Source organism: Labrus bergylta, chromosome 17 (assembly GCF_963930695.1).
Source record: "Labrus bergylta chromosome 17, fLabBer1.1, whole genome shotgun sequence".
Lineage (NCBI taxonomy): Eukaryota > Metazoa > Chordata > Actinopteri > Labriformes > Labridae > Labrus > Labrus bergylta.
In genome coordinates, this window is record NC_089211.1 from 16062884 (window position 1) to 16202521 (window position 139638).

Below are 139638 nucleotides of genomic sequence, written 5' to 3' on the forward strand. Positions count from 1 at the left end.
AAAATATTAGATTTTGATTGGTTCTTCACCTAACTCTCTTGTTTGAAACCTACTTTAAAAAAAGAAAAGTATGCTGATGGAAACGTGCATGCACAGATAATATGGAAAATATTGATTCTTCAAAAATGCAGTTTAGATTTATTGCGAACAAAAAAAACTTGTGGGTTGGAAGAAGCCCTCTGCAGAGACTTCAGGGGCCTCTAGAAGATGGAAAAACATCTGCCTGCCAATACTTTCAAAAACTTCTCTATAGGGCTTGAAAATGTCAGCTCCAAGGACTTGGGACATTGCTGCTGGAAAGATACATTTTTTAAATACAATTCTGCAAATCTTTTTGAAATAGCTGTAAGACTGTGTTTTCAGAAAGTGAGTGTAGTTTGATGCACTGTCTCTTTAAATTTTGTAATAAGGAGCGAAAGGAAAGAAATGTTAAACTAAAACCCAGAAACAAACAATCAGAATGGTGAAATGTCGACAGCCCTGATGTTTCCTGTTGTTTCACTAAACAACAGGCCCACCCAGCCAGTGGGGTGTGTTGTGTGTGTGTGTGTCTGCTGTGACACACGTGTAGGTGTCAGGCCTCCTCTGGGGGTCTCTTTCCCCGATAGAGGCAGTTTACAGGGAACAGACCTACACCTGTCTGTAACCAATGGTCAGCCTCCATATCCTGGAGAGGAGACCCTGCTCGAGTTCTACACAGAGACAACTTCCTACCAGGAGGGCGGGCTCTGTGTCGTGATTTGGGATGACCTCCCAAGAGTGTTGGTATTCTTATGTATCAGCTAAGGGTCCCTCTGGAGAGACGGTGTAAATCAGAGGCAGAGAGTCGGACGCCTGGGGGAGAACCAGGGAGGGGTCAGAGGGGCCCAGCCTCACCAGAATATGGCTCCCTATGACTCAACTGCAAAGCATCTCCTTCCAGGCAGAACATCCACGTCAGCACTCTCCCACCAGCCCATTGGGTCTGCTAATTACAGCGGGCCTCTAAGATTACTAATCTGCAGTAAATCCAGTGCATATCTTCTAATTCTGTGTTGTTTCTTTGTATTTTCATGTATAGGTATTCAAAATTGGTGTACCTATATGCTCATGGTACTTTCCCTTGTCTCTAATAGTGTGTCAGAGCATAATTTGAGTTGGCATGAGGTTACTCATGACTGTTACTGGAAGTGTTGATGGCTAAGGGGAGAGGGTCCTGATGTCTTTAGCAGACCGTGAGTTTTGTAAACAGGGCCTTTCAGCCCCCTGACCCTGCTCAGGAACGCACCCATGACCGGCTTCCTGTCCTCCTGTGGGACTCTCTACAATAACGATCCCAATTTCTTATAATCATTAAGAAAAATGATGGCACATTGTGCTGACTATAGTGTGAGTTGTATACATGTCTGGATGCCTGTCTTGGCAGAGATATCTATTTGTGTTTGTGTCTCACACAAATACTTGTGAATCATAGGCAGAGCTATCTCAAAACAAAAAATCAACGTGTGTCAGGTACCTTAAGGTTGTGAAATGCAGTCCAGTTTGAGGAGCAGATTCTTGAGTTTGAAGGCTGCGAACTAAACAGCGGTTTCTAATAATCTTGTACATATTTTACTGGCCATGAATACGCATTGCAATCCAGCAAAAAATTGAACATGGTTCAACTTTGCTTCCAGATGTTTGCTGGAGTCCTCTTTGTTGGCATCCCATTAACATAGATAATCTCCCGCTCTGAGGTGCGTAAGTGAAAGACAAGTTCTCGGAAAAAGACCTGATTGTTCTGAAATTATGTAGAAAATGTCAAGAGTTCATGCAAACAGGGCTACATAGAGTTAAGAACTACCCTGCAGTGACCAGGCACAGTTTTCAACTATGTATCCCTAACCAGATGTTACCTCTTGGGGAGAATTTTGGAGAGGGTCAAACAGAGAGGTAGAGTAAGTATACATGCTACATTCCTCAGTTTTAGACAAAACTAATTTAAACCATCAGTGGGAGGAGAATCCCATTTGACAGGATCTCTGCGATGTATCCTCATTAAAACATCTTCAAACTTCCCCTTTCTGTAAATAGATTCCTAGCCCATGGATTTCATGAGAAAACGCTAATGGTGTTGTATTGTTCGGCTTTATGGCTCGCTGTAAAAGAGGCAGCTGAAGTTGAGGCTCATTAAGTGGTGCTAAAGACCATGTCCTGGAGCTTGGGAGAATTTCAGACTGAGTGCAAAACACGCCCGAAAGCAACAACACACAATACAAACGTGGAGGAAAGATGCCTATCACTTTACGTCAGAGGTGCCAAGTGGGGTAATTTAGGAGCAAAACTGCACTTCAGATTTTTTTCAATGTTCGCCAGGGTTCTAAATGATCTTACTGAAAACATTTGTGCTTTTGCCATGCACTGGTACAACCTCCAGTTTAGTCATGTATTTTATTGAAAAGTTGCATGTGACTTCAATCACTGGATTGTTAATGGAAGAGACCCAGATTGCTGAATCATGGAAGAAACTTTATTGCAGGGTAATCGTAACCCCTCAAGAGAGTTTCCCACTAAGTACAGGATGGTTTGCAGAGAAAACCTCAGTTTTCTAAAGCTTACAAACTTAAGGTGACATGCACTTCTGTCAGCAGTTTCTGAAAAGTAAGTAAAGTTTATCCAAAGAGGTCATTTTGATGGGAACCTGGCACTTCTTTGTGGGGGGGGGGGGGGGGGGGGGGGGTGCTGAACTGCATCATGAAAACGACACCATATTCTTCGGTTTAATGCATAAGGTTGGGTGCAGAGAGCAGAGAAAGGTGGAAACAGTGAGGCGAGGCTAAAAGGAAACCTGACCCTCAGAGACCTGCTGTGCTCCTTTTTGACCTGAGGCTTTATAGGGCAGGACGAGATGGAACAGGGATAGGCAAAGGAATCCAAACATCCACCTCAGCTCAGACAGAGTAAGAGAAAGGGAGAGTCCTTAGAATGAAGTATATTCCCACACGGCTGAAAAGTGAAGAGACTTTCACACAACTTTTTTTTTTAAAGCTGCGGTCAGACCCACCTAAAGAGAAATGTGCTTCGCAGGCCCCAGCATTTCCATAAGTCAACTTTAATTTGATATCACCTGACACCTAAATTGGCCGTCACCTACCAGAAGCTGTGGCTCAAAACAAAACAGGCAGCGTCCCGGCCGCATTCATCCACTCTGACCGCTGACTCAGAAAAAAGTGTTAGAGATGAGCATCCACCAGAGCATGATTTAGAGTCTTGTTTGACTCCAGGAGCTAAAAGCAATGAAGCCTCAACCTCACACAGCGGCGGTGCTCCCCTGTCATTTGCTATATATGAAAGACGTCCATAAAGAGATGGAGGGTGGTTGTTGTTGATGATCAGTCACAGAGAATACTTTCCAAATCTTACATATTCAAAATTAACAATGGCAGTAAATTGATTATCAGATGGCAACACAAACTGCTTCACAACAAGTAAACCCCCCAACACACACCCCCAAACATACACAAAAATTACCCAATGGCACTCAATGGTAGCATTGAACAAAAAAAAAAAGAAACCTTAAACACAACACTCCAGAGATGGCCTGGGTTTATATTTTACACTTCCTTTGTATAAACCTGCACACTTAGAAACAAAGCAGACTGGATACAGATATACTTCAGCAAAAAGATAATGAATCATGAACTATCTACGCCAAGTCTTTCAGAAAACATCCTTGCATTATTTATTTTTGATTTTAAACGTTCCAAAACCACGATCTGTATCCTTTGTGCGGCTCATTTTCTGCCAATGGCTTTCAAGAAACAGAGAAAGTGTGTTTACTTTTTCTACCCAAAGGAGCTCAGCCAGCCAGCTTCTGTCAAACAAACTCAGAAACAAAAACTGCAGCAGCTGAGAGAAAAGCAGTTTAACATTTAGCCCATTTCTTTGTCTTCTGATAATAAATACAAAAAAGTTGAATACATAATTCAGAAATTATTTTTGACTGAAAAAAAGGGGATGTTCTGAACCATAATCCCACTTCCTGAAAGCACTCAACGCTTCCCAGAGGTCATTCTGCAAAGTGTCTGCCGTTCATGTCATTTTTTAAAGCATCATTGATGTGGGAATTTCTCTTATTGCCACCACACTTCACTTGATTGAGAGGAAGTCTTGAGAAAATAATGACCTTCTCTCGTAAAAAAAAACGTTGCTGTTTACATTCCCCCATGGAACGAGCCGTGGGCCTGTCTGTTTCTCGTCCCCAGGACCGGAGTCATCCTCCTTTTTTTCTTTTTTTAGTAAACATCCACCCAAGAAAAGTATACACTCACTAGACAAAAATGAGCCACCATGAAGCTATGTCAGACACAGATGTGACAGGCACTACTGTCACTGATTGAATGTCTCTCTGTCTCCTTGTGTCTGTGCTAATTGTCCAGCCTGATTGTTCATACAGGTTTTCTCCCTGTTTTTTCTTGGAGTCACAGTCACAAAACACTTCATCCTGATTGGTTGAAACCATGCTGACAGTAGGATACTGGATCACGGTCACAGCAAATGACAATTCTGTCGTCCAAGACCAAAATGGAAGCATAAACAACCTCCAGGATGGGTTACAGAGTAACAAAAGGGAGGGAGAAAAAGAGGTGAGAGAAGTTGGGAGGAGGTATCTAGAAGGAAGGGGTTATAAAGTAGGGGAAAAGAAAGGAGGGGAGAGTTAAGAAGAGAAAAAAGAAAGGAGGGAGTGGAGGGAGGGAGGAGAAAAAGAGTGACGGAAAGAGAAAACGTGGGAGCTGTGAGAACGTGAGGCAGACGGAGCAGAGAGTGATGCAAAAGGGAGGGATGGAATTTGCACAAAAGTAAGAGCCAAGGCAAATGTGCAGCTGTCAAGGAGTTTTTGTTCCCTTTAAAAACATCTTTTCAGTCTTTGTGTGACTTCTTTCAATACACAAGGAAAAGGTCAAAAACCTGTGAAAAAGCTCAAAGAAAGAGTAAAAAAAAAGTTACAAAATAGGAAAAGACCCGGACAGATTTAGAGAGGCCAGAAGAAATGAGGAACAGAAAAGCAAATTGGAGACCAGAGAGTTTGGTTACATATGGAACATGCTCGAATCGTGGGAGGGAAAAGTGTGCACCAAGTCAAAAGTGAAAAGAAAAACAGCAGAGAACAAACCAAAGAAAAACAGGAAGAAAAAAGGAGAGGAGGAGAATTAATAGTATTTTTTCAGTGCACCATGAATCCCTCAGCCTCCCTGTGGACCCAGGGCCTGTGCACATGTCAGCACACTACTGCGCATATGTTTCTACTATTACATGATAGGCTGTGGAGAAAATATAGGAAAACCGTATCTGTGTGTGCATTGGGAGGGGGCAGATAGAAGAGAAGGGGGTGGAGAGAAGCTGACAATGAGCTCCACCTTCGCCTAGTGAATCTATTCGGCTGAAGTTTTCCAGGAGCGCCTCCTCTATCTCTCTCAGTATTGCCTTTGCTCTCTCTTACTGAACAATGACAGTTTAACCTCAGATTGAGAGAGACACATCAACAACATTATCTCTCTTTTCCTGTTTTAGATCATGACGGCTGTCTTCCACCTTCCCAGTCTTAAACATTCAGTCCAAGGAAAAATGTCTAATTTGAACATTTCAGGAAAATGTGGCTCTAGTTATCACTTCACATGTCACTGAGATGAAGTCACTCACACATCATTTCAGATAAACAGCATGATCCTGGAGTGAGGAAAGCATGGTGATGTCATTCCATTTAAGACTGTCTGGTATGTGGCTGCTGTGTCATCTGCATGGTGGTCACATGCTGCTGATGTTTGGCAGAGGGTTGCTACAGTTAGCCAGGTTTGGTAGAAGAAAGTAGAGGGGCTCACCAAGGTGCTGCTGTGATGTCATCCTATGAAGTCATTTATGACCTGATGGGAGACTTGTGTTATGAGTTTTCCTGGTGAACCAGTGGATGTAACACGTGCATAATATTCCCTTATTGCAAGCTCAGGGCTTTGATTCCAATGTCTTCCTGCAGCTGCGGTGAAGGAAAAAATTACACTGTTGCACCTTTGAATGTCTCATTTCATAAAAAAAACCAAAAAACTTTCAGGTAGCTCAGTTGACATACAATAGTAACCTTTTGACATTAAAGAATCATCAACCATTGTATTGTCCCTTAGGCTGTTTTTAATTACTTTTCCATCTGTATCAAGTTCATTTTCATGTGGTTAAGTTAAAGTTGAAACTTTCGATCTATCTGAAGTTCATAATTTTATTTCAAAATAAAAGCTGATTTTTAACCAAACAAAAAGTGAAGTACGTAACTTTGAAACAGTACAAAATACAAAATAAAAGCAAAAAAACCAGCTCTGAAATGCAAAATAACAGAATGTCAAACATATAATTAAAAATGTGATTAATCACAATGAACTATTACAATTCAGCAATGAATCATTATTAAAAAATCGTTTTACTCCCCTAATTAAATTTAAATCTTTGGAAATGTATAACTGTGATATTTTATTCATCTGTAGTACTGTCAGAAAAGAGTCAGTCGATAAGTCCATAGACTTTTCTTTTATGGTTAATGATCCTTTGCTAGAAGATAAATGTCTGCCCCCCTTAAATACTTTAGAGCAATGAATTATGTTCAATTCGTTAATTATGCTTTTTGTTTGCTTTTGGCAGCAGAAAAATGCTGTGATGTCAAAACAGAAATGTTTTATCTTTCCAAGTTAAATTGACAGTTTGTTTATATATGCAATAAATTACCAACACTTTGTCAGAAGCCTTTGTCACAAAAGCCTTTTACTTACTGCTTGGTGTTGCTGAAAGTAATACTACTAGAGCAGAAGTCTAAAAAAGTTAAGTTATGGGTAGAAAACCAAAAAATTAAAGGAAAGATACTTAACTACTACATAAAGCTAAGTCACACTTCCTAAACTAATGTCATGTTATTTTATAGTATCTCATCTAATCTCATTTTTATAATCTCAATTTGTCATACGGTTTATGTAGGTAACAGGTTTAAGTCCTTAGCAGCTGCTAATCTTCAAACTTGGAATGTAATCCTTTACATGCTTTAATGTTTGAAGACCCTAGAGGCATATGAGAGGAAATACTTTGTTACATCCCCTCGTAGCAGATGGGCTTGTCAAACAAACTGTGTGTGGCACTGAATGGGTTTGTAGAGAAACAAAAGGTCAAGAGAGAGAAAGAGAGAGAGAGAGAGAGAGAGAGAGAGAGAGAGAGAGAGAAAGAGAGAGAGAGAGAGAGAGAGAGAGAGAGAGATTCCACAAATAAAAAGATCAAATTGTTAACATTATATTGCAAATTACACATTTATGTGAATACATAAAAGCAGAAGTAGCAGTTGTCTTTTTGTCTGTGCAAGCTATAAACATACCAAGCATTTCTGAGTGTGTTTGTGAGTGTATATTTGGGGGTGGGCGGGTTAAGTGACTGACAGACAGTAAAAAGGGTGATGGGTTTTTGTGTGTTCCATGTCAACAGACTTTAAATTTAGCTAGTGCTTTGTATGTACAGTCAATCCATCCTAAAATAAATGCCAGCTAACCCCTATTTCTATTGGTATCTAATAGGTATGGTTGCAGGGCCTTTGTGTCGTGACCTGGTATCTCTTAGTGAGCTATTTATGGTCTCATAACGTGTTTTGCTGGAGGGTACAGAGGGTTTTGGGGGAGTTAGTTTATTATTAATACATACACAAGAAAGCTAAACATATACAGCAACACTAGCAACTCTCTGAGGCTGTACTTAGGCCCATTGGTGCATTGAGGAAATCGCTAACGTCAGCAAGCTAACATACCCAAGCAATGTTAACATGCTGATGATAAGCAGTTAAATTGTTTACCTTTTTTTATGCTCTTAGATTCTGATACTTGCTAATTTCCACAAAACAGTGCAAGGGAGCCTTTGGGATATCATTTTTTTCAAGCACATAATTGCTTCATTTGAAAAAAGTATTGGCCAGAGTTTTACCTGCAGGTGGACAAAAGGTCAATCAATTCATAAAAAAACAAGAAATTGTTGCCAGCAAAAGCTTTTGTCTGAATTAAAAATCAATGCAATTTGAGTCCCCTCCTTAAGACAAAGCTGTTAGCTGACCAGACCATTAAGCAATCCAAATCCTTAGCTTCCAAAAGTAGTCATCACAATCATGAGGTTGACTTAAGTGGTGGCGCAGCAGACAGTACCGACTGACCACAGAACAATGACTCAGCAGAAACTACAGCTGCACAGATAGCGAAAAGAGAAACACAGCTCAACCCACATGATTCTACCCAAATTTAAGATTATTTTCTCCACCTTTACTCATTTAAGGGCAAATTAATCCATTATACTCTTTTATCACATATGATTCAAATGAATTGATTCATATTTGAGTGCTTAGCGAGTTGAATACAGATGTGTCTTTAAAATAAAGCAAGTTAAAGAATAGCCCTTTCTTGCCTTGTCTTGTCTTTTTGCCTAGCTAACTAACAAGCAGCTAGTATAAGCTTGAGCCCACGCGGGAGTATCAATCTACTCGTCTCATTTCTGGGCAGGAGAGAACTTGCCATGTCAGGCTTCAAATAACACCTTACAAATAGAATAAAAACATTGAAAGGCATGGAATAAAATGTTTTTTCTGCTGTTAGTTTCTGATGATGTCTACAAGTTTAGAGGGCAAGTGACAAACCATTTGTGGATGTTCACTGGCACTCTTTAATGGGTTAAAATGAAGACTATGTTAAAAAAAATAAAACATCCAGCCCTTGTAGGAGCAAAAAAACCAGTATTTTCTTCCTGTGTTGATATATAGCTACAAGAAAGAGATTTATGCAAAAACACTGTTTCACTGTAAACCAGACTGGACCTAAAGGTGAGTGGCCAAAAGTAAGTATGCCTGGCATATGGCTTTCTTTATCAAAGAAATATTGAACCTGGAGAAAGTGAATACTGTAAGCCAGTTGGCTATCATGTTGTAATTTGATGCAGATCTAAATGACACTATTATGATGCCTTCATTGATTTGGACCAAGCTCTATCGCCTGCTGCTCCCATCTGCCTGAGCCAAACATTCTTTTCCGCATCATTGTGTTGTCAAAAGTTGAAACAACTCTGATTGCTATTTCAAGGCGTTTGTACACGTCTTCAAATCAGCATTATTGGAATGGCAATGGACCCAGCAGTTTGTGTTCCCGTCAAGAGGACACCAAATTGTACCATATCCTGTGGAAGAATTGGATTGCATTCTTTCACTAGACGTCCAGATGGTCGCACAACTAATGCCAGCATGTGCTGCAGGTTTCTGGCAGTCACCGTGGCACACAGTGTTATTTATTTTCTAGCTTTTCTTCTTCATGGCTACCTGCTTGTGTTTGGACAATATGGTGGAGAAACACAGGTCAGTGAGTACAAGCCTGGTTATTGCATCACCATTGCATGGTTTGGAATCCCATTGTCTGTCTTGAGGTCACTTTATCCATATGTGTCTTTGAAGCACATAAGATCGTAAAATGTTTTCGGGGTAATGGTCTTTGCAGCCCTATACTGAAGCTTTATAGTAAAACGCCTATCCAACAAGTATCATGGATTGTGATTGGAAGTATATCCAAGACTTGTTGGACAAGAACAAAGGGTAACCTGGATAGGAAAAAGGAAATATCCCTACAAGTATTGTTTGGTTATCATTCAGCACTACAGAACTGGGATCTCTATCTTTGCTAATGACTTTTGTAAAGAGATGGAAGGGTCTTTTACCAGCATCACAGGCTACATTCCCAACAACTTAAGTGGCAATCAAAAATTGTTTCCTTAATACTTTACGAGAACATTCAGCCCATAAACTGACGTATGCTCCAGGTGGATGTCTGCAAAGTTGTGAAGTGGGAAGCAAGCACCACAGGAATCCATTTCCCTGTTTACACTCTAGATTACACTTTGTTACTTGTTAATTACTTGCAAAAGTTATGACTCCAGGGGAGTTCAAGTGTAGTGCTTTGGCATATTGTGCAAGGGTGAGGCAAATTTATGGTTAACGTCTGATTAGACATGGTTATTATAACAAGTTTATAACCGCAAAGGCAGACATCTTGATGGACAAGTTTAAGGTTTAGACAACGGAAATCACAAAATGTCTTACTTACTACAAGTGATATCTTGAAAACATAGGCGTAACATGCTTGGTCAAACACAATGTCCCGTAACTCATGATAATTGACAGAACCTGCTGGACACTTTATACTTCCTCCTCTGTCTTTCAGAGAAATAGTACCTAGAAATAAACTTCATGCACCACCCCCTTCCCATTAGGTTTCCCTGAGATCATCTGCAGGATCTACATGTGTTTCCAGGCCAGATTAGCAGTATAATACTTGCAGCATGGTCTACCTCATGCTGCAAGTAAGGTGCCAAAGTAAGGTGCCAAGACATCCTAACCAGATTCCATTTATCGCAATGGGCTCCCTTTGATGTAAACACCAGTGTCCAAAATCTCATTCTTTCAGTCAGTACCCAAATCTCATGACAATAGGTTATGCCTGAAACATTGATTGACTAGTACATCAAAGAATTTGTCCTTGGAGACAGATGTTGTTTCAGGAAGCATTACCTAGAATCCTAAAAGTGTCAGCTTGGCACATAGAGGTATATGACAACTTTTACTTTTACTTCTTTTCATTAAAGAAGCAAACATTGATTGTGTGTTTTTCTGTTATTGGTGTGTCCATATTTTCTGTCTTTGCCCATGTTTTTCTTAATTCAAGCTTTTTGCGCAAGGCCACTTCAATATGTCAAACGTTGGGGACAGATCCAGGTAGCAGTTAGGAAAGTTTAACACTTCGTATTACTTAGTTAAGGTTACCACCAATGGTCTTTCTTACTGGGTGCCTCACCAGCGTCCCATTTTTCTCCCCACTTACGAGTTTTCCTCCTCTACTTTACGAAGAACAATACATCCAGTTTTGGATGTTTTGTACTTCAATTGGACGCAAGTCAAGGGTCACACTCTGTGATACAAATATTTATACACAAAATAACACAGACATTTCCTTCTTAAGAGAATAATTTAAAGGATTCAATTCTTGGAATCGATCTACTGCAAAGCCATGTTTTTATCCAGCTTTATTCTATGGATTCAACATGATGACAGTATTGATGAGAAAGGTTTTGCTTTGCTGAACCTGGGCCCTGAAGGTTATGGTGAGGAATAGGATGTCAGCAAAACGACATGCCCTAATAGACTCCATAACCTCCTGCCTACATGCCATGCTGTCAATGTAATGAAACTCATTCGGTTACCAACTAATTCCACTGAGGTGTGCCAGGGATCGCTTGAGGCACTGATTTGTTCCAGAAAAGAAGATTTATCTCTCTGTGTCTGTCAAAGTCTCTGTATACAAACATAAATCCGAATATTATTCCATTTTATTTCAGTTAAAGACATACTAGTCCCGTCTTATTAAATCACTGATTTAATTCTAAATATCTCAGACATAAAGCACAGTTTATACTTCTGATTAAATGGTTTTAATATTTCTTTATCTTTTCCTCCTACAACCCATCTCACCATTGTTTTCTGACATCATGTAAATTTCCCTCGGCCCAGACGCCAAACTACAACAAAATCGACCGCAGAAAACGTTAAGTCATCTTGTTTCAGTCAGTTAGCTCATTATTTCTTCCCGTCTTTATCCGAAAGTGCGGAAAGAAAGACCCAGCCATTGCTTTTTAACGAGTTTCTTGGTGTACATTTTGCTCAGTGGGTTGTATAGCTTAATAACTGCCAGCAGCTCCCAGTTGAGAAGACAAACCTACACAGTCCCTTCCCTTCCATTCCCCCCTCCTTCCCTTTGGCTTCCCTCCTTCCTTGTAATTTTCAGAAGATTCTGGAAAGTGCTACCTCACCCTTTCAATAACACCCCCCCCCTTTAAAGAGGGCAACACTTTATGTGTGACTTGTTGAAGTGTTTCCACCACCCCTGTCATAACCAGATTGGCAAAATCTTGTTCATTTGTTTAACTTCAGACCAACAGTCTGATTTCCTTTTTCTGTCCCTTTTCTGTCATTAGTACTGTCATGTTTTGTTGTGAGAGGAAGTAGCAGACTTTGGAGTTACAAGCCTCAAGGGAGATCAGACAGAAAATCAATTAGAGCATTCAGGTATGAGTTCCGTCTTTGCTTCTGATGAAAAATACAATCTGTGTTTCACACACACACATACTGTATATGCGCACACATTTAACATCTGCTTGGAATGTAGTGGGGGCCAGCGCTGAATAGAGGATGGAAAATTGCGTTAGAAGGGAAGGAGAAGAGAGGGGGGGACATGAAGGGGAAAGAGATCAGTGAAAGGAATATGAATGGAAAGGGGAAAAGAAGCGGGTCCAGTGCGATGGGCAATGAGACTATAAACCCAGAGATGATGGTCTAAAAACAGAAGATCTGGAGTAAGCCTCATCAGAGCCCTGCACACATGCCTCAGGAGTGCATCACGCATCACTAGCACACACATCAAAGAGCAGAGCACATGCAGGCCAAGAACAGTCTAGACACACTCTTCCTATCACACCATCCAGCCCCCCTCTGTTCATTTTGGACTCTCTCCACTTCTCTTGTGTTTATCTTTTCATCTTTACGTCTCCATTTGGACTGCGTCACTGCTGTATGGCAACAATGACAGATCTTAGTGATATCTATGACTTCTCTTTGAGCTCAAAGGCTTGAGCTGGAGAAGAAACTACAGCCTCAGTTGCAGCACTGTGTGGTTGTTCATGGGCACATACTTGCTTTCAGCTAAATGCTAACATTATGACCCCTTCCCGATGAGACCATGGATTACTGGCAGTTACTTAATTACTGCTAATTACTTTTTTATATTTTATATAAAACACACACAAATGTGACACTCATAGTTGCACCAGTGGAAATGAAAGAGGGTCAATATAGGTTTGTTTTCAGGCAAACATGAAGGCATGTTGAAAATGTTTTATTTATTCTTCTATTCCTTAGCGTTACAACCCCTAACCCCTTTCTAAAACCTTAAAGCATAATTTGAGATATGCTGGGGGCAATGACTATCTATTTAAGATAATACATATTTTATCCTTAATGTAAAGAAATGGGTAAAAACTCAAATACGGTGCCTTCAAAAATGTAATGAGTTACTGATAAATATGTTAGTATCACTATTTGTAGCTTTTCATTTTTTTAATTGAGGAAAATGATATATGCAAAACTTTTTAAAAAACTGGGTCTATTTTTTTTTTGTTTGCTTGAATCTAATGGGGACAACGAATGCCTGTTCAAAATTTCATGGCAATCTATCCGAAAGTTAAAACAAATTAATATGGTGACATTCTTGTCATCCTTAAAGAGCAGATACATAGATTAAAACCAAACTGTTACAAGCAACAACAACAAAAAACACAGAAACAAGACAGAATAAAGGGGGTAGAGAGAAAAGAGAGAGGAGGAAAATATACACAGAGCTGAGGAGTAGCTCCAAGTGAGTTTTGGGAAAGTCCCCCTCATCTCCCTCCCTCTCTTCATCTCCTCCTCCGCTCTCCCTTCCTCATCAGTAGATCATCATCCAATCCTCAGGGACAAGGTCTGAATGGGAGCGCTGGACTGAATCAAGGTTATACATGTAGCAGACAGTAATCAGAATCTTCCATGAAACTTCACAGACATGATTCAGGATGGTTTAGTCTCCAATATGTCCCTGTCAGTGTACGTCTTGTTTATGGAGTAAATTACATTTTGTGCAGGTCTGCTGTAGTCTGGAGTTGTACTAAAGGAAAATCCTCACAGACAGTTTTTGTTCATTCAGAGTTTTGTGGCGTGGGTGTGCAAGTGTGTCACCAGCCACATAAAAGACTCAACACACTGGGATTTCTGACGTACTGTGCCCCCTGCTTCCACTCTTTTTTTCAGACTGTCATGACCTGTGGCTGTCTGCGAATTTTCAACAGCACGTGCGACCATCTGTGTTAATACAAAGACAGCAAAACAGTTGTAAAACATTAGTTTTTTCCCACCTTACATCTTCCATCTGTACCAAATGTGGCCCCTTACAACCCCCCCGCCCCACAAACTCTGTAATTCTTTTTCTTTTCTTCATCATTTTCCAACAGGAGACATCTGGATTTCAACTGCAGACCATTACATGGTAACAGTCCCAGTTTTTATGGTGTTACAGAGAGAAGTGGCAAGTAGCAGCCATTAAATAACAGACCTCAATGAGTGGTGTTGCTGCAAGAAACGTTTGATGAATGGGTAAATTGTGCCCTCATGTTTCTTTCATCTGAGCTTTGATAAAAAAAGTTGATTTCCAAGTGCGCTACAGAAATAAATCTTCAACAATTACTCACCACTGTGCTTTGTGTCTCCAATCTAGACATTGTGTTTATCAAGACCTTTGGCATGGATTGCAGTGTTAAGTTTTTCCACAGGACTGCTGCCAAACCTCAATGAGATGTTTGTGATGAATGTCATTAGATGGAAAGAGTATAAAACAGGGCCAAGCAGGGAGATTACCAGTAAAATGATGAGCAATGGAACAGTCCGGTGCACGTATGCATTTTATATATGTGTGTGGTGTGTGTGCGTGTGGGTGCATGCTAAATCCATAAAGAAGCAAGGACGCTTATATAAACATGCAATATCCCCAGAAATCCACAATTGTGTATGTAAGGCATTGAAATAAGGCTGGGGAGGGGCAGCTTTAGGATTTGAATCAAGTTTGTGTAGTTCAGGTCCTCCTGACTGTGTTGGACTCCACCTGGGTGTTAATGCTTCTCTTCAATACTCAACAAGTTTTACATAAAATAAACATGGGATTCTCTTAGCCAGCAGAAACAAGGACCTAGGTGTGGATTCATCCCTTAGTCTTAAAACACCACAGGGAAATAGTTTGAATGTCTGAGACGGGTGCTCCTGGAATTCAGGAAGGCCCATTAACTACAGCAGTACAAAACTGTCTTTTTTAGTGTGTGAGAACATCTGCTGGGCAGATCTGGGACAGGTGTACGATGAGCAGGAGGCTATGGTCCACTAGTCCTTGCTCTCTGTGACCTTTTTCACTCTTGGGATGATTTTTCTCGAAAGTTGAACCCTATTAGGGCTTTAACACTTGCAGAAATCTCCTGAATGACTCAGGATACTTCCAGGAGGAGCTGTATATGTGAACGCAAACAGACAACATTTTTCGCTCGGACTTCACTCTGAGTTTCTCCTGTCAGACACCTAGTTTTTTTCTACAGAAAGTCCTATTTAACTGATATGAGAACACTGCAGGACTTTCTCCGATAGGAGGGGGAGTGACATTTCTATACTGTGACTGCTGCACGGCGAGTGTATACATGCGACCACTACGATCCCCGTGCACTTAACTAAAAAGCTGGATTACATTTTCTGTTTGCAAGTATGTTGTTCTCCTATCTTTTGTTGATGATATCGTTCTGTTTGACTACATGTAGCATTGATAAAAAAAGGCAAATATTCTCATTATAGCATTCTATAACGGACTCTGCTGCTTTGTCCGCTACTTCCATGTTTTTTTATGTCACGTCACGAATCTCCGGAGCAGTCCTCCTGAAATGATCTAGATATTTTCAGAAGTGCATATGTGAAACGGCTTATGGCATGATGGAATAAAATAGTATAATACTGTAGTAACTTTCAAAGATGACATTTCCTTTGTCCAAGAATTCAATAAAGAGTCAAATGTCTCTTAGAGGCTCTTTAAAGTGGGGATTGTTTAGTTGAGTGTGAGTTTCAATCCAAACCCTCAAACCGACCTTCTAATTTTGAGATGCAAGTGAGCCAAAAGCATCATGACTAGTTTAGGGGGGAAATGATGGCCACAGGCTGCTTGACTCAGCACATCTCACTGATTCCAGCATTTCCTGAAGGTCCAACAATGCGTCATACAAAAAAGATCTGAAAACAACTTGGGGTAAAAGATTGAACTTTAGTAGAAGTTTGGAAACACAACCAGGACTTAAACCCCACATGTGGCATTAAAATGCTATACTGTAGATTATCTGGATAAGGATAACACATGAAGGTGTAAATGCATGTAAATCGCACTTGGAAGGAACAGCAATCAGGTCAGCCAGACAACTTCTGTAGGTGGCCAGGATCCTATTGTGATGTGATCATATCCAGGTGTACAACAATCTAAGAGACTGCAGCCATAATAGTGGATCTGTGGGGCACATCAGTGATTGGAGCTACACGCCACAGTCACATGCCACTGTAAAAAGCTTGCTATGAAAATGCTAACTTGCTGAGGTAGCAGGAGCAAACTTGTCCATCCAAATGTATTGTGTTAGTATGCTTACATTTGCTAAGTTGCACAAAACACAAAGTATAGCTTCTTTTTTTTAAAAACCTTTTTATAATGAATCTTTAAAGAATGACCTTAACCATCCTGATATAGGCTGGAAATGTTTTTCAGGATTTTTCTGGTAATTCATTAACACTGAAAACCTCAAACACTCTAGACATCCTTATGTCTGTCTAACGGAACCATATATATCTTTGTAAAGTTTTGTGTCCATCCAGGCCACGTTTATGTATTTGACTGTATTATAGATGGTTTTAACTGGCTCGTGGCGCCGAAGGAAAAGTTTGGTTCACAAAACGTATTTACTATCTTTGTGGAACAATGATTGTCTGTACCAAATTTTACTACAATCCACACGTTGCTTGAAAAACATTTCATTAAAAAGCAAAAAAGTCCACTTGCTGGTAGTGCTATTCAAATATATTACAAAGCGATAGTGGTATGCTTACTTAAAAAAATCAAGTCGTTGAGAAATATTGTTATCATTTTAGCACATCTCCTATGAATGCAATGTATGTGGGAAATTGCTTGACTGGATGTTAAAACAGCTTGCCATGGTATGTAACCTTGACAAAACAATTTCCTAAATGACTACAAAATGACAAAACTAACTGTGAGAGTGGACTTTATTGGCAGAGAAAGAGGGTAACAAAGGACAGCATGAGGAAGAGTAGTGCATTGGTCCAGTCTGCTGGTAGATGAAATGCTCTCTGCTCCAAAGAAAAGTCAAGGGAGGTTAAACCACTTCCTACCAGACAGTGGTATCATTACAACAACATATTCTACTGAGGTAAACCAGTGATCAAGAACGACAACTACTGCAATGAACATGCATTGTCAAGCAGTCAAAGCTTTCCCTGATGGTCTCTCTTAGGAAGACATTGCAACAATGATCTCTGCTGTAATGAAACACTGATGGTAATACATTTGAAACCAATTGAACATCGCTACAAAAGTTCATAACTGCCATTTAATAGCTTTTGGGAAAGTTTAGTTTTTGGACCCAAGTGGAGTATTGACAATTAATATTGCCTTCCCTGGAGCCAAATCACTTGCAGAGGCCAAAGCTTGAACATTTTTTTCAACAAACTTCTTCCTTTAATTCCTCAATTTTTGCCTTTATGATAGATTCTTCCTGTGCTGCCTAATCTTCTGGCATGCAGGCCATTAGGGTAGAGATCATTCAGCCCATCCCAGAATCATCAAAGCATTGAAAAACCAACAGAAACTAAAAAAAGGGTTAAAATATCAGATCCATATTTTGGGACAACCCCTGCATTGCTCATGTTTCAATAACACCACTTCAGAAATGTAATGTGGGCATCTTTCTCTGAACTGAACAGAACCCATGGAGCCTCCATCTGGTCTGTCCCAACTTCTATCTTGGAGTCTGTGATTAGCATCTCCTGCTGGCTGTTAATTATTACAGCCTGTATGTGATGTTTAATTTATGACATCAACGTTCCAAAAAGTAACAACAAGAGTTTGGGACAGAGAAGAGCAGAACCACCGTGAGCCAAGAAATGGGGCTGCAGGCCACATGTAATACCACGGTGGTGTATTGGAGTTGTTGGTTGCCTGCGGAGTTGAGGGTACAGTCGACCCAGGCCAACAAGCAATCTAAGCCGTTTCTCAGCTGCTGACACTCAGTGGGGTTGTACCATTACATGCAAGAGATGAAAAACACTTACTGTACGTATAAGGTACAGATATTTTTAACAGCTGGCCACAATACAGAAACCATAACCTCTATTGGTTTTATATCATGACCTCAGATATATTACAGTGTTGAAACTAAAGAACAAAGTGGACATTACAACTATGGTGTCATCCATTGGTTTGGGAACTGGTGTTTTGAGTCTTCAAGTTAATCCTTTTTGCAGTTGCCATCATGATATTTTTAGCCATAAGATTCCATAATTGGATGACAGAGTTACGCCTTTATCTTAGATGAAAAGTCACAGTTAGATGGGCCCAAAATAATAAACTGATCAAACCTTGAATTTACCCTTTCAACAGAACCTTGAAGTGACATACTATGCAAAATACACTTTAACATGTTTTTCTAACACTAACATGTGTCTCTCGTCTGTCTACAAACCCCCAAATTATGAGAAAAGTCCATCCTCTCTGTCTTTTGCCTCTTCAGAATATCTGTGCTCAAACAGGCCGTTTGGAGATTTTCCCTTCGTGACATCACAAAGGGCAGTAACCCCTCCCCAAAGTGGTTACACTCTCACAGCTAGGTGTTTGTTCTGCCCTCTGAGTCTGCCTTCTCACCGTAAACAATAGGGCATGGTGCAAGACAACCAGAGCCACCGAAGCCATTCCAGAGAGAGAAGTGTTCATACACAGCTCATTTGCATTTAAAGCTATAGTCACAGAAACAGCATGTTCTGAGCAGGGCTGAAATAGAGGGCTATATAGACATGCTAAAATACAGGATCAGAGTGGATTTTTGGCAGAAAGGTCACAGACATGTTTTGGGGACCTTTAAATTACAAAATAATTGTTCTTTATTGGAGAAGATAGAAAACTAGTGATTGAGACCAGAATTTTAAAAGAAAAATGTCTACCAAGTTAACTGATAAGGATACTTTTTCATATGGTTACTCAGAATCTGACCTCAGTGGAGTCGCCCCCTGCTGGCAATTTAAAAGAAGGCAGTTTGTTGGTAAGTTGTTAGTTAAAACAATCTAATGTTTCACATTGGCTTCATATTTAAAATTAAGAGACCATGTCCACTTCCTATAGACATCTTACAGTATATGTGAAACCAGACTTATCAGACTGAAAATGACTAACATCACACTGCAACGAAAGTACATCATCAGTTCTACAAATATTCTTTACAGCCATTCTGCCACTCATCATTTAAACTGAGCTGACGTATCAGAATATAAAGTTTCTTTAACTGAAAGAAAGGTCAAAAGGGCTCATCCTTCTTTTACATCATCATCTTCTGTATGATCTTAACATATACATGATATCCTGATAGATATTTAACTTTATGCTGAATTCATAACATTACATTCACTAACATGACTGACCAACAATGGGTGTCCTCTACAGGTTGTCGTCCATGTTTGGGGAAAGATGCTGGTGTTTCTGTAAATTTAAAGGAGAAAACCTAGACTACAAAACCACATCTGTAAAGCAGATATTCTGCTGTTGTTTAAACAATCCTAATTGTTTCAACTAGTTCTTTGACACACAAAACCAGCAGCTGATTTTTGTTTGCTTTTTACAGGAGTAATTTTGTGGCCTGTTTTTAAGATAAACTGAGAATTTAAAACATTTTACAGTGCCTTGAAGTAGGAAAGGCAACATTTTATCAATATGTGTCAAATACTTGCAGAGTTGCAAAATTCCAATACAAACTAACAACAACATCTTAAAAATGAAATTCTAAAACTTAATTATTCCCAGTACAGATGGTAGAGGTGTTCAAGACAAAAAACTAACATGTTATGTTTAGATATGATATTGGGATTTCAGTTAGAAAAAGGCTAAATCAGGGAAACTATACGAGGGGGAAGTTAACTACGTATTGCAGTTTACATCATTAATACAAGTCAGCTTTGACAGTTAAGAGACTGCTTTTACTGATACCAGCATAAGATAAATAAGTAGTTTTATGAGCTGCACATCATTTAAAACTACTCCATAGGTTTCCAAGACTGACAACATGAAAGGTGAAAATGAGTATAATATGATCTTTAAGGAACATCTTGCTCCTAATGACACTGGCCATGTACTTTTCTGACAACAACTGAATTAGCTGGTTTAGTAATCCTCATAGTCATTCCAATCAAGCTTGTAACCACTTAAGGAAATGATGAGTTATTAAAGATAAAAGTTGAGTCTTTATATCAATTGTTATGGTGAGGTGAAATACATAGAACTTTATTTTTTTTTTCTCGGGTGGTAATTGCCACTATTGATTTCTATTTTTTCTGGAAAATGTTTGACATAAAAGAAGCATTTGTGGGCAAAAAAACCATGCATAACCACGATCACTATATCATGGCGTTTAATGACTTTAAGGTCAGTGTGTATTGAGCATATTGTAAAAAATAGGAAGATATACACTTAAACAATGGAGGAGCATGTAATCCAATTGATTTTATTCCACAGAGATTACACCCTGACTGACTCAAGGGAGAGTTATTCCTCAGTGCACAAACATGCCGGCCACAGTACTCTGCCAAAGTGGGATTTGCACTCTGTTGATAACTGGCAGCTGTTGAGTTCATGACAACGTGTCAAGTGTGTGTGTGTAGCGTGGAGATGTGTGTCTTTTAGAGTCTGACTGTGTTTGTAGTAACCTTTCTTTTATGGTCAGTCTAATGTACTACTCTCCTGTGAGCAGCTGTTGAACACTTTCACATGTGCACAAGTATTTTTCAGTCATGATAATATTTATATGAGCTCAGTTCCAACTAAAGGTCAACGGAAACTGTCTGCATCCTCAGCACTCATATCATCGTCAAAACAAACCCCAAGAGCAGGGGGTGCACTGTGTTGGTATATTTTGACTGCAAAGTCGCTTTTATTCTCATAAAATGTACGAGCAACCATCAAAACTGTCCGAAAAACAAACAAACAGTTTAAGCATAATTACCATTTCCGCTCTCTCTTTATTTGATAATAAAGCAAATATTTTGACGCAGAAGATGCCGTCTAAATATACAGCAACACAAAGAAAAGCTTTCAATTTCAAGGCAATAATCTATGAAATTGTCTTTAAAATTCAGCTAAAGCATCAAGGTTTGCTTTGTTCGCCATCTTATCTCGGTTGTAGTGGAAAGGAGGCAGGTCCAAAACAAAACCGCCACATCTAAAATGACAAGTGTCTGGAAACTTAATTACACAAACGGAGAAGAAAGCAGAGGGAGGATGCACACTTGTCGATTTCAGCTCATAAAAATAACATTCCAATGTAATGTTAAATCTTAGTAAACCAACTACAGTGTAAGGGTTGTTTTAATTCACAAGGTGGATCTAAAATATTAAGGCCTTCTAAAAGTAGGTAGGAGAAGGTAGTCCATCTCAATAAACACTATTTCAGATACTGTCACGGCTGCCATGGGGTCTGTGCCTCAGTGGTAGAGTCAGTCATCTCTCAACAAGAAAGTTGGAAGGTTTGTAGACCCAACCATGAAATGACCGTAGGGTGACAGTGCACTGTAAACTGTCCTAATTTTGGAGTTTTAAGGGATATGAAGTCAGCAAAACATGAATGTTTTAGTCATTAGGTCAGTTATTGTGGGTATTTCGTACTTTGTTTCCAAAAAGTACAAATCACTGTGGTGCTGTACTGCCACAGGGTGTAGTTCCAGAAACAGTGCGTTGCCCCAACTATGACTGGTGGCTTGTTCGGGAGGCAACAGGCCCCATAAAAGATGACCCTGACCTTGAGCTGTTTGGTTTGAATACAGGAACAATTGCTTCATCCTGCAAGAAGAGAATGTGGAGGCTTGTGAACTAATGATATATTGGGATGCCATGTTATGTAATGCCTCACAAGTTGAGAACTGTACTTTGTAATCAACACAGGCGGTTACAGGGAGCCACTGAAAAGAGGCCATGGCAGAGGTTATATGTTTTAATTTTTTATTTGATAAGCAGGGTTTCATGTGTTACAGCAAAAATATGTTGCCATCATTTTCGTGTGAAGACAGGTGTGAATTTATGTGTTTTGCTATTAAAATCATTCTAAGGGGAAGATGAATGTCTGCACAGAGGCATTTCCTTGTCTTGATTTTAAACAAATATGTTTTACTTATATGTTTACCATCATAGTTTGGGTTGTTACACTTCTAGTTTGCTGAAATACATAATAGCATGTCTTTGGATTTGGAGATATGTGGCCATAATCCAAGTAAATCCATATTCCCCATCCTAGGAGGACTATGAATTTGTGTAACTATTGTCAAGACAGTATGTTAAATTGTTGTTGACATATTCCCTATTTAATGGAGAAGTGTGTATCAGTGTGTTGCTGAATCATAGAAATAATCCAAAAGACGGATCTTCTCAGCACCCATGATGTATGTACTAAATTGAATGGAAATCCTTTTCAAAAGTTGCTGAGAGGTTTCAGTTTCAATCAAACTGGTGGATTCCCCAACGGACTAGTCCAGCCTTCCATAAAAGAGAACATGACTGGATAAAATAATCGAGCAGGAGGATGTCTAATGGAAAGTGAAGGAAAACTTCAGTGATATCAAACGCAAACACAGACATTCAATATAGGCCAGGTTCATCAGGCTGATAGCAGGTCAGCTGTAACTTTGATTTGAGGTATTTTAGTGTAGTTTTGAGCTCTGGGAGATAACAGGGGTGCAAAGATTATATAACCTACAGATACCTGTTTTTGTTATTACAGTGGAATAGAATGGAAAACTGTCTGTACAAATTAGAGTAATAAAATCTGATCAACATTTTTCAAATTCTCTTGGGTTGCATTTGGGTTTCCCTAGCAGAACTATGCATATTTCCACTTTTAAAAAGTAGGAGCAAGATTTCATACACAGTTTAAAGCCTGCTGGAGTTACAAAAACAATGACAATCCAATCATTTTCAATAGCTTTAAATATTTGGATCAAATTGAAGAAAACAGTATTGCAACTTTCAAATGATTTATTCATAAATCTCCACATTCATACCCTTGCACCTGTATTTGAATAAACTCCAGTTCAAACCTCAATGGACATGGACTTGTAACTTGTTTACACAGTGTCACTCCTCAGACCTTTGTAATTATGTGACCAGCCGCCTTCAGCAGTAGGAGAAGAACATTACGAATGGGTCTTGTTAAAACACAAGGGTATGAACTGCCTTCCATAATTACAGTCACCACTACAAACAGTCGACAGGGTGGAGCTGGACTCCCAGCGGTGGGGAAGGAGACATGGTTAGTTAATTCTTTAGATGGTAGGCGACAACTTTGGCACTTTTATTCTTGCTGCTATGGTCGACAGATTTCTTTTAATGGTTTTTCACCGTCTTCATTGGAGAGGGGGATGGGGTATAAATCAAAATCTCAACACAAAGTTTTTTGGATAGTTGGTACAGTTCTATTGCTTCTAATTAAGGGGAATCTTTGCAAGATTTATTAAATTTACATAGTTTTAATAAATGGTGTGTTCTATATCTGTATAAACAGTGCAAGATAACCCGCAACTAATTCACATCTACATCAAAGCTAGTGTAATGACTCAAAGAGTAATTTGTTGAAGTGTTCCCTTCACTCTTCCAAAGAAAACATGTGTGGACTTGTTAATTTCTTTCATTATCTTCTTGTGTTGGCAACAGTATAACTTTTCTTGTTCTTCAGAACTCCATGTCATGTGTCATTGTGTGATTAAACAGTGTTACATTTTTTTTTTCATCCTAAATGAACATTTAATAAAGTAAGAAGTCACCTGCCGTCTTGGTAACACTTATGAAATAATTTGAGCTTAATTATATTTTACATCAAAGTTTTCATGCCTGTATAAATAAGCCTGAGTGTGAGTAATGCAAAATCACAATCTGAAAAACTACGTTGCAGATGGAAATAAATGTTGAAAATGAAATGAAATAATTGAAATGACCACAACATACATTGCACCAAATGAATATATGTTGTTGCATGTAATGTGTTAAAATTTCACATTAGCAAGCGTTAACAAAGCCAATGAAAATGTCAATGAGGATCATTTAATGAATAATAAACAGGATTTACTCCGAAGAGACTAGATTTTGAATGATGTTTGAATGATGACACAATGTACGTTGATGTAATCTTATGAAATTTAAAAAAATAAAACTCGATTTGGAGTGACGGGACGTAACGTGATATGAAGTAACATGATGTGACGGGCAGTGACGTAACATTACGTAATGCGATGTAAAGTAACATGGCATGGCGTGACAAGACGTAACATGATGTAACGTGACATGGCCGAACATAACGTGACGTACTTACAAACTGAACTCACAGTCTAAATTTAATACAAGTTTGTTTTCCTTAACCACAATAAGGTTCTTGATTCTGAGTTAAGTTTTAAAACCAAAACACAATATTCTTTTTAGTGAAAACATCAACTTGGTAAAAGTATTATTTGCCACAGTTTTACCAATATGTTCCTTAAAGTTGGGTTTATATTTTTTCTCCCTATTGAGAAGTACCTGGCCAATTAGCATCAGAAGCAAACACTCCAACAGCACAAGTCAATGATCTTCATTTCCTGGATAGCATGGGTTGGATCAAGCCCAATGTTTGTGAACAGGGAGAGAGCTGCAGCCCTATTGAAATCAGGGATCAGAGAGAACTGAACCCATTGCTTTCTAACAAAATCATGTTTGAATCTTAGGAACCCATCGAGAATCTGAGCAACAGCTCACTGTTTGACTGTGTACTTCCTGTTTCACACTACATATCTATAAACAACACACAAAACAATGTCATACATGCTTGGTTGTTTTATTGTGTTTAGCTTTAGTTAATACTCAGTGATTGAGTCATGCCTGGTTTCATATTTTTGGCCAGCGTCTTTACACAATATGATGTCAGTGCTTGCAGATCTTTTCCAATACAACATGTTGAAGAATAGATGAGCTGCAAGTGTGAGCATGAGCAGACAGGTGAGACTGACTCATCAGACGTCAGCCTTTTTTTTGTCATCATCCCAGGTGTCTATGTTCTCTTAAGGCTTTTCTTTCCACGGAACACTTAACAGTCAAGTGCTCTAAAATGACTCCCCAGTTAAGGAGGTTTGCCACGATAAAATCTGGCACAGGATGGAGTCAGATTGTTGCATGGAAAATATTATGTCCTGCCATGGTTCATCATGCCAAACAGGCTTGAACAATGACTAACAACACAAGTTAGCATCAGACAGGCAAGGCACCGGGTTCATTTTCTGTCAAACATGTTTTTTCCCCCCAGATTACAATCAATACCAAAACATTGTTTCATTTAAACGACGGCTTGTTCAGCAAAATACTGATAATCTAATAATGAATAGATTAACACCAAAAGTTGAAAGAACAGCATCTGCAGGTCAACCTAGACACATTGCACATTTGTTTTTCAGATGGCTGTCGACTCTTAATTTGCAGTTTTAACAATATGGAACAGGTATCTGACCACAGAGCATATAAATAATGGACATAATCTCCATGACATAAACACCTTTCTTTGTATCTTGCCATTTTGGCCATTGCTTATTGGATTTTTTTGGAGCAAGGGTCCATATTTAGAAAAGAGAGTGGAGCCAGCTGACAGCAAGTAACCAACACAGTATATGTTGACAAGATGTGAAAAAAAAAAAAAAGATTTGGGGTTGATTGTGTTAGTCAGACTTTAAAAAAAACATGTTACCATGTAATATGTAAAACAAGTCCAACAGAAATTGTACTCTGTCAAAATTTCTCGACGTGGGACCAACAAATCTAGATAATGGGGTTGGGAATTTGCTTTACTTTTTCATGCATACACCTCAATCGGTCCCAGACTAGCGTCTGGCATGGCGTTCTGCCCATGCTCCACAGCGCCGCACTTTGACAAAAGAAGTTGAACAACAGAAATGCATAGAAGAAAGCCGTAAAGAAAGAGGTACCAACATAGGGCATGCTAGAGGGAGAATTGTACAACATGTACAGAGCTCTGAAGGTCGAATAGTAACTATCTGAGAGCGGAGTCAGACATACTTCTGTCGATTCTTCCATCAAATCAATTCTCCCCAAGAGCTCGTATTGGACAAGGACAGTAGTCAATTAAAAGGCTTAATGGAGCTTTATTCGCAGCTTGGCTTACAGTTAACTGTGCATGTAAATGTAATTACATTCATTGACTGGCACTTGAGCTACATAACAATCCTGTTTCCTATAGAATCAGGAATCAACTATAGACACATATTTTAAGTTAAACAAAGTTAAGAGAGCTTGGACATTTCTCCGGTTAGAGAGCTAGCATCATGTTAACTCACACCAGGTGCCCTAAAAAACAGGTCTACCTATCATTACGGCCCATGACTTCTCTGGGGGAGAGGCCAGGAACAATCCTGACACCCACGCAGGTGCAGTCAAAAACTTATGTTTGACACACACTTAACAAGCTAACAAGCAAGGTGCAGTGAGCACAGACTCAAATAACTGCTTAGTAATCTACAGCTTATATAAAATACAATAGAAGTAGAATTTCACTCACCAAAGCTGGAGCCCATACTTCTTGAACTGTCTGAAATCAAGCAAACAACAATCCAGATTATTTCTTAGAAGTTAACATTCAAATGAAAATCAACAGGAAGCAACAACTCGAGCATGGCTGAGAGGTCAGGTTCAGAAACTGAATAAGCTAAGGTTATACATAACACATGGGCTTGCTTCGCCTGCCACCACCTTTCACACACAGAGCCCAGCAATGGGTTGCATCAACTGTGTGTAAATTCAAACATAGCCAACTTTTAAAGTAATCTCTAATTTAGGACGAGGGTTTGCACACCACTTACTTTTAAGGTGTTGCTGCAGCTCAGATAGTTCTTACATTGACAAGTTACAGTTTAAATCTTACACCTAGCGCCTACTAGGTGAGAAGTCCTCTATGAAATACAGTTGGTCATGGTGTATTGTTTTGAAATGTTGGATAAGTTGGAGGATGAGGAGGAGACGAGGGTTTTACTGGCTGTTTGGTGTCGGCAGTGCGTCCCTGTGACAAATGACATCCCTCAGAAATGTATGATGACTGTTTTGTCCTTCTGCTTTTGTTTTCCATGAGCAGAGATAATTCAATATGTCCAACAATATGGTACTGTTAAATTGCCTTCTGTTATAGTTGATGATTTCATCACTCATATGTCACTGTTATTTCACACTAGCTGTAACTTAAGAGGTTGGGCTTTAGTTAGAAAATAATCATGGTGCTTTGTCGTACCTTTAATAATTTTTGGTCGCCTTTTGTGGATTAAAGGAAGTTTCCAGTAGTTATTTTAAGGTGTTTGTCCGTTTAGAAACATTCAGGCACGAGAGGCACTGTGACAAACACTGCATTAGGTAAAGTACTTTTCACTGATTGGTCATGTGACATTACAACGTAATTCTTGCAATAATACTTTGGTTAGTTTAGAAGTTAGGCTCTACTATTTAAGATCAATTACGTTCCCATGATGTAACCAAACAATAACACAACTTCAGTTACAAACTAACTAGTTTAAGCAAGGTTTCAGTTTGAACATTACACCCTAACATAAAACAGAACTTCTACATAGCCTGGCTTCAAGTCTTTTCTCAGTTTAAATGGGTATGTTTAATAAAACGTATTCTATCATACAGTCGTCATAAATAGAAACATGCGCTGAGGGGACATAAACCTGTCATTACAGGATGTAAACATGTTCACTGTAAAGTTTGGCTATCATCTACTGGCAAAGGACTTTTGGCACGTCTTGTTGGCTTCATATTTTAGTGCCGGAGGTTGCTGATTGTCTGACTGACACTGCCTTTTGTTTATCTTTTTTTTTAACAGATGAAGTGATCTCATGGGTTTCCCCCTCTTTGATATAGCACTCCCCTCTTTTCAGGACTCATTGTGTGCCAGAAAGTAAAACAGAGATTGAAACATGCAAGCACATAATGTGAAAATGTACAACAACTGCATACTCTTTTTGTAACTCCCATTTTCTTGATCTGCAGAAAATCTAACATTACATACAAATCTCAAATGAAGCTAGCTGTTTTGTTCCAGAATCCACAATTTATCTGGTTTTATGTGAAACTACATAATCCCTTATCTCTATCACAACACTGGAGAACCATGTTTTGATTTAGAGTCTGGGGAAAATGGTTGGGTGTTTGGGAAATGATTAAAAAGACCTTAGAGGCAGGCTTAAATATGTGTAACTGAACGTGTACAAAGCTTGAGTTCTTGACTACTGAAGTGCTTTGGTTTATAGAGAACCTGAGAAAGAAGATGCAGGCATCCTCTATGCAAACCCTTCTTTACAGCCTTGCCCATTAATATGTCCTTCTAATATCCTCTGAATGGTTTAAGATGATACTATTGAATGTGTATTTTCAAAATCAATTGTGCAACAATTTAACTGCAGGCAAGTACAAACATTTAACAGACAATATGTTATATAAGTTTAAAGTGTTCAATGTGTCCGGTCTTTGATTGGGTCTGCCCTTTGATGGCAACATAACTAGTGGCTTTTCTGGATTGGGTTCCCCCAAATTTTTGATCAGGTGGCATTTACATTCTTTTATGGGGAGCCAGGTTTTGAACCAGTGGTTTAAGAAATCAGTTGTAATGAACCAAGAGGTTAAAGGTCTATGAGCTCATTTTTAACCAACTGCACATGAATCCTGATGACTGGGGCATTTTGAGCCTTGGTAAAAGAAATGGTAGTACCACTTGAAAAATCTTTATATTAATACATGGTATTGCAACTTGAAAAGTATTTATAAGAATACATTTGTGATTTAAGTATGTCTATTTCGTCCTATCTGTATGTGGCTGCACTAAAAACTGCACTTGTGTACAGCTGTTACAAAGGCCTCCTGGTGTGTTAATGCTTGAGTTAACTGTCAAGCCAGATTTTTAAATTCTCAGCTGGCTTCAGTAAAAGTCTCATCATGTGAAGGTGTTTCTTTAACAGAGGAGGACGTTAAGAAAGATGGATTTAATTAGGTTCTCTGAGGCTTTTATATCCAGCCCGACACCTAAACGTCGACAAAAGTAAACGTCGAAAACAGGACAAAGACATGGGGGGCTGAAGAAATGGCTCTGGACAGAAAAACTTGAGCACCCAATCATAATTGACTTCTCTGCTTCAGACTTTTTGTACCTTTGGAACTACATTTGTGAGCGTTACTCAATCTGAAAGTCCTCAGATGAAACGCAGCAGTCCAGTTTAAAATAAATCACCATGTTTGGGGTTAGGAGACAGTTTATTGGAGCAAGTGGAGGGCTTGTTCAGGAGTAGTTTGAGATTAGTGTGGTGTAGGTATAAAACCACCCAAAGTACAGGGCTCAGGCCATAATTTCAACCATATATCTGACCACGTAACCATTATATGGCTAAGTGGTCAGTCCAGAAGGGCTAGCTTGTACTTGATGTAAATATCCTCCACCCTTTTCATGTAATACAATTGAATCGAAACGCCTTCCAACACAAGAAAGTACAAACATATGGCAGTATGGGTCGCTTGAGGTGAAACTGCTGTCACAGCTGAAGGCAAAAGTTTCATGATTAGATTTGGTTCAAGAGAACTAATAGTTATGGTCTGTACACCGATGGCATCTGAGCTCCACATGTGAGTTTCTCTGTTTGCTGAAAGTGTCATTTTACAGAGGATCAGCCTTCTTTATCTTAATATCTTTTGAGCAGCGAGACATTAAAGCTGTTCCTTTTGTAGGTGTTATTTATTTGGCAGAACAAAAACATAAAACGGTAACTTGCATTTTTTTTGAAGACTCGGCTCAATTTGCGATGACCATTTAGCATCCCTGTTCAAACTGGTCTTTCCCACTCCTCATAATGTGACACAGTGTCAGATGTGTCCACAACCACCATGGTGTTTGTTTGCTGTGCTATAACTTTTACTGGGCAGTTAAAAGAAGTCTCCCCCCCAAAACTGGAGTAGTCATGTGATAGCTTATAAAAAACAGCTGCCATTTTTTGGCTGTTCTTGAGACAACACTGCATGAGTTTGGGCTTGAAACTCACTAATGCTCTTAAACAAAAAAATCTTCTTCATTATTGATGGATTTTTAACCGTTTCAATACTTAACGTGTCACGTTTTTAGTCAGGTATCACACTCGTAACGTTATCGATGTAGGTGTACAGCGTAGTTTTTTACTTCCAGAAAGGTCTACCTTAATGGTTTTTAACTTCACTCTAAAGTCATAATAACACTAAATTAAGGTCTAAAATGAATGCATTAATCTGTAGTCACAGTGACGGAAACGTGATGTTTGTAAAGGAATAGACCCCCCTGCACAAGAGTTTAAACCAGATTTTTTTTATATACATGACCACAATATGACAGTTTAGAAAATCCTCCCCATTTTGATTGGCCGTATGCAAAGAGTAGAGCATATGGATAGGCTGAAATAAGAAATGCACAGTTTGACATGATTAAAAACCAACACTTGAGAAGCAGTTTTGGGTGCTCATTTGGATCGGTTCCTATCTCAGTATAGTTTAAATAGCCCAAGTTAAAGGAAAGAACAAAAGTCAATGTTATTAAATAATGAAAAAAAACGCCTTTCCAGCAGAAATGTTGACATAAAGAGTATCTTAACATAGTCAATGAACATTTTCAACAGGATACTAGCAAATCAAATGATAGGCTATAGAAATAGGCTACTGACAGAAGTAGGGACCACCTGTTGAGTCGTCATGACTGTCAGACCCCTCTCGGAGGATCACGACCTCTCACAACAATGTCTTGCATTATGAAAAACCATACATTTCTCCTGATCTCTCTCAGAAATCGTTTGCTTTTCCCGCTCTGTCCCTCTCCTCCTCTCTTCAAACAGCAGACTCCATGTAAAACAATCCCGAACGGAAGAATTGTAGGCGTGAAACTTTCCCCTCAAACTTTTCCTCCCACCCACGGCCAATAACAGGGCCGCCTCTTATGAATGGACTCCTCTGATTTGCCTGAGTCTCCTGTCCACGGAGTGACTGACAGCCTGAAGTGGTGGTGGTGGGGGGGGACGACTGGCTTTTTTTATATGTTGCCCCGTTGGACTTGAAGGGGCTGTACGTGACGACTGAAAGAGGGGGAAACACCGCGGTGCAGGACAGTTGAGAAGCGCAGAGAGGAGAGGAGCTGTGCGGGAGAGAGACGGGTGCACATCCGTCAGACTAGCCGGAGGAAAGCGCACCAACAAACCCCCTATGGCTGCTTGAGAAATACCGCTACACCCCCCCTCCCCCTTTTTTCTCTTTCTCTGGGACTTTTGGCTTTTAGTTTTTTTTTTATCCTGACCAGAAGTTTCTTTAGACAGGTCTTATTAGTTGCTCCAAGTTGAAGAAGTGAATCCACTTGCCGTGGACGTCTCTGGCGGTCATGGATACCCTTATAAGATGGAAAGTTAAACGGAGGATAAGGGACGCCCAAATCACTTTAGCGGTGATTCTGCTTTTTGTCACATCGCAAGCAAGTTCAGGTAAGATGCAGCTGGGAGAGTTTTTTATTTTTTATTTTTTATTTTTTAGTTTAGAGCTGCTCTGCACTGAAAGTTTCTCTCCTTGGTTACTGTGATGTCTGCTCCTCCGCCTCCTCCTAAACTCATCTTTGTGCCTTTAGTGGTGCCCTAATGTATTCAGCTTGGTGTAGCCGAAACTGTGGGACTTGTCAAAGCATCAAAAGACTGCAAGTTTTGAGGAGAGAGGCTTTTCTTTTAAGAAAAGCTGGAACTGCTCAGTTTTCCTGGATTTGGAAAAAAAAAACTGGTCTGCAGTGACATTGTGCAAAAGTTGTGGCACTTTTGAAACATTTAATAACTACCAAACAGGGATGGAGGCCTGAATTTACATACTAATGCTTATTGTGGCTAAATAAATATGCTCAAGATGATAAAAAATACACTCTGCAAAGTGTAAAAACAAAAATTCATAGCCAGATGTTGCTTTTCATTTTGCAGATTTATTACCATGTTCTAATAGTAACTTTTCAAAAAGGTGCAGATAGTTGAAGTCAGTTTATTAAGGCTTTTTCCACAGCACTTTTTTTTTAAAGATTTTTTTTTAACTGATGAGAGGGATGAGCATAATTCTCATCAGAGGGAGGGGCTGTAGCTGCTCTGAAGTGGCAGGGTGGAGCCGCCTAAAGGACTCCAACATCAGGACTCACTGCTTTCAAGCAAGGAGCCCTTTGCCATAACTCCAAACGCCAAATATTTCCCTATTTTTACTCGACAAGTTCTTCTCACGCTGGCATGTGACAGCTATACAACTCCAAATGTGAAAAAATGAATGGAGTTTGGTATGTCAGTTAAACCCAGTCAACATACAGGAAAACATGACTTATTTAATCATTAGACGAGCTGTGTGGCACCGTTGTGCCCTCTGGGTGCTCAGAGGTCATGTGGAGCTATAGAAGTGGGGCTGGGGTCCGACTGCTTACAAGTATTATTAGCACCTTAAGGCTGCCTGGCATGGTTGGTGGTCTGCTGTGACACTCTGACACAGGACTTTGAGGTGAACAGCTGGCTTCTCCTGTCTGCTTCATGGACAGTCAGAAGGTGATCTAGATTATGCTGATGGCGTGAATGTGACCGAGCCAGATGCTTGATTTAAAACAGAAAAATGTGCAGTCGATGTGTTTTTTTTTTTTTTACAAGCTCACTGCAGAGGCAATACTGTTCAACATATAAAGGAAGCACTGCAGCCTGTTGTTTTCTGCGTTGCCTATAAACACTGGTTTGTTTAACAGTTTTATCAGGACCTGTATGATGGAAAGGGAGCTGGACTTTAGTTCTGCATGCTCATGATGCTGAAGGCTGGTTGTAATCAGCTCTTAATAAAACAGAGAAAAAGCAGAGTCTTTTACACGAGCGCCCAAGGTGTCAGTTCAAATCCTGATACTTGACACTTGACAAAAGCCAAACGGGAAATGCTTCATGATTAAGTGCTAGCAACAAGCCAAGTTTGTGTAAAATAATTATCTTGTTCTTGAAGTGTAAGATGTTGCTCCTATGAGCTTCTTTAAGCAGTGAATGTGGTAAAGTGTTGATATAATTGAGTTTTTTCATTAATATTCATTGGAATGTTTGATTATGGTAGAATATTAAAATGTTCTGTATCTTTCTCTTAACTTTATTGAAAAACGTTGTAGTCCCAGATATTTAGGCAGTTTGACAGCAGTAAAAGGATCATCTTGACCCAAACCAGATGACCTCTTAGCCTCAGGGAGGAGCTGGATGTAGGCCAATATTCACCTGAGAACTTGCATGGGCCTGCCCAGACCCAGCATCACTGCTTCTCTGGGACATGTCAACTTAATGCTCAATATGCCTGCACGAAAATGCAAGCTTTCGAATTATTTTGAGTAAAATGTTAATTCCTCCGAAATCCTCAGTTTATTTTGTTTCCATTCTGTACTTGTGAAAAATTGATATGATACACATTTAATACTTCATATTAAAATAGCCAAATGCTATATTACATTGTCTGACTTTTATATCACACTGAAATTGAAATAAAAAGTGGTGTGATAGCTGTAATAAAAAACTGCATGTAAAAGCAGTCAGTTTCAATCACTGAATGTATGGGTTGTAGCAAGATTGGAGGTATTCTTTAGATGAATAGCATGCTAGTGAGGCAAAAGCTGCAACAGCCCCCGCTGAACTTGTTGCAATAACTGGCTACAAATATGGCTGCCTATATAATTATTCTTTAAGCTGTAAATAGAAATTGACTTTTTTATTGGGCACAGATTTAGCACAATAGGTATGTTTAGCCTGAATGACCCTCTTGATCAAATATCTTTGAATATGTAAAATGAATATACATTGTTAACCAACTGTGGAGTAGACAGTCAGATCAGCTGTGATACTCTACTACTGTACATGTGCTGCAGACAGTGCTGAGAGTCAAACCTTGGAGCACCCTCTGCTGGAAAAACTATGTGATGGCAACATTTTATTAATCAGCCAATCTATAGTCTTATAGGATAACATGTTGTTTTTTTTATAGGAAATTATTTAAATTTAGCCAAAATGGCATCATCCGTGAAAATGCCCATATTCGTCCGATACCGGCTGACAAATTTAGCTTGCTAATTTGTCCATTGTGCTAACCAGCTAGCTAACTTTAGTCTGTTTGCTTTTGCTTGACTCAAAGTTGAGACGGTGAGAGTGAAAAAACAGTAAAATGGCAGTCTCTAAACCAAAATGTTTTCATGAAAATATTAATAATTTATCAAACACGTTTTTGGTGCTAACTAGGGAGGATGATGTTGTTTTATTGTTTAGTTCTCCAGTCGAGTTCGTCCTTACTTGTTAGCTTGCTAAACAGCTAGCATGTCAGCCTGAAATCTCATCATGAAATTCCATTTTTACAGTGACATGGAATAGAATTAAACTATTAGTATTCTGAGCAAATATGTTTAGGGCATTGCTGTATATTTTTCAAAGTCTATACATTTGATTCTTTTTCCTTCACACTATAGAAACTATAAGAAGTCATGACAAGCGCCTTGGGTCATGCCGGATCAGCACACTGTGTGTAAGTCAAGCTTTATTAGACAGACTGAGTGAAGTCATTTTGCCATGGTTCTTAAGGGAGGTCATATTGCCCTGGCATTAATGAGGGAAGTATGCTTTAAACGCATGGTAACAACAGAAGGCTTATAAGACACAGAGGTTAAGAATGAGAAGAGGGGTCAGTGGTCAAGGGTGAAGGTCAGGACTTTGGGATTGCCGCTGCTATTAGGTTTACAGTTTCACTGCCTGAAGAAAGGAATTCTTGCTGTTTCACTCCTCCTTGTTTCATTCAAATTCCCACTGACTCCTGGAGGTTAAGGAGTTAAAAAAGGTGTGTATTTTTTATATAATGCGTCAGCATTTTAGGAGAATTGAGTGAAATATTTGACACATTTTGCACTCATTTCTCCTTTGCATTCTCTCACAATTAATCGCTTTAGATGCAGAATAAAAATTAAAAAAAACACAAGATATAATTTAATTTGAGAGTCTTGCTAGTTGTATTTATAGACATGTGATTCAATTATATGAGTCTAATTGTAACTTAACACCCATCTACCCCTAATGGTTCCTCTTGAGATTCTGCTGAGTTGCCTTTTCTACTGAATTTTCTCAATCAGTGGAATCTTTTCACAGGTCTAAGAATATCTGTTTTGATTCTTTTTCACTGTGGTTTGTTGTCATTAATCAACCAGAAGTTTTAAGATGGTCTAAGTCAGTTACAAACATCCACACAGGAGCAGAACCTACTTTGGTGGAGTACTTAGGTCATCAGAAATACTGAAATAACATTCTTTGGATACCTTTTAAAAAGAAAACAGGGACAGATTTTGGCCAAAGAAGCAAAAGAAGACAATGTTAAAGGACCTGAGGATATGCTAAGGTATTAGAAAACAATGTCGTGATACAGGAACTAGGCCATATTTAAGGGTATGATATTTGTTTTATCCTTACGTACATTTTAAGGGGATAAACAGAAGAAGGCTTTGCTGTTTTACTGAGGACCTTCACATCTGGAATCGATAAGTTCCATTGTGCTGTCTGCTAGGGCCTCCAAAAAGCCAGAAAAAATGTCTTCCAGATGTTTTCTTCCCATTCGTGGTGGAACAGGGGACCATAAAAAAAAAAAAAAAAGAGCTATGCATTTTTTAAAAGAAAATACACCATTCTGCGCTGGTTTTTTAGAGAAGACTCCTAAATCGGATAACATCTGCAGCCATATAGCTCAGTTTGTTCAAATAATAGCAGTGTTTCAGCTAGGTTTGCACATAGCCTACACCTCCAGGGTCATTAAAAGGTTCTTTTTGTTTAAGCAAGCCAACTTTATGACAGGGTTAAAGGTCGGATACAGCTGGTCGGCAGCTGTTTTTCATTCACAACCTCTTTATATCTGGACAACAACGCCTCTAAAGGAATTCATATTGAAAATTATATTTTGAATCTGAAAAACGTCTAAAGTCAGGTTTTGTGAATCTGATTGAAACCAGTGTTAGCATTGAAATGCAATGAAACAAGGGCTTATGTCAATATCACCATAAAGCATAAAAAAACTCTCTTTAGCAGCTTTAAGTTTGCAATTTTGACCGTATTTTTTCACCCAAGCTTACACTCAAAAACAAAATTAAACATCATGTTGTATTAAAGAATGCTCGAAACTACACAGTGAGACTACAAAAGTATCAGGAAACATTTTACTTAATTAATAATTTAACTAAGAAGTCGGTTCATTTCGGCATCTGGTTCCACACGATCACACTAATTTTTGAAGCAGCCGTCTCCCCCTGCTGGCCATTATAAATAATGCAGTTTTAGGACATGTAGAGTCTATGTAATAAATACCCATTCATATGACTGAATAAAAGGGCAAAGATAAAGTTTGATACTTTGGCCTGTTAGTTCAAACACAGCTTGTTCAAATAAAAAATAAAACAAGACACAGTGACATCACATGCTCCAATTAGAAATTGACTTTATGTCAGACATGTAACAAGGTTTTTGCAGGATTATGAGTGGGTTGTTTCTCACTCACCTATAAGTGACAATCCTGAGGTCATGTCCAACTCAATCAGATAAGTGGCGGTGAGAAAAAATGGCTTCTTGTGTGTGCCCATTGCTGCGGCGCAGAGGAAAGAATCTGAGTTAGTTGGACTGTGGAGAGAGGCAGTGACCCTGCAAGTGCATGTGCCACTTCGGCCCTGTAAATGCAGGCTTTGTGGAAAGGAGTCTGTAAATCAGCTCTAATGCCCTGATAACAACATGGAAGATAAAACAAAATATGCAGGACAAGTTTTTGACCCGTGTTAGGGTTTAGTAGAGCCTTTGTGCAGCACAATTAGGGCTTTATTTGCCATATTCAAAGCAGTATATTGTCTATCTCCAGAATAATCAAGGGTCAAATAATTGGTGCTGCTTAAATTATGCACTGTACTAATTACACAGCATGCTTGATTCGAAGCCAAACGGTTGCCTTTAAAGTTAGAAGCAAGTTTTTGCTAAAAACAAACAGACAAAAATCAGTTATTTCTCAAGCAGAGAACTCTAAGAAGGGTCTGAATGTGCCCCCCCCTAAAAGACAAAAGGAACACAATAGAGGCATTGAATGAAGAATTGTAAACACAGACACATCAGTGATGTCAAAATTGATGCAGCTCACGCTCTGTTATTTGAATCTAACAGTATGCTCTCTGCAGCATGTAGCGCACGGCAGAGTGAAACAGTTAAGTCTGGTCCAGGCTCACAAGCCGAGAATTCACTTCAGCTGGGAAACAGTGCTTTTCTCTGTAATGGGGTATTATAATCATTGAGCATGGAAAGCAATGTATGACTCATCCTTTCCAACCCCATTCCCCCTTCCCCTGCCAGAGCTTAGCCACAGCCTGGGCAGGAGAAAACTGAGTGTAAGCATTTCTTCCCTATGAGGGGGAAATACAATGGGTTCTGGTCAATGCAGAAACTTCATAGTCGTCTGATGATTTCTATTTTTACTTTAATGTGTGATTTAATTAGAGAGAGCTGGAATGGAAAGGCGGCATCAAATTAAGAAAAGTCTTTGCTTATTAAGCAGTGTTATGTAATTAAGCCTTAGGCTTTATTAGTTTGGTTTTGTTGCAACAAGGGACCCAGCTAGAGTTTGACCGCAAACACTAGTCTGTGCTAAAGCAAGCTGAAGGAGAGGAGCTATGAAAACTTTTCATACCAGCAGAGATACATGTTTAAATAACACTGTCACCTGTATGATATACAGTATACATGGTTAATATTTTCAACCATAACTTAATGTTCTCAGACTTGTAATGCTATATGGGTTTTGTACTAATATGAGAAATATTTTCAATTGAGATTATTATCATGTTTGCTAAAACCACACTGAACTTACCACTTAAATGTTTACAGAGAATGGAATTTTGATTATGACAAACCTTTATAATGGTTACATTTATGCACTCACAGGATTAGCTTAAGTTAAGTGAAAGGCTGTTGTTGTTGGTTTCATATTGAGGGTGAAAAGCAGTGAATTGAAGCGCAAACACAACAAGTTAACTGTACTAGCATGAAAGCTAATTCATGATCTCTGGCTAACCTTAGCCAAAATGCTATTGTTGCAAAAAGAAAATCTAGACAGACAGTAATCTTTTTTTGTTGCTGTATAAAACGATATTTGTAAAACTAAGTCAACATGTGTGGGATGAAGCAGCAATGGGAAAGATACATTATTAGGGCTTTATTTAGCAACATCTGGAGAAAAGACAAAGTAGCAAATACTTAAAACTCTTAGGAAACAGAGTAAGAAACATAAGAAAATAAATCTGGGTCTGTTACTTAGATTGAGGGTCACAAACAAACATGCAGCTCAGTTTTTTCTGACCAAACCAGCAACAATGTTAAAGAGGGCTTTTTAAAGCCTTGGGCTGGCCCATTTAAATACAAGAGGGGGAAGTTGGCTAATTTCTTTAAAATTAAAACGTAAAAATGAAACCCATCATAAAATATAGCTTTCCACAAATAAAACTACCAGTAATAGTTGATACTAAATGTGATGAAAGAACTAAAAACACCTTGAGAAATATTCATCTCGTGACAGTTTTTAAGTTTTTAATCCAAAGTTCCCCTACTCTAGCACAAGTAGCTAGCTTCTTCCATTTCCTTTTTCAGAATAAAAGCCTGTCTCAAACTGTGGATTTTTATTTTTTCACCAAAAACTCAGCAACAGCATAAACAAAGATAAAACCAGGTACAATCAACAAGGAATATGAACAAATACCAGTTTTATATGTTAACCAAGATACATGCACTGAAATGGGAATATATAGTGCATAATTTAAACCAAAATAACCACGTTTGACAGGGAGTTCTGTTTGATGAATGTTTGTTTTAACCCTATCTGAAACGACATTTCATGTTTTTATCATGTTACAAAACAAAACATTTCGAGTAATTCGTTTTGACGATTAGAAGTTGATGGCTCAGGTGAAGCCTCAGGTCAGTTTATCCTCTCACAGTAGTGCCTGGTGACTCGCAGGGGTAGTGTTGTTCATGTATGACTTTGGTTGTGTGTCAAAAGGAGATAGATTGAAAGTTGACTTGACTGTCACTGCAACTAAGGTAGTTTATTTGGCACTACAGATTGGGGAGCTTTTCCTGCTCCAGGCTGAAATTACTTAAAGTGTACATTATCACTCTTTCCCCACCTCCCTATAGCTTTTTTTTTCATCATCATGTTGAACAGTTTTTAATGTATTACGTGCATTAACTTTCTTTTCTCCAGTTGTCGTTATTAGTCTCCAATCATCACCGGATTTCATTTTTAAAAAATTTAGTTGAATCTTAAATATTTTTAAAGATCCTTTCAAAGCTTTGTATTAATTTACTTTCTCTGCTGCTGTATATTTGTGTTAATATGACTGTGGAAATATTTCTTTCAAAATGTTTATGGGTCATTGAGGGCACTTGTGATGATGAAACTCAGCCTTTGTTAGCAAACATTTCATATTTGGATTGATTCCCATCATTCAACAAGAGGCCAAAGTGTCTCAGTGAAGTGTGCCAGTTTTGCTCGTGCTGCAGTCCTGAGCTAAGGGGAAGAGCTTCATTAGCATGCAGGATTTTATATTTAATAGATCCAGTTTCATTGTTTTGTGTCAGTGTGGTGGTGAAATGGCTCTGTAATGTCAGTTGCTGCAGGGTCTACACTATCATAAATGTCTCTGCAGTAAGCCATCAAAAGTGTGAGGGAAAAGGATATGAATCAGGACAAACTCAAAACAGACAGAGGGGCATAAAGTTGCTAATAGGGGTTTGGATGTAAAACTTAAGAGAGGTGCAAATTGAAAAGGAGTTTGGAATTAGGAAAGGAGATGAGAAGCTTTAAAACGACGACGGCCTTCACATGTTTTCTTGCTGTAAAATGATCATTCGGAGGTGCACCGTGGAATCTTGACTCAGTTTTTCCATCTTTTGTGGTGGACGGCAGGCGGTGATTTATCTGCACTGCTGTGAGCTGCAGCGGGGAGACAGTGAAGTAAACCATCTGGTATTCCCCCTGTTAAAGCAATAAGAGTCTAAAGGCTGAAGCACTGAGCCTCCAGAGTACACAAGAGAAGCTCTGGTCTGAAAAACTTCTGAAAGAATTTTGGATCGTCTTACAGGTCTGTGTTTTTGTCTGTGGGTCAGCTCATTCGTTGGTGCAGGGGTAAATTCTCAAGGCTCTCTGCACATTCTGTCTTTGCATATATAACAGCTATAGGCTGTTTGTCATTTCATAATCAGAAGTGGTTGTAAATCTTTGAATTTCCATGATAAACTTCTGAATGAATTCAATTATGACTATGGGAATTAAAGCACTAGGTGTAGAAACAATGAAAAAGTTCCCATTCACATGCAGCTCTGGGTTCAGGTCACTGGGTCAGTGTCCTTTAATGTCTGGACTTAAGGTGATTGATTAAAAAAGAAACTGAAGTGATACCGGCTTATGAGTTCATTTACAAAACACTGTCCTCAGTTGCCTCAGTTCTTACCCGTCATAGTCGCATACTTTCATCTGGCTGGCATCCAAACTTGATCTTTACTCAAAACAAAGCAGCTGACAACATAATTGCTATTGCTAATGCTATTACTTTGGCTTTACATTTTTGATGAATTACACTTGAGGTATGATGGCAACAAGTGGTAATAAGAAAGCTAAAAGAGAAACTTGTCATGAAGTGAATTGATTGACTCATTAGTGTCAGTTAGCTAATGTTAGCTTACATTAGCCCCCATAAACTACTAGTCATACTAGACAAAAGGAGGCTCATTGGCAGCCAAACCGACATGTGTATATTGAAAGATCATATTATGGCTTGAATTAGATTTTCTTTTTAATGTATTAACTCAGCGCTTTAATGTGCCATTATTTAAAGAAATCTCCTCTCATTGAATCAGAGGTGCGCAAGCAACACTGATTGATTATTGGCTAAATTAGTTTTAAAAAAACAAAACGTTTTGCTGTATATCATTCAAATGTCAGTTTTATTCTGATATATTTCTTCATGTCAGACAAACCCTGGTATACACTGTTTCATTTCAGTAGTAGAATAAAACATGTGAAGTCCTTTGTCACATTGACATTTATGCAGAATTCAAACTGTTGTCTTCAGAAATATGTACCTGAAAAACATTAGTTTGAGCAGTGAATATCAAGAAATGTGTTGGTTAAACTAAGCTAGGCTGTAGGCCTATGTTGGTGTGTGTGTGTGTGTGATTGCTTGGTATCTAGTTGGTTTACGGACATCCCGTTCAACTTTGTGATGGTTATTAGTTTACTCATGGGTTGCTTCTCTGCTCTGTGTGTTGTCTCTCACAGGATGTCCATGCAGTGTGTGTAATGGGTTCAATGTAGCACACGTAATGCCTGCAGTATGATTTCCAGGTCTGGTCACGTGAAAGCCAGAAGCAACAACTTTACGGTCAATGTTGAAGGAAGTGTGTCTTAGTATTTTGGAGTAATGTGAGGTAAAAGCTTTGAGAGAGAAAAATAAATCTTATAAGAGAGTCTTAGTATTGGTAAGATCCCTTTCAGGTAGTTTATATCCTCAGATTAGAAATTTCCTTTTGGGAAACCTTTCCTGATATTTTTTACACTGAAAAGCAGTTCTTTCAAACTTTAGACAGTTACTGTCAGCGACAACTGGCATATATTGGATAACAATAATGCTAAAATGAAGAGTAACTGTTGTACATCCAGAGAAACATAAGTCACAAAGTACTTCCAACTGAAGTTGGGAAAAAATGAGCTAGTGATGAGCATGAGGTGGTGATTATGCCAGCTGCAAGCCCCTTAAATAAACTGAATTTAACAAAAGTTATTTTATGCTTATTAGTCACTTGAAAGTAAAGAATGTCTTACTACTTCTTTTAAAAAATGATGTACAACAGGTGGCTTCAGTTAAAGTTTTATAACAGCATAAGGTGAAACAACAAAAAAAGCAAAGACTCTTAAACCCTCCCTGTCTGTGATGCGCTCTAGGAGGGGGAAGTCTCTCATTGGGCATCCTTGTTTTCGGCAGTGCTGGTTTCCAAGAGTTGCGGGGTCCTCTCTATGGCTGCTAATTACTTCTTGTCCTCAGCGCCAGGTCAAGCATGTGCCTGGAGAATCAGGCCTCACTTCAGGAGGGGTTTGAGAAGGAGGAGGGGGATGGGGGGCAGGGAAAGAGTGAAGAATGTTAATCCCCCCCCCATGAAAAAGTCCTAATTCACTGGTCCGGCACCCCTCCTCTTGTCAAACCAAATGGTGCCGTCTGGAGACGCTATAAGTGTTGTTTCAGAATGTGTGTATGTATGTGTGCATCTGTGGAAATCAAAAGTGGATGGATAAGTCAGGGGAAGGGGATACACCACAGTCTTGGCACTGAGCCGAGAGCAGGATTATGAGTCTGGAGCTCGAGCTACTGTTCAGAGAAAGAGAGGAAAGATGTAAAGAGTAGTGCATATGGAGCAGAAGATCTCTGTAAAAAACACAAATCTTACTCGCAGTCTGCTGTGATGTTTTACGTTTGACCACACACTTTAAATCATTCACATATAAGTGGTATACTTTTATGAATTCATTATGCTTTACTACACTGAAACCTCATCCAGCCCATGTCTGACAAACAAACCTATAAAAGAGAGTAAACAAGCTCCTCTTATAGCACATTACATCAAAGAGAGAGCCCTTTAATTGCTCATGTAGAGATTATAAGTACCAGTTGTGACTGTGCACATGGCATGGGGAGATGTAACTGTGGGATTAGAAGTAGATAGTCTATGCTCATCCATCTAAGACTAGTCAACCACATTTACACTTAGGGAGTAGCCCAGCGCTCTCTTATGAACATTTACTGTATGTCCTTGGTTGCACTGACTCATATTGATGTAAAATGCATGTACTTGTTGATAGCAAAAGCCCTTTGGCTGATCCAAGGGTTATAAACATCTGGAATAGTGCCACAGTGTGGTTATGGAGGCATTGTGAGGATAACATGAGATGCAAAGGAAAGAATCCATAAAAAGCTTCTCAAGAGCGTGAAGGCTTTAAAGATACTTTGTGTTTTACAGCAATGCTTTTATGTGTTTCGCAAAAGTAGGCTATTTCAAACATCAGATGAGGGAAGGCAGACTTGCAAAGAGCAAATGTACACAAGGCCGTGTGGTATAAACAGTTTCTGTGTACCTGCCTCTTGGATGTGAGTAGCTGTGGTCGGAAGGAAAAAAAAGTATTTTTAGCAACTAGGGTAAGATGTGTTGGTCTCTCGAGGGGTCTGCCACGCTAAGTGGGTAAACATCTCACCTTAACAAGTTGGGACTGAGAGGCATACCTGCGGCTTAGGATGTGGTCAGGACAGTTTCCGCCGCAAGGTCGACTGCTGGTGACAGAAATCCATGAATGAGGGTGTGTAAGAGCGAGGAACCGGACTCGATAATGTTTGCGCTTGTCTAACTATTTAACACAGAAAAATGGCTCAGCTGTTGATTTCTTGCTTGTCTCATCCATCTTATTGGAAAATACATTCACTAATATCCGGATAGATTTTGGTAGGGCTTTTATTTTCCACCTTGTGTCTGCACAGAGATATATTATGATGTCCTTTCACCTTCCTGCTCTTTTCCTGTAAGCTGCTAATTGGCCCTCTAAACCTGGCTCACCTCCAGGTGACCCTGCAGAGGCCCTGTGGCCGCTTTTAGATCATTCAGGGGATCTAAAAACATCCATGAAAAAGCTGATAGAACAGATTTTGCTGGAGGAAAAGGAAATTAGAAAATGGAAATGTGAGAGTGGAACGTTTGAATAACACTTTGATGGAAAGAGTGGTAACAAGTATGAATTGAGCCTGGGCACCCTGATGACAGTTGACCATATTCATACAGAAGCCTGTTTTCTATGATCTCACTGTCAGGATGTGAAGTTCAAAAGCTGTTATGTCTGTAAGCTGTATGGTAAATGGGGACTGGTAAATGGAGGTTAGCATTCAGCCACTTCCTGGCTAGTACGGCAGTCGGAGAAAAAAGTGGTTGAAATGCTAACCCTACTGCTTGGTAATATGATTGTTAACAATTTCAGAGCAAATGTTAATGTTTGCTAGTGACTTCTACCTCTAAGCTATATGTAACCCTAGCTTGGAAGCAGATGGATGCTAACAGGAGCTGCTGTCTAATGTTAGCTTATATTTGCTGTTTTTACTTGTAGTATAACCCAATGCCCTGCCAGGTTTTCAATATCCATAGTATTGTTTGTTGGGGATAAGTCTTTCAAGCAGTGGAGTGATTGCATTTTGCACATTTCGGAAACTAGCTAACTTCCTAGCACGCAGCAGTATTCACATATGAGCTAACTACAAAGAGCGGGATGAGAACAATGGTTGCTGTAAATATAGTGATTACTTTTTGTTTGTGTGAGTTCGCTGAAAAACAGTCTACTCCACAGAAGGAGTTATGATGTGGTTGGCATCAACTGGATGCTCTTCATACTGACTTATTTCATGTGTTGTGAGCCAGCTTCAGTTAGCCTATATTCATTACGGCAGCCATATTGTTATGATGGTGAGTCTGTTGTCCGGAGGAATGTATTTGAATCATTTATCGCCGATTGCTTGATAAGTTGAAATAGTTTGCACATAGGATTTAGACTGTCTACTTTTCAATTAACCCCATTCACAGTTTTGTGAATAACTTTCTGTACCAGTAGACAATAAAATGCAACTGATTGTAATGGTATCCTATCTAATATTACCGTAATATAGTCTCGAACTGTGAGACTTACGCAAAGTTGTTTCCATATAAGGAAAGAGGAGATGGAAAAGGGAGGATACAGCTGTTTTAACAGTCTGCGAGTCACAGACATAAACGTGATCGACAGACCATTAGCAGATTTTTATACTGCAGCGTGGGGTTAATCTGACCTGTAAACTCAGAGGTTGCTGTGTTTCACTGTACCACAGTGAGGCTACTTCCATGCCTTGTACGGACTTCTCTCATTGCAAACATCAGTAATCAATTAATCTACCTCCTAAAGGATACTGTGCTGTTGGATATTGGCAGCCAGTGACTGTAGTATCATAGCAGAGGGTTGTGGCTTTTTTATAGGGACCATTTGTGGCTGTCTGGGTAAAGGGCAACAAGTGTTAGCTTTGCTTTTGGTCACCAAGGTCCTTGTTAAAATGGTATTTAATAAAAAAAAAAAGATTTTTGTGCCAGTGTATGTGTCACCTACCCCTCTTGTATTCTTGGCTGAGAAACTGTAGCTTACTGTGTCAGTCTGAGTGATGTTTTTAAGTGTGTCAAGGGAGATGTTTTTTGGAGTAGTTTGTTTGAAAAATGAGACTGTAATACTGAACTGAGAGATTGTGCTTGCTTTTATTTTCCTAATGATTTATGTCATTATTGGGAAATGCATGGATGTACTTTTCTAAAATACTTTTTGCATTTTCTAATAGTTGCACTGTCTCTCTGAGCCAGCGATATACAAATATATTCAGTTACCAGTTTGCCCCTTGAAAATGACAAATTTGACACTTTTAGCTGCAAAAGACAAAGCACATTTCTTTTCTGATTATGAATACTTTCAGAGCTGAATAGTGGATGTCGCCACTTATTGTCTACTTACTTGTTCTAGTTCTACAATCTCCAAAACCTGCATTCAGGCCTCAGTTTCAAAGCAGCCAGTGTAATAGATAATGTACATTTTTCATTTCCCATCACTTGACATCCTGACATATTCGAACACTGTCCCAGAGCATTCAGAGACAAGCTCATTAAATGAGCCTCTGTCATGATGGTGATTGATGGATAACTTCTGCCTGGTGAGTGAGTTTTTGTCTGTCTCTTCATTATAGGTTGATGACAGGCAGAACCGTCAATTTTTTTAGACCCTCCACCTGCCTATACTCTGTCGTCCTGTGGTATGCGCTCTCACTTATATGGTTGTTGTGATGTCTTTGATGTCTGGTTTTACACATCCAGTGCTTATCTAAATATTTGGCTCACATGAACTATTTTGATGTGTATTTGCATCTGCCTAATGTGTTGCCTCCAGCTATATTATCCTCACTCCTTAAAATTTGAATATGACTTAAGTGCCGGGGATTAGATTAGACAGACTTCCTCTGAGATAGGAAGAGTGGGACGGTTTGGGGGGAGAGATTGAACTAGAGAAGACAACCAAATTTATCAGACTCTGAACCGACAATTTTGATTCAAAACGTTGGGCTCAGACTTTGTCTATACTGTTATGAGCAATTATTTTTGTAATGACTGTGCCACTGTCAAACCTGATTTGACGGTTCAGCTTTTACTTCTTGTTGCTTTATGTATTTCAGGGACACGCTAAACTCGAGTAAACATGAGTGTCATGTTTTACCGTTATAATGCACATTTATCAAACATTGCCATAAACACCAGGTGCTGCATTGACTTCATTTTGTACTGCTTAAAATCTCAACACTGTATTATTAACAGTATTACTGGATCAGGACTGAAGCTGAAGTAAAAATGAACGACAGCTTGACCAGCAGTCCCAAAGAGGTACTGCTGGTCATTAGGGGTTTAGGACATTAAAATCTCAAGGTACGGGTGTTCTGGTGAGGTTGTTTAATTCACTCTCATGCTAATAATCCTGTGAATAGAAAATAAAGATAAAGTTTTCAGCTACCTTAAAAGATTAAGTGCAGAGATGCTTCAGCAGTAAAATGTGAATCCAACCCGAGTCTTCTTGACTAATTAGATTTAAATCTTCCCTTTTTTAGGTGGAATACTTTTTTTTGCTTCAGCCTCTTGTGTGCGTATTTGAGTGTATAAACGGGTACAATCTTTAAAAAGTGTGTTGAGCTTTTGACTTTGTTCAGCAATGGAAACAATTTCCCATATCCTTGAGTCATTGTCTGTCCTGTGATCTCTGATGTTTTGTGTTTGTTAGGCACATGGTTTTATTAATCGATGAACTTCATGACTTTGAGAAACCTGGAAATGAACCCCCTTTTTTTGTGTGTGTGTTGATAATAAGATAGCAACATGCAATCAGACTCACATTAAGCTTATGAGGAGGACGTTTTTTTTTCCACATTCACTTCACAGCTGTAGACGTATATCCGCGGCCAAAGCCCTCATAAATGGAAACCTTTGTTGAAGAATGTCTCGTTTTTTTTTTCTTCTAATTGATCTTTGCAGCACGTGAGTCATGCGTAATGACATCCAGCTGGAGGTTGTTGCACGGTAACACAGAATGTACAAACACTCTTGCTTGGCCCATTCCGCTCTCCACCTTTCCCAGCCTCCCTTTCGCTCTCAGATGGATGGAGCAATTGACTTTTTTTTTTTTTTTTTTTTAAACTCCTGGACGCCGTGTGTGGTCTTTGTAGCCTGATACTAGGACTGCTGTACCTGTGTGTCAGTTTCCTTTGACACTCCACATTCACATAACAAAAAAAAAGCATCCAGCAGCAGAATACCACAGCATTTTTGCTTTTGTCTTGTTTTATTTCTTAAACTCCTGTGCCATAAATTCCTTTTGTTTAGCCTGCTTCCTTGTTTTAGTGTTGGTCCGCCTCTAAACACCCTGTCCCTGTCCCTATAGACGTAATCCAGTGTCCTTTTCAGTCCATTCCTGTGCTGGGACGAGGCTAGATGCTAATGGTTGTCATTGTAAAGCTGGTTGTGAGAGCATCTGGCTGCACGAACAGCTGTTTGTCCTGGGTGGTTTTGGCATGCGTGGGGTGCGGTCCAGGGTCAAACCCCGTGTCACATTGTTCTGACCCAGTGTTCTTCTGCGGTGGCCCGGTCTCAGCCGGGGCCGACCGGCCTTAAAGTGTCCTAATTGCACGGTTGTGGCAAAAAAAGGGAGGGAGCTGTGGATTTAGCATTGCAGGGAGATGGATGGAAAGGATGGATTTTGTTGCAGCGGGAACCCATGATCATGGTGATCTATAAATGGGCACATCTCTGTTTAGCGTCTAAATGGAAAACTGAAATCTTCTCTGAACCACAACAGCCAAATCTCCTGCTGAGTAACTAGACCCTCTGAGTCAGCAGAGGACAGAAAATGGAGGCAATGGTTTGAAAATGGGCCATAATTTCAGTTTATTTGATGAGCATAAATTCTAGGATGTTATATCTATAAAAGCATTGTATAAACTGTTTGATATAGGGGTTGGAAGATTTGTACTTTGCAGTTTAAATTTGAAAGGAATTTCAACTCTGACATCCTTTTGTTCTTCTTTTGTCTCTTTTCCCTCTCCATAGCGGAACCATCAGACCTCTTGAAGATTTTAGATTTTCACAGTTTACCCGAGGGTGTTACAAAAACGACGGGTTTGTGCTCACATAGGCGGTCAACACAAGGACCCGATGTGGCTTACAGAGTATCCAAAGACGCCCAGCTCAGCGCCCCCACCAAACAGCTGTATCCAGGTGAGTATCTGACGCAAATACCATCATGTCTTCTTCTTTGTTGAAGCACTCACTTTTTCTTCCTTGACATCAAACAAAGCACTGATGGAAATTAGAACCACCTTCATTTTCCGACACAACACTTCAGTATTATCTCAGCAGATTCTTCTTCACCGTATTCAACTTTTCTTACATGTTGCCTCTGTTTCTGCCATCTGGTCTTCTCTTTGACTTTTCACCCCACATTGTTGTAAACTGTAGCATTACAACATTTGAACATAGCTGGAAAGCAATTTGTATTTGTTCCCACCTGGCCTGCTCCTTTCCTTTCCCTGGAGGTGGAACTTTTATTGGCTCCTGTAACTTGATTATGTATGTCAGCTCTATCTTTGGTTTATTAGATTTCAGGAAGGGTACGCCTGCTGTTTCATCCTCAAAGCCCCTGTTAACTTGTTTATCTTGTTACTAAAACATACTGTCTCCTTGCAGCTCCTCTTGTACAAATGTAAAATGTTGCGACTCACACCTCAAACAATAAAGAAAAATAAGGCTCCTATCTAATGTGGCTTCAAAACCATCAGATGCATGTGAGTTCTAGCCCTGTAATATTTGATGCTGTAGGAGGAGCCAGCCCATGGAAAATCTGTGAAAATAGGGGTTTTAGAGGGGAGGGAAGTCTGGGGTTCCACTTCTGCCTCGTTCTATTGTGCTGACGTGGCTTTGGGTTTCTGCGCTATGCTCTATGCTGCGCTGCAGTAGCACTTTCCTCCCTCTCCTCCCCTTCTCTCCCGGCAATCTTTCCTCCCTCCTTCTCTTTCTTTCTTTTCCCTCTAGCGCCATAATCTTTCCCTCTATGATTCCTCTGCTGCCCTGCAGTGTTTTCTCTTTGTGTTTCTTCTGTCTGTGGTGAGACATGCTCCCTTTTCTGTACTCTTCTTTCTTTTGTTGTTTTACAGTAGAAAATCTCGACACCATATTTCTGTGACCCCAGATGACCTATTTCTGAAATTACTGTGATTGGAGTCCTGCAGCTTCAAAAACGAAAGAAAGAAAGATGAAGAGCATGCATGGATGTGGTTTAGAAGCATAAAACAGGGAGAACTAGTAACCCTTCCTGTGAGTAAATCCCCTACAAAGCTTGGATTGGATGACAGCCCCATTCATGGTCGTCTGAGGCGTTGCATTGGCCTTAGTGGACCTTTGATCCATGTCATGGCTCTTCTTTGGGGCTTAAAGTCAGCCTGCATGCCCTATCATGCTCTCCAATCAAACAAATACTCTTTACTTTGAAGCTCTGTGACAGCAGAGCCCTTATGAGTCTCCGTTTAGATACGCATGCTGTAATTACACACCAACTCTGTATCATCCAAAATAACAGTCCACATAAAACAAACCAGCTTGGAGGAGTTCATAGCAGGCACCACACAGTCTTTAGGTGCAAACAGAATAACTAGCCGTCTGTGGCTTGAAGGCCTTACAAAAAAGTCGAGGCATCTGTGATGTGGTCGCTCTCTCGTCTCGACACTAACACAATGTACAGCTCATATATTCCGCATGGCAGCTAAACTTGTGAGCTCATTCTGGCCAACACTTTTTTTTCCTAGTTTAACTAACTTTTCTGCTGAGTTATGACTCTGGCACAGAGCCTGGAGGTACAATTTGCCTAAATTACCAGCACAGCATCCAGTCTCCCAAAGCTAACACAATGCTACAGATAGGCGTACAAACAAAGGCATACAAATGTCTTCTTTTATTATGACTGTAATTGTTGTAATAAAAACCGCAGAAGCTGGGATTGAGAAAACACTGGCCCGTGACCCTGTAACCACAGACAGTCTGTGATGATGTGTTGGAAAAGAACGTGTGCAGACATGCAATCATTAGGCAAACATGTGGAAGGGATGATTCATTTGAGACTGCGCTGCACACAGAAGAGTCCTTTCTTACCTTTTATTAAGTGAATGAGAAATGAAGGAACAGGGCATTAAAGCTGTCTGCCCTCATTTAACTTGTACCAAACACTTCCTGTGTCTCAGTAGTCTGTGTATGTCATCTCTATATCCTGACTAATCTGTGACAAAAAGCATCTATCATTGCACATATGCAGATTCAAAATGTGAGAAATATCGTCTTTACTGCGTATTAAGTTTTTCTCAATGATGCAGAACAAAATTTTTTGGCATCACAACAAGTTAATAATGTTTCTCTTACATTGTCACATGATTGGGTAAGCTGTTACTAGGCATTCATACTTGTGGTCTGGACTATTGTGGCTAGATGACACTGTCCAGTCAATGATGGCCTTAAGCTGACATCATCATGGTCCTCATAATCATTTATGTCGGTTTACTTTTTTAATCTTTGGAGAACACACTGAAGGAGAACACTTATACACATTGGTGCTGAGGTACAGGCAGCAATAGATCAGATTAGCAGAGGGAAATGGATCGATACAACAATATATTATCATCCTGACGTATAATATAATTATCGAAGAGCTGGTGCCTAATATTGATTTTTTAATTAGAAAAAAATACAGTGCTTCAAACAGATTTCCCAATTGGATTCACTGCATCATTACTTCATGACTCCTCACGGTGGCTCTGATGAAATGAATAAAACATAAACAGAAGTTTATTTGGCCAAAGAGGGAGTTGACAGCAGGATAAAATAATAATAAGATGGTGACAGCGAGATAATACTGGACAGTGGGGAAACGGAGCTAAAGGATTAGGCATGATGAGAGGGGAGACTAAATTGCTGTGAATAAATAGATTATCCCTGCGTTTATAAGGGGCATGTAGTATTTTTTTTTTTTTTAGTAAATCAGATATGGGGGTGTATCATTGCAAGATTTTCTTGCAATACATCAATTATCACAGAATGGCTAACCACTATCAAGGGTTAAGTATTGGGTCTTACATACTGTATCGTATCGTTAGGTATCGTATCGTTACATATTTTATCATTAGGTATTGTATTGTATTGTTACATACTGTATCGTATTGTATCGTTAGGTATCGTATCGTATCGTTACATATCGTATCGTTACATATCGTATTGTTACATATCGTATCGTTACATATCGTATCGTTACATATCGTATCGTTACATATCGTATCGTTACATATCGTATTGTTACATATCGTATTGTTACATATCGTATTGTTACATATCGTATTGTTACATATCGTATCGTATCCGATGGTATCTTTAATTTTGTTTAGGTATCGTTACATATTGTATCATATTGTTTCGTTTCGTTTCGTATTGTATCATACAGTATTATAAAATATTGTGGATATGTGTATCATATCAAATCATGAGTTGCCCAGCAAATCCCAACCCGAGAGAAGATGCATCTAAAATGATTAAAAGGCCGGGGATAGCAATAAAAATAGACCAGGAAAGACATTATTTTAAAATACATGAGGCACTTAGTACTTAATAGTTTAGAAATAGCCATTTTGCACATGCATGCATGCATGCATGTACTATCATGTAGTTTGATGCAGAGGCCGACTCTATTTGAGGCTTTTAACTGTAGTGAATAAAGAGATTGTATGGATGCAAATACAAAGAAATACAAAAAGTATTTTTCTGAAAGAATACAAAATACAATCATGAAAAAAAGGATTGTAATTATCAAATTTAGCATGATTTTTTTCATCATCATAGTTGATACAGAAAATAACATCAGTCGTTTTTTCTCCAATGTCTCTGTACTAATCATTAAAAAGATGATATTGTGCTCTCCTCAGTGGTTTCATCCTCTCATTTCCTTGGAAGATGCAATTTATCACCTTAATATCATTTCATCTTTGGCCTCAATAAATGGATGGTGAGGTCATTACCAGAAGCTGGAGTAATGAGTTCTGAGGAATCAAAAAAGTTCTCCTGTTTATATTTCTTTGTACAAAATCCCTTAAAAAGTCATATCATTGAATGTAGCTCTTTATCTCTACATTTGGATGCAAAACAGGGACTCTGACTGTTCTAATGAACTTGTTTTTTTGGGGCTTTGAACATCTAACAGTCCAACCTCGACACAAGTACATTCAGGGTCACTAACCTGCACAAAGGACACATAAAGAAAGAAATGAAGACAGATGATCTTCCTCTCTTTTGCAGTTGGTCTCTTTGTCCATGCTTTGCACTCCAACAGGTACAGGTACACTTGTTATCTGTGCCGCAATGTGCAATCCCACTGGAATGCTGCCTGCCTCATCTATAAGGAGGGATTCGGATGGGGTGATGACTGAATGACCAATTACAAGACTTTCTACTCCATTTACCTGCTTGTATGCATACTGACAGATGGAGAGATGATCTGCCAAAGTGCTGGCATAACTCCTGCTCCACCCTGACTTTTTTTTGGCGTTCCTCAGGGAGAGTCTTTAAATTAAAAAATGAGGCGTATATGTAGAATGCCAATAGGGTGAAATTGAAGACCTGGTGTAAACCACTATCTGCTCTAATGCTGCAGTCAGATCTCACACGGGAAAGTCAAAGATCAAAACTACAAGCCAGTAAATCACTCTTTTCCAAATGACAGGCGACTGTAAATGGTCATTTAATCTTAAGGAAATTGTTGGGTTGATTGGCTTGTTGAGATGTCTCCCAGACTTTATTTTTAGTCAGACTGATGGCGATGTTGAGTGTAAACTCGCAGGACTTCTGGCACCAAACAGCCTTTCCATTCCCACCATGCTCTTACGCACTCAAAATGAGGAGTGGGGTATCTCTCATCTGGTGGCCTGAAGTCGGGGTTTGAAAGACGCATTCCAGAGAAACCTGAGCTTTTTTTCTTGAACAACCCCTGTTCCTACTTTGCTATGAGGTCCTGAGGAGGAAGAGACAGAAGGGAGAACTCATTTGAACTATTTCTACTCTCATCCTTAATTTTGATCTTTCCTCCTCTTATTGAAGGCATTTTGGTCCTCAGGGAACATGTGGCTGCACTGCATGAACACAAACTCATGAATGAGAACCATAGCTGTGTAATTACTACTTAACTCCAGAGACAGTTTTATCCTGGTTGCAACAGGAGTACCTTGAATTTTTAAAATTAGCCATTTCAACCCCCCACCCCCTTCTGTGCCATGGTGTCCATTTTACCCCACAGCTGACCTGTGACCTCCACACACACAGCTTGTCCTGAGCCAGCGCTGAGTCATTGTCTCTGTGACAGACACGCAACCGGAAGTACTGACAAACGTTCTTTCAACTAGTTCTATCCTGTGGTATCCCTTCCCATCCTTTACTTGGCATCACAACACTTGATTTATAAAGCTAATATTCATCTGCCACTAAAACTCTTCCATGTAAGACTTTCTATGCTTTTTTTTCTTATATTCTCTCTCTTCTGTTATCCGCCTCACACCTTCTTTTTGAAGCATCTGTCAATTAAAGCGATGCTTCTCATATGATGCCAAGCTGAATTCCTGTGGGAGCACGCTGCCAAGACATGTGCTCTCCACATGATGAGATTTGATGCCTGGCATTAATGAAGGAATCGTAGAAGAAGGCAGGAGGACAAGGAAAGAAGGCAAACAGTCACCCAGACGGGAACCCGGTGAAAGTGTGTCGAATAAATGAAATAGGGGTCAATAGCAGAATCTGCTTTGGAGCTTCTCTCTTTTTATTTGGCTTCTCTTTTCCGCTATCTCTTCCTAACCTCAGGTTTCCGACGTATTCTCTTTGAGGCGTCTTTTTCTACACAGCTTCTGATTGGCTGCCTCAACCAAAGTCACTCCAGTCTAGCATTTTCCATCTATTATTCTGAAAATCATGGCAGAGAAAAAGGGGGTTTTAATGGCTGCACGAGGTGCTACAAAACCACTGCAGCCACAAGCCCTGCCTCTCTTTTCCTGTCGTCTGGAAATCTCTGCTCTGAACTGCCTGAACAGCAAGACTCTGCTACTAGAATCTAGAGGGGTTTCTTTGCTTATGTTAGGACGAATCCAGATTGCTGGTATCTTATAACAATTGTGGTTTCTGTGAAAGTCACATTGTCTTTGCTTTTTTCCAAGCCTAAAAGATCAGAAAGCTTTGAGTGTAGTCTGACTTCCACATCAGAGCTCAAAAACTGTCTCCTCAGATGGCTGGAAAGGCCGCCCTCTTTCTGGGGTCCTGAGAACACCCCACTAAGGGAATCTGTCTGGCAGATGTGTCTCACATTGCAGCAAAATGCAGGAAATAGTTGAGACTGCTCAGTGGAAGCAGGCAGATGGAGGCAAACACGTCATTTTCAAACTGTTTTCTTTACCTTTTATGTGTTAAATTCCCAAATTCTTAACCTTTCTATACTTATACACTTGAACTCTTCCCCCTGTTCAGTTTTTTACTCCTTATTACATCTTTTTCAATCTCTACTGTCTTAGTGTCTGTTATGTAGATCAGCAATGGAAGAGGAACGACGTGGAGAAGAGAGGCTTGAAGGATAGTTCCAGAAACTCTCGCAGGATCACCTGCTTTTGTAATTATGTGTCTCATCCTGTGCTGCTGAAAGCTACTCTCTCTGCACTTCTGCTTCAGACTTTTCTTCCGATCCTTTTTACCTTTTGGCAAAGCACATTTCACTAATGTTTCCATTTGACACTCAGAGTCCATCTTTCAAAAACATCCAATCTAAATGACCAGTTTTGTGTTTGTTTAAACTTTTCTCTTCACGTATTATGTGGACTCCAAAAAGAACACTCAGTCTCCTAAAAATAATAAGGTTACAAAATCCTGAACACAAACATATTATTTCATTCCTCCTAGCGATGACGAATAGTTTCGGCGTACTTTTGACTCTCCAAACTGTTTCCTTCTCTGTCCAATCCACCATCCTCCCTGCCAGGTGATGTGTTCCCGGAGGACTTTTCCATCATGGCTACAGTGAAGCCGAAGAAGGGAAGCCAGTCCTTCCTCATGTCTGTGTACAATGAACAGGGAATCCAGCAGCTAGGACTTGAGGTGGGCCGATCTCCTGTGTTCCTGTACGAGGACCACTTGGGGAAACCCAGCCCTGAGGACTACCCACTTTTCAGAGGAGTCAATCTAGCTGACGGAAAGTAGGTGCACTCGTTGTGGGCTTTATGATCATCCATTGATCATTTTAAATACACTTCTATTCGTCAGTATAAGACTGTTTTTTATTTATTTTTGTGTCTGTCCCTTCAATCATGGGCCAGGTGGATTTGTGTGTTTGTTTGTGAAGCAACACTTGGCCAGTTTGGTTGTATTTTGGCACCCAAACTACTTGGTTAGGTTAAGGAAAGAAGGTATTTGTTTTTGTATAAATGTATGATAGAATAACTATGTAGTGAAGTAACTAACCAGTGTTCATAGGTTTCCTAGGTTTCCAAAGTATGTTACGCAACTCTAGAATATACATTTATTTCAGGGCCGTCTGCATTAACTAGTTAATCACGATTAATAAATAAAATGTTTGACAAGGTCTTTTTTCTTGACCCATTAACCTCCCCCAACATCCAACCCAAGCAGACTTTTGTGATCTTCATTCGACATAACTGGCTTTGACGCCACCCAAACAATAAGCTAGACAGGTACTTAGAGTATCATATTTTGATGTGTTGGGCCGCCAACCAAGCTGCCAAATATGAAGAGTGATAACAGGCTAGCATTGTTGTGTCTCCAAATTTGCATATTTTGCTAACCAGCACAGCATAGAATTTCTTTGTACCACCAAAATATGTGATTTAAGGGAGTCAAATGTGATTCTAATTCTCTCCACATAACAGAATGGGTTGAATTTGAATGAAAGTCCCAACACAATAGGGGCACTAAGCAGAATGTTAAGCAAGTAGCATGTAACCCAGTACGTGTGTGAATGAACAGCATCTACCTTTTTTTCTTTTCGTTTTTTTTTTACAGATGGCATCGAGTGGCCATCAGTGTGCACAAGCAGACCATCACCCTCATTCTGGACTGTAAAAAGAAGACCACCCAGAAGCTGCTCCGAAGCCCAAACCCCATCATCGATACCAAGGGAATTATAGTGTTTGGAACAAGGATACTTGATGAAGAAGTCTTTGAGGTAGGAGTTGTACTTGAACTCATAATCTACAGTAGTTTGATGTTATTTTTAATGCAATTTATTACAGTTTTGGACCATTTAGGATCATTTGTATGTTTCAGTGTTTAAACTGGGTCCAATTGGTACTTTTGTAACTCTACATGAAATTATCGGTTAAAGGGAATGGGTACACTGATTTATAGGTTTGACTTGGATGCAATTGCAATTTTTAAGGTTTTACTAAACAAGTCCAAGGCCAACTTGATTTTGATTTAAGATTCTCCAGCCAATAAGATAAAGGCAAATGAGCTCCTCTGCTAAGATTACAGTACAGACACATGTGGCGGTGGTTCAAATAATGGTCATCCCCAAAGCCTAACTTTGAGTGTGTCATTGGTATGGTGATAGTGGTGGTCACCACATCCTCCATCCACAACATCTGATTCCCAATGATTCTGCCACCCAAGCGTACACACACAATCACAAATCAAATTAACTGCAATGTGACATGTATTCCAAATACTCCACATAAAAAAACAAATGTCCTCCAATTCTGTTCCAAATCTCAAACTGTGCTGCATTTGTTTGCTGTTCAAGTCTGCATCTGTTATTTTGTGTTGTTACTATTCTGTAGTTTGGCCTCAATGTGGCTACTATTGCTTAATCCTAAAAGTAGGATTTCTCTGTGTGGTTTCACGTCTGGATTGTCTTTCTGAAAAGGCTGCAACAATTTTGTTTACAGAGGTTTTTTACAAGCACTGACAGGTTTTCATTATTAGAATGAGGGCTTTACTTCTTCCTTCCTCCTCTTTTTATGTGCACAAAAGCTTTGTGACTGAAGATGAAAGATGAATGTTAGTCTGACTAATAACAGGAGGATTTTTGTGGGGGTTTTTCTACCACCTGGAGACACTTGATTTGAATCACAACCTGAGATACTTCTCGTTTCTCACTGAATTAGTTAGGAGGAGGATGGTGCCTAAAATGGGCTTTTGTGCCTCCTAAACATGACCCTTGTGAGGGACACACACACAGAGAGGCACAAGGCACAAGGAATAGTGTTGTCTTTGTCCTGTCAGAGTTGTGCTTGTTTAAAGGGGGATTAGTCTGTGAGGCTGAGGCCCTCAATAATAATTAGTAACAGAGGCTGACTGATGTGACTGATGCTGAGCCAGCTGACCTTTAGCCTCACTGCTGCTCAACGGGAACAGACAAAAAGAATGAAATATGACATCACCTCCCCAAAAGTTTGTCTGCAGAGCTATAGGAGCAAGAGGAGATATATGATGGGGTGTAAACACAAAATGTATTCTTAACCATTTTAAGCTGTAAAACCAAAGCCTGCTTCTTTTTAAAAATCTAAATCACAAGAAAGAAAAATATAGTAGTGGCATACTATAGATTTATGCTTTTATTTTTGTAAAACCTTACGATGATGTTCAAGTAAAGTACAGTTCTATATTACAAAGAATGTGTAGTAAATTGATTAATTTAGATTGTTACTGACTCTAAGTACAGTATATTTACACTGTTTCATGCTTGTGGCTAGACACATTTCATATCCATGATGCAACTTTGACTAGTAGCAATTACAACTTTAACATATCAAGCCAGCAATTTCTTTCTCAACACTTAAAATGTTAATGTTGATTTCCATCATTAATTTATTTTTCAGTTAACAAGTCCCTTATGGAAATCTGAAACTCAATTACAACTGTTCTACTTTAAGTCAAAATATGAATTATTGCTATCAACATTTGATTTCTTATTAGTTGAAAGTTTGTCAAAAGCATATCTTTGTCTGGACAACAAAAAGTCATCAGAACCACTGTAACTGACTGTTTGTTACCGTGGGAACAGACAGATATTTAGTGAGAGATGTTTAAAGGCCTCCTGCTGTGTGTCTGCCAGTAGGGAGACAGGACAGGCTCCAGTGAGTGCAGAAAATGGAAAATATGCCACATAGTTTCCAAATTGTGCTCATGGCTGTTCCTTCTCATACTGCCCTCTTCTCCCCCCCCCCCCCCCCCCCCCCCCCCGAAGTTAAATTCGATGCTGTGTTGACTTTTGCCAGAGTCGGTTACCACGAAAGGTGTTGAGCATGAAAAACAGTGACGGGTCAATTAATTCAGTTTGGCCTGCAGGCTTTCATCAGAAAAACAACGTGTCAAATGAGGAAACAGAGAAATGAGAAAGAGAAATGGCACTTCGAAATTTAGAACTGATTCTGAGATAATTCATCAGATTTCGCCAAAGATTTCCACCAGAGTAAAGGTAAATGTATGTGTATCATAAGCAAGATTGTTTAGTGAGAATTAAAGAGATAATCAATGTTGAGCGTGTTTGATAAAGTAAAGGCAATATACAAATACGGTACTCGCATCTTCACGGAAGAGTAAAAGGGCCGGACATTTTTCCTTTTTCATGAAGATACAAAGTTTTGAATTATGCCGGAAATGAGTGGAAATGTTGAGAATATTTTGTAATGGTAATTGTCTTTCGCATCTTTTGAAATATACACTTCCTTTGCCTGTATGCTTCTCGAGCGAAGCTTGGGTTCATTCTTTCCATACAGCAGACAGGAGGCAGTTACTGTAAGCTGAGGTGGTTTGTGGTTTGGTTTCTAGCATGGTTATTGTGGTCACACAGAGAGTCTTTGCCCTCTAAAACTGCCAGAGTGTTGTTTTTTTGCTTAGTAGCTTGAATAAGGGTACTGTAGTGTGTGCCAGAGAAGACTATGAAGGCAATTAAGGTGATGATTATCTAAGAGAAGACAGGTACTTTACCTGCTAATCAATGCTCATTTGTTGCATTTGAAACAGTAATTACTCCATCAGAATGACTGTAATGTTCCTGTTAAAATCAGTCATTATCTTCAGTGAAGTCAAGTTCATGACTTTTTCTTGATGTTGATAAAAGCAGTTGTTCTGGGTTGTTCTTATTCTCTGTCTTCAAGGCGGTAAGGCTTGCATGACCCACTCCATCTGCAGAATGTATCGCCTGTTTTTTCGTGTTCACTGCTGCTTCCCTCCCAGTGAGTTTGCCAAGAATAACCAGAGATAATTTAATGCTCATCCATTTGCTCTTGGTAGCGTTCAGTGAAACAAATGGCTGTGGTGGGTCTCAGGGAACACAAACAGGACAGACGGCTCACTTGGCCTCACTCAGAGGTAATCCGCAGGGGACCTTGAGGTGGATCTCTGCAAACACAGCAGTTCTTGTTCGGGCCTCCATTGTTACAGAAAAAAAGCTGAGTGAATGCATCCTTGTCCAGTATAAAAAGTGGGTCATCATATAGTGTCATTTTGTGCACGAGATGTTGCCCATGTTTCCCCCAATTTTCGATACCTCACATTAATGTAATGGCTGAACTGAGTTTGCAACATTGAGACTGAAGCATTGTACACTACTCAGGTCCTAGATTAACTTTCAGGTCATTCTAGTGTAAAATATTTCCACATTGCTTAACTTATCCAAGCTTTGAACGTTGTTTTTCATTAGCTCTGTAAAGTCATTTTCTATTGTCTTGTGTTACATTCATAGAAATAAGCTCTTCTAAATCTGTGTTTACCTTTGGCTAAAGTAACTGTTTTTTCGAGCTGAGAGACAAAAATGGCAGCGTTGAAGTTATTTCCTATAATTGTTTTGCTATTGGAATGACTTTGGTTTTTCCCATAAAGGAAAGAATTTGACATTCTACAGAGAAGAAAGAGCAGAGTAGATTGGAAGGAGTATTTTGGTGTTGCGAAAACATGGATTCAGTGATTGAGAGTGTGTGGAGGAGTGGCGGAGAATCTGGAGCTGTAGGTTTTGGTTTGTGGAGCCAAACCTTTGGGTCATACTCTGGAAAGAATGAGGAGCTCTCTCTCCCCTCTGATGTCAGTCTTGGAACAGCAGGCACACCACATGACATCATCCAGAGGTTTCCTTGGTATCCCCTGATAGGCTGCTGGTCTGAACTAGGTGAGGGGTTGGGATTTGTGTGGGGGCGAGGGGTGATGAGTAGGGTAGGATAGGTAAGAAGCGGTGATGGGCTTGAGAGGGGGTTAAGAGATACTGAATATAGGATCAGAGATGGAATGAGTGTGGGAGTCATTATGATAAGAGGAGCAGTGCTTGGATGAAGTGAGCTGTGGGGCTCCCATGGTGCAACCAGTGCCAGGAAAAAGTAGTAAAAACATGCAACACTTGAGCTTAATGCTCGTCCAGGGCTTTGATATTGTGATGGCATGATGAGATTTACACATCCTGTTTTCTCAACTTCAGCTCATGAGTTTTCCTGATGTTTGCTCGGCACCCGCTAATTTATATACTGTTTACGTGCTCCAGTAATCTAAGGTAAAGACGTGTTAACCTCTAAAGGTATTCATGATTTACAACTGTTTGTAAAAAGTATGTGTATTGACATAAATCTGGCTATACCATACAGTATGTATCATGATATATCCATATACAGGGGTTCTGATTCAGTATATTGAGATCCCTATTATATTTTGAGAGTTTTTAAATACTATATTCTAAAATGTAATTTTGGAGACAGCAGAAAATAAACACCCCCCCAAAAGGAACATTTAAAAACGTTTTAATAAATGCTGATTAATAACTTTGATTCCGCTGGCAACACTTATCAAGTGGTATCAACACTTATAGAATATATTTTGTCCAGTTTTAGCCCATTTTGGCCTAATGTCTGAGGCAGAAGTTAACCTACTTTTACAGATTTTCCCAGGTCCCACTGCATAATTTGCTTCACTCAAGATGGAGTCGTTAGCGTCACAGCGCAACAATAATATGGACCTACTGTAGATCATAGCTTATCTTGTGGAGCCCTGGAAGTTTGATAGCCTGGTTGGGTCTTCATGACTGGACTGCTTTAGAAATGTGGCCCTGTTTCCAAAAAGCACCAAAATTAATTTTACAGTTCTAAAAAGTAGGGAAATTGCTCTTCTGTTAGGAGTTGCAGTTGTTTCGGATCCAATAAGATAGATTACTATAAACATATTGAGCATTTTGAACACAAATAAGTCACTGAAAGCACCAACAGACTCATCTAACCTCCCAAACATTCCAAAATGTAAAACAACAAGAATGTGGTCAATGATTGGGAAAATCACCTTGCACCCAGTTGCCATTAAATTGAGACTATTAAAGGCTTATTAGAGGTGTTCCTGGTAGTTGACCTACTCTCAAAAATCCACAAAGAGGACACTCCAAAATGATCATAAAGTTTAATCAACACCTCTTTAAAACAGTTTGAATGATTGCAAAAACCTTTATAAACGAAGACTTTTAATTGACCCAATACGCTGGCAGTTGTGTGTGCTGCCAAATGAAGTGTGTTGTCTTGTGTGGAACTGCAGTTTTCCCACACATAAAGTGAAGTCGGTTGGGACGTGATGCATTTGAGATTCATTTGAGAGGAATTCTAACTCAATGTGTGAACTACAATCTGTACCAGCTGGAAACAGTAATCCATCTTGGTACATTCATTTTGGAAGCATTAGTCATCGTGATAATGGATTACAACAGATTGAAGGCTATGATTTACTGCTGTGTATTTCACTGTGAGTTAATGTAACTGTAATGCCATTTTTAAAGGAGAGATTGTGATTTTGTTAATCCAATGTTGTATGTTAAAACACAACAAAGCCTAGGTTTAAGTTTGAATGTAGACTGTTCCTATGCATATGCATGCATTGCAGGCTGACGAATAGGATGTAGACTTTGGTAGCCCTGGGGAAGATGGAGTTTCCAACATGGATAATTAAGAGAATTTCCTTAACCCATGTCAAATGTTTGTCTTTCGCCCCCCCTAGTCCTTCTGTTTTTCCTTTACTGTGTCAGCAAGCCCTGAAGTGTGCCCTCAGCACTTTTTTTTTGTAACGTAAAATTCACCAAATGGCCAAGCCAAACACTCTGATTCTACGTCTGACGAAAGACGACGCTCTGGTTTCCACTCCCCCAAATGAATGGCAAATGGGAATATGGCTGCCTTAAGTCTACAGAGACGTGGAATTAAAATCTTATACAAGATGGGGTTGAAATGGGGGATGGAAAGCCGGGGGGGTGGGGGGGGGGGTGTTAGGGATGATGTGGATCCAAAAAACAGGACAAAGCAGAGGAGGTGGGTCAAGGTGCTGTGTAGTGGATAAGTAGGGTGGCAGACGGTCCTGTTGCTCTTGGCAGACTCTCTGAGCGATGGGATTTAGCTCCAGTCTGGAGGGAAAGTGTATGTGGGGGAAAATTTACTCTCAGTCTGGAGAAACCGGGAGTTGAGTCAGTCAGTAGGCCTTTCTCTGTGTGTTTCTAAACATGTTAACTGCATGTATAAAGAGCAGACAACATGTATCCAGGGTGCTACTGTGTGCGTGCCCATGCTGATTTATGGCCACTGTGCGGCAAGCGGACCTCTGCAATGTGTTGGTTTTTGTGGTCAGGTTGGAGTTTGCCCAGGCTCTGGGACTGTGAGTGTGCCGTGTGGGCTGGCAGTGGGACCAAGGCCTGGCTCTGAGCTAAGGGGTTGACTGTGTAAATATGTTGTGAAAGTAGCTCGCCCCTTTAAACACAGCCAGAGCTTGGACCTCCCAGAGTCTTATCCTGCTCTGAGGGGGCCCTCCTACCCAATTTTCCTGTGCTGAAATATGACCAGAAAAGTGATGAGAAAACTGGAGTTTTTCTTCTTTAAGCTGTTTTGTGGGGCGTTTAAGGTAAACAGTCGCTATCAGGTATCCCAGAGGGCCCGAAGAAATACTGGCTTTGGTTCCTGCTGTTTATTTCATGCTATGCCGCTCTAAGCCAAGAAAGTGCGAATTTCATGGGACGCTGAACCCCGAAACTGACATCACCTAAAGACCGCCCTCTAGTCAAAATAATCCTATGTCAGCTCCTGTCACCTCCTGCTTTTAGTTTGTGTGGTATGAGTGTTATTTTTTTAGCTGCTTGTGCAGCAGTAATTCTCTCCATTTATTAAACATGAGCAGTGTTATGATGCTTTTGAAACAGCACTGATGTTTCTTCCCATGCCCTTGTGTGAAATCTTTTTATTCAGAAGGGGGAACACAATGAACTCGGTCCACCCTGCATGATTCTGGGTCAGGTTCAGATGGAGACAATGTTTGGCTTTAATCTCACTGGAGCACTCTCCTGCCCCCACCTGGACACACACAGAACATCCATCAGGGACAAATGAGTGTGTGAGTGTGAAGTAGAGGGAGTCAACAGGGTGAGGTTTGGGGTTTAAAGCCAAAATGTTGATTTCATTTTTTGCGTGAAACAAAAAAAGAAAGAATCGTGCGATCACAAGTGTTCTGGATAAGTCTGATTGCAGGTTTCTTCACACCCATAAATTAATGTGTGCATGCAACAGTTTCCTTAACATGCAGGATATGTGAAGTGTGCACGGTACAAACTTGCAGCCACAGGCAACTGCTCTTCCGCTTTTCCACCAGAGCTGAACACGAGGCGAGCGTTGGCCAGTACAAGAGTCGTATTTCAGCCGAAGCGAGGGAGATGCTGACAACTGCAGCCTGTGATTGTCTGAAAATTCTCCCTTAAGCACCACTCTGATGTGCCACTTGATGCTCCAGAGTGAAAAATGTCACCGTCCCCTCACGCATAGGAAAGATGATTGCATGTCTTTTATGGTTCCCTGTGGCGTTTGGGTGTGATTGTATAATTTCAGGGTTTTTTTTTTTCTTCCCTATGCTGTGTTGTGTATGGGTGTGGGATTGGTTCCACTTGTGTGTGGATTTTTTTTGCATGTGTTGCAGTATTAATCAGTCTTTTTTGTGTCCTGTATCTGCTTCCCATGATGTGACTTGAAGTGTAAGCTATAAATCCTTTTCTTTTTTAAGTGTTTGGTTACGCAATCAGCTTTATTGAATTCTGAATCCCTGACTCTGCACAAGCGTTAAAGTTTAAGTGTGGTTTCATGTCATCAAAATATAAAGAAGTATAGCCTCTACGTTTCTGTGTACCAGAATACTAAATAAGAAATGTTGCATTAGCATACAGCTGGAGTAAAGTGTCGGATTATTTACTGCTTTCCTACATCTGTAAAACAGTGGCTTATATAACGTTTGGCACCAGAGTCTGTGAAGTGACGTGTGGTGAAAAAGAGCAGTCCTGGCTCAAAGAAAGGAAATCAGAACCAGCTTTAGTGGTTGTCACGGTGGATCAAGACTTTGACAATAGTTTCTCTGTGTAGGTGTGCGGTATATTACAGCAATGCGTGTGCTGTATGTTTATGTGTGCAGACGGAGGATGAAAAGGAAATAAGCAAGGATGTTTGAACGAGTATGGTTTCAAGTAATGATGTACTCACTAACATATCCCAATTTGTGTAGTTATATATGCATAGCTAGCATAATTCTAACTATGCTTTAGAAGTGAAGTGAGTTGCATGTTCCCCTTATGTTTTTTTTTAAGGGATGAATATTACGCAGTTTGTGACCGTTTTTAAGATGTCTCAGAAACCTACTGTATAATGATGTCATACTGACAGAGGCGCTGCTTGTCAACAGGCAAGGCAGGCAACTGCCCTTGAGGGCTCACGAACTTCAACCAAAGCAGCGGCCCAAAATTAGCACATTTTTTTGCAATGACAGTGGGAAATCTCCCTAAGGGGACCCCCCCCCCCCCATCTGAGCACTCCTTCTCGTTGCCCCTGCTAATCGTTGCTTGCATCCTTTCTGTGAAAACCAAACTGTGTCAGTGAATGTCACCAAAGAAACATTTAGAGGAATTTAGACACCTGTCTGTGGCAAAGATAAATAAACAGGGGAAAAAAACTGGAAGAGGAGTAAGCGTCGTCTGGCAGACATAATGGTGTTGAACACTGGTTGGAGAGATTTTTGCCTGGGGCCCCCGACAGACTCTAGAATCGCCGCTGCATACTGATGTCTATCAGTGTTTACTTTGATGAACATGGACTAGGGATGGTGCACATGAAACTGCATTCTTTCATACAATGTGTAAAGTAACTTTAGATATGTAGTGAGTTCTGAAAATCCCAATGATTGTGTGTCAAGAAATGTCCAGGTGTCCACGTGTTGAAGATTTGGGCTTTTGCTGCTTTTATTTAGAGACAGGACAGTTGATAGAGTCAGAAATTGGGAAGAGAGAGTGGGGAATAACATGCAGCGAAGGAGCCACAGGTCAGATTAGAACCCAGCCTGCCCGCTTGGAGGACCATAGCCCCCGTTTATGGGGCCGTGCACTCATCACCCGGTAACAGGCGCCTTGGGTCTTGGCTATCATTTTTAAGTATGAGACGGTATAGCTCACTTGACATATTCAACCGAACCCTGATGCATTGCGACTTTTTTAGGCTATCCAAAGACAGAACTCGTAAAAAGCAGGCGTACAAACCAAAGTAATAACCCTTCTGTTACTCTTTATATATGTGATCAGATTATCTTCAACGGCCTATTGAAAAGCCCCTTTGAAGTTGAAATTTGTGAAGAATCCGGTGTATTTCTGGAGCTCCCTTCTTATTTGATCTTAATGTTTAAGTTGACTAAACTGCCTCTTGAAGAAACGCTTGTTTCTGTCGTTTCTTACGTCCCTGTCCATCTGCTGTTGGTTTCATGCGTTGCTGAATTCCTGGCTTCCATTTTTATAGGCTAGAACTTTTAACACAAAATAAAACTGCTAGAACTCTTTGTGCTGAGAAGTCCAGCTCAGCTCAGATCCACATTCCCCCAGCGTCTTCTCATCCCTTTCCCCCCTCTCACATGCCTTTGGCTGTAGACTTAGCACAATCAAATGCAGCCATCAGCTTTTTCCAGCCTCAGCGAGATCCCTCTAACAGAGCACTTTTCTTTCTAAGCATGCACACGCCGCTTTCTCTTTCTGTGTACATGTCACACATCATTACACACATGCTGCCACGCTGCTGTCAGTGCTGCGAGGATGTTCTCATTAATGCTTAGGTGTATGATTAATCATCTCATCTCGGCACAATTACGATCCCACCCCTTGCGGCACGGGATCTACCCTGACATTCCTCTCGGCTGCTCTGGGAGATGGAGAAAGAGAGAGTGGTGGGAAAGAAAAAAAAGAGAAAGACAAACTGGAGAATGGCATGTGAATAGGAAAGCAGTTGCGGCGCTCCAGACGTCAGGGCTGTTTTGTTGTGCAGAAGGCTTATTCCTTATTGAATGTGACCTCATTTCAAACACTGAATTCCCATCATCCCCGTTCGGTGCAGCTGCGACAGGCGGTCTTGCCAGGAGAAGGAGAGAGAGACTCTCGTACTGATATCAAGTTAGGCCTCAAAGGTAGCCATTTAAAAGTTTCCTGGGAGAAGCGTAATGGCTAGTTCAGGCTTTCTGCCTTGGAGGAAGTATTGAGATTTGTTTTCCTGCATCCCCCATAAACCCTGCTGATAACATAAGCCAGGCGCTGAGCTTGTGGGCTGTTTTGCAAGTGTTATTAAAGGATCTGAGACGGGGAGTGCGGTTTGGTGGTGTGTTCGAATGCAGAACTATCACTGGTTAGACCACAAATACAGTCCGTTCCTGTTTGTCAGAAATGAGCAATCCGTGGAGGATTTAAGCTGGGAAGAGCTGTTGACGGATCTCAGATTTTTTGGCAATCGCACATAATTAAAAACACTTTTGTTCCCATAGTTGCGTTGCTTCGGGATTCTCATACCCCCCTGAAAATATATTTGTTTCGACTTAGTTGACAATGTGTTTGATTGATGTGGGATGACATCACTACATTTGGAAGAACATGTTTGGATAGACACAACACAGCCTTTTCAGTGCCATATGCATGCTGTTCAGATACATGTGGCAAACACACACACCCACTCACACACACTGTACACACACACACACCCAGCTCCCTGCGTAGCCTGGGGATCCTTCAGAGCCGTTTTCTTCTTACTCTCTTGTTCTCCCTTTTCTCTCTCTCTCTCTCTCTATCAATCTTCTTTGTTCCGGCTTCCTTGAGTCTTCACTTTCTTTAAATTTCTAACTTCTGATTCTGGTTCATCCCCCATCATGTCAAATGAGTAAATGGAAACACACTTTTAAGTCAAACAGCTCAGGTCAGTTATCTGTTAGTGCAGGTCTGCTCATGTTCTCAAGGTTGATCCATTTGCTTGAACAGAATCTGCTCAAACGCAAAATCACTCAGGACCCTTACAGATCTGGGGCAGAGCTTACAGTATGTAGGCTGTTGAGAACCATTCATCTGTTCGTGTATGTGTGTCTGTGATTTGTCATATTCCACAGCTAAATGAAGTCAGTTCTTCCATGTTCTCTTGTTTGTTGTAAGCCTTTTTTTTTTTGCCGCTTGTTCGCGACTCTGATTTGAAATGACACTTTTGGACCACGGACAAAGTTCTTCAACATTTAGTCATCTTTAGTTTCCCCCTGGCTTGACCTACTTTCACCACTGCCTGTTCTGCATGTGCTAATGCTTCACACAGATGTTCTCCAGCAACTTTTTATTTGTTTATATTCAGTAATTTTTTCCCCAGTGTGTGGGAGTGAGAAGGGCGGCCATCTTTGTTGCTGTTTGTTTGTTTATTCACATGTATGGCTTGTGTCCAGTGAGTCTAATGTCTTCCTGTTTCTTCTGGTTTTCAGGGAGACATCCAGCAGCTAATGATTGTAGCAGACCATCGTGCTGCCTATGACTACTGTGAGCATTACAGCCCTGACTGTGAAGTGCCATCGCCCGAACAGCCACAGAACCAGGACCCCAACACCGATGAATATGTGAGTAACCAGACCCTGGGTTTGTCATGTACTTTTTAAATCAGAGCTTGAAAACCAATGGAAACTGAAATCCACAAAACCCTTCTTACTGTGTAAGGTCTTATTAACATAGTAGTTCTGGGAAGTATTACAAAGTGGTTTTGTTTTTTTAAATGACTATAATTTAAATTTATGTAAACTGACGTGATATTTGGTTTGAACTTGGTGTGGTCATATTCCAAGATTTATTACCAAAATAACAAAATTATTTCTGGGCACCAATCTTAGTACCAGTTAACCACAGCTTTCGGTCTGTTTTCATCCAGCGTTCGAGTCGAAGATTTTGGTTTTTGAGCGTCAACTGTATGAGTATTTGCAGTTGCAAGAGTTCAGTGTCAGCGCTACGAGTTTACCTCTGTAATAATATAGCATTTGCGAATGCTACAGAGCCAGCATTTAACATCACATTCATAGCTTCTTAAATACATTGGTGGCTTCTCAGCATGTTCGTGCCCAATGCTAACTGTGATGACAGGGATAGGAAAGCATTCTGTAATGTAGTATATATTTCTGGTGGAGGTTGTTGAGCGACATGGTGGTGGTTAAGCTCTGTATAAATGTGGCTTTTGCTGAAGCTACAGAGACATCATTTAGCATTGCCTTCACAGCTTTGAAAACAAATAGGGGTAAAGACGCTAACGTTGAAAGAGTTTGCTAACTGCTAACTATAAAAAAGGATTGAGCCGGGTAAATCGGTCAAAACCTTAATGGACTTGCAAATGCACTCTTGTGTAATCGTCTTAACAGCAAAATTAGCTTTTTGTGAACTTGGTGGTCTATTATATAGGAGCGTTTATTTTCATTCAAATTTGACTCTAATGAAACTTCTAACTTTGATATGTATTTTCACTCGTTCAAGCCAAATGTCCAGAGGCTTTAAATTCAGCCTTTTCAAGTCAAGGCCATTACATATCACATTACCACAGGCAACAGAATTTGTTCTCATGGCTGACCTTACTCAAGGAAGTTCAGGTCCCTTAATCCATAATTGTCTCTAATACTCAAATCAGATCTTTTTGGATCCTGTGCTGAAAAGAGCCTCTTGGCTTATGCAAGAGTATCGCACTCTGCCAGAGGAAAATGCTGACTGGGAAGGATGGAGTTATCAGTTAGTTAATAATGTTCAGGAATTATGTGGTGCCTGCCTAAGCCTGCATCTCTTCACCATGCTTGCTTTCTGCTCTGAATACCAATCAGTGTGTGCATTTTAAGTAAAGGCGTGTCAGAGAAGTGCTAAAAGACAGACGGGAAGCTCCCCCTCTTGACCTTTACCTCTCCTTGGGGCCTGTCAAAGTGCCTGCAAAGTTTAAAATAAACTTGACCTTTTTGTTTTTTTGTTTTTTTGGATTCATTCATTACGAAAGAAGTGGAAAAGTAATTTGTCATTCAGTCGTAACAAGTTCTAACAAGCAGATACAGCGTGAGGTTTCAGTGAGTGGAAGGCATTCCTGTGTTGATTCTGATTCATGGCCAGTCTGTTGCACATTTATCAGCACTACAGCACCCACGAGCAACAGAGCAGTGGGCATATTTGAATTTTAATCGTTGATAGATTTTTATTCCAGCTGTGTGACGGTGTTATGTTTCTGTCCTTTAGAACAACAGGGAGGACAACTACTATTATGAATATCCCTACTATGATGATGCAGATGGCAAGGCTTATGATTCGACAACTGATACAGAGACAACCACAAAAGAAGTCAAGGTAATGGAACACAAATGGACTATTCTCAATAGTGTAGTTTCATGTGCAAAAACATAAATAAATAAAAAATATCCTCCATGCATTACAGGAGACAGATGGAGACAGTGTGGCGACCGCAGTCGAGGAGATCCTGAGGGGTACTGGTGGCACTGGCGGCAAAGTGTTGACTTCCATCTCCTCCAGCTCATCCCCCGGCTCTTCCAGCAGCTCGTCGTCAAGCTCTGCAGGTGCGGCAACGGGTGCAGAAGATGCCTACGGAGAGGAGGCCGGCCGTTATGACAGCTACGATGGCTACTACGAGAACTACTATGACCAGTCCACGGCCTCGCCAGATGGGGACACCTCCAGACGTGTCACCATCACCAGCACCAGTGTCGGCACCGGGGGTGAGCTGGATCTGGGAGCAGGCGGGAAGATCGAGTTGGAAGCAGGGGCAGGTATCAACAGGGTCCTTTCCAGCGGAGGAGGAACTTCAATTACCATGACCAGCAATAAGACATCAGTAGGTTGACATTTATTACACTGACATCGTCACTCGATTATTGTTAGAATGACCTGAAGGTCTAATAGGTGCATTGTTTAACTACTAAAACAATTTAAATCTCCATTAATTACCATGTTTTATACTTTATAAAAGGCCCACCTTCAACTCTGTGTCTGACTTTTACGACCCTTTCCCTTGTTTTAATACAACAATCCACATGTGAGCAGTAGACATTAAGGCTGAGTTTAAAAAAATGTCAAATTGGAGGCCAAAAGATTTGTAGCCAATAGATACCGCCTCTGCTGGCCATGAGCAAGAAATCGGGTTAAGGCTCTACTGCATTGGAAGCACTTGTCGATCCCAAAACAATGTCAATTTTTCCTTTGATTTTAGACAATAATAATAATAGACAACAATTTACATAAATAACTATATCTGTCTTTGTATAGGTCGAGGGAGCCTACGATGACTACAATGATGGATACGATTATGGCGTGGAAACTGTAAGCGTTGATGGAGGTGATGGTAGCAGCAGCAGCAACACAGTCCACCTTGGTGGAGGTGGCGGCAGCAGTTCCGTCCACATTGGGGGTGGAGGAGGCAGCAGCAGCAGCAGTTCCGTCCACATTGGGGCTGGAGGAGGCAGCAGCAGCAGCAGTTCCGTCCACATTGGGGGTGGAGGAGGCAGTAGCAGCAGCAGTTCTACCATCACCACTGGCGGCGGAGGCGGTTCTGTAAGCGCTGGTTCAGTTTCTAGGGGAGGATCTTCTTCTGCTGGAGGTGGATCTGCCAGCGCCGGTACCGGAGCAGGAGGCTCTATTGCCACTGGAACCAACCTGGGTGTTGAAGGCGAGGGCGAATACACCGATCTGGATGGGTTCAAGGAGGATAGCATCGACGACTATACCGACTTAGACATCGATTACAACTACGGGGATCTGGACTACAACGGCAAAGAGGACAAAGTGCTGCCTGCTGCGACTGATGAGTATTATGGACAGGTGACAGACAATGGAAGGACACACTTGAGGATGAGGTTGTTAGTTTGATGATGAGGAGGGTCTGATAGTGTGTTTGGTGTTTAGGTCGACGGCGCTCGCGGCGAGAAGGGACAGAAGGGAGAGCCTGCTGTTATTGAGCCTGTGAGTATCCCTATTTAAACAACATACTTGGGTAACAGATGTAGGCTGCGTGTCTGCACATGGCCTCACCGCATGCGTGGATGTTTATACTTGTGAGTACATATGAATGATCCACATCTAAATACAACCCAGCCCTCGCTTCTGAATGAAAATCCCAGATCCAAACACACTCCTCAGGGCCCTCACGACTTTTCTCATAGGCCACGCTCCTGGCTGGTCATCAGGACTACAGAATAAACATTTGGAGAACAGCCATGCAGGGATGGTCTGTAATCTCTAAACACAGCGAGGGTAGTGTGTAAACAGAGGAGGGGGGGGGGGGGGGGGGGGTGACTTGAGAGAAGGGAGAAGAACAAAAGGGAATTAGGAAGCGTATTCCTACCCTCTCTGCCAAAAAACGCTAAGCTTTTTATAAACACAAACAAGTGGAAAACATCCAAACCTAATTCAGACACTTCTGTATAAACATAGGTAACATTGTGAAAATCAGAACAACTCTTATTCCTTGACTGCAAAGGTAAACCAGACACTGAATAACTTAATATGTGTAATACAGCTACAGCTGCTTCACTTCAAACAAGATGTCACCCAGCTCCACTCAGTGTACAAGGCTCAGTGACGGAGTGTCTTCATGTTTATATGTGTGTCTACCTCCTAGATGACTCTTTATGTGTGTGTGTGTAGGCATGTTTTGAGAAGCAGTTTGGATACCCATTACCACCCAGTGTGTCCTGCCTCTCGTAAAAAAAACTGACAAAAGCTGAGACAGTTACACAAACATGAACACTTTCCCCACTCCCAAGGTCTCGTCCTTTTCCCAATGCAGGCTGCAGGCACAACCTGAGTGTCAAAGATCAGTAACAGTTTGTTTAATATGAAAATGATCAATGGAAACAGCTTGGTAGTAAAAAAGAAAAAAGAGCTGCGATAACACATAATAAGTGTATATAAAGTGTTGGTTTCTGTCCTCCTAACAAAGCAGGAAACCAACATGTCACCACAAAAACAAACTAACAAAGCAAACACCTCTGCAGCCGCAGAGCTGCAACGATGCATCTGAGAGACGGAACTGAGAGAGCTTGCTTTTTTTTTTGTCAGTGCAGTTAATGTTACATATTGATCCTAAAACAGGCGTACATAATACATAATGAGAAACTTAAGTAAAGCTGCAAGTTTGAAACAAATTTGACCATCTCAACATTTTTTCTTGATCTGGAAATAAAGACAGACAGCGTTCAAATACTAAAATCATCAACCAATCCATAGTCAGTTTGCCGACCAAGTTAAAAACACAAAAAAAACAGGATTTTGGACACACATTTCATTCATCTTTTGTGTTTTTAACCCATCATTTAAGGGTAAAAATAAATGTTATTCATTCTTAATTCCAAATTGTTGTCCACCTGAGTGTTTTGAAATCTGCCACCTTCAAGCCTCAGAGAAAGGTTTGCGGTACTCAGTTGTTTAACTCTTTTTCTGAATCCTTAATACGTTTGCTGTTAGGGCGCACAGTCAAATCAAATGTCCCAACACACCTTCAGCAGACGGCTCTTCAACATATGTCTCTGTAATTTGGGGTTCTTACAAAAGCTTTCTAACATGCACTGACTGGTTTTACACTGCATATAACAAGAAAGCTGCTCTGCTTGTGTGAACAAATTAATAATTCAGTTTGATTAGTGCTTCGCGCTCTTCGCTTGTTCAGGTAAGAGAGCACCTCAGGGCGCCTCTGCAGCCATTCACACCTTGAGCTTTTTCTGTGAATTCATTGTAAGTGAAGTGACGGGCAGGAATGCATATTAAGTGAGCTAACTTTGAGTTGGGAGACTGTTGGGACATGCACACTTACCTCCCGTAGCTAAAGTGCTGTATTGATGAGCACAGCAAACACTTGGGATTGATGTATATTTATGAAGGAAGCCATGGGAATTTCTCTAGTGGCACTTAACAATGTCTGTGGTTGTGTGTTTCAGGGAATGCTGGTGGAGGGTCCGCCTGGGTCTGAGGGGCCAACAGTAAGTCAATCTGTCTCAATATCACTCCCCCTTCTTTCCTTTTTTTGTTCACATTTGGTTGTTTTCCTTGATTCTATGACCCTCCTGATTAGTTGCATAATTATTTGTAAAAAAAAAGAAAAAAGAAAAAAGAGAGAGCTGCAAACAGTCAGTACCATCTGTATTTGTAGTCTTTTTTCTTCTTTTTCCTCTGGATAGAAAAAAAGGAAATCAAAATCCCTCCCTGCCTGATTCCTCGTGCAAAGGGAGTGTCCAAAAGCCGCCCCCCTGAAGAGATATGGACTCACCCAGATGTTGGGGAACTTAATTATTTATCTAGGACAATTTTTCAGACACAGTTGCTCTTGACACCCTGCAGATGGAGTCCTGCAGAGGCGCGCCATTCAAGCATTGAGCTATAGACAAATAAAGAGCGCCTCACACAAAGGATTTACAACTCAACAAGCTGTCCCATATTGCCTCATGCATTCCTTTCTCCCATGTGTGACCACTTTGCCAGATAAAGGGGAGAACTTTAGCAGAGCGAACATGACTGCTCCTTTGCGCTGTATTATGTATGTATGATATGTGTAAAATGAGATGCTTTTGGATTTAAATAGGGTCTCCCAGGACCCCCGGGTTCTTCTGGCCCACCAGGCAGTTCTGGAGATACAGGAGAGAGGGTGAGTGTAAATTGTGTATTCCATAAATAATCTTCAAAGCCGGAAAAGTAAAAATAAACACATTTCTGTCAGTGTGCGAGTACTCACGTGTGTGTGTGTGTTATTTTCTGTGTCAGGGTCCACCGGGTCGTTCTGGTCTTCCTGGTGCTGATGGTCTTCCAGGACCCCCTGGAACTGTCCTGATGCTGCCTGTAAGTATAATAAAAAACATGAAATGATGGGCGCCGGTTATGGCCTGGCGGTTATTTTGAATGCCCGATGAGCAGGGGGTGTGGTCCTCAGGGTTTGACTCCGCCCCTCCCCACCCGACCTCATGTCATTCCCCACTCTCTCGTCCCTGTTCCCTCACTATCCACTGTCCTTCTCTACAAATAAATGCAGAAAAACCTCAAAAAATGATTCGAAAATTTTAAATGACGAAAAAATGAATAAAAACAAAAGCTGAAAATAGCTAAATAGGAACACAGGATGTTTTTATTTGACATTCTAAGCCAACATTTTTTCCATGGGGGATTTTTGTCCTTGTTTAAAACCAAGTATCCCTCCTTGTTTTATTGATCTGACATAAGTGTACCACAGCATTGTGGCTTGAAGGAAGTTCATTTTTTTTTTAAATAGACATGTCCCTTATTAAAATTGTATCCTGTATATCTGAGCTTTAGCATCCCCTTGTGGTGTGTTGAATGATTGAACTCGCCACCTTATTTGTTATGTTAAGTGCTCACTCTCAGCTGTTTTGATTTCTAGACTTACTATTTAAAGGGAGTTTCCTTCTACATCATTTTGACATCTTCCACATTCTTAAGTTTAAAAATGTAAGCTATGCTATCGCCCAACCATCCAGGAAGTGATCTCGCTTCAGACAGGAAGCAAAGCAACACTGTAGCTTCTCTCTGTAGCTTCAGCTGCATCTAATGATTTGCCTTCGACACTTCCATAGCCAGCCTAACAACTTCCTCCACTGTCTACTTTTTTTATACTTTATTTTTCTTGTAACAAATTGCCGCTGCTATTGGAGCTGATTGGTTGAACAGATGTGAGGCTGTGGTTTCGGGGGTCCACGGAGCTGTCTGGGTGAGCCATGTGTCAGGCTCCGTCTGGACAGGAACTCAAAGTCTTTCTGCTTTATCCACTGGCAGAAAGCACCGCTTGAAACTTGATCCTTGAGCGCCGAGGCTAATGAGAAACATGCATTGTTGTTTCACCCCTTCTTTCACCAGCGGACTCTTTGGCTCAGTATTGAAATCATGGAAACAACACAAGAGTTAAAATGACAAATCTTTGTGTTTCTGTGGCTTCTTAAACGCTCCACTTACATTCATCCACGAGTGATGCATCTTCATTTTAATTTTTGATTGACAGTGCAGTTCCAATCAGAGTGTTTGATTGTTTTTTTTCCCGGCTTTGCCAGTCAACAATTGAATGCTGCAGAACATTGTGTTCAGGTTTGATGATGCATAGGAACGTGAGTAAAGCAGAAATGACAAAAAGTGCAGCAAAGAAGAAGGAAAAGAATCGAAGACAGACCCGATGGCTCACAGATTGGCAGGGGGAAAAAAAGAAATAGCTGCATATATTTGATTTGGGGTAAGATAGCGAAGGGAAGGGCCAATATTTAATCAAACCTAGACAGAGGGAAGAAATGGAGGGATTTGCAGAAAAGTTTTGTGCTGCAGTTGATCTGACTCAGCCCTGATGTTCTGAATCAAATGTTTGTATTTGTGCTTCTTGGTAACAACGTTTCTGTGATGAAATCCGGCGCTGTATTTCACTGCGGTGTTGCTGTGCATCTGTAAACCCACCGACAGTCAGTCTCCTGAGGGCTGTGTGTGTGCTGTGTAACCCAACCCAAAATGCCTGGCCAGAACACAAGCTTTGAAATTCAAATAAGATGCAATACCAGTGTTTGACCACCAGATGGCAGTAGAATTTGGAAGGCTCCCTCAGATGGTCCAGGTTTGGCTGTTAGGATGGTGCTTAGTTTAACATCTGTTGCATAGTTTCAAGACAAGGATACTGTATCAAAATAATATTTAAGATACTGTAGGGAATATCACTTGATATTTTTATTCAACCTTTATTTAACCAGGTGTGTCCCATTGAGATTAAGAACCTCTTTTCCAAGGGAGACCTGGCAAAGTTAGTCAACTGCAAAAAAAGCACAAAGTTACAGACAGATACACAAAGGACGAAAACATACAATTTACAAAAAATTGGTTGCAAGAACTTAAGTCATTCCACATTTCTTCTAGCTTTTTCTGGTTTTTCTAACATTGTGCTGTGTGGTTTTATCTTAACAGGAGTAAAAAGTCTCATCAATATGTGATTCTGTCCACAGTTCAGGTTCAGCTCTGGAGGCGACTCAGGACAAAAGGGACCTCAAGTATCAGCACAGGAGTCTCAGATGCAAGCCATCATGCAGCAGGCCAGGGTAACAGTTCTCACAGAAACACATCTCGAGAATGTCTTTAAGTCTACCTATGGAGCATTTCTTTTTATCTGTACTTTCTCTCATATCTTGTTTTATTTTCTCATATCTTATTTTGTTGCCTTTATTTTCTAGTTTTTTCGCCATTGTTTTTCTTTGAAGTTGTAGTTTATTTGTTTTTGCTTTTTATTTCCTTTTTTGTCCTTACATCAGTAGTTTTTCTTTTCTTTTTGTAATCCGTCTTTATGTCTGAAGCTTTTTTTAATTGTTTTACTTTTCCTTTTCTTCCTTTTGTGTCTTTATATTTGTCGCTTTGGTCATTTTCTACCTTTTGTGTCTGCAAATTTGAACATTTTGTGATTGTTTTTGTCTTTGTAGCAATCTTCTTGTGAACACTATTGTTTTTATTTATTCTATTTTATTTATGCTAAAATATTGCATGAATATAAATGTATGATATTTGTATTTTCATTGAACACGTGAGCACACACATACACTCACAACACTCACATGTCAATGGATTCCACCCCGTCATATTTGATCTTATATGAGTGAAATCTACAACATTCAATCTCCTTTCAGTCTTCCTGATTTTTGCTCATGTCTTCTTTTCAGCTGGCTATGCGTGGCCCCACAGGTCCGATGGGACTGACAGGCAGATCCGGCCCTCTGGTATGTTTTGCAAATACACCTCACGGCAAACACGGACTGAAAATCAAATCGAAATTTAAATTCACAAATCTGATCTGCTGTTGTTGTAGTCTGCAGTTCAAAATATGAATTTATTCAAACAGTTCGTAAGTGAGTGGAGAACTTGATTTTGTTTTAAGTGGCAAATATAATCTTCTACTTGTTTTCTTCGCAGGGTCCTCCTGGTGTGGCAGGGCTGAAGGGAGAGTCTGGAGAGTCCGGTCCTCAGGTACGGAATATTAAAAAAAAAAAAAATAATGCAAATTTTGCTTTTATTTTATCACTGGAACAAGTGCAGTATTTCAGTTGTCAGATTGTGTTTGCTTGGATAAAGTTTTGTATTTGTTAAAGGAAGTAAATTTTGCTGGTTGTATTTTACTTCACTATCAAAATGGAAATAGAAAGGAATTTGAATAAAGTTCAAATGTAAAGTTAAAGTTATTTTTCTTTTGTTCAGGGACCACGTGGACCTTTGGGACCCACAGGACCCTCTGGAAAGCCTGGCAGAAGGGTAAGCGCAACAGAGACACAAGCTGGGAACAGCAAAGAAGAGCTGTATTTTGTCTTTTGATAGTCGCACAGAAAAGATTTAATACGTTTATAAATTCTGCATAGAAACAGGTCTGTACTTGTCTACACTGTTTTATTCGCACTAATACTGTTGTGTGTGTGCAGGCATGTTATATAACTGTTTTTTTTTATAGGGTCGTTCTGGATCTGATGGTGCCAGGGGCATGCCAGGACAGTCTGGCCCTAAGGTTCCTTTTCTACCATATTTCATGATGCACTTCAATGCACCATATTTCATCATCATCCCCTGTTTCAAAAAGTGTATTTGAAGCCTGAACAAGGAACTTTTTTTTTTCTCTACTCCTCAGGGAGACCGAGGGTTTGATGGTCTGGCTGGACTTCCTGGTGAAAAAGGACACAGAGTATGTTTTTTTTTTTGCAGTGCCATTAAAGAGTGTGTATTTGTGTTCTTGTGTGTGTGAATGTTTAATCTACATGTGTGCTCTTACAGGGTGAATCTGGACCAACTGGACCTCCTGGTGCTCCTGGAGAGGATGGAGAGAGGGTATAAGAGAAAAATTACACTTTCACACCTCTCCCACTCCATTTTTTTTTTTTTACTTTTGGATTTCCAGCTTTAAAAAACTGATTAAATCAAAAAAGAGTTTTTGCCTTGTGGGTGATGTCTCTTAGCCATATAACAAACTAAGTTGTAAGCATGCTGCAAAAGAGTCCCCTGAATTCCATTTCTTCCTCCTTCTAAACCGTCTTTTGTTTGCACCCACATTTCCACATCCACTTTCTCACCCAGTCTCCCCTTCTGACTCAATCTTCTCCCTAATATTTCTGATCTCTGGCACCTTTATCTTCTTCTAATCTCCCTCCTCGCCCTCATTACCCACAGCTGACGCAACCTGAATCCACTCTCTGCCTTTTCTCCGTCTCCTTTGCTCCTTCCCATTATCTCTCAATCCACACACACACACACACACACACACACATCCTCACTTTTGTTCTCCTCCATTATCATTCACGGCCTGTTCCACGTTCTGACCCGTTTCTCTCTCTTTCCCAGGGAGATGATGGAGAGATCGGACCCAGGGGACTTCCTGGTGAACCAGTGAGTGATCACATTTGCTACTGTTCGGCCTTGCACTGAGAAATTGTATGACAGAGCGTGTCATCGTGATAGCGAATTATCATACCGTCCGATGAGATCATACATCATGTGTTCATATTCATATATATGGAGATTTTTTTTTGGGCTTTTCCCTGCAGAGAGGTGCATGATTGTTATGCTTTGCTAGTGCTACACCAGTACAAGAGAGTCTTTGGAGGTGGGGATTGCAGGCAGCTCACATCAAGCTTGTTAGAATAGCCTCCCACTCTCCCATGGAGGATATTCCCCACAGAGCAAGCAAGGCGCCCTCAATATTGGCTGTTAGGACTATTTTTGTCCACCAGGGTGTGCTAAATTGGTTTGAATTCTCCCTGCCAGGACAATACGTCTTTTCAGGGTAACTGTAGCTGCAAGGCAAAGCACAGAAATTCAAAGCAGTGTTTGGTAGGCATAGCTGTGGGGAATTAACGTGTAGTAAATTTAAAAAAAAAAAAGAAAGAAAAGAAAGGTATTTTAGCTTTTTTTTCTTCACAATCTGACTCTGCAGAATATCCTCAAGGACATTTGGGAAGTCAGATTTTCTCCAGCAGAATCATTCTGAAGCTCGACTTAACTGAACATGTTTAATAATTCATCAGTCTTTTCACAGGTGTGATATCTTTCTCAATCTCATTTCCTTTCTCTTTTTTTTCTCCCCTCAGGGGCCCCGCGGTTTGCTGGGACCAAAAGGACCTCAGGGACCTCCCGGACCCCCTGTGAGCCCCCCTGCCTCACACACCCTCCACACAACTTTTCATACACACACTTTTTCATCAGATTTACTGTTTACATAGCAGAATAATTTTTTTTGCTACCATCTCACAAACAACAAGAACAAAAGCCTGAGCACACAGCACCCACAGGGAAACACAAAACTCAATATATTTCAGACAGCATGCACAAAAAGCAGAATATGTTATTGAGTTTAAACCCAGTGTCTCAGACTAATGTCTGCAGCAGAGCAAAGCTTAAACCTAATGTTTATATTGTTTCATCTGATTTAATTTAACACGGGCAGAGCGCATCAATCATGTGCTGATATCCCTGTGCAAGATGTAGAGATCCCCAATCCAATAAATCAAACTCTTAAATCCATACAGTGCAGAGCAAAAGCTCCAAAAACAACATTAAAATAAATGTGTTCGGCGCTAAGAATGAGATTTAAAAGGAAAATGCTCACAGAACAAAACACACTTTTTCAGTGTGTAACAGTGTGTTTTCTGACTTGCCCTTATATGCTCCTTATGTCCTTTTTTTCGTCTGATCTGTTGTAGGGCGTCACAGGAATGGACGGCCACCCTGGACCCAAAGGAAACATAGTGAGTTAATCTGAATCAATTACAGTGACAATTAATTGTATCAGACAGTCTCTTTCTTTCTGGGGGTGAAAACATCAGGCTATGACAAATGGTTTGTCAACAATTGTCTTTCCAGGAGTAATAGTGAATATTTTTGTCTATAAAATGTTGAAAAAATTGAAAAATCTTAAGTGATGTCTTCGAAATTCTTCGTTGGTCCAACCGACAGTACTGAAGTACTCCTCATTTTGTTTTTATAATGTATGACAGAGAAAAACAGCTAATCCTCACATTTTAAGGTCACATATTATGCAACAAATCTTTTTTTTTTAAGCGTTTATTGAACACTATTATGTGTCCCTAGCCTGTCTGTAAACCACCCCACTTATAAGAGAAGTCCTCCCTCTCCAACTTTTGCCTGCTCCACTCTTAAAAAATATGTGCTCCAACAGGCTGTTTGGAGATTTTCCCTTCATGACATCACAAATGGCAGTAAGTCCTCCCCCAGGTGGGTGACACTTCCACAGCTAGGTGTTCGTTCTGTCCTCTAAGTCTGCGTTCTCATCGTAAACAATCGGGCATGGAGTGAAAAAGCCCAAGCTAAATCCCCTTCCATAGAGGGGCGTGGTCGGACACAGCTCACATGCATTTAAAGCTACAGGCACAGAAACAGCCTGTTCTTAGCAGGGCTGAAATAGAGGGGTTTAAAGGCATGACCAAATACAGGATCAGAGTGGATTTTTAACAAGAAACTTTACAGACATGGTTTGGGGGGTTCTGAACATTATTATATAGTTGTATAGTTGTATATATAGTTAGTTGAAAATGAGAATAATATGTGACCTTTGAGAAGCTGAAACCAGCTAATGTTTGATAACTCTGCTTGCAAATGACTGAAATGCGTTTTTGGAAATATTTGTTCTGATCAAATTAAACATAAACTGCTGCCTCAGAGCCCCAAAAGGCAATAAAAAAAAGTAATCTCTTTATCTTGTTGTATCCGGAAATCCAGGACATGGCCTCATGAGCCCTCTCAGTAACACACACAAGATACTTAGGAGGTAAAAACAGGAATACACTGATTAGATCCATTCCAGCAGCCGTACTATGGCCTGTTGTTTCTCGCAGCGCCTGTTCATGAGAGAATACCCATCTGCAGCAGCTTGTCTGATCTGTTGGGATCGTTCCAACTAGGTAGAGATTGAAGATGAACCGCTTTCCCACACTCCGGCACCGGGGCAACATAATTGATTGCCTGTTATCTGAGAGGGAAGGTGTTTTGGGTTTGTGCTTCAGCAGTTTCTTTCATTAGAAAAGGTGTGAGAAAAATGTGTTTGTCCTGTATCTACTTATTGTTCTGTTTGTGTAAAAATTATGGCTTGTTTAGGTGTAAAAGGTAATAATGCAGTGACGCGCGACTAGACGGCTTCTAATTTATACCTGTTAGGAGCGACATTTCACTCTTAATGGGCCATATGGAGGAACAAATCACTCTTTCCTTAGTAAATAAAGTCATCAATCTCTGTGTTTTATAATGAGATTATCTAAATAATCCAATTTCGTTTTTAGGGACCTCAAGGTGAGCCAGGACCTCCAGGACAGCAAGGCAACCCAGGTGCTCAGGTGGGTGAAGAACAGGTTGTCCAACATTAAACGTGTCCTCCATCCATCAAACAAAATGTTCTGAGACTCTCCTATTCTCTCCACAGGGACTTGCAGGGCCCCAAGGAGCCATCGGACCTCCAGGAGAGAAGGTGAGATATTACATGATCACTGATTAACTATGATATATTCTGAAAAATGCTGTTTCTGCAACCCCACAGAAAAACAAAAATCTGCCAGCTTGATAAAATGTTAATAAACACACAGGCCTCAAATCTATACAATTGCAGGAAATTGTCTCATTCATTTGCATGAGCTGAAGCTGGGTTGCTATCTTTTTTTTCAATTCCAAGTGCTTATCACACCATTATGCAAACACGTCCTGGTCCACAACACACGGCCTAAATACTGCATAGTAGACAGTACAGATAGATTTAAAACCTGATACATTTTAATCCAATTCTAGCTTAATCACATTTGCCAGACGTTATGGAGGGGGTTCAGTTAGTTGTTGAACAGTTGGAATGAAAGAACAATGTAGGTGTTCCTTGTGATTGAAAATACAAATCTTGAAAGCTGTGATGTTGGATGCATCACAAAAGATTTGAGTAGAAAATGGATATTTGAACATGTTCAAAGAAGTATTAAGCAGCACAAGTTAATCATGGATTTTAAAACTCACTAACAGGATGGTTTTCCTATCAGCTTTTTTTTTTTTTTAGATTCTATCACTGCTAATTTGCCAACGTTAGCACGCTAAGGTGCTGAACTAAAATGTTTGGCATATTAGCATTTGCTTATTTTAGCACATTGTAGCACCATAAAGTAACATTTTGAACATGGTATACTCTATACCTACAAAAAATTAGTGTAGTCTTTATTGTTTTTTTAGCATGCTGACGTTAGCACTTTCAGTCGCTTAATACACTACTGTGCCTATAGCTAGCATGACTGTAAACTTTCTTTATGGACTTTTATGAATCCTATAACCTTTAGCTTTTATTCTATATTGTCTATTTTGCTTCAACATCTTGTCTTCTCTTTAATTAAGGGTCCCACTGGAAAACCAGGCTTGCCAGGAATGCCAGGAGCCGATGGACCACCGGTGAGTTTTTGAAAAATCAAGCTAGCACCTTTAGCGTGCTTTCAGATGTCTCTTTCTCACATTTTCCGTTTCTTTTTTTGCCGATGAGAAACAACCCTTAGCGCTTTCAAAAAACACTCGTATAATTATTTGACAGAGACATGTGTATGACACTTACTATGAACACATCACACAGCTGTGCAACCCACCTCTGCACAGACAGCACAGAAGACACCTGCGCTAATGGCAGATGTGCCTCAGAAGGAACCAGGTGGCACCTCAGAGAGCCAGAGACAAGAGAGGCTGTGAAATATGAATAACTGGAATGAAAGAGAAAAAGAGAGGAAGAGCAGAGCAAACACTGTACAAGATGTCCCCTGGTCCTTTAATGGCCCCCAGAGTCTTTAAGGAATAGAAATAGCTCTATGCCCTTTTCAGCTTTTTTTATTCATCCATTTGTTGCAGCTTCCATCAACCGTGATATTCTTTCCCTCAGTCTTAATGCTCCTACCCTGCCCAGGATTTTTGTCCTCTTTAGTATCTATTTCCCTCTCCATCCTCTCTCACGTCATGAAAAAAAAAAAACCCATCAGAGGCTTTTGTGAAGCTACTTTGTCTCCTGAGAATGCAATCAATTTCCTTCCAGTCTTTTTTTTCCCTCTCCCTTTTACCAGAAGTCTCTATTAGATGTATGTTTTTTTTGTGTCTTCTGCATAGTATGTCAGACCACTTGCATGTTCAGAATGTGTGCAATGTATTGTGAGGTCCCAAAAGGGCAGTCTTAGCTTTCAGATCCTAGTAATAGCCGGGAGTGCCTCATTTATACTTTACATTAAGGATAAAAATCCCAAATGAGATTGAATTCTCATTCCAATTTTCCATTTTGATACATACTCCAATGGCATTAAAACTTAATCTCTTAGTTAAAGAGGCTTTTATTGTATTTATGGTGGTAATTACACTGAAATGAGATGCAATAATATTTCTCTTAATAATTTACAGGGTCACCCTGGAAAGGAGGGACCTCCTGGAGAGAAAGGACACTTGGTGAGTTTGATTTCTTTCTCTGCTTTTGGAGCTCACTTTGTTCTTCTTAATTTATGTATGCTTTTCGAAGTTTCTCCCCTCCATTTTTCTTAGTTGAGATACATTAGCATAAAAAAAATAGCACTTTTGTAGATAATGTTAGCACCAAGGTTACTCTAATTGTGTTTTTGCAACAAGCTCTCACCAAGCATCTATCTCCACAGGGACCTGCCGGCCCTCAAGGACCCATTGGTTATCCTGGACCCCGGGGCGTGAAGGTAAGATGATTACAAACCCCAAAGAAATACATTTTTGATAACACAATCTAGTGGTGGTAGACTGCAAATCGCACATGCAATGGGCTAAATGTTGCATACAAACGTATTAAAATGCCTCAGGGAAAACATTTAGTTGTTGTTTCCAAGGTTTGTGCGACAACCAAGGGCGTTTTTGAATTTTATTTATTTTTTCTAACTAATTCAAAGCCCTAATTTCCTGCTCTACTAACCTTTCTGAAAAGAGGAATTGTCTGTAATGGTTCCATGTCCTCTGATCAAAACAGAGACATAAAAACAACCTTAATGGTGCAAAATAACTAAATAGGAAAATCAGCCGTACAGATCTTCTACTACTTTCTACTACTACTTTCATTACTCGAAGGTGGCACTAAGGTTAGCCACAGGGGCTGATAACAGCTCAAGATCCATGGTCCTTCACATGTTTTAAAACCAAGATTAAAGAAATCTTGTCAAAGAGGGATGTGATTGATCCACTCATTAAAGCGTCCCCTGATAGAGGGGATCAAACAAGTGGCTTGACTTCGAGTCTCAAGTGTGTTCGTGGCCACCGAATTAGTTGAGAGGATTTGAAATACCTTGAGAATTAATCACATTTAAAATTACAACCAAAACACATCTAAGTGCATCCATTAGTGCACCCTCCATGCACTCGTTGTTGACACATTTGTGGAGACAAACAGTGATAATTGGCTACTTTCTGACTTTGAAGCGTCCTTTTAAAATAACGTAAATGCCCAGATTGGTTGTAAATATCCTCCCGGCTCATGTTGTAATTTATGTTCTACACTCAGCCCCTTCTGTTTGTCCACTATGCACCCCTGCCAGCCTGTAACGCCTGTCTGTTCTTGCATCACAGGGAGCCGACGGTGTACGTGGTCTCCAAGGACACAAGGGTGAAAAGGTAGGAGAGCTCAGACTGTTGGTATGGAAGGGAATAGAAAGTGTGAAAGGGAGTGAATTATACCTAACATTACTCCTGGCCTTGCATGCTTTAATTCACGCTAATGATATTCTCAATGAAATCCTGTAAAACCTGATATGAATGTTGTTGGTACTGGAGCGGGAAAGAAAAGGCGATTAAGAGTTTCTATGGCAACAGCAGGTCTTGCCAAGACCGTACAATATTGTGTGTGTGTTTTTGTGTATGTATGCTTGTCTTTGAGTGTGTGAATACCCACACAAATGATTTTTATCACCCTTATTATCTTATTCATATTCCTTTATTTTACATCCTCATCTGTTCGTCTCCGTTATCCTCTTTCAAGGGAGAAGATGGCTTCCCAGGCTTCAAGGGAGATATGGGCATCAAGGGCGACAGGGTAAGCCATATTTTTTTTAAACTGTTCGCAACAACAAGAAACTACTAAACTGCTTAAATAATCCAACAAGTGGTAACAGGTTTGAAACAGCTTGCACATAAAAACAGTACATATAAACAATTTTAAAAAAAAACCCAGCATCATACAGAAAACAAAAAACTGTACTTAACAGCTGTTGTAAATATCAAAGAAGAGAAAAAGACAACAGACAAACAAAGGAAGAGAAAAAGATGAACTTGTATCGCCCCCCCTGGATTACCATAGCACAGCAAATAAACATGAATAAGCGAAGAGAAATGGCAATGAAGGGGGTCAATTAGCCAATCAGAATTGAGTATTTAACACGGCTGTGTAAACACAATCATATAAAGAACAGTCCAAGAAGCAAATAAAAAATGAACAGCCTCGATAACTTGATGATAAGGGGATGAGTCCCACATGAAATCGAGATGCGTGTGCCAGTAAAACATCTCTTGATATAAATCACAGGGGTAGAAATTCTGCATTCAAAATCTAAAAAATGTTTTTTTTGGGGCTCAGTTTGACCCTTAGGGGAACTTCGTGAAAGTAACAACAACTCTTTCACATGTTAACCTCAGGTGGCCTAAGCCCTTGTGACTGCTGTGGAATTGTGGGTAATGAGCAAGCATAAGGTGTCGCTCCTTTCGCCAGCTGTTAGTGTGTGTGTGTTTTTGTGTGTGCGTATGTGTTTACACGAGCATCCCCCCCCCATCTTCCACTTTCCCGTCAGCCTTAATCTCAAAAACTTCAGGTGAAAATCTCAAGTTTGACAGGTGTAACCCGAAATACCTGCGTTAGGGATTTACAATGTCAAACAAGTCTTCTACAGTGAGAAACACAACTCTCCTGTAGCCCATACTTCAAGCGTCAAACCCCCTCCCAATCCCTGACCTGGTTGTCTCGAGCCTGGCACCGAAAAGGAAGGAGAAATCAATGGCACTTTAAACCCCTTCAAACCCGAGAGAGAGACATGGGGCTTCAGCCTGTTTCTCTCTGGAGATGTAGCAGATTCAGATGAAAGCAAGGATTTGAGGAGGCCCTCTGCTCTGGAGGAGACACACATGGACCAGAATCTAAATGACTCAATTTTTTTTTTGTTCAAGCATCCCTATGAAAAGTACGTGTGCATGCTCGCTCAAGTCAGAGATCTCTCTTTGATGAGCTTGCAAGTGTGTGTGTGAGACAAGTACAGTTAGCTTGATGTCGTTTTATGTGTACTTGAGTGTGGGCGTGCGCTTGTGCAAGTCTCCGCACAAGGCTTTAAGTAGATACCTTTCACACACCATCGGATCCCTGCAGCGGCGACTGGTTGTCAGGGCGAGTTTGTAATCTGTCATTTAGTGTGTGTCCTGCTAGAAGGCGTGCGCACGAACACAGAGAAGCAATAATAGGATTGCTAACAGCTTTGAGGGGCAGGCAGTGAGGGAAAAGAGCCTTCCTTGATTCTTTAAGCAACTTTCCACTCACAACAGTTTTAAAAGGGCAGCCTGGGTTACCCAGAATGGACCGACTTATTTCCTGAACATGAGAATATTTTGGATGCATAACACAAAAGGAAAGTAGTGGGATATGAAGTTGTTGACAGGGAATACAGTATTTATAAATCCTCTCTTTTTATGACAACTTGTAATGTCCCTCAATGAAAACTCCAATCATAAGCATGTTAATCTAATATTTAAAATAGATTAAAAAAGAAACAAGTAAAGGTAAAAGACAAAACAGATCCCTGGGGATTATCGGTTCAGAGGAACAATTATAAAAGGCTATATTTGCTCAGAACAAAGCAGCTGATCCCAGAGCTGTAGCCAGATTCTGATTTCAATATTTCTTTCATTCTGATTGCACACAAATTGTCTTGGTGTTAGGGTTTCGCCAAACTCAAACCAATGAGAGATGCATGCACAAAAAAACAAACAAAGTGGAGAGTTTCATGTGACAAAAACTTAATGGGATTTAGCAGAAAATATAATCATGACTGACTCTGTTTGATTTGTCAGAAGCCTTTTGAGGATTTTCAGACCTTTAAATTGAGTTGAGTTTAACGTTTTTAACTGCTGGTGATATTATGGAGTAATGTTTCTGTCATGTGGTTTCAGTTTTTTGCATGTTTCCTGCTTTTTGCTGATTGACACACCATGGCAGTATAGTGCACAACAACAGCAAATTTACCAGCCCAATGCGGAAGAGTTCTTACTGGTATTTACGCTGTCTTAACATTAAAGCTGTTATCAGAGATCGTTCAAAACAACAAGACTCGCAGAGTCCGTTCCTGTATCTGTGTCACATGGGTTTTGCCAATGCCCCGCCCGTGTAGGAGACAAGCACCATGTTTTCTGAATGTCTTTGTTCCTAATGCTCTCAGTGAATGTAGCATAATATGTCAAATATGCTTTATGTGCTTTTTAGGGAGAGCTTGGATCAGCTGGACCCAGAGGTGAAGATGGCCCAGAGGGACCAAAGGGTCGCTCAGGTCTTCCAGGAGATTCTGGTCCTCTTGGCCCAAGTGGTGAGAAGGTAAGGTCTTTTTTTTTAAGTTTAGCTTCTACAACCTGAACACTGATATCCCACTATACTGCATCCTCTGCTCTCATTATTAAACTGGCTAATAGAAAAAAAAGGTTGTTGATCACGATTGATCGAGGATTATGGTTCATCAGGACTGTAATAAGGAAAATGGTTTTGTCTGATGGTTCTCTTATGCACAGCATCTGATTTTTCATAGCTGCTGCCCTTGAACCTACTACAAGCATTGAATGGATTCCGGTCTACACATTCCCTATTGTCAGATTGAGCTCTGGATAGGCTGTTGCTAACAACACAGCAAAAAGCAATTTCTGTTGGAAAGAAAGACATCCTTTCCTAGTCGATGCAGCCTCTTAATGGGCTTTCATTAAAGCCTAAAAAAATTGATTCAGCAGATGTTGAGTAACACTGAGAACATGCACAATAGGATGGCAAGTCATTAGTAAGACTTGGAGGTAAAGCTTGGGACCATGTTCCACAGCAAACGCAGTGCATTTGGACTGTGTTCGTAGTGCAACAGCTGAGTCGTCATTTTTGATTAGAGTCCGCACAAGCAGCCAACATTTTAACATTCAAACACTGAGCTGCTTCTTATAATCACTGCTGTGTTCAGCTACTGCATGCCCATACTTTAATGGAGTTCAACAGCTAGAAAAAAGGATCATTCTATTTTTCTGTATGTCACTACAGTAAAAATGGAGTAACACGTGAGCCCAATGAGGCCAGCTTGTTTCACATTACAGCTCTTGAGAGGAACTTTTAGTTTTGGGGGATTTTGATTGCCCCTGTGGGAAAATCAGTACATCTTTTCGCTCTGCGGATTTTGTTCTATACATGGGAAAGAATAGGGTTTTTTTTTATAGATGTATTTTTTATGTCTTTGTTGGAGAGATAGGACAGTGGATAGAGTAATCAGGGAGAGAGAGAGTGGGACATGACATGCGGAAAAGGAGCCAAAGGCATTCAAACCTGGGCTGCCTATTCGAGGACGACAGCCATGAAACATAACTTAAAAACATGAAGAAAAAAAAAGGTGGCAACACCCACGACAATTTAGCATCTATTTCAAATGTGGCTTCTGTCATTCACAGGGCAAACTTGGTGTTCCCGGATTGCCAGGATACCCAGGAAGACAAGGACCAAAGGTAATTAAACACACAACCACACACACATGCACTCATAGATATACGGGTATGTCACGAGTCTCACGACAGATATGCTTGTTATTCAAAGAGAATGAAAAATGAAGATATCTGCATGTAAAGGCTGATTCTCTGAACTCTTTATTGACGCCTCGTCCTTTAGCCTCTCTGATACAAAGCCACAGTCTGACAACTGGACAGGCTTGAAGCTCCCTGATCAAAGAGCGAAGGGGATTTGAATATGCAGTTTGGTGTCAGGCCTCAGCTCCTGATATGTCAACAATAAAACGCTGCTTTTATTTATGGCGCACTCAATTCCCCTGTTGCATTCAGTATGCTAGGTGGAATCTCGGGGAATAAACAAGGGATATCATATTTAAAGTTTGTCACTCGAATGATTAATTGCCTTGTTTGTCACACACAGGGATCTCAGGGTTTCCAAGGTTTCCCTGGCGCCAACGGAGAGAAGGGAACTCGGGTAAGTCAGAAAGACTTCTTATTATTCCGCTCGTTCTGACAGGAGTTGAATCAATAGTAGTAAGCGGGAGATGGGCTTCGGATTTATCAACCTGGAGAAAGTCACATGGCTCGAAAACAAAAGATTCTCACCAAGGACAGAGTGACGATTGCATTTCGTCTTTGTTACTACTAACACAACTCATTTTGAAACCTGGAGCGTTGTTTATCACTTTGTGGTACTTGGGCGATGTTTCATTTTCTTTGTTTAAGCAATGGGCCATTAGGTTGCCTGCAAGAGTAATGGTTTTCCACCGCGAATGGAGCAGGGCAAATAAAGCTTTTCATCTTCACAAAACATTTGTGAAGTTTATGCGAGCCAAGCTCCCCGGCAGGACAGGGGAAGAAATTCCATTAACATAGTTTTGAAGCAATTGTTTGAAACTTAATGACCTAACAAAGGATATAATTGTTTTCTTCATTAAATTTGTATGTAACCACTGAATTCATAATATTGCTTTAAAAACATGAAATGGTGCATTATTATTTATTAAAATATCCCATTTTGAGAGTTCTGCTAAATGCTGATTGTTGTTTCTCAAAACAGGTTATTCCTAATTAATGATGAAAGATGATCCCTTAGCTCCTAAATGCCACAGCTCTGTTGAAACGTGTTTGCAAATGTTGCTGTCTACTGGCATCAGATTCATTCTTGTGGAGGATGCAGCCTCTTAATGATGCCACCTCTTTGATCATTGTGTGTGTCCTTCGTGTCCACAGGGAACAGCGGGAAAGCCTGGCCCACGCGGACAGAGAGGACCAACTGTAAGTCTTACTCAGCAGACTCGTGCTCATGTACAGATGGCCAGCTTGGCACCTGAGTGGAAATGAAGCATCAACACCGAGCATGCTTAGGGGAAACTCCTACACTTTTAACTGTGGATTGTGACATATTTTAGGTCACAAATATCTCTTTAGACCTTTTCTAGCGTTGTAATCTTTTTTTTTTAAGGGCCCAAGAGGAGAGAGAGGACCAAGAGGACCAACAGGGAAAGCCGGACCTAAGGTGTGGAAATTATACTACATCAGTTTCTCTTGAGTATTTCATGTTGAAAGGACACCATTAACTCCCTTTTTTGTCTCTCCAGGGTAACTCAGGAAATGACGGCCCACCTGGACCTCCTGGTGAGAGGGTATGTGCCATCACGTTGTTATGAAGTCTTTTTTTATTTTCTCTTCACATGTTTTGTTTGCAGAGGTAATTGACCGGGATTCATTTGTTGTCTGTTTCAGGGTCTTCCAGGGCCTCAGGGACCAACAGGTTTCCCAGGACCAAAAGGCCCTCCTGTAAGTTTTATCTAGGTGTCTATATATAAGCCAGTGGTTGTCCTTTATTATTCTGTCCACCTAAATTCTTGAATTTCTATGAATTTCTCAGGGCCCTGCAGGGAAAGACGGACTGCCTGGACACCCTGGACAGAGAGGAGAGACTGTGAGTAGATGAGTCTGATTACTCAGCTCCTTAACCGTATTCCACAGAATAATTTGTACGACAGTAAAGTTTTTTTTTTCTTCTGTTATTCACAGGGTTTCCAAGGAAAGACTGGACCACCTGGCCCTCCTGGTGTTGTTGGACCTCAGGTGAGTCACAGTAATGGACCATCTTGCACTGTTGCTCACTCATAATGTGTGTATAATTAGTTATGGTTTCCTTTACAAAGATAAGATATCGGATAAGAGCACTCCCATCATTTTGTTTCCAAGCGAAAAAATTGATTTATCCTTGTACCTATATCACGAGCCATGACTTAAGTGTTGTTTATACTCTTTCATATTAGCAATGGGCTCTTCATCCATTATGCATAGTCGCTTAACAGACTTTCCCTCCCAGCCGCTGTGCTAATGCCAGCTGAGAGCACTGATGATAGCAGAGCTGTATGTGGCCTTAATGACTAGTAAGCCTCCCACACAGCAAATGCTCAGCCTCTCTGCGCCATGTTTTGCAAAAGCTGGAGAAATTTTAACGTCTTCTTTGTATCAAATTGCTGATTCTGCTCACAGTGTTCCTCCGATGTAGTTTTGTGTCTTCACACCTCCTCTGCAACTTGGAATAATGCGGTGTTGTGATTTTATTGTTGCCTTTTCTCTCTTTTTCGATTGTAGGGACCAACAGGTGAGACTGGACCAATGGGAGATCGAGGCCACCCTGGACCCCCAGGCCCACCTGGAGAGCAGGGTCTACCTGGAGCTGCAGGGAAAGAAGGAGCTAAGGTGCTTAATTTAAAATGCTATTCATTTAGCCCCCCATTCATTTAGCCCCCTATTAGCGTAATCTGTAATAACTCTAGTTTTTCACATTCCAATCCAGAATTTGTGTTTTATAGGAAGATTTCACTTACGTGTATTTGGGAAATACATTGACACAAAGTCATACGCTGTGTTCATATGATCAATGGTAATTTTCTTTGACCAATAGGGTGACCCCGGTCCCGCTGGCCCAGCAGGTAAAGATGGTCCACCTGGGCCAAGAGGTTTCCCTGGTGAGAGAGGACTGCCTGGCCCTGTGGTAAGAATTGCCTTCTGCTCAGTACAATAGCATCACACAAATTCAATATCTCTCACAGCTTGCTTATTGCATAATAGTTCTGGGCAATTAAATCAGCTGTGGTGAACTTCAAGAGTCAGACATGATATCAGATCCCCGAGTGGGCTTCAGAACAGGAACAGTGTGCTCCAGGCTGTTGATTTTTTAAATTTTTAATGTTTTATTCCAACTTGACAAAGTCGTGTTCTGGTTCTTATGCAATTCACGTTGTTTTTCTTCGGCATACTTTGAAGGAAGGTAGAAATGGCTTTTCGTTTAACTCTAGGATGCATGAATTATGCTGTACACCTGTTCATTTGTTATGTAAAGGACATTTGAAGCAGTTTTTTTAGTAAATAACTATCCTCATCTGCTCCCAGCCTCAACTTTGGGAACTATAGGAGGTTTTCCACCTCATGCTGTTTGAAGATAGCGAGTCCAGTGAAAGGCAGGAAGTGTGCTTCTCCAACAGATGTGTTTGTTTTCTAAAGCCTTCATTTTTTTCTGTACTGCAGGGGGCTCACGGTCTGAAAGGGAATGAGGGTCCTCACGGCCCACCTGGTCCTGCTGTGAGTACAATTTACTGCATCCGTATCATCAGACTGTCACTTTTATTTTCTCACTCTTACATTCTGTTTTCTTTCTCCATCTCTGGAAATTGTTTTTTGATAGTAAAGATCCCACCCTTAGTTGTTAAAAGCTTTTACATTATTTTGATAAGCTTGATTTTCAAATTCTATTTCAGTGTTTAATACTTGATCTCTTTAGTATTTTCTTGTCAGATTTGATTGTCAGATTGATTAATTTCAATGTCATGTAGGGTTCTCCTGGTGAACGTGGTCCTGCTGGCCCAGCCGGGCCCACAGGTCTCCCTGGTCGCCCTGGCCCTCAGGGACCCCCAGGTCCTGCTGGAGAGAAAGGTGGACCGGTAAGGCCATCAGATTTCAGAGAAAGTTGTTAAAATTGAGAAAATTGTAAATAGATAGAGCATTGTTGACATTCTGGTGTTGTATTTTGGTTAAAAAAAATAGGGAGAGAAAGGACCCCAAGGCCCAGCTGGTAGAGACGGTATTCAGGGACCTGTGGGTCTGCCAGGACCTGGAGGACCTCCTGGACCACCTGGAGAGGACGGTGACAAGGTGATTTGCTATTTTCTTGATAAAGCAAAGAGAAATATAATTAAATTCTTAAATCTACATTGAAATTTTCAATCATTAAGCTCTCTGCATAACACAAACACATTTATACTCATTACATACATTTATAATCACCGTTATACAGAACATGCACACTTAACCACCTTACAAAGACACTAAACTTTACAGAAGAGATCTGAGGCAGATATCCTCTGCTCTCTCTCCCTGTGACCTTAAACGCTCAGAGGGGAATTTGTCTGACAGAGTTTGCATCGATCAACAGATCTTTAAAAGGTGAACCTACCTTGTTTCAGCTTTGTACTCTTCCGCACAAACAGGCGGAGGAGAAGAAGAAGAAGGTACTTTGTGACAGTGAGAGAATGTGTGAAAGTGACCCTTTAGTATTCTGAGGCGGGTGCAACTCCTCATCCAATCTGAAAACATTTGCAGAAAGATCAGCTACAAATATACTCAAAGGATGATCCCTCATGCTTTGAAGAATGCCTCAGTTCTTAACCGGCCTTACAATGTTCCCTGCAATGCAGGCGGACCTGGTGAATACAGAGGGGTATATGCCATGTAGATAAAAAGCCAATGTTTACACACGTTGAGACTCTTTCTTATTATTAGTCTCGTCCACGGAAAAGAGAACAACCCCAGGCCTTTATTTAAGACACTAATACTGCCTCACAAAAGAGCTTTGTCTGACTCAAACCAAATAGTAATTGCCTCTGGCAGTTATTAACATTATTTATCTAAAATCCCACAGCATGTGCACGCTTTGAAATAAAAGGTGTAAGGTTCCTCACTGTGGGAATGATGGTGCAAACAGGCTGAGATGGGGACTTATTATCTATTCTGTTTGGACGGCTAGTAGCGCCAGTGACTCATCATGAGCCCCACTTGCTTTAGAAGTGAATTATCTTTGACATCGTTTGTCAGAAAAGGAGGGATGTAATTGAAATACTAATGGGCAGATCTCTATAAAAGTGTCTTCTGAAAAGAAGTGATATGATTTAGTTTAGAATGTAATCTACTTTTAATATGTCAGGGTCTTTTCTCTGGAGTATTATATATGTGTTTTAAATATTTTTCATTTCATATTTTTTTTCTGCCTGTCTTAAATTGTGTGCGTCTTTGTTTCCCAGGGAGAGCTTGGAGAGCCAGGACAGAAAGGAGGCAAGGGTGACAAAGGAGAGCATGTAAGTACTTAACACCTAAATGGGGTTCTTATGATGCCTGAGATCTTATGGCAGGTCATATTTTACTCTGGATTTATGAGTTTTAAAGTTAATTTAAGCAAAGGATAAGCTTGTTGGTCATCTTTTTGTTTTTCCTTCTCCTCAATAGGGTCCACCTGGTCCCACTGGTCCTCAAGGCCCCGTTGGAGCACCTGGTCCTGCTGTACGTCTCTAGTTTGCATTCGTTGATTACGTCATAACATGCCTTATCTAATGTATATATTGAACCAAAAGAATCATCAACTATTTTTTTCTCCTGGTTGTGACTGATACAGGGTGCAGATGGTGAGCCTGGTCCCAGAGGGCAGCAGGGTCTGTTTGGCCAGAAGGGAGATGAAGGATCTAGAGGATTCCCTGGACCCCCAGGCCCAGTTGGGCTGCAGGTACGATCTGCAAAAACAAATTTAAAATGAAGTCAATGTTACTAATGACAAACACGGGGACAGTATGATTTAATCGTCTGCACACTCCTTTAGGGTTTGCCTGGACCTCCTGGTGAGAAAGGTGAAACTGGAGATGTCGGTCAAATGGTAAGAGCTTGATACTATTTTATACTTTAAATAAGGGCTTTAAAGATGTGAATAGCGGTTTGCAGGAGACATTTCTTGGCTAATGAGACTCTATTCTCTCTTCTATATAGGGTCCACCTGGTCCCCCTGGCCCTAGAGGACCCTCAGGACCCCCAGGAGCTGATGGCTCTCAGGGACCTCCTGGTGGTATTGGAAACCCAGGTGCTGTTGGAGAAAAGGTAAAATACTCTTCAGCAATGTGCTGGGAAATGTTGTGTAGGTGAGGTTGTCTTTAGGCAGTTCATGCAGCCAAATACCAATCAGATGAATTTTTATGCTGAATTTCGATCCTCATTATAAATGAAATCTACAAAGTCAAATTAACTCCTTTCAGTTCCAATCTTTTGTGCCTCTTTACTGTTGATAATTTCCATAGGTATACTTCAAGAAACTAAGTAACTCTACTGTCACTTTTTTGTGTGTGTTCAAGTTTGCAATGTGACAGCATTAAAATCATTGTCCACCAAATTCATTTTGTGCATATTAATACAACAGAAACGGTCCCCCTAAAACATGATTACAACATGTCAAAGCTGTTAAAGAACTGCTGTTAAAGAACAGGGCATAATGGAAGCCGACTCCACATGCTGACTTGAGTTCCTTCAATTTATAGTTTATTTATTGTGCTTCAGCTTTTTGTTCCAGATGCACAATACATCTGAAGATGTAAAGTTTTAAAGTTATGATTCTGCAATTTTTTCCATAGAGGCAGAAAACCCCAAAAAAGGTCCCGAAGGGGGCATAATATTTTGTACCTCGGACTACTCCTGCACCTGATTGAGTGGATATCTTTCATTGAAATGTCTCTGTAAGAAAGGTTGAGATACACTTTTTATCCGGTTGGCAGATTCAGCGTGCTTGCAGTTTGTTTGATTGCCCTGCGGTAAAGATGCTGAATGATGCCTCTTTACAAGGCTTTTGCCTCTGTTAATATTTCCCGCGCCTCTTTGTACAGTATGATACCCTTTTAAAATGTGACATGATCATTTTTTTCCCGTCCCACAGTAACAGATGCACAGCACATCTAATGGACAGGCTGCCATCCTCGACAGTGCTGTGGCTTGGTGCAGAGGGTGTAAATAGATACTCAAAGGCACTCTTCTCGCAATCCTAAGATGATAAATGTATTATTAAAATCAGCTCCTGTTTTTATTTGTTGCTGCTGTTTCATTGTGTAGCTTTTGCAGCAACCAAGCTGCAGTGCTCTGTACCTTCTCATTGCTTTCTGCTCGTATTGATAGTGTGATTTGCATTATCTAGTTCAGTCAATAGAATCACCTTTTGCTCCCTTATAATCTCCCATAGGATGTCTTGTCCTTCTACGGTGCAAACAAACACAGTGCTTTTTTGGCCCTAATCACTCTTTAGCTGATCCAGCGCTTTATTAGCCGGCACAGGGAGCCAACAAGCAACTGAGCTTAGGCTTTTTTTTTTTCTTTCTGTAAACACACCCGTCTTATTTCTGTGATGAACAGCTGTCTGTCATGCTCTTGCTTTCCCCGGTCTCAGCAGATTTTTCCCAGCATACCCTTGTGGGGGAACATGAGCAGGTTGTCATGGGCCTGTGCATAATTTCTCGGATGCAACATTGCATTTAGAGCAGAGGAGTACGCTGCTAATACAGAAGGATCAGTCATGCTTTCAAACAGGCGTACCAACTGCTTAGAGTGGATTTCTCAACGGCAACAAGAGAGAGTTTGGAAGGCAGCCAGTCACTAATTTAGAGGAGCAGCAGCTTACAATGCAGAGCTTTTTGTTCATGCTACAGAGAGTCTGGATATGCTCATCATAACACATCACCACGCAGCTCATCATTTGGTGCTATTGATTGACTACTGGTCTTCAAAACATTGCACTGGCAAAACAATTCCCCTGAAACTAGTATGGCAGACTGCATCAGCTGCAAACCTCAGCAGGGAGGACTGTTGTCTTATTTGACAGTGAATAACGATAGCGCCCAGTGTATAGGTGAGTTGACAGGGGCAACTATCCAATAAGGCATGAGGAAGAGGACAAGATATATGTGAAGGGTCCAGGAAGAACAGTGAGGTCAGCGCCCTCCAGTGCTCCAGCCACCCAATCTGCCCACACTTGATGGATTGAAACCTCTTGTGTCATCTCTTTCTATCGCAATTTGGGTGGTGAGAAGGGCACCGGGACAGTGAGGGCTGCTGTAAATGATGGGATTTTTAGAAGCATGTTGGCTCAACAAATCAGCTTTCTGATAATGTATGCCTCTCTAACCTTCCCTACCCCTTTTCCTCTCTCTTTCCAGGGAGACGCTGGTGAAACAGGAGAACCAGGTCTTCAGGGAGAAGTTGGCCCACCAGTAAGTTATCTGAACCACTGTCCTCCATTTTAATTAGCTGGACTCCAAATGAGTTAATGTACAATGACGATAACATAGAATGACAATTCAAAATTAGCATTTTTCCGTATGTTATCTTCTAGTATTGCTGATAAGCATCTCTAAACAAACATGTTATGATTCCAGGGGTCAAGAGGAGAGCGAGGAGAAAAGGGAGAAGCCGGCCCTGCTGGTTCAGCTGGACCTCCCGGCCCTAAGGGTCCCGCTGGAGATGACGGTCCCAAAGGCAGCCCTGTTAGTTTTGTTCCATCTTTGACTTCCTGAAATATACTATGTCTTATAAATCAATGGAACTCTACAAGCAATGACCTTGAACTTTAAATCTAGTCCGCAAAAAGAAGTAATGCAACTTTCATTGATTTTCAGGGCCCAAGTGGTTTCCCAGGTGACCCTGGTCCCCCTGGAGAGCCCGGTCCAGCTGTATGTATTGCTTCATACAGCTTATTTATGATACTGTATTCTTTGGCGTTTTTGTTTGATGCATAATTGAGAATCTGTGTAATTCTTATGCAGGGGTTAGACGGTCCAGCTGGTGATAAGGGAGATGATGGAGAGGCTGGTCAAGCTGTGAGTGTCACAAACTACTTATTGCTTCACCATACCATTTTGTGTCATTTCTAAGTGTGAATTCATTCATATAAATTTCCATTTAAAATGACAAAATGACTACTGTTTGATTTTTGAACTAGGGTTCCCCTGGACCCACTGGAGAGTCTGGTCCCTCTGGACCACCAGGAAAGAGAGTAAGTCTTATCCTTGTTTTACAAAATGTTAAACATTCTGTCTTTTTATCTACACTATTAATCTCTGACATTACTTCCTTTTAAACAGGGCCCCCATGGAGTAGCAGGACCTGAGGGAAGACAAGGAGAGAAGGGAGCCAAGGTAACATATCCAACAAATACAGATTTTCTTCTCACTTTGAAACCAACAGTCTCAAGTCGCGAGCAAAAAATTAGCAAGGAACCAATTTGTTTGTGTTTTTTCTGTTTTGTTTGAAAGGGAGAGTCTGGCTTGGAAGGTTCCCAAGGAAAGACCGGTCCTGTTGGCCCTCAGGGATCACCTGGCAAGCCCGGTTCTGAAGGTCTCAGGGGTATCCCCGGCCCAGTTGTGAGTAGAGTGTTTCTCCCATTTACGCTAATTAATCACAGTCAAGTTATGTTCTGTAGTCTGTTAAGTCAGCTTAAAGGCAAGTGTACATAAATGGCTTTTAATAGACTGTCCTGGTATTAAAAACACTATTTTTTGTTTATCCATGCAGGGAGAGCAAGGTCTGCCAGGTCCTTCAGGCCCTGATGGACCTCCTGGACCCATGGTAAGTGGAATCTGCCTTTAAGTTGAGGTCTTTCACATGATGTAAGGGTCTAGTATAAATTCTTATTCAACGGTTTCTTTAAATCCATCTCACAGGGTCCTCCTGGTTTACCTGGTTTGAAAGGAGACTCTGGTGTCAAAGGAGAAAAGGTAAGTCACTTCTGCATCAAACCACAATGAATGCTTTTGTGCAGGGCCTAAGAAGACTAATGGCTCTATTTACTGACAGATTGATTAGATCAGTTGTTTGCCCCAAGCCATCAAATCATTACCCTTAACATTAGAGGGCCTGCCAGATAGATGTATTATACAGCTAATGTTTATAATGGTGCATTATTGAGTGCTGTATTGATAATATATGTGTTTGTGCCTCGCTCTCTTCCTCTCAGGGACATCCAGGTCTTATTGGTCTAATCGGACCCCCAGGTGAACAGGGAGAAAAGGGTGACAGAGGTCTTCCTGGTCCTCCCGGATCACATGGTTCCAAGGGTGACAATGTAAGTACACCAAACTCCATTGGAGTCATCGTGAAAAGGCCTACACATGCTCACTCATGTTTTTGTTTTTTATTCTGTAGAGCAAAGACAGACTGTGAGCGTTGTGGGAGAGCAGAGCTATTTCTGCCAATAATCCTCCTACTGAAAGTTATTGATAATCTTTGTCTTTTATAAAATTTAGAACAGCCAAAATGAGGCTTTCGTCAATACTGTAGCATGAAAAACAAACAATGCTTCTTCTGTCTTCACCGAACAAGAAATAAATTCACACTCCTTTCATTTTCCTGCTTCAGGGTATTGCTGGTCCTACAGGTCCTCTTGGTCCCCTCGGTCCTCCTGGATTGCCCGTAAGATGACGTTGATCAATATGTGTTGTTACTGACTAGTGTGTAATGTCTGAGCCAGTTTTGATTGCGTGGTCATTGTTGTGTCTTTTAGGGTCCTCCTGGTCCCAAAGGAGCTAAAGGATCATCGGTAAGTGCTTCTCTGAAAGCTACACTTCTGAACAGAAGGTCAAATGTTACTGAAGGTCAAATAAACAGAAACAAGAACTTATCACAACAGTTACAATGTAATTTGTGTTTTAGGTAATAACGTTTTTTTTTTTCATTTGTCCTGCTCAGGGTCAAACTGGACCAAAGGGAGAGACTGGTACAACTGGACCTCCAGGACCTCCAGTAAGTTACATAGGCAGACTTTAAATTATATACTTATCCTTAGCATGAAACATTTTCCTCTTAGTTCTGTAGACAATTCCATGATTCACACCCTAATTCCTGATTTGTATTTGTCTTTCCATCTCTCATCTCCACATAACAGGGCCCTCCCGGAGATGTGATCCACCCGCTCCCCATCCAGTCTTCCATGAAGGGCAGAAATCGAAGAAATATCGATGCCAGCCAGATGATGGACGAAGCAGCCGTCGATGCCAACTACAAGGACTATGACGACGGCATGGAGGAAATCTTTGGCTCTCTAAACTCCTTGAAGCTTGAGATCGAGCAGATGAAGCACCCCCTGGGAACACAGGCCAACCCGGCTCGTACCTGCAAGGACCTGCAACTCTGCCACGCTGATTTCCCTGATGGTTTGTATTCCACTTTGTATGAAACCAGGCATTAGGTGAATGTTTTATAGTTATTAGTTACTGCCCTGATTTGGCCGTTGTGCGAATTTAACTGGGTGATACACTCGTGTTGTTAATTGGCTCTTGCCCAATTTGAACTGTGTTGTATGTTGCTGCAACTTGCCTTCGTTTAAGAAACACCAATGTAACCACACACTCACTGCAGATAGTATAAACCCTAAAATTTTGTATGACAAGGTCCAGGATACACAGAATAAAAAAATCCAAAGGGGATTTCATTTTGGTGAAAACATATTGAGTTAAAATGTTGTGTGTTTTGAGTGTTCTGAGAGATTTAATGCCATTGTGTCCCTCCTCTGTGATTTTGTCATGAAATTATTAAGTTGGCAGTGAAAGAAAAAAATATCTGATATACTTTTAGGCTTTTGACAGTCTTCAGACTAAATGGTTAATCAATGAAAAAAGAAAATAGTTTGCAGTTTCATCTAGAATGAAAACAATTAGTTGGTATAAAGATTTTGATGCTGAATTAATTGAAATAAATGCCACCAACAACAGCATGCTTTAGTGTTTCACACAAGATATGTCATGGTTGCCTTTAGTACGAAAAAAGAACATTGTCTCTGTATAAGATCTCAGAATTTTATATCAATACAACACAGATACAAGAAACATGCTCTCTAAGCTCAACAATACATTGTAAGTACTTACCTTGACCTTGAGGAGGACATTATAGACGTCAAATCATCGATGCACCATAATTTCTCCCTCTCTCTCTTTCTGTTTTCTCTCTTCATGTCTTCAGGTGAGTACTGGATCGATCCAAACCAGGGCTGCTCTCGGGACTCCTTCAAGGTTTACTGCAACTTCACAGCAGGTGGAGAGAGCTGCATCTACCCAGACAAGAAGTCTGAAGGGGTATGTCTGACCATGTATACACAAACATTTTCATTAACACACAGGTGAGGTTGAGCATTCAGAGAGGTTGGAAGTAATAGTAACATGATGTTGTATGAAAAGGATTTTCGATTTTTTTTGATTGACAGTGAAGTAAGCAGAATACACAAGATAAGTGAGGGGGTTGTCTTTTTTTTAAAATAATTTCTTCTGGGGAAAAGGGTTGTGAATACTGTATGAATGACTTGACATCTCAAGACAGCACTAGTTGCAACAGTTACTCTATTGTACCCACATATGTACCCATTTAATTAGCCTCCATGTGAAATCCCCTCAGAGCAATAAAACACAATACGCATGTGCAAGTGTGTGACCCCTCAAAGATATATATATATAGATATATATATATATATTTATAAAGTATATAAAACTGTGTTTGTGATGGTAGGTGTCTGTTAAAATACCCACGAGGATTTGAGATCCAGTTTGTGAGTGCAAGTGACCCTACAAAGATAGAATGCTTGTTTAGAGTACGGACCCCACAAAGTGAGGTTAATGTGTTTGAGTGAGTGTATCAATTTAAACCCCTTCAAGGACACAATATTCAATTTGTGTGTGTATGTGTGTGTGTTTGGTTGTGACCACACAAAGATTTATTTACAGTAGAGATAAAAGCTTACGCAATTGTATTGAAGAAAAAAAATCTATCTCTGCAGAATGTAGGAACCAGTTCTTGTGTTTTGTGTTTTAATGAGTGCCTTTGAAAAACTATGGACAAACATCCTTAACGTCAGTTAAGTTCTGACAGTTTGTAACTGCAGGGAGGAAAGCACATGAATTCATTCTGGTTGATATTGTTTCAGTGCCATTTTTAGATGCAAGACCATTAAGGACTTTATTACCTGATAAGCCTTTGGCAGGTGACTGGCGCGCTGAGAAGACGTTTGCTTTGTGATACACGAGTGTGTAGACGAGAGGAGCGCTAGCAGAGTGGTGAAACATTGGGAACACTTTCTATGACAAGCCAGGGGTTGTGTTATAGCACAGTGCTACAGCCACTTTAATGATCCCACTCACCAGGCCTCAGAGGAGAAGGAGTTTGCTTTAGCTAGGAATAATGAAGCAGACTTTTTATAGCGTGTTGCTGATGGGCTGCTCTCATTTGTGTCAGGGGGTTAAAAAAAAAAAAAAAAAAAGGCTGGGTTGCCAATCTCTGGAACAAGACTGCAAACACTCCCACATGCATTTAGGCTGGCATTATTTTTTACAAGCGCACATAGTTATACAGCCCACGTATTGCACAGAATCACATAGCCTGACATGCTATCGAGGGTTCTAGAAAAGTTGTAGCAAGGATATATATTTCCTCCTCCCCTCCTCTCCTGCGAAAACAACTGAAGGTCACCTTCAAGGCAGCGTGGCTCTAATGTATGCCATCTCCCAGTGATATTGTGATCTCCGGCACATCATTCATTAGCGCATTAAGCTATTGATGACAGTTCCGTATCAAACCCTGCTATCTAATTATGGTGAAATTCATCATTGTCATAGTGAAGATCATTGCAGCTGTGCCCTGTTGGCCAATTCACAGCTTTTAATGGCATAACAAAGTCAGTACACCATGGCTGCACAGCACTAACACTGAACAGCAGGGATAGAGGCCGCAGTATAAGAACTCCTCGCAGGCGATCATTTCTTAATTAATCACTGTGTACTCATGAATTTTTCAGCAGCAATTAGCTGCCAGCTACAGTTTGTACTCTACAAAATGGCATAATGGCTCGCTAAAATTTTCTGCCCAGGACCGATTGGCGTAGTTAAGTACTGTTTCAGGCCTGGAATATTCCTCAAGAGGAGGAACAGGGGAGAGGGGATGTGTTTCTGTTAGATCTGTTGCTTTAACCATGCTGTTTTTTTCCACCTCTGCCTCTCTGTTGATGTATGCCCCCAGGCTAGGCTCACATCCTGGGTTAAGGAGAATCCCGGCTCCTGGTTCAGTGAATTCAAACGTGGTAAACTGGTAAGCCCGACTTTTCCCAAATCCTTTTCCCTTCCCTGAATGCCTTTTATATTTTACAGAGCAAAATGGCAAAATGGCCGAAAGACTCGCCAGGCACATGGTATAGTCACTACAAGAGAGGTTCACTGGTAAGTCGTCCGGCCTGAGGTGCCCAGAATCCTGGTGGACTCTGGGTGCCTTTATGGCTCTGCATGGTTCTGCCCTTCAAAGTATGTACATGCGGTGGCACCTTGCTTGTTGGTTGGAGTGCATGATTGAGCACGAGCTGCACTCACTTTCAGTCCAAAAAACAAAACAGGTGATGCTCTTACAGGGAAATGGAGGAGAGGTTTGGGGGCGGTACAGGCAAGATTTACTTGCAGTGAAAGAATATATTTTAAACCTAATGGAGTTGAACAAATAGAAAACAGTGTACTCCTGTTTCTCTGTTTAAATTCTTGGCTGTATATCCACTCCTCTGCTACATTAAGAGAGCATCTCCTGAGAGTGACTGTGTGCCTTGATACTTCAATGACTCAGACGCAGCAGCATAACAATACATAGTGGATTTAATAGTGCAGACAAAAAGAACACCTGAGAGTGAATGCATCACTTTACACTTCTCTTCACACATAAGATTTTTTTTTAGTTTCCTCAGCAGGTCATTCATTCCTCACGTGGGGGGAAAAGTGTCATTCCTTCTCTGTGCTGCAGCCATTCAGCCCCACTCACATTCCCAGTGTCTCCCTTAAAACACTACTTAGATCCAGCAGAGCAGCTCTGAGTCAGACCAGGTCAAGCACTCAGTCACCACCCAGGGGCGTCTGGGTACTCAGTCACTGTTGACTTGCGGCTGTGATGATGAAGAGGTAATGTGTCTCTGGCGATGTCGGGCTGGATCCACACGCTAAGCGGGGTAGTGGGGGGATGGGGGTGGGCAGGGGGGATTAAGAGTGGTGGTGGGGTGAGAAAGACACAAGCATGAAGCCACCCTGACACTCTAAGGGTGGAAAACATCGGAATACTTTGAGCCACGGTGCTGACACTCATCGACATATTGCAAAAAATCTTAATTATGTGTATTTTGCAATTCAATTGCTGTCTGAAACAGTCATAAGCTCAGTTGGTGCGTAAAAAGATGGGAGAAAAATGATGCTGATGTCAAATTTGAGTGTCGACACTCTGGGTTTGTATTTGCATGTGTATGTATGCGTGAACAGTCGCTTATATGCAAGAGCAAGTCGAGAAAGAATACATCAAGTCTCTTGCTGCATGGATGCTGCATGCGCTCTCCCCTCAGTAAGTCCTGTTTGTCTGAAAGACGAAGCGAACCATGTGGATCTAATGGATTCCTGATGGTTGGTATGCAGATCAGTCACTTAGGGACACTAATGGGACCGGTTCCAAACGTGCTGTGTTATCAGGCAGGATTACAAGGCGATACAATCAGCTCAATGGGATAAATCTTGTTTTTTTCCTGTGATGAGCTCAAAAAGCTCAAGAATTCTAGGTTAATTCTAGGTTAATTACCAGGCAATTAGCATATCATTACTGCGACACATTTCCTATAAGGTAATTACATTCTCATGTACTTGCCATAATTTTCTAATATTGGATATGCATTTTACATAATTACATAATCAAGATTTAAATGTGGTGTTTAGTTATGCTTATTTTTGTACTTTGAAGGCAGAATTTTCCACATTAAGCTTTACACATTAGCACAGCTTCAAGGCAAGACACCTAGAAATACCACAGTGAATTGAAACCTTTTTTTTTTTCTTTTTTTTTTTTAAACACTAGTATTTGATGCCGGGAATTATGAAATAATATTTACTGTTTACAAATCCTAAACTATGTAAAGACCCACCCCCAAGCAGAAATGTATTTCATGAACATTGTGTGTGTGTGTGTGTGTGTGTGATGGGTGTGGTTGTTCTACATACAGCATTCTGTTGTAAGTAGTGAATTGATTATTGATAAATAGTGTTTTAATCCACAGGTGGAAAATAGTCCAAAAAGAATACATGCTTTCCTCCAATCTGAGTGACTGTTCTGAAAAATTCATTGCCTTGTGTTTTTTATAGATTAGTCCACTTTTTAAAAATGAATGTCTTTGATAAGGACAGACGTGCTGTCCTGTGGTATCCAGGCACAAGCAAAAAAAAACAACAATCCTGTTATGTTTTTGCTCTCCCAGAGCATAGCAGTGTATTAACTGTGTGTCCTTGGATGACACCTCCTTATTCCAACTCCGTTGTCAATAAGAAACACGTCCTACACGCCGAACACAGCAGTAAAGCAAATTAAAAGTCATAAATTAAATCAAGATGGCTCCCAAGAGACAAAAACACCGCAGTGTAGAGATTATAGTGTGTTCTAAATCTTTTTAGGATCCTCTCTCTGTGCACTCCAAGGGTCCCCTCCTACTGCTGTTACATTTTTGATGCTCAACTCCATCTTTCCTGCAGCTCTCCTACGTGGATGCGGAAGGAAACCCCATCGGCGTTGTCCAGATGACCTTCTTGCGGTTGCTGAGCGCGGCAGCCAGACAGAACATGACCTACAACTGCTACCAGTCGGTGGCGTGGCACGACCAGGAGCAGGACAACTACGACAAGGCCATCCGCTTCCTGGGCTCCAACGATGAGGAGATGTCTTATGATAACAACCCCTACATCCGCACCCTGGTCGACGGCTGTGCGGTAAGTGAAAAAGATGTTTGTGTCGGCGATTCCCAGGGTTCTTTGAATGATGAAGCGCTGTCAGAGAATTAAGTCCCTCTTGTCTTTGAAGTGGCTTTGCCATAAAAGCAAAGCAAAACTGTGTGATGTCTTTATATCTGAAGAATATTTGAACAAACTAACTCTCCCTCCTGCTGTGTTTCTCTCTCTCTGACAGTTGAAAAAGGGCTATGAAAAGACAGTACTTGAGATCAACACACCAAAGGTGGAGCAGGTGCCATTTGTGGACATCATGTTCAACGACTTTGGCGGCTCCACGCAGAAGTTCGGGTTCGAAGTGGGCCCTGTCTGCTTCATGGGCTAAAGACTGTTTACTGTGCAAATGGAGAAAAAAATTAAAGCATATATTTGTTTTCTCAGAAAAAAAAATAAAACAAAGTGAAAAAAGAATAGGACATTTGTAAAAAATAAAAAGAGTTACTTTTTTCCATAAAGCAACAAGTATGAGTAAATTGAAATCAAGTTGAGAATACAGAGAAATTTTTATAGGAGTAGAGGAAAAATAACCTTGGAACCTCAGTGTGCCTTCTCCATCACATGCAAGTTTTGAAACTGGATGTCAGATCCTGCCTCTTACACAACTCCAACGCACGCACAGATCTGTAAGCCCCCCATGTCATCACTTGATTAAGGTTGGTGTTTTTTACCCAATCAACGAAGGCGACCCTGAGAGCTGCAGCCGTACCAGACGCTCGCAGCATGTGCCATGGACTCCATCTGATTTGGCTTTTTTTTTTCTTTTGACTTTTCATCTCCCTGGCTTCTTCCACTTTTCTTTTTGTCGCTTTGTTTGCTCATTCACTACGGGAGCTTTGTTTGTGCATAATTGTCCTCCCCATTCTCTTGGAATGGATCTTATATATATATAAATATATATAAATAATTTTTATGTTTGTAAGTACATTCTGTATATTTTTTCCTGGTAATGTTTATTGCTTTTCTGGCTTCAAAACATGCATGTGACATGTCAATTGTGAGGTAGGAGATGATGGAAACGGGGATGACATAAAAAAATAAATAAAAACAAAAGAATTCAACGGAAAGTGAGGAAATTCGACTTGTAAATTAGAAAAAAACAAACGATTGGGGAGTCTTGTCTTGTTGCAGTTGTGGAGCACACTTTGTTGTAATTTAAGAGCAGAATGGAAATAAAAGATGGAAACAAGCTCTGTGATATTATGTGACAGTTTGATTTGCATAAGAAAAATACTACATTCCTCCTTTTATACCCTCTGAACAGAACACCTACTTTGGTGGCAATATCATTAACTTAATTAAAAGCGTCTTTTCTTAATCCCCCCTCCAATACTCATCTATCTGACTATGCAATGAGAGATGATGTCACATTTGAATGGCAAACACAAAGAAATCAAAAAACTAGGTGCTATATTCTCACTTCGGTGGTGCTATGTATTTTTCTACATGTTGTATGAATGAAAATATTTTTTTGGTGATAATATTCCATCACCAGAAGCCCCCCCACCCCCTCCCACCCTGCCTTTTTGACTCTTTCAACCACCATGCTTGGACACAGTTGGATCTTTGCTGCATCCATTCTGTTTTTGTTTGATTTCATGTTCAGCGGTTTGCATGCCATTTCTCTACATATCCCATCAGTTCAGCATGGTGGCGTTTGTTATCTCCTGCTTCAGCGGACCGCACAGAAAGTAAACTTGTTACAAAATGTTGGAATAACGACAGGAAAATCAGATGTTGGCTTTTGCATATCAATGTGCTAAAACGTTGAATTTTTTACTCTCACTGTTGCATCATCTGTGCCACAACAAAAGTGATGGAGTTGAGAAGGGGACATGTTGTGATTGGGCCAAAGGGTTATGGTCCAATCATGTTTTTGGTATTGAAGCCCTCCACCAAAGGTTTTATATTTTAGCTTTATGGGCCTCGATGGCTTGAAATCAACATTTTTGTATGGGAAACAACTTGAAATTATATTTTTTGATTTAAACGCAGTATAGTTGCAGGCCACTAAATTAGGCAGACTAAAGAGTTAGCTCATGCAGTATCAAAAAAATCGCTATTTTGTTGCCCTTATTGTAATTATGCTCTTTGTTCAAACTATGCACTCTCTATGCTTATGACCACTAGTATCTACCACAGAATTTTAAAGCTTTTCATACAAAGGTTTTTTTTTTTTATTTCCTTTTTTTTCAATCTTCAATATGTGACTTGAACCATTTCTGTTAAGGTAACTCAATATGCTTGTAGATCTTTGGCTTTATTTTTCATTGTGATGCAGTACACCCAAATTTCAAGAAAAGGACATTTTTTTGTAAATTTCCAGAACCAGCAGTGATGCTGCCATTGTTTTTTTTTTTTTGTAGATTACAATTTGTCTGTCTGTTTTGTTTGTTTTCACAGTCTTGTCAAACCTGTGTAAGGATAAGAAGATAGAAGTTATATTGGTTTTTATGTCAATAAATTTGAGTTTACTGTGGCCATCCACTCTTGTATGTCTTTTGAAGCATTAAAACCTATCTGTATGCATGAAATTGTAAAGTTTTTTTCTCTTGTTATAACTAATTTGTAGAGTTAAAGGATCTCCAACTCACCTTTTCTTTCATCGGGAGTTCTTCAATGGTCATGTCCGCTGTTGTGAAGTGGAGAGAAAAGTGATGAACTTGTAACTCTACCAAAGCCAATGTTCGTTTGTAGTATATTTATTGTATTATTTAAAATAAAAAATAAACGTTAAATGACACCATAGTGTAAGTGTAAGAGACGCCCTCTTTACATGCACACAGGAAAACAAAGTCAAAAGGTCATTAATTTACCACATGCTTTTTTTCCCACCACATACTGGCTAGAAAAGGCTCCTTTTAATGGAGACTTACAACATGCATTTGGCCAAATCCATTCACAACTTTTCGGCTTTTTGTGTGTGAGAATGTGTGTTCAAGGTCATATCTACACTATTTTAATGAATGAGTGCATGTCTGTTAAAGTGGGATACAGACGGGGCTATAGAGATGACCCACACAGTCTGTTGTAAGTGTGTCAAACAATTATTGTTCCACAGATTCTCAACAGGAAAGAAGAAGTTCTACTTCTCACGATTGACCATTCAGTCTATCATGGATTGTTTCCTGCTGATGTCTCCAGCATAGACTGCTTCCGGATAGACATTTTTGGACAGCTAATGTATTCATTTTCATTCCTCCAAGCTAATTTTTCAACACGGCCTGCAGTGCATAATGATAAGTATGGAAATACATGCATTCTATGTACAATAACTCCTCCACACTGAAGCATTTAATGAGAACCCCCCTTCGTGATCACTAGAATATATTTTTTACATTCTGATGCACCACTTATTTCAACAGTCTGTAATATTTAAGCTTTGATCAAATTGATGTTGGATAAGAAGACGTGCAACACTTGAAGCATCTCATTAGCAGGAAATCTTGCACAGTGCAACTTACCAAAAAGTTAGCCTAGCACAGCAAAACAAGAAAAAAAGTTGTTCTCCATGATACCATGATCAATATTTAATGCAGTTACTACAGGATGGATTGAGGACGATCAGATCAGAGTGTGTGGATTCTACTGAGGCAGCATCCTGGTGAGCAATGCAGAAACTGAAGCAAAAAAAAAAAAAAAGAAGCTAATTCCCCTTCTAAGCAGAAGTACTTCTATGCAGGGCTGATAAGTGGGGCATCAAAGTGGGTTGAGGTAACAAAAAAGCAGGATGGGCTTTAGCGCCAACCAATTATGGCAACAGGTGATGTTTCAAAGGATTAAAAAAAAGCACCCAAATGTAAGAAGCTTGTGAAACATTTGAGAAGAGCAGCTCTTTGAAATGTTGGTAGGTTTAGGGTTTGTAAGAAAACCCCTTTGGGGCATGCTGATGTGCTCGCAGAAAGAAGTACTCTGGGAAACTTACTGTGGAGCAAATCTTTCACCAAACGCTGAGTTAAGACTTGGCTGCTATGGGAACACCTGGAGGATAGACTATGGAGTACAAAAAGGTATCAATAGAAGGTATAGTTAAGATGAAAAAAATTATTGATGAAGTTAAAGTTCTGCACTCAAAATGCTACTTCTGTAAGAAAACATAACCATTTTCTAAATGTTCCTTCAATTAAAAGTGCCTGTTCTGCAGAAATATTGCCACCTTGATTGACACGATATTTACTATATCGTGTCAGTAGTATTAGCTACTCAATATAAAGCTAGTTTTTCAGACCCAGTGGTTCCTACCTAGGCATTATATTTGGAAAAATCAATCTATGCTTTTGTTATAATTTGGAAACAGTTCACGTAAGGACAAGTGTATATGAATAGATTACATCTAGCTTTGAGTGCAACTGCTGTACTCCCACCCTCTCCTTCCTAGCTTGTACATTTTTTTTTTTTTTACAATGGTCACAAACCGGGAAGGCTATTGCTATACCAGGATAGCAAATGCCACAAACATGGAGAGGAACTGAAAAGTTGGAACTGAATTTGTAGGGACACTTGGACAAATTACACGATGCCAATGGCTTAGTCACAACAGTTTACTGATCCATCACTGCCATTTCAGGGACATAACAAGAGGGAACCAGTAAAGATCCAAACACACCAAAACATGTATTTTTGGCTGTTAACGATAACTAACTGTTTCTTGCTGTAACTTACTTTTGATTTATGATTGCTTGTTTCCTTCCATCCATTACATGACTGCTTTTTCACTTTTTTTAACTTAACATTCTCATTCACAATTTTCACAAGTAACACAAAACTTATTGTCAGATGTTTGAAAGTGCTGTTGTGGTTGGGGAAGAGCAGGAGGGTCAAGCGGCACACATTTAAGAGGGAAAATTGGGACAGAGCCCTGTGTTAATGTGTAATTGCCTTGAGACTGTGGATCTGTGGCGAACAGAGCCCATTCATTGCCTGGCCCCGGCACCACTGACCTACTTACATATGAATCAGATAGTGGAGAGAAGGAGATTGTGTTACAACTCAGGGAGTGTCATATCAGAGTAATATTAATAACAGGCTTTTCCACTCTAATAGACTTGGAGATTAAAGAGCGGCTGCAGTTTAAGATTCTGCTTCTCTAATGTGATTAGGTCAGGCCTTTAGAGCATTACAAAGCTCAACATTACACGTCCTTGCAGGTGTATTAATCGTCTTTTGAGCCTCTTTATCATCGGATCAAAATTGGGAATTTTAAAAACATGATATGCTTTTGTCTCCTTTCACTAACCAACACAAAAATGACATCAGTTTTTAGAAGCCTTTATCTCCGGCTACAATAGGAACTAAGAATGATGACGCAGCTTGCTAAACAAATTGTAATTTAATACACTTGATGGATGTTAGGATCTCAAAGCGAACAGCCAAAATACAGGCACACAGCACAATTTATTAATGGCTCCAATTGAATTTCATTTATAAGAGACGTGTTTTCATCAGAAGTCATTTATATGATTGAAAGCAAATCGGTTATCGGACTGAATTCATCAGAGAAGAATTTGACTACAAGGTATACAGAGGACTAAGTGTGCCCCAGTAGCCTTGTGTTGTTTGCGTTGGTTCTAATGTCCAATTTAAAGCACAATGTAAAAATGTATGGAACCCCGAATTATACTATATGATACTGTACATAACGCGTTCACCACCAACTTCAATCAACACTTATTTTGGCAATATTTAGAAAAGTTCTCATTAATTGTGCTAACTGGCATTAGTTGGCCTTAGTTCTGCATTACTGGTTCATATATTAGAGTTTCAGTTTTGATCTGATTATGAATAGAGGAAAAGTCAGGGGAAAAGAAGGGAATACATTGGATAAATGAAAGTACATATTTTTCTTCAGATTCATTCAGTAGATGTTGTGAGGGAGTTACTGATTGGATGAGTGAGAATTTTACCTTTTGCTCAAAGTTCAGGGTTCCCCCAAAGACTTCCTCTGGGAATGGGGAACATTTGCTCCAAATTGAGTTAACTACAGTATATGTGTCACCAAAAACCAAAACTGTCGCCCTGCTCCTAATACTACACAAACAGTCAGGGGTCTGTCGCAATTTGAATGTCTGTACTAATCTTCATATAGGGATCTGTCCACTATATGTGCATGCATTTCATTCTGCACTTTGAAGGGATGCTACCAAATGTCAGGCGAAAATAGCCATCGTGACTATGCTAGCAAGGCAAAAACATACTTGAGCTGTCCTCTGAAATATCCAGCACGATGGATTTGCAGTGTATCTGGATGTTAATACCCTTTTCATTTTTGCTCAGACCTCCACAAATAAGCCAAGGTCATCACCTTAATGACAGCAACAGCCCTGAAGATAGAATAGAAGTGTAATGTCTTTTTTCAGCCTTAATGCTTATTGTGGGGCTATTTTTGTGTCTTTATTGTGCAAACAAAAAAGGCTGTCCGCAAGGTAGTAAGAAAAAGACGATTCATAGCAGAACTACACTACAATCAGACGATATTTGATGGTTGAGGTTAGAATGGTGCCTCTGCTTTTATTTGAACTACATTGGGGTTTTTTCTTCTCTCTTTTGTAGTATAAAATGTGTTTCTTTTTCATCTTTGAATCCGTGCATTTTCCTTGTTAATGCAAAAAAAAGAAGAAAAAAAGAAAGTTAACTGATGTATTATTTTCAATATTTTACATTTTGATGCAAATTCAAAAGGTTAGCTATTAGCCTGCATGACCTAAGCTTAATAATGTAAAAGGCTATACAGTGTGCAATATGCATAGTCACACATTGCTGTTAACATCAAACTGGAGCTGGGAGAATATAAATCGACTCAGGTTAAAAAACATACTTGTGAAAGGAATTCAAATCAAAAGAAGATAGCTTTTTGTACTGCCAGATAACAGGGAGGCTTTGATTATGATGGACGTGTCTTCTCAAAGCACCTGCCAGCCCACACAAGTGTTTCAATCATCCTGGCTGATTGGAGCTCTTTTTACAGGTTGACATTAGCTGAACCCATGCTTGGTGTTTCACTGAGGATATCGACCCCAACCACTTAAACCAAATAATTTTATTGAAATAAAAAATAAGAAACCCAAAGGTGCCAGTAGAGAGGGGCAGATGTCAATCAAACGCAGTCTGTACACGCCCACACGGTGCTGAGAGGTCTAATCAGCTAAGTGACAACACCTGTGTGGGTGTGCTGAGGCTTCAAATGAGCCGCCGTAGGCTTTACTGCTTTACTTCCTTTTCTAATGTTTTCTCATTAGCTTACCTTAAAAATTCAAGATTACATCAGATATAATTAAGGTATTAACTACAGCCATGTCTGTTGAAGCTGCTATGTTGTATTAGTAGTTTTTACAACCTTCCGTTGATCATCTGTTAGCAGTGGAGCATGTTTAACTAATTTAATGAAGCATAAAGTATGGCCCTTTTTTAAATAAGGATTATGTAATGGATACGATTATAATCATATATAAGACGGCCCTTTGAGAGGAGATAAAACAGGAGATGAGAAGAGACAGAAGAGCATCAGAGGAAAACTAGAAGGCACAAAAAAGTAAAGCAGTGATGAGGAAGTGAGGGATATGTTTGATGTGTAAATACATCGCACCCAGCCGGTGATGTTTTCCCCAAAGATATGCAGGTAAATAACACATGAGTTGGGTTCATTTTTAGAATAATATTCAAATAAGCGTCAGCTATCATTAGCATGCTGAGAATGAATTAGTCTTGTCGTCTTGTGCTTCTTTTTTCCTCGTAGCTATTGTCATGAGGGATTCAAACATCAGGGATGTTGTTCAATTCAAACCCTCAAGAAAGGAGATTCTCATGGGCAAAAAAAAAAAAGCTTAGATGTTTCCAGAATGAAAACAATGTGAAACCTCTTGAAATACGACTTGAAATAGGTAAAAAAAAAAAAAGTGTGTTCATAACTATTACAAAAAACTAGTTCCCATTTTGCCTTTTTGACCATTACTGTGAAGGCGTCGCTCACACTTTGACCTGCTTGGAACGAAACAATGGGAGACGTGGATACCAGTTCTTTAGGCATGAAGAGTATGTTTCAGATGTCTGGGTCAGAGTCAGAGGAGGACTAAGAAGCCGTGACATCTTAAACTATTAAGTTGAACTTGTCATTGAATGGTCAGCAACAAAATACATTGTCATTCTTCGCATAGTTAGCAGTTAGCATAAACAGCCCTCTGTTGGCTTACTAGCTTACTTAGTAAGCCTTACTCTTAGTAAATTAAACTCAATATAGGAGAGGTTTTTAGAGACTTAAATAACATTAATTTGAATTATGACTTAAGACACTTTCGGTTGCTTGTTATCTAGTCCATATAAGATCAAATAAATAAATAAAACTGAAACCTATTTTCAGAATTCTATTGTGGACTTGAAGCAGCTCTATAGGGTTAAAGTTTGCCATATGAACAAAGGAAGAACATTTTCTTCACTGAGTGTCGACGAAGACAGATGAGATCTTTAAACGTTAGATCGCTTTAAGGAATAAAATCTGGCCCTGAACTGATGATATGAACTATGTGCCAAAAAGGAATAGCTAACAATATGACTTTCAACCTTCTCCCAGCAGGAGAAGCTTTGTCTCGCTCATGTAAAACTTAGTGCTTGATTTAATTAGATCATCTTGTTTCACGGCCAGAAGGAAGAGCATATGGTCCTGCACTTTTCCCCCCTCCTTTACTCACATACAGTGGCTGTGTTCTATTTTCAGGATCCCAGAGTGTCAGCTTTGAAGCTGTGGGCTTCTCCTCCACTCTTTGGCATTCCCCTGTAGCGAGACAGGGTCAAAGAGACCCGTGTGGTATCGGACCCGAACAGCAGCCAAGGACGGGCACAAATTAACAGCATTAATTACTTCTTCCGGACACAGTGTGAGAGAGGCTTTTCCCCCCCTTTATGTCATTCAAGAGGAGACGAACAAGGACAGGGTAAATTATTCACTTAAATGAATAACTTATTGGCTCTGCTATTGGTTTGTGTTTTTAAATAGTTTTGGAGTCTTGTGCAATTCTGCTTTAGAGCTGCCCTGTGTGTTAGCAATGTGCTGAAATTCTTATAATAAAAGCTTAAAATGTTGCCCAAATACTCGAACCCTGCATTCTGACTGCATGAGAGAGTAAAAGACTGTATCACGCAATCTTCCATCAGAATTCTGTTGCTTTTTCAAAGCCTGAGAAAAATGAATTTTTAATGCTAAAGCATACATCTTTAGTATTTTATATATATATATGACTTTTATGACTTTGAAGTTGGGTTGCGTTTTTAGTTTACCAGTCAGATTTGAATGACTGCTGTAATACACATCTCTAAAACAGTCATTAGATTTTGATTCAGGTGTTCAAAAACTGGAACAGTTTAGGTGTAGTTCCCGTAAGCTATTACCTTTTGCCAGCACATGTTAATATGAGGCCCAAAACAAGGGACTGCTTTGCCTCAGGCCCTAAAAGAAAAATCCTGTTTTTGAAATATGTTTCTGGCTAAATGATGCAAATACTAGTCACAGTAGTTGCATAATTTGTAATACAAGCATTCATTTAGGCAGGATGGGTCCTATAACTAATGGAGAAGGTTGGAAAATAGATCACAGGCTTCAGTCTGAGCTGGAAATGACTCTGCTTGAAAATGATTTAATACACATCCAATCAGGGAGAATAGTCACTAGTCCTCCAGATGGGGCTTACCATATTTTCTTACTTGCTTACTTGCTTGTTAGTGTGTTACTCTGAACACTGCTATTTAAATTAAAGAACGCACAGTAATGACTGAGCATTAAAGTAAGAAAACTAATGCTTTTCAATGATGTGCACAACAATTTAGTGCAAAAATTTGATTGACTCCTGCACCAACTTCGAACCAAAAAGCAAAAAAAGAAAGGCAAATAAAGGAAATTTCTCATGTGTATATGAACTAAACTGTTAAAACTTTTGCACAAGTTATTGAGTTCATGTAGAACCTCATTAACTCAGAAAAACACGTGATTGAGAAAGTTGTTTTCCATCCTCTACATGTTTCCTGTGTCCAATAAAACCAAAGAGAAACTAACCACTTAACAAACAAGGCAAACTAGGGGAATCAATTCACCTTTAACAACAGTGAATCTATGTTTATTTGGGCAGAAAATGAGACGGTAGCTGCCTTCTTATACATCTCCTGTGTAAAATGAGTGTATTTAGGAGAAATTCATCTATGCATCTTTTCCTGAGATACACTTGTGCAAAGAGGGGAATTTGGTGGCAGGAGGAGATGAGGGTCCTCTATGCCCTGACATTTGGAGACAACAAAAAAATAGACTTCATACACTGAAGAGGGCTCACTAGGTCGATGAACAAAGAAACCAATACATTTCGCTCTCAGATTCAATTGGGAGATTTTTATGTGGCTCAGTTGGCTGTCAACAAACAATTTCTCATGTCTTCGACCTGCTGTGATCTCTCTCCTCTCACCACTCCCATTCCCTTTTTTTCCCTCTACTCACCCATGGTGTACAACATTGCAGATGAATATGTTCTGTATGAATTCAGTTGGGAAAGAAATGGGGAGTTTTTAATGGATTTGGGAGAAGGGAAAAGCAGAAGCGGACAGTGTTGACATTGTGTGGTTGTTTAACATGCCGGTGTGCTCTGTGCTGTGCGGTTGCATTTGTAGCTGAAAGATTAAGCCAAGTTGAATACATTGTATTAACATCAGTCCAGTCTTAGAGTCATTATTATCTTTGTGGGGCTGTATTTATGCTCAAACTTTAGTATTTGTGAATGATTTTCAAATCTGGATTTAATAAAAATTCTGTTCATTAGTTTAGGATGAATATTCATGACTAAGCAAGCAACCTTAATTTGAAGATGTTTAAGACTCTCTAAGGAGTTTTGATAATGAAAAATGTCTCTATATGACCCACAAAAGTAAACAAAACCATCAGTGATAAAACTAATTATGTCTATATTATTATTATCCCTTGAAATCGCCATCACATAGTAGTTTGCAGGTAAAGTTATGAACTAAACACTGGAAAAATAGCCTAATTTTACAGTTACCACAGAAAATATACTTGATGAGTGATACATTGGACTGTAAAATAAGGGTGAGATTTGTTGTTAAAAAAAACATTGCTCAAACAGGGGCATGTCCTGAGGGGTGGCAAGGGGGGGTTTGGGCCCCCCAGGAAATCTAATTGGCCACCCCAAAAATAAGAAATGGTAAGTAATTGCTATTGATTTGTGTGTGCCAATCCCTGCATAAGTCAGTGCCCCAGATGGGCCACCCCAGTCCAAAAAGTCTGGACTCGCCCCTGCACACAGGTACAGTATAGGAAAAAGTCAGCAGAGAGATAAAGATGAAAAGAAGAGGAAAAGAAGACGATGTCCTGCTGTGTCCACAGGAGTTGCCAAATCCGGCACAATTTAAAAGTCCCGCACATCGCTTTCAATACGCAGTGTCCGTCTCAGTCTGGTGAAATGTCTAGTAAAACATTTCGTATTGGAAAAATAATGTACGGAATATGTGTGTTTAAATTAGTCCTCAGTTTTTCCCGAGAGCCTCGGCTTTCAGCTCTCCCTCCACCTTTATCTCACAGTTATAAATGAATCAAGTGATAAAGTTATCTCAGTGCACTCAACTGAATATTTCATGATGCTGAAGAAAGCTATCAACAGCAAGATCTCACATTCATATTCATCTCCTTTGCTTTAATTTTCTATTAAATCATTCACAAATGGTTAAAAAAAAGAAAGAAATGGGGGGTAGGTAATTTGCAGCCACCAAAACATATCAATGAATTAACATAAAGAGACCTGCAACATGCATACTACTGTGTGTATGCTCTGATTACAGATATTGGCTCTGTTTATCACATGTTTCGATGTGTTCAAGGCCCTCATATAGCTCTGTGTAGACTGAGGCACTGACCCTAATAGCTACTAAAATAGCAGCTGGTAGGCTCCTTGTACTGGCCTTGACCACATTCAGTGGCTATGATATTTCAGCCTATCATACCAATCATTTAAATGATTTGTAATCCTGTTTTCTACCATCCTGGGTTTGTCAATGTATACGCGAGTCTTGCAGGGTAAGTCTGATTCCTTTTGTGTATACCACCCATCTAAGCCGCAGTTCTGCCATACTGTTGTTGTAAATCCAGGGTGATAATGTGCTTTCATTTGTGTTTCGAATAGTAAAAAAGTTCTAAACTTGATTTTGTATTGATTAGAGTCACCTGAAATCATCCACCTTCACTGCATCCTGCCAAAAAATACCCAAATTGGGGAAAGGGGGAAGGTAAATATTAAATTATTACAGTGTGAACGCACTGAGGTCACAGCACATGGAGGTAATTCATCACTGTCATTTCAACATCAAAACCACTCCAGCAGGTCAAAAAGACTTCCTCTGATTAAACGTCAACTGGAGACAGTGATGCCAAGGAGAATCAAACCAGTGAAGCATTGTTGGCATGCAGGATACTTCCTTTTTGCACTTGGCTAAGCAACACAGAACTCCAAGAAGTCCTAGGAGAAACATTTAATTATAATGAGGTTATATCACTCACGGCATTTTAACGTCTCTTCTTTCTTTAAGAGCTCCAAAAATAGAGGAGTGCAACCTGAATTATTTGTTTTTGTCTCATTTTTCTTGCAGGCTATGGTAAGTTATTACATGATGAATTCCAATGCAAAAAATATTCAATACTCATATTGTGGTCTCAACAGTGAGAATCAAACAAGCACATTTATCTTAACAAAAATTCATCATTATGCTTTACAAAACCACAAACAGTAAAAATGTTGGTACTGTTGTAATGGATTTGCACAAAATCCTGCCTATTCAATTGAAATTGAGGCTAATATATAATATTGTAAAAAACCTTTTTTCATTCGAGACATTATTGGGATATTTGTCCATTTTCTTTAGCATTATGTGTTTGTTAAATGCATTTTCATTAACATATGGTAACATTTAGTTACATAATATCATAAGCAGGAAAGTGCATGTTATGAAAAATGAACACATTTGATATAAATGTGTGAATAACTCTGATCTGGAGTATATAATCTATGACTGTTTAATTTTAGCCAGATTGTAAATTCTATAATCAAATAATGGTATTTCTATATATGTGTGTTCATGAAATGTAAGCAAGATGTAAGCAAATCTTCATCCTAAAAGCATAAAACTTAAGAAAGACGATAACACAAAAATGCTTGTAACAAAAATTACAAGCAGGTAAAGGATTTTTATGTGATATGTTTGAGCCCTTTGCCTTAGATAGGACAACTGGAGAGGGACAGGAAATGCTGGGAGGGGAGAGTGGGGGACGACATGCAGCAAAGGCTTGGAGTCTGATTTAAAACCAAGGCTGCTGTGATCAGGACTATTGCCTCTGTACACAGGGTGCAAAATGTAACCGCTAAGCTATGTGACGCACCCAAGCAGGGGAAAGATTAGTAAGGAGCATGTTCTTTTTGCACATAATCAAAAAAGAGACAGATTTAAATAAAACAGTGAACATATTTTTTTCTTATTCTCACACACAGACAGTTATTATAAAATATATACTTGTTTTATGTTTTATTCATAGCAGACATGTTGTCATTGTTGGGCGGCTAGGCTGTAGTCCAAAAAGTATCCATAGTGATTCATGCACTGCATTCAGAATTAGCTGAGCCATGAGCATATACATCATTCAGGAGTGACTGGAGTGATAGGAAACTCAAGCTACAATAACTTACCTCCATTTGGACACTGTGGCTTTCCATTCCTGCAAAGGTTGAGACAGCTTGCCCCTGGACCTCATTGGAAGAAGACCAGTCAATTTTCATAAAAGTTTGACTGAAATGAAGGTGTGACCAAGCCATCATTGGAAAACTTCAAAGGACCACATCCATCATAAATCTTGTTAGTTATGTCTGTACTCACATGCTAGGGCATGTAAATGTCTGTTGTAAAAGAAAAAGCCTATAGCTGACTAAAAAATGGCAAACAGTGCTCTGTAAATTGGGATGATATCAATGAGCCACTGAAAGGATTGCTGAGGCTGGACCCGCCAGACTATGGCTTGTCAGGCTTGTGCTGCGCCACACTGAGAAATGGGAAGAATAATTCATCTAATGGTATTAAGTTGACACTGCACACTGCTGTCATCAGTCCTCTCCCGTGGTACCAGTAGAGGCCCAGACTGCTGGCTCTCTGTGAACACACACTCAAACAGATACACTCCAACATAGATGTGAACAAAAGAAAGTGTCTTTCATGTAAAGTTCAGGAACTGAACTAGTTTTCCCACTCAGCTGTCCTACATTATCCCTCAACTGTCCTACATTGTAACAGGTACAGGTACCCTCTTTTTCTCATTCAATCATCTGACCCCCCATTACCTGATGCAGTTTTGGTTTACCATCAGGGGGTCCAGAGGGGCCACCCAAAAAAATCTTAAACTGTGATTGGCTATTTGCCCTGACAGGGGCAAGAGTTATGTTAAAACCAACTATTAGGTATTTTTATTTGACGGCTGCTAGAAGTTTTCTTTGCATATCAATGTCCACTTCACAAGACAGGTGCATAGGAAAGTAATGCACTCTGTCTTACTTGCAATGAACTAACTGGCAATGTGTCCAGACCAAAACATTGCCAACATACTTTAAATTCTGACTTTAACTTAAATCTTATTTTCGTTTCATTAAAACATTCAGTTAATGTTGCCATATGTTATAAAGTAGCTATGATTGGTGAAGTTAGAAAGTGTAGATAATTGACATTTGTTTGTGTATGTTTGTGCGCACATCACACTTCAGGTCACCCCTGAATAAGTAATTTCCCCAGTTGGGCCAGCCCAATCAAAAGAAATGTCTGTACTCGCCCCTGCTTACCATCATTACTTTTCCACAAATTTGACCAAAAAACCTGTTAGCTCATAAAGAAAAAAAATACTCTCAAGATATTGCAACTACAAAAAAACTGCAGTACAATTAAGCATCTTAGTGTGTAGTTTGTGTTGTGTTTAATACCTTAAAGCTCCTGTGATGATCTTTTAGTGTGTGTTAGCTTTGGCGTCCCCTGTGGAAAAAGTGGTTCCTCTTAACTCTCTTTTTAGATATTGGCCTGTACATGTTGAGGTAGTGTTTCCTGGAAAAAAAAGTATGGCTCATGATAAATAATCTTTATGGAAAATGCAAACAGAGGACGTTTCTTCAGTGTAACGTAAATCGTCTCATATGACACCTACCCCTTGGCAGCGATTGCAAGCATTAAAAATTACAGTATATAAATAATACATCGAGTCACTAAAAGCCTCATTTGAGAGGCATCACTATTCATTTCAGTGTGTTTAATTTCCACATAAAAACTCTTCACAAGGGCTTTAATGGAAATATGAGAAGTAACCATTTACAGTCCTAACAACAGGACAACCAATCTCTCAGACTTTCTTAGATGTCATTAACTGTTACCTAAAATGACAGCTGGATTAGGGAAAAGCCAAGCACACGCTTTTAAAACAAAGATGTTTCATCAGGGGGATCAAAAACTCTTGGTTGATACATCTTTAATGAGGCCTAGGCAGGCATCAGGAAGCATTACCTTTTTAAGGAACAATCTAACCTCAGGTATCCTCACACTGTTAGTTATCTTCAATCTGTAGAACTCTTGTGATGAGGGTTCGTAGGGTGCTTCTGAGGTACACCCGCTTTCCCTAAACCACCTGTGACGTCTCTTTCAGTACAGGATTTCCTTTTCCCCTGAAAGACTTTCAACAAACCCAAGAGAAGAAGCTTTTAGCATTTAAGAGGATATAAATATAGCATGCTTTCCAATTAGTAGATGCATACTGCTGCTTGTCAGTTGCTGTCGTGCCCTCTATTCAAAATGTCTCACTGATACCTTGCATTCTGGTCTCCTGTGGCAAAAGAAAGTGGATAATTATTAGTTTCAGCTTCGGCTTGTGGTTTTAATGATCATTTGATCTTTAGAATCAATTCTTAATGGAAAATCAAACTCCAATCTTCAGATCATCCTTGGGGGAAGCCAAGATGTTCCAAAGATGCCCCAGAGTTTTCTTCCCAGTTGGACTTTCCTGAAAACCTCTAAAACAGGCATCCATGAGGCATCATTATCAGATGTCTGAACCACCTCAACTTTCCCTATTTAATGCAAAAGGTTAGTAGACCTTTCAAAGGTATAAGACTTAAGAAAAGACATTTCAGCTGTTTGCTTCAGCAATCTCATTCTTTTGGCTGCTATGCCGAAGCCTGCGACAATAGGTGGGTGTTGGAAAGTAGATTGACCTTCAAACAGATTTTTTTTTACTAAAAAAAAAAACATAGCTGCCTCTTCACTATGACAGTCAGGTATTGCTGATGCACCAATCCGTGCGTCCATATCAAAATCCCACACTTTCTTTTGTTAATGAAAGATATTTTTCCTTCAGGCAGCAACTCACTCCTGATCACTACCTCCAAACGTTCCAAAATACAAAAAAAAAACTACGATGAATAGATGACAAGGCTCAACCCTTGAGGAGAACGGCAAGAAACTGCTTATTGTTGAGGCAAACACATCATCAGTATGAAGCAGTCTTAAGGGTCCCTGAGTCAAATTCTCTTTTTGAAACCTTTTAGTTTTCAGGGGCCAGATAGTATTATGGCATGTACATATTCCACAGAGAGAACACCCTGTTCTACAAAGTACCCTCTAGCGTCTGCCTGACAAGCATCAGGCTTCCAGCTTATTATATGTTTAACCCATCCACTGCAATAAGGTATGCTCTGAGAAACTGTTTTAATGGCATTTGTATAAAGGCAGATAAAGTCAACCAGCTTAGCGGTTAGGGTCAATGGATTTGCAACACAGGACTTTTTTCAAGTCTTGTGTGAAACCAAAATGGAAATGACGTTCTATTAACCTACCCCACGATATATTTTCTAACCTTGATAGTGAAGTTTATTTGACCAAACCTAACAAAGCAGACAGATGATGTAATCAAATCGCTAAATCGAAAGAAAACAGGTGCTAACTTTTGGGACCTTATAACACGAGACACAGCAATTTTGCGTAGCTAAATGAGATGCATAGGCTTGTTACTAGCATTAGTATTTGACAACCTCAGTTGTGTACACGGTGGTAAATGGGGGAGTTAATTGGGGTCGGTCAACATGGCATTTTTATAGCGGGCACTCAGGCATATTAGTGTGCCTATGTGTGTTAGAAAGTGTCATGTTGTGTATTCACGTTGTGATCATCACTTAGTTAGAAACATTGGTCAAATGAATATGTGTGCTCAGAAAATCCAAGGCACATACTCAACTGCTCAAGGACAATAATGCACTAACAGAAGCACACATGCTGTTTAACATGAGTTATTACATTAAAGGCTGCAACAGTATGGTGTGACCAGCTGTTTAATATATTTTTGAAAAACAATGAGCCCATAACTAACAATAAGGCAGACAAACTGCCATCACGATGAGCAGGGACAGAGATCTAAGTATTGGACATTATTGTTTAATGGTGATATATAAAAATCATTGCTTTAGAGCATTTCATGATATCAGAGGTGATGTGAAAGTGTATCTGTAGTGTACTGTTAATACATTTAAGGGTACATTCTTCCTTTAGGTGTCAGGAAGCAGTTTGTCTGGATATCATTTGACAGAAGAAACAAGATAAAAGCTTCTCAAGAAAGTAAGATTCTTCAGTGCAATTCTTGGCACTAAATTGATTTGGTTCATTTTTCACTCCCCTTTCAGTTCAATCAGTTCCCTACTATGACTGTAAATCTACGACGATCTAAAACCTTCTTAAACCTGCTTTATTAATAAAGTTCTATTTTAAAAATAATTGCCTTTCTCAGTCGTTTTTTTTTCTCTCTTGCTCACACACATATGCATAACCTCAAATTCCAGTCGCGCTAATACATATTCCATAAATGATTAATCAAGGAGAAAGATTTTTCTTCTCCCTTTCCTTTCAATTTTTTTTTTACTCTTAAGCAAATACCCACAGACACACTAAAATATTCACTTCCTCCAGTTTTCACATTGTAACTTCTTTATGAGATAAAGGGGGTAAAAGTCTCATAAGCAGATGCTTTTCTTGAACCAATTAGAGCGGTGAACAGTAAATTAGGGAACCAGTCGGCCACTCATTTGTCATAAAGTGACAGATTGCGACCAAAACCCAGACGCTTCTCTATGTCTCTGCACGCCTTTTTACCATTTGTTGTTGTCACTAACTGTTCAATATAAACGTTTTTTTCCAGAGGAAGGTGCAACCGTGCCTGTCTGACATGTAGCGCAAGCACAGGTGTGCAGCTGGCAACTGCAGTCTAATGCCGAAACAGCTCTGACAGACGAAATCTCAGTGTGTGATGTCTCACTAACCTCTTCAGAACGCCAACACCATTCTTTTGCATTCAAAACTATAGTGAATGTGTTCCTTTTGTGAGCTTATATGGGCAAGCAATTTCATTGAGGATGCGCTGTGAATAAGGAGTTTCTAGAACAAGGGAGATGTGATTCATGGCCTCTGAGGACCAAAAACAAAGCAGATTGTCTGCTGTGAATACTAATTTCAGTGTGGCCCGGTTCAGTGGAAAACATTGGAACAAAAAGTTCACCTACAGAGATGTCAGGAAGTAATGACAGTTATCTGCATTACTATAGGCTCCTTATGCCAATTTGCAGGTTTCCACCTGTGTGAGAATTGTTTCTTTAGGGCTAACAAAGCCTGGATGTGTGGCCTTAGCATTATGTTCATACACAGCTGTCAGGCCTCTTCTGCAGCCGGCGTCCATATCCAGCGTGTGTGTGTGTGTGTGTTTGTGTGTGTGAGTGAGGGGGTTCTGTGTTAGCTTTGATGAGAGCGAAACCCTGCAGCAGTAGGAGGGGATCATTATGGGAGCAACGTCTACTGCAGAAGCTGGTAGCTGCAACCCTCACTGCGGTGTAACTGCTGACAGGATAGAATTAAACCCAATTTGAGTGAAGATCGTGACCATGAAAAAAAAAATTGTACTGCAGGCATCACAGAAGTCCATCCTAAGGCCTGTCCTCTGCAAAGCCTCCTGCAGAGTTGTAAGAACTAGGGGGCGGATTGCAGATCATCAAGTGTAAGAAGTACCATAATTTAAAATCATGTTGAGACGTTTTGTGTATGTGTTTATGGGGGTGCAGGTTGAGGGGTTCTAGTGGGGACTGTGTAAGCCTGTGATGATGAGAGGACATGTACTTAAATATACGGTGTAACATTTATCAAGAGGTATTTGTGAGGGTTTGACATCTTGCTTTTGACAGATATATTTTTGGACTTTCTTGTTTTTAGTCTATGCTGGCTGCCTGGAAACTGCATGGCAATGACAAAACTCAAGTCACTGCACCCAGCCAAGAAATAACTCCATAAAACCACATCTAGTCATTTCTACACTTTGTTTCTGTATGGCTTAAACAAATAAGATGCCATTTATTAATTAGACATTTTAGAAGCGCCGAGTTAACAATCTGCTGACTGCTGTGTCATATTAAATGGACAGACATTAGAATGCGATTGATTTTCTGACCACACTACTGGCAAGAGAGGCGAAGAGGGCATTCTCTTCAATCCTGAATTATTGCCTTTATAGACAGTGTCCATTATGTACGTTTAAAAAAAGCAGAGAAAGTGCTTCTTTGTGTGCTCACAATAAGTTTTACATTGCCCTGATATAAACATCTGCATAGAAATTGTGTCCACATCTTTTTTTACATTGTTTGCGTGGATGCAAAATATGTTACAAGTGCACACCAGTTTCTTAAATAGCTTGTCTAGTAATTGTCTCACTCTGAAAGCAAGTGTGGGAAAAGAAAGGTTGTAATAGTTGATTCATTCACCAGCGCACTAAGAGTACGCCTAAAATAATAAATGCAGAACAAGTCTGTTGTGCAATTTATGCGTGACCCTGGAAATAAGGGTGTCTTTTGGCCATCTGTCTTTGTTGACTCATTTCAAGTCTCCCATATACCCGCGTCTGTCTTTCCACCTCTCTTCCTAATTCACTATTTCTTCTCGATCATGTCCAAGGCGCCTGATGCAATGGCGGGGGCGAAATGATTTGCACAGGACTGTGCACTTTTTTTTTTTTTTTTTTTTTGCATGGCAGTCAGATGCCCCGGGGTTACATATGAAGGAAATTGGATCCAGAGAGAATGTGAGCAGGCTGTGTGATGTCATATATTACAATGCATCCGTAGGAAGGAGGTGGGTTATCACTCATTACAGGGAGCTGTGAACACAGCTGAGCTGCTGTGTAACATGACAACAGGCTGCAGGAGCCTGTAGGAGCCGTAAAAATCTCCAACAGGGTCTCATATGTAGGTGTGCAGAAACTAACTGAGCAACATACTGTGTGGGTGTAATTCCCTGCCACAACTATTATTTTTACATTCATAATAAAAAAAAGACAGATTTCATATTGTTGTCGGTATATGGATTCTCTCTGCATACGTCTGAGTGACCTCTTTTAGTTGAGGTCATCTATCATCTCATGTATTCCTGTGAGAGCCGCAGCAGTAGGCAAACAGAATGCTGAAGGCTCATAACGCCTGTGTGGTCTCCATTTCTGCTGTATATAAAAGACAAATCAGTGTATTATGCTTTGACACAAAAATAGCTTTTGTGCTGTGGCCCACATGGTTCTCTCAGTCAATGCATTATTGATAATGTTTTGCTGCGATAACACTGCGAATGTCCATTGCAGGATACAAAAGGACACAAAAGAAATAGACTGTGTTTGACACCAAGATCCTCAGGCTACCAGGCTTCATGAGTTTTGCTCATTACTGATATTATTGTGTGGATAATCTAATAGCTCAACAGCTGTTGGTGCCACCTAACAGCAGTCATTTATTTTGCTTCATTTGTTTCTTCTGCTTTTTTTGGGAGAGAAATATCACATCTGATGAAAAAAAGAAATGGAAGCAAATGGAGAGCAAAAGATTGGAGTCTTGGTTTGGTAGTAACAGTGGAGGTTCTCTGTATTACCATACTGTCACACTCCTTAGTTCCAGGATGCAAATTGGACTTGTACAGCTCAGTGCCGTTATCCTTGTAATTTCAATTGGGCTCATTTAGGCATAAACAGGCCTCGGAGAGAGAATGGGACTGGGGAACACAGAATTAGCTGGGAGCCAAGTCACAAAGCATTCAGCACCTGATTCTCAGCTAGGACAGATGGCAGAATTGCAGCTCGATGGCACAAACATGCACGAAGACAGAGAGGAAGAGTGGGGGAGAGGCAGAACACAACAAATACACATACACACACACACACACACACACACACACACACACACACACACACACACACACACACACACACACACACACACACACACACACACACACACACACACACACACACACACACACACACACACACACACACACACACACACACAGAGCCATGTCTCAGTGCTCCCTTAGGCAAGTGGCCAAGAAGTGAAATGTTTCATAAGGATTAAAGGCTCTGTATGAAACCTGGGACTGAACATGAGAGATCGGATCGTAAGACGTTGCCAAAACAGCTGTCGGGGGGGGCTGGTCATGGTACTGGCGGTGAGTCACGGTTCCTGTCTACAGGCCCTTTATGCTGTCATGGTGTGATGATTTGAAAGAGATTTTCAATTCAGCGCCCATCACGCTCAGCCCACCATGTTCCAAATCCTCCTCCACCCCACTGTCATAGGACTCTTGACTTGTTCGACTTCCTGTGCTAATGGCGTCACACAGCTGACGTCCAGAGCTGGTTACCGGTGCTAGAGGATCAAAACAGCAATCTCATCACGACCATATTTTTTTCGGTGGGGGTATTAGCTGTGCCATGTTTAAACAGGCTGGTTTCTCAGCGGCAGTGTTAATCCATCAATACATAGATCTGTTTCCCCACTCTTCCACGAGCCAAGATGATGAGCAGAGCTAATAAAAGAATGAGCAGGCAGACGCTGGCGATAACACATTCCCCTCGCCATTTTATCCTTCCTGTAATTAGAGATGCTGAGTTCAATCAAATAATAACAAAAATGAAATTGAATAGAAAGCACTGGAGACCTACTGTTTTTTGGTTGTATGAGCAAGTCACAGCAAGGACCATGCTGGTGGATTAAGACCATAATTACACAAGTCATGTTTAACAGTGCTGTCGACAGTCTTCCAGAGCATTGCACAAGTATTTAGATGATTTAATCCCTTCCAGACAGCCAATTATTCCAGGCTGGTTTGTTGATTTCCTTACATACTGAAATTAAACCAACTTTTGTTTATATCAAGAGGTTCTGTATTTTAGCCTTCTTAGGTACTGACCGTAAAAAACGTTAGCCTTTAAAAGGGTAAACATTACTTGATTCAGCTATACTTCCAAACTTCACTGCTCAATGTTTGTTATTATTTGTATAAAACCCAACAGACGACATCTAGTAAGCATGAAGCTTTTGGTGACCAAAAAAAAATTAACATTGAAATTGCTATTTAAAGAGTGCTAACGTTACAAAGGAATGTTTAAAGGTCACTTATTTGCCTCTTTTTTTAACAAGTTCAAATACATCTCAGAGGTCCACAAAACAGGTCTGTGAAGTATCTTGCCAAAAACTCCACTCAGATCCTATATTTTAGCATGCCTATTATCCCCTCTATTTTAGCCCTGCTCAGAACAGGCTGTTTCTTGGTGATGTCACAAAGGGACAATCTCTTAACAGCCTGTTTTGAGCACACATTTTCTGAAAAGTGGAGCAGGCAAAAGACGGAGACAATGGACTTTTATCATTATTATTTTTTTTATTGGGAGGGTGGGGGGGGGGTTTGTAGACAGGCTAGGGACACATATTAGTCTAAGAAATACATTCAAGACAAAATTGTGATCTGATTCTTCATAGGTACATCAATCCATCCATCCACATAAATAAATGTGTCTTTAAAATGTCTTTTTTTTAAAAAACGGATTAAAAAAAACACCAAAAACAACAATACCCATGAAGCATCAATTGATCCACGATTGTGTGTATTTTCGGTTATTGGTCAATACTGGAGAACTTTGCATATTAGATTTACCTCAAATGCCAACTTCCTTACAACTACAACATACAACTTTCACATCCATTCACAGTAACGGCTCAGAGGAGAGTTTACTTAAGCCGTTTTTTTGTTATTCCCCAAAAATGAACAGTAACAGCACAGTAACCTATAGGGAGTCTGCTCACAACAGTATTATGACGATACAGATGACAAAAGAATGAAAGTGATGTCCATAATGGTGAAATAAGTTAATCAGCCTACATTCTTCTGTAAGATGATAGAAAGATGAAACAATGGCTGTCCTGGAATAAATCAAGGACTTTAGTCAAAACACACTTTTTTTTTTACGGGAATGTTGGGAAAGGAGAAACAAAGCAGAAGAATAAAAAGTAAGAAAAAAACGAGACACAATAAATTGAGGCAGAGAGAAAGACTGACAGATAACTTCTCTGCGTGACCTTTTTTTATTTTTATTTTCTAAACTTGGTAATGAGGATAAGACTGTTTTTACTCTCAACATTTCCTTTTTTAAATTCATCACTGTCTCTGTGTTGACTTTAGCATAAAGGTGGCGTCATCGTATTAGTGTGTGTGTGTGTGTGTGTGTGTGTGTGTGTGTGACACTGTCTACTCTTTACTTTACCTCCCCATTATCCTTCCACGGTTATTCCTTCCCTCTCCACTTTCCTCTGTCTCTCCTCCTTTGTCTTTGAGAGAGCATTTATTGCTCTGCTGAATTTAAATCCCTCTCTCTGTTCCCACACTGCACTTTCTCTGCTTCCCTCTGACTTTTTGTTTACTTTCCTTATCTGTTCCTTTTAACACAAGCCACCAATTTTCACTCACTTCTCTTTTATATTCCATCACTCACTGTAATTGTACGCTGCTTCCCATTCTTTCTTTGCATGTAGTGGGCCGTAGTTAGTGTCCTTTCTTCTCCTCCTTCTTCTTCTTCCTCTTATAACAGCAGGTGCACTGAGGTAGGTCTTTTATGTCTCGGGGGGACAGGATGTTAATGACGCTTAAATACCTCCTAAGCATACAATGCTGGAGTAAGAGAGAGAGAGAACAGAGAAAGGGGGGATTTGAGGCCACAAGAACATTTTAAATGAAAGGAAAAAACATTTTTTGTTTCCTGGAAAAGCACGTCAGCTATATTTCAAAGCAAAACTACTTTTGGGTTTTCCTAGATAACTTGCCCTAGCTGCTGATGTTGTGAGGATACTCTGCTGAGCTCCCAGAATAAAGTGAGGATGTAGTATGGTCTAGTGAAGGCTTTTGGATGTGCAACTTTGGGATCACTCTCTCTCCGAGGGACACATCGTAGCACATTTTCCTTGGACAAATCCTCCTCAAACCCTGGCTGATACCCTGTGTCGAGAGTTCTAAAAGTTTCAGAGAGCTATGAAGTGACTGATATTTAATTGGATCAGCATGCTGGGCAGTATCACATTGACTTGTATGCCACATGGACACTAATTAGAAGCACAGATCATAGATGTCAAAAGGTAAAAAAGCATGGAGGGCACAGAGGTGCACTTAAGGCAGAATCCAATAAACTGGATGTTTTTTTTGTATCATGATCATGTTTATCACATTTGGGCATTCAACCCAGTCCGACTGAAACAACTCACCTGTTAAATTATCTGCTGTTGTTAGAGCTGTGGAGAAAGCCAGACAGGCCCAGAGGGTGGTGATGTCAGATCTATCATTCTCTTCTGATACACAGCACTACGTCTGTATGGTACAGCAGACTCACGATTTACACCTATTGGCCAGAAAAGAGGTAGCTTTTGCGTTTCATAGGGCTGGATTCTCAGAAAGGATTGCGCTGCTTTTGCGCCCACTAAACCTGTGCAAATGAATCCAAAACGCATGCAGCAGGTTAACTGCACCCCTAATTGTGTTACAGAGCAAACAGCATCTCTGTGCGTTAGTGATGGTTGTGCATATTTAAATGAGCCTCCTTTCTTTGCAAATAAGCTTCTTTGCAAAATAAAGCCTGTAATTCACAAACAGCAGCACCACACTCAGTAAGAGGGGAGCAAAAAGACGTTCTTTACTGCGCAGCAGTAATTATGTATATTACATATGCAGCATTTTAGATGTCACAGGACTTTAAACAAGTGATCTGTAAAAAAGTCTGTAAATGTTACTTTGACGTTATCATTAATATAATTGAATGACGCAGTCAGGCTTTCAGCGACTCGACACTTTATCCACATCAGTGGAGACAGTCTGGAGCACAAGTAATTGAGGTTGTTATTTTTTGAGTTTTCTCACTTGAGAGATTGATTTATTAAATTGCTCCAGTCAGAAAGGAAGCTTTGTTTTAAACGGTGGAACTAATTTTGGTTTTTTTTAAGTGTGGCATCAAAAAGAAAGTACCCTTTCCTCGTAGTTCGTCATCTTTATATGAACAATTCCTTTCTGTCAGCATGGCACGCAGCAAACAGCTTTCTCTTTACGACGCAAACAAGAGCAATCTGTATGGAGCAGGACAACTTTATCGGCGTGTTTGCACCTGAATAACTTTGCTTAGTGAATTAGAGCATGAGAGAGAGAGAGCAGGAGCGAACGGTGCACCATTTTTACAGCTGCAATCTACCTGCCACAATCCAATGACAGTGAATCAGACCCAGAGTATGTTCTGTTGCTTTCTCAAAGTGGAACAGGTTTTCTTGCAAGTTTAATTTGAGAACATTTATACTGCCTCAAAAGATTTTCTTTTTGTGGGAAGAATTTGGCTTCCATGCGCTAACAGTTTTAAGCAATGAATGCAAAACCACGAGAAACATCGTTTCAAGTTCTACAATTTTACAATTCACTTAGCAGATGCTTTTATACAAAGCCACGTACATCAGAGAGAGAACAACACAAGCAAGGATCCAGAGAGGAGAAAACAATGTCAGTAAGTGCAAACGAACAGCTTTGAGTCTGATCAACACAAGTGCTGACAGGAATTGCAGAGATGCAAAGTGCGTCATTTAAAGTTGTTCTTGAGAGCTTTTTTTTTTTTTTGTCAAATCTTTTTATTTTCATAATGTGAACATTAGTTGGTATCCTTTGATACACACACAAAAAAGGGAGAAAAAAAGAGTACAAGAGTACACTGTTCTTCTTCATTCTCCTCCACTCCCACCCCTACCCAGTAAATAAACCAACAACAACAGAGTTGAGAGTTCTGATTAGAATATAACAGTCAATATAAATGTCAACTAAGCATCCACTGAAAAAATAATAACATTTTCTTTTGCCGTATCTAAAAGCATCAGTGATCATGTCTCAACTTGTTTTTTCTCTTTCTCTCTGGAATTTCTGCCTCCCAAATTGTGAATACCACATAAGAGGGGGTGTTCATTGACTCTTCCTCTGAGCAGAATAAACACGACCCCATTAGAAAGCACCATAAATCAGTTATATATCTCTCTCAGGCAGCATTCTGCATAAACTATTCGCCATGTGTAATGTACTGCTCCCATATTAGCCGGCTGAGAGCAGAATTAGTGGACTATAGAGCTTAACGAAGGCAAAGTATAGGTTCCTTTGGGAAAGGCAAAGTAGGTTCCTCCCAGTCTGGTTGGCTGAAAGCTGCATCATCTACAGGAAGAAAATCTCGAGTTACCTCGAGGCTGAAAGGAGTCTGTCTTCTCTAACTCCAGGCAACATCTCTCTCCTGTCCTCCCCTCATAACTCCTCAGTGTCTGGCTTAAGAAACAGTGTTGACGTCTTTCTAAACCTCTTTTCTATTTCAGTCAGTGTATGTGATGCTAAAGTGTTGCAAAACAGTGGGATGGATAAGAAACATGTTTATTCATGGGGTTTATAGTGAAGTTTGTTAAATTTATATAAACAAGGGGAATCTTTCCTAATTCCATACAACTGACAATGTGCAAAACAGCTTCCTTGAACAGCTTCGCTTATCAGAGCTTACAGCAAGGGACAGCAGGTCCGTCAAGCTTGGGATATATTGGCATGATGAATCCTGAAATGAACTCCATATTTTGTGAAGGATCCATGCTTTTATTTAGGCTTTTTAAAACAGAAACATTAGAACACAGTTTAGGATCAGGTGAAGAAAATACATTTTTATCTAGCATTTTAACCATCCCGGCTTCCAGGGCTGTGTCAAGAGAGATGTCCAGGGGTGACGTGGGCCACCCTTGAAATTGGATTGGCCACCCTAGGTGCCACCCCAAAATCCTAAACTATGATGGGCTTTTTGTCTTGTAAGAGGGCTTATGTTCGAATCAAGTATTTGGGCAGTGTTGGAACAAGCTGGTAGCTTTCTTTTGTTTGAAAAAGGAAATTAAAAGAATATTGTCTAAGTATATAGATTTAGAAGCTGGACTAGTTTTTAAGATGATTGCTGAGAATATATTTCCATTCTCTTGTTATTTAAAGGTAGATAAGTGGAGATAGAAATTGTGAATAAACACAAATGTAACTTTTGTGTGTGCACACAAACTTCATTCCAACCTAGCACACGTCAGTTACCTGGTTGGGCCACCCCACTCAAAAAAAGTCTGCACACGCCCCTGCCCTGTTCATCTTATTCTGGTAGCACATGAATATTGTGAAGTCTTCCTTTGCAAACTTTGTGGTAACAAGCTACTGATGACACACTTTACATGTTAACAAAACCAAAATGGATTTTTATTCTTCCTCAGACTGAAATAAAGGAACCACTATATTAAAGATTTAGTGGTCAATCTGCGAAGCCGCAATGATGCCATACAAGGGTGGAATACTTAAAGGGAAAAGCAACGGTAGTTAAGGGGTTTGGGGTGGCTGAGTGTAAATTCATTATATTTTTTTGTATTTACTATAAATTATTCACAGGCCTAAATGCGATTGCTGCAGAGAATAAAGACATCTTGACTGTCATAGAAGTTTTTGCATCTTCCCCCGCCTGCAGTGTTTGAGGGGAAAGATACTTTTTGGCTCATCAGAAAAAGAAGCAACACTCTCACTGTCTTAAGATTGGTAAAGGCTGCTAATGATGCCCAATGTGATGCAAATTACTCATTCATAGCCTCTGCCTGGCTTCGCCTAGAATAGATTGAGGGAAAAACTCAGACCTAATGATGTTTGGATGGGATCTCTGTTCTGCATTAAAGCTCAAATTAATTTGCAAACACAATATCTTTTCCTGGATCATTGCAACTAAATCAAACACAGAAAGGAATCCGGTTTGAAGCCTGCGGATGCTTGCTCAAATTTCATTAGAAATTCTATTTCAATATGAGCTGTCTCCAGCGCCCAGGCCTGCTCATCATCACACTGACAATTTAGCTCCACATGCCTTTTTGAAAGGGCTGAAAATGATGAGGTTCATTCAGAAGGGTGTTGATGTGGTTTAATATTACATGCTTTGCGCATCGTGTTAGGGCTGGGCTGTGTATGCACGTGCAAACTGTTCAATCAAAATCAGTTATTTACTGCTTTTTTTCTGCACACACATCAAATAAAATAAAAACCCATGCAAAAGAAAAGTGTTTTCAATGGTAAAATAGGTACGTTGTGGTGTCCAGTTGGAGAGAAAGCTATTTTAAACTTCTATTCCCTGCCAGCTGCACATCAGAGAACACTTACAAGATGTGGATCTCTGAACACAAATCTGACTCAGGCATGCACTCTGTTCACTGGCATCACTGATGAATAAAGATGTCTGTAAGAAAGAAAGGCTTGTCAAAAGGCTCTGCAGGGTTATGATGATTTGGCCCGTTCACTACTCAGCCTCCTGAAAATAATAGAGAGGCAGTGACTTTATGAAGTAATTGTAACAGTTTGTTCCCTCAAGCCAGATGACTGTATATCTGCTTGCTGCTGAATTAAGATGCCTTTTTATTGCTTTGGACCCTACTGGTCAAGAGAAGATTTTGTGCAAACCAATGATTTTCTTTATCAAAATGTGCCCGGTGGATTATTGTGCTTATACACCAAGCACAAAGGAGCTGCACAAATAGCATAAAGAAGCCTAATTGGCCAGAGTGGAGCCTTCAGTTTGTGTATTGTTTTTTTAAATTTTCCTAAACAGGTAAAATAAAACAGGTTTCATGTTTATTATACTTTTGTTTTTACTCACCACAGTGTGAATAGCCATATTTTAATACCATTTTTCATGTAGACTTACAACCGGTATTGCTACACTGATTATCACACATTAAAAATCCTACAAATAATTTATTTGGCACAACATGTGAATTTTATTCATATATATATATATATATATATGGTTATGTGTTACTTTAGCTCCTCCGAATAGAGGATATTACACAGAATGATGTAATTGAAATGTTTTTTATCACCAAAATAACATTGTGCAGTGGATGTGTTCAGTATAAAACAAGAGTCATTCAGCAATCATAATCTGTTCAATAAAAAAGTGTGCAATTGTAAAATGTGCTTCCTTTATTTCTCTTTGGTAGTAAACTTCCATCAATTTAAAGTGAATTGATGTGAATTGATGTTAGTACCATTTTGGCACAGTGATTGCAGTCACTCTGCCAAAATGGTACCAACATAAAATCTTGATGACAAACTGATTTTTTACACGCACACTTAAGTTAATACATGATTTATATAACCCCTGCTGATTTTTTTTTTACTGATATGTTGATTTAATTAACATAATTTTACTGTAGCTGCTTGTTAGCTGAATTTCTAAATCAGTGAAGAGGACATCCTCCTGTGTGTGTTAGCCTCCAGGAATGGGGGAGGGGTGAGACTAATTGTGTCTCAACTGTACTGGAGTATTTGTGTGAGATTTTTCAAGGGGTTAATGCTCCTCTGTGAATGCCAACAAGCAAGATGGATTCCTGCTGCTACACAGGTGTAATTGGATCATGCACCATCCTCTAGTGCGGCCATTGATCTCTTCCCCCTGCAGGCCCTAATTTTTAAGGAGCCAGAGCATGGAGACTGAGCTCCCATTGATTTTCCCCTCAAACTGATCATGAGTCTTGGAAGACATGTGATCAACATTAATCTGTGGTGGTGCATGATGGACTGACTAACTGGGGCTCAACTATTCCTTTCAATAGGTCTTCACTCAATGCAAATTCAACCCTAAGAGAGACACTCATACATGCAGTTAAGCTTTTGTGATGTTCAAATGAAATCAATGAAATTGTGTGTTGACATTCTGCTTCATTAGCGGCATATCGACATTTCAAGGCTGATTAAGAATGAGCGGAAATGTATCAGACTAAATTGGGTGAAATTTAAATGAATATGAAACACAATTTCTAGGGTTGATCTATGGAAATATGTAATTTGCAGGGACTCACCAAATTATATTGAATTTACAGTGAATTTTAGATTTGGTACAGTGCCAACAATTCAAAATGTCACTCTCCACCATTTGATTTCTGTGTGGTGACTCTCTTAATAATTCATAATCGCCCATGCAAAACAACGGTGTGCCGGTAGAGCCTTCAGGACAGCATAAGTCGACAGCAATATTGTAGTCAAGACCAAAGCAGGGCCAAGACACTAGATTATCGTGACCAAATGTAAAGACCTAAACAGGAAATACTATACATGTAGTCTGATGAAACAAAATCAACATGACTTTTTGGTTGAGATCAAGAAAAAATGGGGTTGGTTCTAAGATGTGACCAAGACCTTCCAAAAATTGTGTCTAAACTAAACTATCCCTTTGCGGGAGTAATTATAGCATACCCTATACCCTGCAAACTAAAGACAATATATAGGAAAATAGGGTCACTCCCAAGGATTTAAATGTGGATGTTGCAACAGAGAACCAATGCTAGCTTCGACATTTGGACAACTGCTTCTTGTTTATATTGTGTATTCCGTTATAAAGAAAAAAAAACACACAGCCATGCAGCTGTTTGGAACCTAGTGTTATTCTTTCCCCCTCAATGACATTTACTTGGCTTTAATGGCATTCACACAAACTCAGAGGACTGCACTGCCTGGGGGGTAATCGACAAAAGCCAACAGTTAAACAGCATCATTATCATCCATAGAGCAGCAAGGCAAACTAATTTCATTTTAACGTAGGACGGTGTGTCTCTGTTTGTGTGCGGCTCACAGGCAATAAACAAGTCAAAGGAAATTACACATAGATAGGCAAGCGGCAGGCTTTTAATGTTTCTGTGTGGTGACTCTCTTAAGACTCTCTCCAGAGTGTGTGCGGTGGTCCACTTGAGTGTATAGTGTAATTTATGTAATAAACATGCATGTCGACATTTGTATGCATGTGTACCCAGAACTTTTTTTTACAGGGAGAGCCAATTAATCTAATAGTAAATACATACGTAGGCGTATGCATACACCAACTCTATGTCGTTGTTTTGCAAATAGCTTGTCAATACTGGAGTGATTTCACATCTCAATTACTTAATGGTAAAATGCAAGCATACTTTTTAAGAGCTTGGAAAATGTCTAAAAGTCCTCTAAATCTTTGCAGTAAATAGCTTGTGAGTGTTATGACATGCTCGATCTGTGTGTTTTGGACTTCTCCAGCCAAAACAACGTGACTGAATTGCCATGGCTGTCATATCTGGGAGTTCCACATGATATTGCTTGAAATCACTCTTTTCAATGATGCTCTTTGACCGGCTGCAGAAGTTGCCTCAGGCCCACCAAGCAGAAATATTACAAGCATGATGAATATCGAAAAAATGCAGTGTGGGGCTTTTAACAAGTGCTTATACACGGTGTATTAGGATGATGAATTCCCCTGCCTGGGCAGCCTCCAGATACAGCACAAAAAAATGAAAACTTTGTCACACACAGAGAAAGAGTAAAAGAATAAAAGGGGGATAAGATTGAGATATAAAAAAAATGGGAACCACCAGGTTTTCTACTCAGTGTGGAAACCTGATTAAAGATGCACTGACAGGAAGATTGGACAACATATACAGTTCTGTATATTAAAGCAGTTTGCAATATATTCCAGCCTTAAAAGTTACAATTAAGAAAGATTATACTCACAGCAGGTCAAAGTTTCTAAAGCATAACAATTCCACATCCACGTTTGATATATATATATTTTTTTAATTGTTGGAGATATTGATGAGATCAGTAAGAGTGGGTTGTTGCAAGAATATAAATAGAGATTATGAATTTGTGGGCAAGGGACAACATATTCTGCTTTGAAAACCCACCACTGCATTAGTAATGAAACATGTCTCAGTGACGTCACCCACTGGTTTCTGAAGAGGTAATTTGAAGCCCAATGATGGCGGTGGCCATATCGGAAATGTTGTCTTAGACTAACTTTCTGTCAACAAAACAACTTGCAAAGAGGCAGCGCTGAGGCAGGAATTAAGCCTCCTGACAAATGGCTAAAACACATCCACCTGTCAGTCGACAAAGACACGCCCATACTTATGGAAAACTCAGTTATAAAAGTAATATAAAAGTTTCATAAAGCATTCAGCCCCCTTAAGTGTTTTCATGCGAAGACATGAACAAAACCATATGTATTATTGCTGACAAAATGGATATTTGTACATGGGTGTTAATGAGACTTTAAGGTATTTTGCTGCCAGTCTCAAGTGGATACTCAAGTAACTGTAGTATTTGCAATCAAGCATTGTCTTAATTTTGTAACACCAGAGGTTGCCGCTTGGTATTGGCCAGGAATGGTTGTAAGCAGAAAAACTGTTTGGGCAAAAAAAGAAAAAAAGTAATGAGCTGGGACGCAGCAATATCATCTGACAACAATTAGGCATTTTATGAAACTCAATAACAGACCATTGCATACCAGAGCAGACTGCTTCAAAACTGTAACCCCATTCTTGTTTTGCAAGTTTTCTTTCAGGAATCAGTGCACAGACAAATAAAGTAACAGCTGACTTAACTAGAAGCCCCCAAAATGAATAGTTGCTTCAAGAGGTTACGTTGTTGACATGGTGAGATGTTGGCTAATAGCTTCCAGGATTCGCTAGCTAGCAAGCCAGCCTCTGTACTAAAACTGGTGTGCAGTCCAACTGCTGTTCCTGCCTGTAGTCAGCCAACTGTATACCTCAACATTATATTTTCTTTTCATGTTATTTGATAAACAGCGCAGAAAGTCTCACTTTCATCTTTATTCACACACACAGAGTCAAGTCGTCAGCGTGAGGTGCAGCCGTGTGCTGTGACACAGGTATAACAGCCCTTAACGAGTATGCAGATAAAAGACATCAGACATTTGGATGGAAGAAAGATCATCCTTGTACAAAACTCGAAGGATATTTAAGGGCTCTCTCCATTTTATCACAGAAGGGTAGTTTTGTTTCTAAGGTAACCCAGTGTCAAACCAAAGGAACTTTCAGTCGCTGCTTTGAAGTTGTAACACTCACACTGTGATGTCTCGAAGTAGCAAATACATCACTGTTATCCAACGCTCCCTTTGATGAGCTTTGAAATGTTGTTTATCTGAACTCAACGCTGCTAGGGTGTAATGCTCA

General features: G+C 40.1%; 1 protein-coding gene across 3 annotated transcripts; it reads left to right on the forward strand.

Annotated features, from left to right (window-relative positions):
* The first annotated feature begins 31072 nt into the window (after positions 1–31072).
* On the forward strand, positions 31073–108934 carry col5a1 (procollagen, type V, alpha 1). 3 transcript variants are annotated; one of them, XM_065965989.1, is made up of 67 exons: positions 31074–31480; positions 48269–48436; positions 55260–55473; positions 56297–56459; positions 68039–68170; positions 69807–69914; positions 70003–70416; positions 70848–70998; positions 71041–71399; positions 71484–71540; positions 73514–73555; positions 74155–74217; positions 74334–74408; positions 76556–76648; positions 77261–77317; positions 77511–77564; positions 77793–77846; positions 78040–78093; positions 78214–78267; positions 78357–78410; positions 78921–78965; positions 79667–79720; positions 80279–80323; positions 81872–81925; positions 82012–82056; positions 82956–83009; positions 83991–84035; positions 84239–84292; positions 85170–85214; positions 85579–85632; positions 88060–88167; positions 89268–89321; positions 89743–89796; positions 90555–90599; positions 90787–90840; positions 90923–90967; positions 91068–91121; positions 91213–91266; positions 91362–91415; positions 91938–92045; positions 92251–92340; positions 92874–92927; positions 93179–93286; positions 93390–93497; positions 94643–94696; positions 94845–94898; positions 95011–95118; positions 95212–95265; positions 95376–95483; positions 97580–97633; positions 97799–97906; positions 98039–98092; positions 98186–98239; positions 98362–98415; positions 98504–98557; positions 98675–98782; positions 98934–98987; positions 99083–99136; positions 99376–99483; positions 99777–99830; positions 99922–99957; positions 100107–100160; positions 100303–100570; positions 101376–101488; positions 103419–103487; positions 105938–106171; positions 106368–108934. In XM_065965989.1, exons 1-67 carry the CDS (start codon positions 31381–31383, stop codon positions 106512–106514), a joined length of 6006 nt encoding a protein of 2001 aa, XP_065822061.1. In that variant the 5' UTR covers positions 31074–31380; the 3' UTR covers positions 106515–108934. The 3 variants fall into 3 exon arrangements, with proteins under 3 accessions (XP_020490300.2, XP_065822061.1, XP_020490299.2); XM_020634644.3 differs by lacking the exon at positions 103419–103487 and adding an exon at positions 103547–103615 and having other exon boundaries at positions 31073–31480; positions 70848–71399; XM_020634643.3 differs by having other exon boundaries at positions 70848–71399.
* Positions 108935–139638: the final 30704 nt, after the last annotated feature.

Excerpts from the sequence above, each read along its gene's own strand:
- col5a1 (XM_020634644.3), top strand. The coding sequence starts at position 31,381 with ATGGATACCCTTATAAGATGGAAAGTTAAACGGAGGATAAGGGACGCC. Across the intron at positions 83,010-83,990 it reads CAGGAGCCGATGGACCACCG|GGTCACCCTGGAAAGGAGGG; the intron begins GTGAGTTTTTGA and ends AATAATTTACAG. Across the intron at positions 94,899-95,010 it reads TTGGAGCACCTGGTCCTGCT|GGTGCAGATGGTGAGCCTGG; the intron begins GTACGTCTCTAG and ends TGACTGATACAG.